The sequence below is a fragment of the Heterocephalus glaber genome, unplaced genomic scaffold (assembly GCF_053883595.1).
Source record: "Heterocephalus glaber isolate CG9 unplaced genomic scaffold, H.glaber_assembly_v1.0 deba00001737, whole genome shotgun sequence".
NCBI classification, from domain to species: Eukaryota; Metazoa; Chordata; class Mammalia; order Rodentia; family Bathyergidae; genus Heterocephalus; species Heterocephalus glaber.
Window position 1 is genome coordinate 2,167,599 of NW_028258445.1, and position 131,302 is coordinate 2,298,900.

Consider the following 131,302-nt stretch of genomic DNA (forward strand, 5'->3'; position numbering starts at 1 on the left):
GATCTCAATACTGAACTACTGTATATGTTTGAATATTAATGTGGTATACACCATACCTCTCTGACAACCTAAAATATTCATGTTTCATAATTTAAGGCATTTATGTGCTGGTTATTAAAAAGTTTTATAATGTAGGTTCATGTATTTATAACATTCCTTTTCTTCTTTTATACTTCTTAGGTTTCATAATTTTTCAATATAAGATGTGATTGTTTCTTAAAAGTTGTATAGGACTGTACATTAGCAAATCTAAAATATTATTTTCTTATTTTATTCTTTTTAGGAAATATTTGTAAGTAAATTATTCAAGAGGGATTTTCTTTAATTTACGTATTCAATTTAGAATATACTAAATTATGTTTTTATGATCACTTGAGCTTCTCTGCCCTAGGAGCCTGGGATGGAGGCAGGGAGTTTCCATCCGGGTTCTGGGATTGGCTAAACTTCTCTGCCTCAAACATTTATCTTGACTTTCCTATTAAAAATGTACCTTAAGATAATGGTTTATGATAGACTCCCTTTTGAGGTATACTGCATTCTAACTCAGGGATGGAACTCCAGACCTTGCGCTTGTGAAGCAGGCTTGGAGCCACTTGGATTTTGCTTCTTGACCCATTCTGCCAGTCTATTTCTTTTGATTGGTGAATTGAGACCATTAACATTGATGGTTATAACTGAAACATATTGACTTGTCATTGCCATGACTTTTTCTTTTTGTTGGGTCCTCCCCCTTTATATTTAATTTCTTGTCATGCCAGATGGGTTCATTCTGCTTTGCTTCCTAGGGTTGTTATTCTCAATATCTGTTCCTAGGATATTGTGTAAAATGTTTTGGATTGGTGCTTTGGTATTCACAAAGTTCCTAAGGTGCTCTTTGTCATGAAAGTATCTTATTTCTCCATCCATTTTGAAAGATAGTTTTGCAGGGTACATCAATCTGGGTTGGAGGCTGTTTTCTTTTAGGGCTTGGAATATGTCACTCCAAGCTCTTCTTGCCTTGATGGTTTGTGTTGAGAAGTCTGCTGTGATTCTGATGGGCTTTCCTTTGTACATGATTTGTTTCTTTTCTCTAACTGCTTGTAGAATTTTGTTCTTCTGTTGAGCTTCTGGAATCTTAACAGTTATATGCCTATGTGTAGATTTGTTTTGATCAAGACTATTTGGAATCCTGTATGCCTCACTTATCTGTATGTCAAGCTCTTTTCCCCTGCTTGGGAAGTTTTCTGCCATTACTTCTGCGAAGAGTTTTTTTAATGTCATCTGCACTCTCTCCTGTTTCTTCATTGACTCCAATCAGTCTTATGTCATTCTTCTTTGCATCATCTAGCACTGCTGGATTGATTTCTTGTGTTCCTTTATAATTTTGAAGCAGTTTTTCTTTTCTTGGGCATTAGTTGCAATCTTATCTTCTATATCTGAAATTCTGTCCTCACATTGGCTCATTCTGCTGTGTAGACTTTCAGTGGAGTTTTTCATCTCCTGGAAATCTATTTGCATCTGTTTTGTGGAATCCATTTTTTTCCTATGTTGGGATTCCATCATGTTCCTCAGCTCCTCTCTTGATTTATTAATCATGTCTTGCACTAGGAGCACAATTTCTCCTGTTATCTGAGAAATTATTTCTGATTTCATTTTTTCCAGATCCCCTTTTTGTTGCCAGTTCAGTGGGTCCAGGTGGTTGAGTATCAGAGTGTTCCATCTCATTTCCCTTTGGGGTTGCTGTAGGTGATCTGGAAGTCTGGTTTTGAGACTTATTTATATGTTTTCTCATTTCGACTGGGGCAGGGGGTTGTTAGTGTCTGCACAGATTACCTCCTCTGAGCTGGGAGAGGTGGGACAGGGGCCGTGAGTGGCAGTAGGGATTGTGTCCCTGAAGCCCCTTCCTCTGGGCTGGGAAGGGTGGAACAGATGGCGGCCCAAGAGCCCCTTCCTCTTGCCTGTGAGTGGTGGGAGGGATGGTGGCCGGGAAGCCCCTTCCTCTGGACTCAGAGCAGTGGGACGGCGGCTCGGAAGCCTTTAGTAAGCAATTTGATCCAGATTAAAAAACAATGTGATTTAGAGTTACCCAGAAAGATTCATTCTTAGCAGTTATTATGTGGATTAAAATTGATTTAAATCCAGCAAATTCTTTGAAAATAACTTCAAATACCAAGAGAAATCCAGATTTATTTTGAAGTGATTCATATAAAATGAACAGCAGCAGAAGACTGGCTCTTATAATTTTTTTCTGCTAAACATTATAGATCTGAATGATATGTAATTAATCATCTTTTAAAAGCTTTCAGAAGATTAAAGAGAAATAACTTAGAAGCCAAGTTTTCTCCCATTCCCAAAATGGAAACGTATGCGATATGCTTTAATGCAGAAAATGCACCAAGCGTGACAGATGGGGCATCAGAAAGGCTCTGTGTAACAGCCAGCTGAGAAGGAGTGTGGGCAGCCAGCATCTGGCAGTCTCCCTTAACATTTCTCAGCTTTGTAATAAGTTGTGAAATGCAGATTAAATAATATAGAGAATAAAACCTACTGTAAGAAAATGTAATTTAATTCAACTAAATCAGTTAAGCTATCAGTATTCTTATGATTTGTAAACACTTTTCACTTTTACTATGATAGTGTCTATTGTCAATGCTTTTTCACTCTAATTGTATTTTAAGAAGTTTGTAGGTCCTGATTCACCATATACCAAAGAAATAGTGAATTTCATAAACTCTAGGTCCTAAGGGCACCACCAAGAAAATGAAATGTGCTTTCCAGGAAGCTCCTTCTATGCAATTTGCAGATTCAAGTCAAAGAAAGTTTGTACTTAGGCTTCTGTCAAATGGCCTTCATCACTAAGCAATGACTTTGCTGAGAAATGGTATGAAAATTGTATGACGCTCAATATTTCCTGTCACTTAGCAATGCTCCTAAGGATATTTATCTGCTTCCACATGGGAGTGTTTTCTCATCAAGTAGCAAAAAGTATCACTAAATTTGACTTGTTGATCTTAATTTTTATGACCTTCCTCCTCTTCTTTTTCCTCCCTTCCCTTTCTCCCTTTTTCCTTCCTCTCCCTCCTCCCTCTCCCTCTCTTTCCCCCTCTTCTTCTTTTTTCAATCCATTCCTCTCTCTTGTCTCCATTTCTTTCTTTCTATGAAGAAGCCTAGAGCCAAAACTGAGGTGTATCCTCAGCAACTTGATGGGGTTCTCCATTGTGCACATCTACCTGTATTGTGCTCTCTGGCTTTGATGTTTGTATCATATTCTTCTTCTCATCATGTTAACTTACTATATATTTTGAGTTTGTATGCTAATTCAAATCACTTAAGAAACAAAGCTGGAAATAAATAAATAAATACATGAGTATTCTACAGTGTGGCAAGACTACAGGCACCAAGTTGTCCCCACTCATAGTAAGGACCAAATCTTGGGGACCAGTTGGTTATTGTGGTCTATGGAACCAGGCTCTTGCTACATAAAAACAGCCGAAATAACAGCTTTATTGTCCAAGCAGTTCAAAAATGCTCCCATTTTGTTAGGAGTATAGAATTGCCATTAACGAAACTAAATTCACAGGCTTGAACCTGTCATGTCTATACTACTTGACAAGAAAAACTGTAGAATCCTACTACCAAATGCTTCTCACAGGGGGCTTTAACTTGGCTTTCTGGAAGAAGGTAATTGACTAAAACCAACTTGGACCTTCACACCTTCACATCTATTGTTATTTGTTCCAATCATTCTTTAAATGTGTATGGAATTCCTCATATAACTTGCTTTGGAAACAATTTAAAAGGTGTCTCACTTAATTTGCTCAGAATACATGACAGAAGATGTATTAAAATTGGAAAGAATTAAGAATTATTGAATATATTATAGAATGATATTTTTATTATTGCCAAGTAATTATGGAAACAAGTTCACATGCACAGTGTCACATATAAGTTTAATCATATTCAAACAAGTATTTTAAGGTTTAACGATATAGAGCAGATGTATTTTTCATGCATTGAAATATCTTATTTTTAGATGAATCATGTTATCCCTGTTTCCATTGTATGTACTACTTTGTTCACAAATATTTCTATCCTTACTGATTCAGTTAAATTATATCACAGCCTCATCTGAATTGCCTTCAAAAGTCAGATTTAATGCAGATTGAAAATAATAATGATAATTTTTATTTTATCATGACGATTTCTGCCTTTGAAATCTGCTGAAAAACACTTATGTGACTATCTTAATTATCTTTCTAAAGACTTATCCTGGTATGAGACGTATTATGCTAAATGAGGTTACATGGGATTTTCTCTGGAGTATTCTACTGCTGTGTCCTAAAATAGAAAGCTTGGCAGTATTCCTAGAAATAAGACTGCAGGTGGGAGCAGGTGGATTCATAAAAGGAACTGGGTGTTTATGGGAAAGAGAGCGTCCAAGGATAACTGTCGTTAAAACACTTCTGCATGTTTTTCATGTCACTCTCCCTTCACTGTCTAGGAAGCCACACAAAGACTTTCTGTTTCATGGAATCAGACTCAAAATATTTATCAAGCGTTGCTAAAACCATGCACACCACTGGCTGAATGTCTAGACAGGAATAATTCATATTTAAAGTGAAGGATAGCTCAGGGTGAATTCTGAACACGGGTGACTGGTTGATTAAATGTGTGTAGGTGTTGGGATATTTAAATTACATGAAAAAATATCTCCTCGGCCTGCCTTACCCTGAAGATCCCGTTTCTATCACATCTTACAGAGTTCCACTCATTATTCCCAGTCGGAGATTTCACCTCTGTCAAGTTAATCTGCCTCCTGCCGTCCACACAGATTTGCCTTTCTCTTCAGGACCTCTCCCACGATCTGGTTTAAGTGAAATTCTCCTTCCACAGCACTTGGCTAAGCATTTCACCAGCTTCCTTCAGAATGCATTCTCTATAACTGACCCTAGATGAAGAGTTGCCATAATCATTTCCTTTTTATTCTGTTCATCTCCACCACGAAGTTATGCTCATCACTCCTAGGAATATGGAATGTGATCTGCCAGTAGGGAGAGTGTTGGCATTTTAAAAAGTATATTACAGCAATTTCCCTCAAATACTCCTCCTTGCTTCCAAACACACTTAGCCCACCATTCCTGCCACTTTCTGAAGCAGTTCCTGTTGTCTTCTTTTGTGAGTGTCTTCAGTTGCTCAGTCAGGACTGCTTTGGTGTCCTAAATCAATTCAAAATGTTTAACTTTTCTGGTCCTTTTGGCTTTAGGGAAGAGCCAGAAGTCACATGGTGCTAGATCTGAGGAATAAGGTAGCCAAGGGCACAACATAAGGTCTCCACAAGCTTGCCTTTCTGTTGCTGCATGGCCCCCGGGACAGCATTCACTGTACTTTTGCCCACACCTGATAGACACTGACTAAAGAGCAGTCCCAGAACTGCTTCAGAAAGTGGCAGGAATCATGGGATACATGTGTCTGTGTCAGGGGGAAGTATTTGGAGGGTAATAATGGCAATGTGCTTTTTAAACTGCAATAGATTTTTAAAATTTGAACACTCACCATACATGCTGATCACAACATAGGTTGTTCAGTGCATATTCTCTGTGTGTGTGCTTCTTGGCTCTTTTATATTAAATGTTTCAAAGTCTGAAAGTCAAATGGAGTTGCTGTGTGTAATGGCACAAACCATTATTTTAGCTTTACATAGGAAATGACCTTCAAATATTTAACATCCCTTTTCTTATTGGCCCTTTAAGTTGAAACAGAAATGGAAGACACTAGGATGGAAAAGTTTTCTGGATTGTGTAACTTCAGAAAGCCTGTGTTAATTGGTATGAGGCTGTTTGCTCCACAGCTCCTGGAAGCCTGCTATAAATGCCTTTTTCAAGGGTAGATACAGTACCTAGTATTTTCTAAACTTATATGACCATAAAATTATATTTAAAAAGGACTTTTCAAAGATCACCAGATCACTTCAGAAAATGTTATCTTAGGTAGCTAAATACGGTCTCTCAGTTTAAGCTAAAATCTATACTTGCACAATAGTGGAAATAAAATTTAACATATGCTATGGTCTTTCTGTATACTCAGTTCCTTTTTAAACATCTCATTTTGTACAGAAATCTAATGAAGTTAATGGTTAGCCCAAGAAAACTTGCCTCAGAATTTTTAAGAGATTTACTAACTCCTAACACCTAACGATGATAATGTTAGTTCTCAACCCACAGCCATTAAACTCAAACCAGTGTTCCTGTACATGAAATAAATCCCGTGTGAAAAGTAATGCAAAACTCATCATTCATAATGATTAAAAATTAAATCATTGCAATTAAGATAGCTCAAAGGGTTTATAGATCTTTAGTTGATTAGCTTCAGTGATTTTAAAAAAATTTTCATAAGCAAAGTTTTTTGTTTTTGTTTTTGTTTGGGGGGGTGTATTTTTGTACTAGAAATTGAACCCAGGGCCTTCATACTGAGCTACACTACAGCCATGTTCTGTTTTTTACTTTGAAATAGGTCCTTGCTAAATTGCTAAGTTGCCCAGGCTGGCTTTGACCTTGAAATCCTCATAACTCAGCATCTTGAAGTGCTGGAATTATAAGTGTGCACCACCACATCCAGCTGTCTCTCATTTTTATTGATGAGAAATTACTTGTTCACCTTAAGCTTTCTCAAAAGCTTACTATAAAATATGCAGTGTTCTGAGATTGCTAGTAATATCTTAATCAAACACATCAAACTTAATTTTGTATACTGCTAGCATATGTTCACTGTAGTGTATCACTCAAATAAAACATCTAATATGACTTACCAACTAAATATAATGACTATTTTAGTAAGAGAAATTCACTGATAAATATCTTTCACATGATCATATTTGGTTTCCTGAAAAGACATTTCTTATTAGCAAGATTTAAAAGTCAGGTAGATACGGTTGTGGGTCACCTTCTGAAATGTCAGTCCCGCCTTTTTAAAAATCCCATTTCTGACCAAGGATAGAGTCCCATTAGATCCCTTGGTTGTTTGAATTCCTCCTTCTCCTGAAACAGATGAGACAGTCCACAAGATACTAGGACAAACTGCTACCCGTCCACCCCGGGGTGTGAGATGTTCATCACTGAGGCTGTGAAGTTCTCCCTGAGAGGTGGTTGACACCATGGACAGCGCATCTGCGCGGCCTCCGCTCTTCCCCAAAGCAGTGGTTTCCCTGTTGGCTATGCAGCAGTGCTTCTGTGAAGCCCTGGAGGGTGTCCTGTCTTGTTGCTTGGAGTGTTGTATCTTCTTTAACAGGCTGGGAACTCCTGTCAAGTGAGAATCATTGTTTATTTTCTCTGTAAAACTTAAATGACCAATAGATACCTTTCTCAAATCTTCCTTCTAGTTTTCTTTGGTCATTTGGGCTCCAGAAAATTCCCAATGAATATCAATAAAGACATTATAAAGTGCAAGTAATATTTCATTTTAATTAATACCATTGTGATATGTAGTTGAAGCTATTTCTACATCTTGAATGTAGTGTATATTCTAATACTAATAGTGCAGTGTGATATGATGATAACTAGCCATTTAATAATCTATATGTTAAACTAAGGCAACATCAATCTATTCTAATGTAAAGTAAATGTAACATAGAATCAGTAACATGTGAATGGATGAAGAATGTGAGTTAATTCCTTTTCATCCAGTATCTTTAGTTTTGCACCAAATGTCTGCAGGTTAGAAGACCCTATTCTGCTTAGTGGTGTTGTGCCTGCCTCACAAGTGTAAGATTCTGAGTTCAATCCCTGGTACCTGAAAAAAACATAGGAAGATCCAATTCTGCCTACCCTCCCAGTGACAGGTTCCTGTGTTGTCACCACTGAGTGTTTTTATATTGCCACTGTCTTCCACCAGCAAGGACCCACCCACCCAGTGTAACCCTCAACATTTCAGGTCTCACTGGGGAAAGACTCCAAAGGGAACAGAACTGGAGCACAGAAGTTGCTAAGTGTTTTCAAGTCTGAGAAGTCGGTGTGTGACCACAGGCACTGGCAGCATGAAGTGGAACAGTGGACAAAAATAAGAGGCTTCAAACACAGGATTCATAGGGTTTGTTGAGTAATTAAATCTGTGATGTTTGAGAGTAGGAAGGGGTAAGTCTGGCTTTAGGTTGCATATTACAACTGGATGGGGAAAGTAGACTTTCATTAAACTAGAAATCATGAGAGCGACCATGGTGATGTTTTTCTCAGAGGACTTAGAACTCTGTAAAACAATGCTGTAAACTTGCCAGATAGATTGTTTACTACAATTACAAGTCCTGGGAGCTCCTCAAAAAGGGGCTGAAGACAAAGTGTGAGACTTATCAGGAGGTAGGTGACAGGTACTGTCATAGAAGGAGAACCTGGAACTGAGCAGTGTTTTGGCCCAGAACCTCTCTGACAACTGCAGACTTAAGAACAGGTGGATGAACAAGAGCCTGAGAAGAAGGTTGAGAAGGAGCAGCTGGAGAAATGGGAGACAGACCAGGAGCATCACAGTGCTCAAAGGATGGTTTGTCATCAAGGAGAATAGAGTTGTTGGCTGTCTTGCGCTTTTACTGTTACGGGATAGAAATCCCGCAAGAGTAGCGGCAGCTTCGAGTGGAGACATCTGGGAGCTCTGCAAGGCTGATCCCCTCTTCCCATTGCACAGGCCCAGAACCAACCACTTGACACAAACAGCCACGGGTCTCTTTCAAAACAAGTTTTTAAAGTCTTTGAAATAAAAAAGAAATTTCTAACAGGCAAATCTACCAAATCATGGCATTAGAAAATGTAGTTTGATCTCTTTCTTGATTTAATTTTATAACTGAATCATGAAAAAAACATGTTGCAGACATTCTGCACATTAATACATTTGGATTATTTTCTCTCAACCTTTGGAATCCTCAAACTAAACAAGACTGAGTTCACTGTTCACTTTGAAGTCACTGAATGATAAAATAAAGATGGGAAAAAATCAAGCATCCAAGAGAGAGGAGAACAGAGTAACATAAAGAAAATAAAGGCACTAAGGAAACAGAACTTTAAATTTAAATAAGCAAGGGGCCTAGTTCTAGTCTTTGGCTGGTTGAAATCCAGTTTTACCAACACCATTTATTGAACAGGCTATCTTTTCTCCAATGAGGGCGATTGGCTCCTTTGCCAAAGATGAGGTGGCTGAGTATGTCTGGAGTTGTTTCTGCATCTTCTAATCTATTCCACTGATTCTAGGGTCTGTTTCTTTGCCAGTACCATGCTGTTTTTATTACAGTAGCTTTGTAATATAGTTTCAAGTTGGGGATTGTGATACCCCCGGCCATGTCTCTGTTGCCCAGAATTGCTTTTGCTATTCTAGGTTTCTTCTGCTTCCAAATGAATTTTTTGATTGTTTTCTCTAGTTCTGTGAAGTATATTGTTGGAATTTCAATCAGTATTGCATTAAAGCTACATAGTAGTTTTGGAAGTATGGCCATTTTCACTATATTGATTCTTTCTACCCAGGAACAAGGGAGTGCAGACTGATGCAACCACTGTGGAAATTCATATGGAGATACGTCAAAGAACTAGGATTGGAGGTCCCATTTGACCCAGCTATTCCCCTACTGGGCATCTTCCCCAAAGAATTAAAAGAATCATACCACAGTGATATATGTGCACCTATGTTTATAGCAGCACAATTTGTCATAGCTAAGGATTAGAAACAGCCCAAGTGCCCATCAACTGGAAACTGGATAAAGAAGATGTGTTTTTTTTATAAAATGGAGCACTACTCAGCCATAAAGAATGAGAAACTAGAATCATTTATAGCTAAATGGATGCATATTGAGGCCATACTCTTAAGTGAAATAAATAGGACACACATGTGTAAATACCAAATAGTATCTCTAGTGTGAGAAACTGAAAGTGTAAATAAGGATGAAAATGATTAAAACAAATAATTGATAATTTGAAATAGGAAAAGTTCCAAAGGTGGAGGGGTGGTGGGAAGGGAAGAGAAGAGGGAAGAAAGGAAAGGAAAAATTATGAGAAAGAAAAAAAAATGGAAACAAAATCTATGTAAATAGGGAAGGGTTGGGGGTGAAGGGTGCATAGGTAATAGGGAAAAAAAATAAGAACTAAGATACATCATGTTCAGGTACAAACACCCAATGATAAATGTAAATGTATTGTATACCTAAAATGTACCAATTAATATATAAATTTAAAAAAATAAGCAAGGGGCCATCTGCCTTAGACTATCTCCATGTTTCAAGCTCCACTATAAATTGCATCCTAATTCAGAGGCTGTGTGTTCTGTAACAGAAAGCTAGATCTGAGCCAATCAGAGCAGCCATCCTTCTGCCAATCATGGACAACCACGTGATATAGACCAGGTGATTCAGACTCTGCCCCAATGAGGGAAACTTCCAGTTGAAGTGGTCCATTCGTTTCTGCATTTTACTTTCATTTTTTGAATGTAAACACTGTCTATAAACATTGCCAGGAGGAATTCTCAGAACCTCTTTAGGTTCATTATCATGAAGCATGAATCGTTTCTACTCAAATCAGCTTTATTACAACAAAATTTAGTTAGCCTAAAGATTATCTTCTGTAGGACACTCTGAAAAGCTAATAAGACAAATCACGAATTTTTATTTTTTTTAAAAAAAAACCCTCTTCTATGTGTAGTAAGCTAAGTGGAAGGGATTCATCTATGCAGTTTAGTTTGAATTAAATGAAATGAAAGCCACTAAGAAGAAAATATATCTCTATCAAATTTCTATCTAGTAAACAGTCAACTCTGATCTTAGGGGAATAAGCAACAATTATGAAGAAAATTGCTATGGAACAATTAATAATGCTATTAATTTCCAAAATGCTGAGTAAATGCTATAATCCCAAATTTACATCTGCTTGTGGTAGTGCAGTCAACAACCTAATAGTTTTTTAAAGACTTTAATCTGTAGCATTTAATAAAACTATTTTTAAAATATTTTCTCTATGTTTTGTTAACTATAAATATCAGGAGAGAAAAGTATGAATATTAATGTGCCCAGGAGTGTTAATATAAAACCTGCTATCCAACAAATTCAAATGGATCTAGTCTAAAATATTACAGTTTTTGGAACAAGTTTGGTATGTTATATTTTTAGAATCTATGTAAAACAGGTTCCATCATTTCTTAAAATATTTTGTATTCTAGGTTATTGGTCTATTAATAATTTTGGCACCAAATATTTTGTTTTATGCCTTTAATATTTTATCATTATCCTATTTTATAGGCAACATGAATTTTGGGATACTATTAGTTTAGCTGTTAGGTGATTCTCATAAAAACAAACAGTAAGAAAGTGTTTTCATACTTTCTTTCACTATATAGAAAATTTAAGTTTATCAAAAACTATCAATATCCGTACTTCATACACAGCAACCAACATGCATCGCTACAGTTCACACAGATAAAAAGTGTGTCCCTTGTCATGCAGCATATCGGGCTGGACTCTGTGAAAAAGGACTTAAGACATTATAGCTATCTACCAGGTGCCAGCCTATTTGGCAAGTTCAGAAATCACATGAACAAATCAGAATGGAAAACCTTAAATCAGGCTGGTGTAATTCCCAGAGATCTCTCAAACTGAGTCACATATTTTTGTTGTTCTGCTTTCAGTATTCTGACACTGATTAAACACACAGCCAGGGTCAGATACGACTTTTTTTAAATTGACAATGCACATACAGTGGTACCTTGGTCCACAAATGCTTTTGTTTGCAATTTGGTTCTCAAACCGGACAGTTGGGCAGAATTTTGCTTTTCTTTGCCAACTCTGCATGGGGTGATGAACAGGACCTCGGCCATCTTTTCCCACACAGGCACAAACACGGATCTTTTCTAGAATTGTAGAACAAATTAAGATTGTGAACCGAGGTACCCCTGTATTCCTCCTACACATATGTCCTTTGTGAAAGAAAATATATAATTTATAATTATACTTATATTCATATAAGTACAACTGTATGCACACCTTTAAATTTCAATGTATCACTTCCAACAATTCTTCTGTTTCTCTAGTGGGATTTTTCTCATTTTCTAATCAAGTTATGTCACGTCTTATTTTGGCTTCTTAAATCCAAAACCCCGCTGAGGTTTAGATCCCAACTCTCAGGTACTCGCAGTGTGTGGTACACACCGCCCCCTGCCAAGGGACAGTAGGTAAGGACTGTGTGAGTGAAAATGATCATAGTGTGTCGTGTGCATGTACAATTTGCCAATAATAACACTTGTTAATCTGTATAACAATTTTAAAAAGACCGGGGATGTTGCACATTCACTTTTTATTTCCACATAACATTTGTGTGAAATTAAAGTTACCTTTCTCAACAGTTGATACTCAATTAAGCCTTTTCTTTTTCCTCTCTCTCTCTCTGCTCTAGGAATTGAACCTAGGCCCTTCATACTGAGCTACATCCCCAGGCCTTTTTCCATATTTTTATTTTGAGAGAGAATCATACCAAGTCGCTAAGTTGCACAGGCTGGTCTCAAAGCTTGTGACTCTCCTGCCTCAGCCTCCCAAGTGCTGCTATTACAGCCACCATGGCTGGCTCTAACTTTTTCTTTCTAATCATAAGGCACAGAGGAACAGTGTGATAAATTTCATTACCTAAAATGAGAAACTCTTAGATTATATCATAGGGCCAGGGATTTAGCTCAGCAGCACTGCACCTGCCTCTCAAGCGCAAGGTCCCGAGTTCAATCCCTGGTACCAAAACAAAACAAAACAAAAAAAACTAAATAATATCATACACAAAGTACAAGGCAAGCAGTATATATAATACTTTGTAGATTTTTGCAGGTGAAATAAAATATTACAAGATCATAATGTTAAGTGAAACACACACACAACCTTAAATATCACACAATTTCTCTTATATGAGAAACCCAGAGTTAAAAATAATGAACAAAGTAAAAGATAGATAATAGGATGTGGGGAAGAAAGATCTTTCTCAAAGGAGAAGGGTACAGAGAGATGGAGCAAGGGAGAGGAGAAGGAGGGAGGGGCTGAGAAGAAGAACTTGGGCTGTGTTATGTACGCATCCCAGCTCTGCACAAGCAGTAGGAATACTACGTGCTATGAACGAACATGTAGAAAACCAAAGGAATGGCATCAAGAAATCGGGGGGGAGAGGAAGGGATGGAAAGGGAATTAAGCTGTGTTGTGTGCATGGACCACTTCCCCCAAGGAATTTTATACTAAACACATGCACATAAAATAAAATGTAAAAACAACTACTCTAAATTAGTAAGAGAAGCAATGATATTTCACTTGCTGTAAATACAGCTTGTTTGCATTTATCTTTATAAATATTAAATAATGATTTGTCACAAAACCAAATTATATCATAAACTTGAGTGGGATTCTTTTAAGTCGCTATAAGCCTTCATTTGCTCTTTATTTTGTTTGTTCTTTTTTTTTTTTCTTTTAGAATGGATCTCTTTATTTTCTGATTTATTTCTAAGAATTTCTGAAGTGTACCAAATAATTACTGAATGGCAACTAGTCCGATCACATTTCCAAAATGAATTGAACCTCTGATCCTTTAGTTTCATAAACTTTTTGTTATTTTTCTAAAAATTATGTTTTAAGAGTAGTGCTGGTAGTGGATGTGCTTGGTAAATCCAGTTGGAAATATTGGGTCATCTGGGACTAATATTGCAGAAGTGAATGATTTCTTTTTGAATTCATATCTTAAAAACAGGCGATTTCTTATATGAAAAAAATAGAGGACTTTCAATATTCAGCCTATTTTTCTTTATTCCTGCCTGTTTGTCTACTGTCGCTGCTCTTTTAGATGTTCCCTCAATATGTCCAGGAAATGGATTTACTTTGTAAGAGGCCTGTGGCAGAGAAAGTTCAAGTCCAGCAGCAAGGCTGTCTCAAAATAAAACATTTTAAAAAGGATTGGGAGATAAGGCTCAGTGTGAAGCCCCTTGGCCCAATCCCCAGTTCCCCAATACTGCAAAAATCAACAGAGAGAGAGAGACAGAGAAAGAGACTGACATGGAGTACACAAAGCCAAGGTTTCAACCCCTCTTACAAGGTCCACAGTGGGCCCGGCCACTGGGTCCACCTGATTATTTGTCTCCGTTGAGTGTGCAGAAGGGTATCTGACAGCTCAACCTGTTGACTCACTCTTTGATATTGACTTTCTCTGCTGGTCTTAGAGGGGCAGAGGTACTTTGGGCCTCCCTGACTGGACGTTGTCTGGTGAATGTGTTCACTTCTGCACTGGGGGAGGCAATGGTTGACACCAGCAGTAGATCAGAAAGGCTTCCCCCATGAGTCCTGTTCAGAGTGCCCCATTGCTCTGACCCAGCAAGACCGGAAGTCCTAGTGCAATATATGTCCTCTATTTTCTCTGCCTGGTAATAGGTAGATAGTGGAGGAGAAAGACATTTAAGAAGTATGGAGCCAGAAACAAGTATGTGGATTTGTTGTTTTAATTGGGAACTTAAAATTGTAAGTGGAGAATTTTTTTCTCATCATTGTCTACCATACAGTTTTTCTCTTGTCTAGAGTATGTTCAGTAATGTAACCCGTGCAACTGTCAATTCTCCGTACATGGAGATATTTTGAGAATCTCCTGAATGTACTGGGTCACTCCTGTGCCTGTTGGGGATGTACCCATAATAATTCTGCAGATAGAAGCTGTTGCCTCTAAATGACCCGGCAGGTTTTATTCACTTTGACCTGCATGAACTTGTGGCCCCTGTGATGTCTAACACATCTGTCCTCACAGTGCCACCTGAGCCCAAAGGAACTAGCAATGCAAACATGTGCTGGAAAGAACAACACAGCCATAAAAAGTGTCATTGATAAACTTCCTGTACATATTTACCCATGGGCCTACACATGCCATACGAGACTCACTTGGCTCAGTAACTCATTGTTCAATATGGCGGTGAGGCCACTAAAACATGTGTATTTCTTCACTGTATCACTTATATCCAGGTTAAGTTTACATGTGGTTCAGAATTATTGATCAAAACAAAGTTCAGAAAAACCATACATGTGCCTACTGAAATTTATATTGTTCACACGACTTTCTGAATTTTGCTGTGTGTAGTAGTTGTAAATTTTTAAGTCTATAATTTGTTGTGATTTCTCATTCGAAACATTCGCTTTTTTCTTAATTTGCAGTTTTTTTCTTGAAAAAATTACAAATCATAAAATGAACATTTACGTACAGGAATTTCTTCCAGATAACCAAAAAGTACTCTCCAGTGTTAATGAAAGCATTGTGAAAAGACACAGGGAAGGAGCTTACTTTTCAGAGCTTGAAAAAAACCTTTAAATCCCTTTGCTTTTTGCTCTTTTTTTCTATAGTGAATAAAGTGAATAAACCCTCACTACTTTTGATGATATATAATTTTCATAATAATTATAGTTAAGTCCCCTGGATACTTAAGTCATCTTTTTCCTCTCTTGTGGGTCTTCTGGAGGTGTGATCAGAAATTCAGCGAATGCTTCCTTTGGGTTCCATAATATTAGGATCTGCACTCCCCTCCTTGGCCAGGTCTGTCACTGCACAACTTCTGCATTCTTCCTCAAGGTCCAAATGACCTTGAAATCTAAACATCTTCAGTTGGTTCAGGACATTGAGGCACCTGGGCCAGCACAACTGAAGATATAAGAAGGCTCCCTGAACTCCTTCAGAAAGTGGCAAGAACTTTGGGATAAGTGTGCTCGAAGCTGGGGGAGTTTCTGAGGGGGACTAAAGGCAATGTATCTTTCACTGTCATAGTTTTCACACTAAAATTCACTGTGGTTTGGATCACAGTTCTTTGTGTGTGGGGTGTGTCTGTAGGGGGATGAGACAGGATTCTGCTTTGTAGCTCAGGTGGGCCTTGAACCCACTATGTAGGTTGGTCTCAAACTCCCAGCAATTCTCCTCCCTCAGCCTCCCAGCGCTGGGATTACAGGTGCATGCCACCACACCTCGCCATTTCACAACTTTTATATGTGTTTAGGTGAGTAATGTTTGTGAGGGAAAGCTGTTTAATAATATGCATTCAGAAGTAATTGATGCATTTTTGGAATAATCTGTGAGCTCCTGTCTTAGTGACTCCAATTTATAATCAATATCACCCAGACTGGTGATGAAAAGAGAAGAACATTTATTATACATTTGATATCTATTAAAAAGGAAGAGGCCAGTTGCCTCTAGGAGATGCTTAAACAAGGTCACGTTTCTGGTTTCATCTTGTATAAACTATTCACACCTGCTGGAAGAATTTTGATTACTTTTTTCTATTATTCTGAATAGAAACAATATTTTCCTTTCCCAATATCTAGAAAGAGCAATGCATGTGTTGTAAATCACAGTACCCAGTAAGATTCTTAACACAAGTCTTGTAAATGAGTCACAAGATCCAATTCCATTGTTCACTCTGGACAAATCTGAACTAGCAGCCGTCCATCAAATGTGACAATCTATACTGTGTACTGTGAAAAGGGGAAAACAGGCCCCTCTAAATATCCTTATCTGCCTCTACAGAGTTCATTGAAACCATCAAACTGGTTGCAACTCTGTTTTCACAGTAATGAAGAAAACCCCCTGAGCTCTAAGTTCTCATATCTGCTACTCATACAGCGTGTTAGGTGCACTGTGTCTCTGAGCATCCTGATAAAACCTTGCAGTGTAATTTAGCTATTGTCTGAAGTGTACAAACCATGGGAGCCACACTTGGAGACACATCTTGGCTTACCAGTTGTTACCCCAATGGTGTAATAAAAATGCCAATTCTGACATTCTATTTGTTAGCCGCACAAGTTTGAAAGAAGAAAGAAGAAAGCATTTGGATTTAACTTCTGTCCCCTCTGGGCTCACTTGCTGACCAGCGTTAGATTTACCTCTGCTGCACACTAAGCCCTACAGATGGTGTGGTGTGTCTGAGGAAAAGAAAAATTTCCCTTCAGATTAATTTTTAAAACCAGGTTATTCAGAAAAGGTTTGAAGGAAAGATTGACTGGCCAATTCTGCCATAACACAATGCTTATCTCCCCAGCAGCTCTGGTGGAAGCAGAGAACCAGCCACAAACCGCAAGCTCCATACAAGCCCAGCGAGCCCGGGCTGCTGCTCGGGACCACAGCAGTTTCAAGGGACAGACTGATACCACCTGGCTGGCGGGAGTCCTCCCAGGCCCAGGCTGGGGTTACACCAAGGAGAAAGACACGGGAGGCGCTTCAAAGAGGCATGGTAACGTCAGGGGCCAGACGCCATAGCGTCATGACTAACGTTGAGTCAGCTTTGTGTGTCACTGTTACAAACCACTGCAACACTGGATACAAAGCGGAAAAGACTCAGTGGTGTCCACTGTGTCGAGAGTTCCCTCTCAGGGTCAGTCAGGTGAGGGCAGAATCCTCCATGAGGAAGGAGGCCCCGCTCCTCTCTGAGGAACACCCAGGACACCAGCCCTCCCACCAAGCCCCGGGGTCACCCCTAGCCCACCCTGGGAACCAAGTGTTCAACACATAGCCCTTTGGGGGACATTTACTACCCCAACTCCAGCACAAAGCTCTTTGTTCCTCCAGAATTATTTGGCTATTTTTATTAAAGTACTGCTAACTTTCAGCTCCTTAGAGGGTAGATGGGGCGTTTATCCCCCATTCCAACCTACCATATTGAAAAAAAAGTCAGATCAAAAAGCTCAAATTTTGTCTATTTACTTGACATTAAATATTTATTATTAAATAGATAATAAAAGTTATTCAACCTATTATATAAGCTCAATGAAGTGCAATTCTTTGAAATTTCAGCTGATAAAACAGCATGTTACATGAAGATGCTACCAGGACGGGTGAAAAAACTTGGGCTAATGAAATAACTCAGCCAACATTTTTTCCCTCAGGAGTCTTAATTAGCTAAGGGAAGATGAAAGCATCCTAAGGCTGAGTGCCGTTTTGAGTGGTATTTGCTGGCTTCACGACACACTTTTCATTTGTTTGTTTACATATTTATTCGTGCACTTATTTGTGCAGTGCTGACAGGGAAGCCATGCTTCACTCAGGCAAGGCAAGCGTTCTACACTGAGCTGCACCCTGCCTCTCGCTGTGCTCTTGTACCCAACTTACCCAAAGCCGGGTGCCCTTGCTTCACATTTCCAGTCAGTTCTCTCACCTTGCACCCTTCCCTTCTCACCAGTGAAATGTAGCAGCTAGCATTTCCACTCTGTTAAGCAATCACTTAGTCTTTTGGAAAGATAACACAGTTATAGATTTAAATTTGGGCTTTTTATTTTTTGGTTACTGGGGTTTTTTAAAATTTGTTTTTAAATGCTAAATCAGCAAATAATTTTGAATCACCCAGAGTGTAGATTTCTTAGAATAACTAAAATAATCAACTAATTATTCCTATGGTGAAAAATGAAAGAAACATATACATGTGTCTCAGTCCTCCAGGCTGCTATAACAAATACCCAAACCCAGTAAGGCATAAACCTCGGGAATTGATTCCTCACAGTTGGATGCTGGGAAGTCTAAGATCAAGGTCCTTGATAACCCTGTGTCTGGTCAGAGCCTGCTTCCTACCTCACCTGGCTCCCATGAGTAGGAGTAGCTAGTTTCCTGGACTCTCCCTTACAAGGGCACTAATCTCACTCACAGAAACACCACCCTCATGACCTTACCACCTGAGAACACACATCCTCTACCATTGCTTTGGCGGTTAGGGTTTCAGTGTAAGAACTGAAGGGGACCAAACATTTAAATTGCAGCATTGTCATACTGTGTCTAGCTATTTTAAATTAAATCCAGGTTATAAAAAATACAGCAATTTAAAAACAAAAGCGTACATCTGCTTATTTATTTATAGCTTTGCTTTTTGAGACAAGGCCTTCCTTTGTAGTTCAGGCTGGGCTTGAACTCACTCTGTAGCCCAGTGGCCTTGAATGTGTAGCAATGCGCCTGCCTCAGCCTGGGGTTACGGGCATGTGCCACAACGTCTGGCAAATGTATACAACTTCAATGAGTAACATTAGGAATACATTGCTGATGAAGTATTCTTAGGTCATCAGCTTTCTGAGTACCCATTTATCTTTCAGGCTAACAGTAGGAAATGTCCAGTGAAAATCCACTAAGCAGGATTGATGGCAGAAAAGGGTTCTTTTGTGCTACTGTCTCAGGGAAGATGGGGGCAGGTTGGAGCCATGAAATATGGAGCCACCTTCCAGAGGCACACAGTGTCCCCATCCCACGCCTCTCCTGCACCCTTGTCACAGCGTCTCCTCCCTCGCACCATAAATGTCCCCAAGGCCCACATGCTAAAGGCTCTCAGCCTTGTGCTCCAGGGAGGCAGAGCCTTTAGAGAGACTTTAGGTTATTGGAAGCAGACCCTTAATGGGACTGAGAGCCTCCGGCCCCCCTCTCCTGACCAGGAACCAAACGGGCTTCTCTAACCCTGGTTCTCATTGTGATGTCTTTGCCCAACTCAGGCCAAAGCAATGGGCACATTAGTCATGAACCACAGCCTCCTATGATGTGAGCCAGAATAACCCTCTCCTCTTTTAGGCTTATTTATCTCAGATAAGTGTTATGGCTCACAGAACCCTGACAAACTCAACCTCTGTAAGGATAAAGGCTTTCGGTAACTTTCTCAGGAGTTACAATGTTCAATTACAGAAACCAAGGTGAGTATTGCCCGTCCCTTATGGCATGAGGCATTACTATCCACGAGCAGCAGAGCGAAGACAGAAGCACATTCTGGTTCTGTCTGCAGCAACAGAGCCAAGCACAACTACAGAGAACGTTGGGCACAGCTCAGGCCCCGACTCCTCTCTCTGTGGAAATGTTGGAAATGACTTGCCAACTCTCCTACACTTCCTAGCATTTGGAAAGTGCCAAGCTGTGATATTAGTAACATTTTACAAAGCTTGAAAGATCGAGGTGCTATGGTTTGGTTTTAGATACGTCCAAGGCCATGTGTTAAATCTTGGTTTGCAGCCTGTAGTGCCAGTGGGTGGTGGCATCTGGGGGAAGGAGGTCAGGTCACTGTGTGGGTGCCTGAAGGGGACACTGGGACTCAGGTCCTCCCCATCTCTGCCTTTGTTTCTGGGCCACCCTGAGGTGAGCAGCTTCGCCGTACAGCATGCTTCCCGCCGTGAGGTTCAGCCTCACCAGGGGCCGGAAAACAGCAGAGCCAAGGACACAGACATGAGCCGAAGGACCTTTCCTGCTCATGAGTTGTTCATCTTGGGTGTTTTGTGACAGCAGCAGAAAGGTGACTAACGCATGAAATAAATTTTGGAAATTTGATATCATCTTTATTAAGTGAGATGAAGTTAGAAACACAGAGAGAGAGAGAGAGAATACGAATGTGAAGAACCTAAGTGGCTTGTGTTCTTACCTCACTACTGAGAAATGACTTTTACCTTGGAAAAACAAGAATTCAATATTTATATATTTTTACTAGTCATTTCCAGGTCATAATATAAACCAGGAACTTGTGTTTTCAAATGTCTCCTAAATTAGATTTTACTGCAAAAAATCCATCTCTTCTCTTGGAGATCACAAAATTATCTGGAATTGGAGAAAGACTAAATAAATCACAGGATGCCCCAAGGAACCGTACGGAGTGTTTCCATGTAAGAAAACATCTCACACATTTCAGCAAGTGCTCTTTTCATGCCAAGATTAGTTTTGCCATCTTCTCGTCCTCCTCATTACCTGGGAGCAGGGCAGAGGAGGGTGTGACTGGGTTTGGCCCCCACAGATGCACCACCTGGGACTCCCTGGTTTCCACTTTTGGTAGCACTGTGAGCAGAGCCTCCCGGAGTGGAGCTGCCCAGCAGCTGAGCAGGTGTGGGCTCCGCAGACACACACCCTTCCCCTTCCTGTGGGGAGAGGACTGCTCAGCGCCCCCTGGCTGTGTTACACCAACTTCAGAATCCACTTCACCAGGTACTGTTCAAGTGGGGCTCTGAGGCAGCCAGGCTTGAGAACACAGACTACTGTGTTCTTTGTATCAATCTTTCCATATATAAAGGAAATTGCTGATTTAGGACTGTGAAAACTGCTCCACTCTGGGCTGACATGTCAAACCGAGAGATTCTGCTCTCACAGGCAGTATAAACATAAGCCTGTCACCCACCGCAGTCTCCGGTGAGGTCACAGAAACAACACTGGAGTCTGCCGGGCCCTGACTGGTGGGTCAGCTTAGCCTGGAGTTCAAGTCGGCTTGCCACTGAGTATTTTATTAAAAGCGCTTTTGTTTCCTTTTCCTGATGATTCATAGTGATGTGAAGTGCAGCTGAAAAGGTGCATGGAAAGTAGGCAGGCTTCCCCCACCCCATTTGCCTCCCAGGAAAAGTAACCACTTCCGGAGCCCAGTTCCTGCCTGTCTGTTTCTGCCACTGTTTGGGGTGGCAGTGGACAGGCAGCAGACCTGCACTGGGATCAGGAAACTGGAGTTCCTGCCTCAGCTTTGCCCTCATCCACAGCCAATCCCTCATCCTTTACTTTTCTCCCCAGCTGCAGAAAATGCCCCTGCTTCCAAGAAAAATTCTGGGAATTTATAAAAGATCTTTGATGTGCTCTTCAGAGAATTCAGGTTTGGAGTAGGAAGATAAAATATATTCCATTTGTAGGAAATCAGAAGAAAGTAATGGATTCCAACTTGGAAAACATTGAAACGCAAAGCGAGCAGCAGGACAGTGTGATATGACTGAGTGCAATGAAACACAGAATTGTTTGAGTGCTTTAATCCACTGCCATTCACATAGCTTCCTTCCCATATTTCACTTGCATCATAAATTGTAAAGCATTTATGTTAAAAGCAATGAGGGCCGGGGATTTAGCTGAGTGGTTCAGGCGCCTGCCTCCCAAGCGCAAGGTCCCGAGTTCAATCCCAGGTACCAAAAAACAAAACAACAACAACAAAAGCAATGAGGTTATTGGTGAGTTTTTCCCTTTTTCCCTCACACAAATAAAACATCACCATTCATTTACTGACACATATTTAACCAGACACTTCCAATACATATTGCATCATGTCTTTTCAAAAACTGCCATAAGCTCCCACTCTAAGATGATGCTCATATTTAGTAATCTAATTCTATTACAATGTGGAAAGCCACTTTTATCAAATAGGGCACATTATTTACTGTGTTAGTTTACTTATTTCCTGGAATATGATTTTATAATTCTTTCCCCTTCAGAACCTCAGAAAAATACATCTTCTCATCTTTCACCGTAGCTTTTTAGGATAGAGAGCCAGCATGCAGTGGATGGTTTAGAGGGCAGGGAATCTCAGCTGCTTCCAATACAGGATGGTCAGGCAAATCGGGGAATGCAGTTCACCTCTAGGATTCAAATATGGTGGGCTCCTGGGGTGTGTGTGTGTGTGCGTATGTGTGTGTGTGTGTGTGTGTGTGTGTATGTATGGGGGGTGTGGATGCCTTTACGGAGGTTTAAGCTAATATAATTCCATCCAGCTATTTGAAATGAACACTGTCTGTGTTTTTACCCAGAATATACTGTCTTTACATTATAATACTAAGCAAATTTCCCTTTTAATTCAACTCTAAGATGCACTGGAAACACAACAAACTTCAAAATGAACGACCCCAGTCTTCTTTCTCAACTTTGCCGACTCACTTTATAGGCAGCTGAGTACTTTGAACTTTTAATTTCCTTTGTAAAGCATAATTGAGGGCATCTAAAGTATTCCTGATATAACCCACCGCCTCTAAATCACAGCTGAATATTGTGATTAGGTCACAGAAATGATGAAGCACTGGTCTTTGAAGTTTGGCTTGTAATGCATCTCGGCCAGTAGCACTTCAAAGGAGTAAGTGGACCCTTCGGGCGCCCTTGCCTACCTGGCCAGTTCTCCCTGCAGGTTCATGGATGAGTAGACTAGGAAGTAGCTGTGTCTTGCTAATGAGAAATACCCATGTTTTGAACAACAACACTTCGAGTTTGCTATCTGCAAATCATTTGAGAGTGAACCACACATTTATTTTCTTCAAAATGAATGTATTCCTTCGCTACCCATTCATCTGTGTGCATCTAATTTGCTGGTAGATATTAGTTATCCTGCCTTTGAAATATGGATTTTGTTTTCTTGTTCAACATAAAGTTTCATGAATTGCAATTTTAAAAACCCCTTTTCCATTATTCTACATTAAAATACTACACTATTACTCCTTTTTCATGTGCCCATCCCTCACTCCTATGAAGTGTATGTGCACTCACAATGACAACACCAACACCAACAGGGACCTCTGCATTTACATTCTTCTTTAATAGTATGTGTTTGCAATGCATAATAATTACATCCCTTTTGGGGAATTGGTACAAGTACATATCACACATTTTCTTATTTATTTTTTCACTCTTTAAGTTTCTGCTAACATTTAAAACGTCTGGTTATACAAGGAGATCATTGATTTATTATTGTTAATAGTTAAAGGATGGAAAAGTATTAGAAATTATTCATAGCAAGAGTTTAAATATCCAGAGATTTTCTATTTAAATTCAGCCTGGGAATGCGAGGCTCATTGTTAAGAGATGCATTTAAGAGAGATTTAAATCTGAGAATAAACTCCTGTCCATATGCATGACCTAGGCACTTTATAAATTAGTCTGTCCAAGACAGTGTAGGTGAAATGCTGTCTGAAGGTGGCGGAATGAACTGAAAAATAATCTCCTGAAGTCCTACAGAGTCCTTTGATTCTACATGAAGCAGGGCCCAGACAACACACAGTTTTTGTGACGCTGCTTCGTTGCATATTTGTTTTCTTTATGGAGCAGATGGGACGACAGAAGAAAAAGCATGCTTCATCATAATTGTGTCTTCTAAATGAAAATGGCTTTATAATACAGATAAAATTACTACAATAAAAGATAAAATATCCATATTTATCAACTTGACACTAAATTCAGTGTCAAATTAAGAATAAAGCATAAGAAAGGCTGCAGGTTTCTGCCTCACTTTGTATTAGAAGATTTATCTACGCCTAAGTAACTCCATGAAGAGGCCCTTTTTGTTCTTCCAATTGTCAGTGGTTATCATGCTGCTCATGTTTAGTCTGAACCATTAGATTTTATGGTCTGGTTTCGAGTCAGAGGTGTGATTCCAAATAAGGAATCACAAGAACTTACAAGCTTGGTACTGTGGAACAACCATACATTATGTCTGAGCAGAGGGAATTTTCTTGAAATGATGAATTCACATCTGTGCTATCTTTGTGGCCCAAGAATAATTTGTAAATTGCTCAAGGAATGAACATAATGTTATTTTCTGTTTCTTTGAATCAAGAAGCTGGTGGTGTCCTACTGAAAACCTTATTCACAGATTTATGAAACTTTAAGAAGGATGTTTCTAAGCACACAGATATTCGTGAGAAATCAGCATGCATTGTCAGAACTCTAAGACAAAGATGGAGAGCACTTCCATTATGATAAGCCAAAGCAAATTTATTTTCAAACATTTGTATTAAATGCATTCATTACAGAGACTAAAACTGAGTGAAGTAAGATGGCACTAGGTAATGCTACATCTGTTTTAAGAAACCTTCACTTAAATATTTTTATCCCACTTTTTCTCATGCAGAACAACCTCACTGTTCCTGAACTGTTCAAGGTCACAATCAGTAACGTTGCCCTTCTGTCCTTATGATTCTGAGCTACACATTGGTCTCTACTCTCCCAATTCTGCAAGTCATCTGAGATTGATCCATTCAATAAAAGATGACTCACACTAACATGAAATAATGAGTACATTAAAACATTTTATTAACAAAAAAAGGGTGCCATTTACTGAGCTTCTATAATATGGCAGACATTTGGCTTGGTACTTTTAGGACATTATTTTACTCAATTCAAAAAAATAAGTCTATAAGGTAGATATTATTGCCTGCATTTATCTAAGAGAAAAGTGAAGCTCTGAGTGTTTCAGAAAATCCTATAATAGAAGGAATAATGTTAATACAGATAACCTCAGACAGAGGTAGACAGCAGGTCTCGAAGGTCATTAATCTAAGGTTGCTGTGGTTCCCTTTACAGCCCTGTCCTCTCACTGTTTGCTTTCATCCTATGACGGTACTAGATCCCCAAGAAAAACTTCTCCAAATCTTTTTCTGAACTAGTTTTTTTTTCTTTTTTCTTTCTCATAGCCAATGTTTGAAACATACTGTTTTAGCCAGGCCTTCTCTTTTTTTACCTGGCTTTCACCCCTTAGCTCAGTTTGATTTGGTTGTCACCACATGTAACCCATTGGCGCGTCTCCTGCTGTTGTTCCCAGTCATGTGCTCACTGGCCACTTGTCATACCAGCTGAGCACGTCTTCACTCTGGCACAACTGAGAACCTTCTGTTCCTGGAGGTTCTCTTTACCTGATTCCAAAGCATAACACTCTTCTGCTGTCTCCCCTACTTCCAAAGCTCAGTCTATAACTTCATCTTCAACTTGGGCTATCTTTCTCTGCATGTGTTTCAGACTTTCTCCATGATCTCATGAGCTGCTTCAAATTAGCAAACTAACATCTGCATCTATATTTCTAACCTAGTCAGTGTCAGACCTTATATGAAAATGTCTCCTCTATTTGTCTACTCATTTTCCCATAATCCCCTCAGACTCAACAAGTATCAAATTGAACTCATTGAACTCAATGCTGTCCTTATAATCCATTCATACTAAATACCCTACCCTAGTGAGTGAATGCATACTTATTCTGGATGCCCAATCCAAATATCTGTCCATTATCAAGGACCCTTTTTATGTCATATTTTCTATTGATCACCAGCTCTCAATAAGGCCTCAATGATTTTTTACCAACTTAAAATCTCTCGAATCCGTCACTTCCTTTTCATTCCCACTGCCTTTCTTGACTTCAAGTTGAAGCTTAAATCAAGCATGGCAAGTATGCACAACAGCTCTTTAAATGATACCCAGACTTCTACACTTGACATCCTCTTGTTGCATTCCGTGGAAGGCAGCCCAATTCCTGTATTTAAAGTTATTGGATTTTCTTCATGGCAAATTTAAAAAATTTAGAACAACATTTATGGCCCCAAGTGATTTAGCCCAGGGCTTCGTGCACATTTTCCATAAGGAGCCACATAGCTACATAGCAAATGTTTTACCCACCGAGACACACTGGATCTATGATAAGTTACTCAGCTGCAAAGGTGGTGTACCAAAGCCAATACAGACCATGTGCAAATCAACAGTGGTGGCTATGATTCCGTGGAATTTTATTTACCCAGTTAGACTCCAGGCCATGTTTGGCTGCCAGAATATGTATGATAGGTCAACCCAGCCTGCCTCCTTCTTCAGCTTAACTCTCATCATTGCTGTGTTAGTTACTGTCCTGTTCCTGGGACCAAGCACCCAATACCCATAATTTAAAGAAGAGAAGGCTTATTTTTGCTCATGTTTTCAAGGAATTCAGTCCATGGTCAGCTGGCTCTGGGGCAGGAACATGGATGTGGAAATTCATAGCAGAGCAAAGCTGCTTAGTTCCTGGAAACTGGGAAGCAGAGCAGGGGAACTGTGACAGAGAGGAAGGGCCAGGGACCAGATAAAGACCCCGGCTCCCGGACTCACCCCCCACACAGCCGGAAGTGCACTTTGCGGATCCCCAAATGGTCCCCAAGCCAACCAGGTGTTTAATCAAGCCTGTGACAATTGCATCTCATTTTATGCTCAGGCCAACGTAGAATTGTCATGCTTTTTCCTGCCTCTACATATTTAAACACTTGGTTCATTTTCTCCTTATGGGGCGACAATCTTCTGAACATTCTCTAAAGAAATGATTTCTAGTTCTCCTTCAAAAATATGTTGAGATGTGACATCTTCAAGTAAGGCCTTTCTCAGCTGCTCTTGCATCAATTTAACTCTCTCCCCATGCGATTTGATATCCACGAAGGAGGAGAATCTAGCTTTTATTTCATTATTGTCCAGGGTCTCTAGAGACTTTTCTATGTAGCAGGTGTAAATTCATGTTAATGAATGAATTGCAGCACACTATCACATATTTTCAAATTCATGCATGTGCCAATACCCTGACCTTATTAATAAAATTAGAACAGTTGACTGTCAAAAATTTATTTAGTACTCCCCCCAGCTGAAATGATAGAAGGAATAACAACAATAGCAAAAGTTTGTACACAGCTATGTATCAAACATCAAGCAGACATTTTAACACCTTCCAAGCATTCATCCTTTGAAAATTCACCTATGCATACAGTGACTATCATCCTCCCCAGAAGAAGAAATTGAATATAAAGAATTTGTGCAACATTCCCAGACTCATATACTGGCCAGGTCAGGATTCAAATCCAAGCAATCTGGCTTCCGGATGTTTATACTTAACTACCACACTCTTCTGACTGTCAAGTTTTAAGTGGAAAGTCTATTTTGGAGTGTGAAAGCTACTTTTCATTTTTATGGACCCTATCCACATTCAAATAATGAAGAGAATGAGAATGGATTGCAAGTTTATGATAGATGGTTGTTATTTTACTGTCAGTGAACCAAATTCCAACTCAAACATTAGAAGCCACTGGCCTGTTTCTAATACAAACAGAATACAAAATAAAGCATAAATCACCAAAAACTCTTATAAGACACTTCCTTAAATCAGCATCTAAAGGAATATAGCCTCTGTATTTGCAAGAGACCGTAAAAGAACTAAAGATTATACTAAGATTGCCCCGGCATAAAATTTTAAAACCTGATAAAATATCTATGGTGATAAGTGATCTTTGGAAAATTAAAAATTATTACCTTATCTGTTAGAAGGAAAGAAAAATGGAAGTGCTATTAACTGGCCAACAAAACAGATTAGTATGATCATTAGAATATTTTAAACTGAAGAGAAAAGTAACACAGGTTTTCTGCATTCATGTTCTAATGGTTCCTTGAGGAAGATTGGAAAGCTGTAGTTGGTGAACCTGGGATGAGTTTTGAGATGGTTTTTAGCACTGTTCCTCTAAGCTGTGGTAGGGATGAACTTCTTATTTCTGATTTAGGGGAAAACCAGGTAGCATTTGTCACTTTGGGCACCAGTTTAAGAGCTCCTGTTCGTTCAGGCACCTCGTGCTCCTCTGCTGCCCTGGGCACAGACGCGATGTCAGAAGTCTGTCTCTGTCACAGAGAGACATCCATACTTACCCCAGAGGCCACTAGGGCACCTGGCTGGGATCTCTGGGACTTAGGGGTGGCTGTGGTGGTGTCGCTTCCTCCTGCCTTAACTGTTCAAGCAAATACAAGTTCACCTTCACTCCTTCAGGCCTGCCAAAAATGGACAAACACTGAACAAACCAAAAACTCATATTCTTTCATTTTCCTTAACTGGTTCAGAATTTTACTCAAAGATTCATTCGTATTGGGCTGGCAGTAAACTTAGCTTTCTTGTATTTAGAAGTCCACTTCCCAACTCCCTAAATTTCACCAACATCCTAGTATCTCCTCGTGGCAGCATAATGCTAGGGATTCTTTTTGTCTTTTTCATCCCATTGATCATCCCTAAGGAAGACCATCCAGGCCTCTACATCGATTTGCTGTCAGCAAACCAAATTCCCACTCAAACACGAGTAGCCACTAGCCTGTTTGTAATAAAAATGGAATATAAAATAAAGTATGGATCACTAAACATGCTTGCAGAGCACTTTGCTGAAACTGACACTAAAGGACGATAGCCTCTGTATTTCCAAGAGGCAGTGAAGGAAGAAGCAGATACCATCTTGGGATTTGGACAGACAAGAGTTGACTATTTTCCTAAATCCTGGCTGTGTCCCACAACCTTGTTGCATGACAGCAAGTCTGCTCCCCTCTGTACTCCCTGAAGAGAGCACCTTCTCTGCTCCTAGCCTTCGCTTCAGGTTTTATCACTTTGCATTTGGAATGCTTTGATTGGGGGCAGTCCACATGCTTCCAGGACTAGAACCTGCGCAGTCTGGGAAAATCACACTAAGAAAAGAACATATGTGCCTATAAATGGTGCATCTTCATCTGAGGAGTGGCTCCTATGCCCCAAGTACTGATGAGAATTCATTAGGAACTGCGTATTTTATTATGAATGTTATATGACAATAAAAGGTTTAGGGAAAAGATCCATGATTTTGAAATAAAGCTCAGGAGTTGTAAGACCTTTCTGTTGTGTAGGGCCCTTCAGGATTAGTGTCATAAGCTTCTAGGGGACACAGGGCCTCTGAAGTGAAGCTCCTCCCCCAGTCTCTTCCAACCTGGGTAGATCCTCTCTCTCCAATCCCAGGATAACCCTTCTGCAGAAGCAGAGGAGACCAGTAAGTCAGAAAGAGACTCGTCTTTAATTTCCCCTGAAGTAGGAGAGAATGTAGTCAGTCTACTGGGAATGGACTGGAGCTGATTGTGCCTAGAACTGTCAGAAATAATGTCTCAATAAATTATGCTGCCATGCAGAAGTGTAAAGAGAAAACTGCATACACCTTGTGAAATCGCATTTGTGATCAATGGTGCACAATACTAACTTAAACCATTGTCCACATTTTTCTCCAAATGAAACATTCAGCCTTCACAAAGACGGAACTCTGTACTGTGATTATAGAGACGAACCTGGAGGTTGTTTTGCTAAGTAAAATGGGGCAGACACAGAAAGACACACACCACAGGTGCAAACTTAGAGGTGAAATTTTAAAAACTCAAGTCATGGAAGCAGAGAAAATAAAAGTGGTTGGTCTGAGTTGGGCAGGAGGATGGCGAAACAGAGAGATTTGGTCAAAGAGTATGACACTTGAATGGGATGCAAATAATTTCTGCAGATTTACCTTACAGCATGGTGTCTATAATGAATAACTTAAAATTTACTAGGAGAGAGGTACTTCGGAAGTGCTCCTACCATATACACAAAGGGATAATGAGCTAGCTCCATAGATGTGAAAATGGGCTCAATTGAAATCATTTCACAATGTTTGCATGTAATATCAAGACCTCACACCATACTCTACAAGTACATATAGAACTATTTGTCAAATATGCTTCAAGAAATATGGAAATTTAGGGCCGAGGATTTAGCTCAGTGGTTTCGCCCCCTGCTGTGCAAGTGCAAGGACCCGAGTCCGATTCCTGGCACCAAAAAAAAAAGAAAGAAAGAAATATGAAAATTTTAAATCAGTATATAAAGATAAGACTAAATTTTATCTGGCCTGCATGTCAACACTAGCAGATACCACCTGGAAAGGCCTGTTCCTAAGAGAGGTTGAATTCTCACTTCTCTTCTAGGTGCAGAGGTAACTACTAGATAAAGGCATCTTGTCTTAATTCAGTAACTTAATAAAGAAAACTTCTGGGCCAGGGATTTAGCTCTGTGGTGCTGCTGCCTGCCTCAAAAGCACAAGGTCCCGGATTCGATCCCCGGTACCAAAAGAAAAAAAGAAAAGATAACTTCTGTTAACAGAATTGAAAGTTAAACATCCAAGAGCTATTTATCCTATTAAGATATTTATCCCCTTAACTAGACAATGATAATCTCTAGGAATCTGAAATAATTACAAATTCTGCATTGCTTGATTTTGAAATGTCTGTAAACACTGCAACCTGCTTTCATTCTTTATCTAATTTTTCCACAACCAAATTGTGAATGACATTGTTATGTAAAATATAATTCTCCTAGAGGACAATGAAAAGACAAGCCTTCCCAAATCACCCTTTCTAAGTACTGAATATTAGTTCAATAAATTACAATTTTAGGGACAACTCTACCATAATAATCAGTGAATGAGTCAATCGTGTTGATTTTTTTACTTAGTGTTTGGTTTATTGAAAAGGTCTCTGGCAAACCTACCTACCTTGAAACAATTCTTTACTTCACCAATGAATCTGGTTTTACTGCAAACTCCACCACATGATGCACATCAAATGTTAAATAGCATCACACTTGCCATACATCTTTTACTTCCAACATGTGTGATACCTCCAATATCTTCATACTAAAAAAGTTTGAGTCACACTGAAGACATTCCCATGTGAATGTGTTTTGTGCATAAAAATAATTAGCCTAGTTAATAAATATTATAAGAAATTATTTATTGGACAAGGCTACAATTGAAAGAAATCTGTATTGCCTCAGCATGGATGTACTATTCAAAGAAAACCGCTGCAAAGAGTCTGCTATTTTTCTAGGTGTGATGATGTTTTTTGTTTTTGTTTTTGTTTTGGTACCGGGGATCGAACTCGGGTCCTTGCGCTTATGCAGCAGGCAGCAAAACCACTGAGCTAAATCCCCGGCTCTAGGTGTGATGATGGACACCTGGGCCAAGGCAGGAGGATCGGGCCAGTTTGCACTCTAAGAATCTGAAACCAGCCTGAACGGCATAGCAAGATCCTGGCTCAAAAAACAGTCACTGTGTAAAACTGACTTGAATGGTAATGAAGTACTTGGATCTACATTGTAATTTTACACATAGTTTGTATAACTGGTAGTTTTAGAAAGGGATGCAAATTTACAACAAAATTGTGAATTATATATAGGGAGGCATCCATGGTCCTCTGTGTCCCAGAAAGAAGCATTGTGCTGTTTCATGGTCCAGATAATTAGAGAAAGTGAAAGTTGCTTCACATGTTGACTAAAAGCAATGAATATCTTGCCTTATTCCCTAACAAACCAGTAAACAAAGAAACAAACATAAAAGCTAAACAAAACCACCTGGTCGGCTTACAATGACTCACTAGTTCACTATGAGAGTTCAAAACTCTTCATGAGTATTTTGCTGCTTTACTAGCAATTAAATTATTTAAACTACTTCCTGACTACATTGCTCACCTGGGAAAGTTAATTAACTATTTCAGTGTGCTGGGGCATCATGAGGGCACAATTTCTGTACTGCAGAACAATGTGACCTTACAAGTCATAGAAGCAGACCCAGGGTTTAAACCAAAATGAAGTTTTTTGTAACCAAATATTGTATTTCACCCCGAGTAAATCAACAGGAAGCAATCTTTAAGTCTGTCAAATATATTACCTCAGTACATAATATTCACACAGAAGTCATTAAAGTTTTAGCAAGGTGACAAAGTTTCAAAATTGTTTGTTTCAGAATATGGTATGGTTTTCTTCCCAAATATACCTTTTAACTAAAATTTTAATTTGCTTAAAGATGGAAAAAGAAAATGTAGATAGTTAAGGAAACATGCCCAAGCGGAAACATAAAAACTATACAAATATTAAAATTTCGGTGGAAGAATAATACCCCATTTTCATTATTTATGTAAGAGAGCAAAATAAAAACCAGACAACTTATCATTTAATGACCAATCTATTCTATATGGTTATTTTATATGGTTATTTAATAACCATTCTATTTTAAGATTATTTTCAATATAAAATGGCTATATGCATACTGTGGAGAAGGAAAAATTGTACCTAAATGCACAATCAAACATTAGTAGAGTTTGTGTTGGAAGATAGTATGCCACATGCAGCGTGCTGTATACAGAGAGGTGCCTGGCTCCTTCTCCTAAAACCAGTTCCTCAGTTGATCTAATTGGTCTATGTGTCCCATGAGCATCATCTCAGATATGCATTTAAGCATATTAAATAAAAGTATGCTTTTTTAAAGACATGTATTCATACAGTATATGGTATTTTGAAACTAGCATATTTTTAATGGAAAAGTATTTTCCATAATAATTTCTAATACTCCATTCTTCATAAGGACATCCCAGTGAATAATTGTATGAATATTATTCATTTAAATAATCTCCAATTATTAAGAGCTTAGTCAGTTCCGTGTTTTTTATTCTTTTCATAATACTGGAATATTTCATTATTTATTTAGCTATAACCTCCCCCAAATTTCTAGAAATAGAATTAATATATCAATTATCTTAACTTTTCTAAATTGATCATTATTATATAATTGCCTGGTCACAAACACTAAAAGGTTATTATTTTTTTCCAATATTCCTTAAATTAGCTGTTCTCCATTTGTTTAGGCTCTGTATATTTGATAAAATAATAATATTTCACTATTTTGTAAATTTATATTAATTTTTTGATTGATGCTATTATTAACCATGTATATTCTAATTCTGATTTCTCATGTTTTTTAAAAAACTATAAAGGTTGACCTTTCTTTCTGATTAATATGTGCTTTTTATGTAAAGGATACTAGTTTGCTTCTTTTTTAAGGGAGAAAATGTTAATTTTGGCTCATATAGTTGCTTTTTCCGTACAGGAATGGAAGAAAGTTTGTATGTGTTATAATTTATACTTTTTCCATTTTCCAAATTTTATATTTTTACTGACAGAATTTTTCTGTCATAGACACACCTGAGAGGAATTTTGTATTCATATTTTAATATTTTTTCGTTATTGTTTATTGTTTATTCTCCATAGCAAGACCACATAAAGCAAACAAGCACCTTTCTAGCAAACTTTCATGATTATTTTTTTCACTTGAAAAATATTTATACCTTTGGTGTTTTGCTGTAAGGATCGCTGTTAAGATGCAACTGTTTCTGTTTCTGACTACTGATCCACTGGAGCCGACACATCTGGGTGAACGATCGCTATTGACATCCTGTTGGTGGTGCTGCACTTTCCCGTTCATCTTGCTGATTCTCCATATGGGGACACAGTGAAGATGGCCATGGTTGAGACTAAAGTGAGTTACCAAGCCTGTTCAAACATTTGGCCACTTGGCGAGAGATATCGCTGTAGCGTTCATTTTCTCCCCCAGAATCTTATTGTGATTATCCTCGAATGTTTGTTTTTCCAAAAAATTTTCATAGCCACTTCGTGGAGTTCTGAAACATAGCTGTAATTTTGACAGGTTACACTGTATTGAAATATTCCTTTGGGATGTGCAGCATGTTTGAATATCGCTTACAATAATAAGAAGTCATGTATTAACTCAGTAAAGTGACTGTGCTCACCACAACACTGCCTTCTCGGGTATCATGTTTTCATGGCTCTTCCTAATAGACAGGTTAAAAATTAATATGTAATTACTTAAAAATTTCCCATTATGAAGCCTCTATAAATTCTTGAGTTCCTTCCTAGGCATTTTAATCTTCAAGTCATTGATGATCTTCTAAGAACCACATTTTATCATTCTTTTTGGGTAATCATCTTTTCATAAACATTTTAAAGTCTTGGTCAGCCTCAGTATTTGACCTGAGGCAGAGCTAGGCAGAGGGATCTTGTGGTGTGTTTTAGGAGGCAGAAAGTTTCTTGGCTGTGTCTTTTACTGAGCAATTCTGGGTCAGATACTTCACATCTTTCAACTGCTGAATCCACACTTCTAAAATGTGGATGCCAAAGATACTAATACGATCTAATAGTTTTGTTATTAGGATTGCTGCACATAAACTAGGTACTTAATAAGTGGTATTTTTATTGCTTCTGAGTAAATCTCATGTTAATGTAGTGTATTTAACATGACCATAATTGACTAAACTTATTAAAATTATTCCTGTAATGAAGGGCAGACATATTTGAGCCAATGGTTTCCATTTATCCTTTGTTTTGCCTCTTAGATCTTATGTTAATATGTGCAAAAGGTTGCTAGTACTTGACTGTTGTCCACATACTTCTGCTTACCATGCACTGTGGACCAATAATTCTTTACAGAAGCCTTCCTCATTCTTTGCTTCTATGCTTCAAAGTTAAAAGAGGATTTTGTAGACTGCAAAATGTTTAGCAAAAATAGGAATGGTGTCATTTTTAAGCCATAAATTACACTTTTATTATATTTAATGTTGATCTGTCTTTTCAGGATAGGTAATTACGTAGAGGTCCTCAGGCTTGCATGTGGCTAAAGGTACAAAGATAGACAGTAGCCAAAGATGTCAATTCAATTCTAAAGATCATACTCTTTTTTCAGAGCTCCATAGACTTTCCATTCTTTTCTTATTAAGTGATGAAGGTCTAAGAACAAATACAGAGGATTATATACATACATACCATTGTTTCATACCAGATTAATCCCCCAACATCACTTTTACTATGGCATTTCACAACTCTAGTAAATTATTTTCTGCATACCTACATGTAGGAAAGAGCCCGTGTTATAATCTGGCTGGACTCCACCAATCCAACCTTTCTGTCTAATCTGCCCTAACTAATTTTCCATTACTTATACCGGCATGATCACCCACTCCTTTTACTCCATGCAATCTACAATTCGACCTGCACATTTCTAAGACTGAACGAGGAAGCTGCTGACAATCATAACCGGACAATAGTTTTTATGACATTTGTATGTATCCAAACAAATGGGATACATGATAAAAACCACCTGTTCATTACAAACCCTTCCTGTACCTTACCAACACTTTCATTTGCTTCCTGTCCTACACATCACAGATGTCCTCTAAGACCTGGCTCAGATCTTGCTCGTCCAGACATCTCAGGGTATGGAGCCTGCCCTGGGCCATCTTCCTCTGACTCTCATCAGCAACGACTCTCATAAGTTTCCAAATCATGACTATGCCTTGCTTTGCTTGGTAGCTAGTTGCCCGAACTCATATACAGTCTTCCAGAAGGCTATCCAGGCAGAAAAAACAACAAGTGCTCACTGAACACTTGCCAAATTAAACAGATAAATCTTTCCTCTTCTCAGCTCCCATTATCTTCTGGGAAGGGAGCAAATGAATCATAAGTAATTTTAGTCAATTCCATTCTAACATTCCTTTAAACAAGTGCAAATAGAGCTCAGAATAATTAAACTTTAATAAACTCAAAGTGAGAGTCAGAACACAGAGTGCTCTCCGGAGGACCAAACCTGTGGGAAGAACTTCTTTCATGGCTCCAGGCAAGAAGTCTCGCTTTTGAAAGGGAGTTAACAAGGTGGTTCTTTATCTTCTGTTGATGGCACTAGGTATGTCTTTAATGCCGTTGTATATATCACAAACCCAAAGTGCAAGGTAAATGATCCTGTATTGGTTTATAAAGTTAAGGTTCACAGAAGATGTAAATCATACTCACAAGAATTATTGAAAGTAAAATAACAAGTGTCTGAAAATGTGCTTCCAGAGCTCGAAGCCACCTGTTTGCAGGTGCTACCTCTCATTCCTGAAGACACAGACATGAACCACTCTGTGCACCTCCTGATGAAATGCACAAATCTATTTGTTGTAAGGCCAGCTGTCTCCAGACTTGACGGGAAGCTCTCCACTGATGATTACAGGGCTAAGACTAGATTTCCCAGGCTCAGATAAACACAATTGCAGCCTCACAGTCTTCCTCAATTTATTCCTCTTTATAAGCATGCATTTAATTTGAAATGTGGGACATCATCTCCTCCTACTCATTTTCTGTGAGCAGTCTCTGAACTCTTTTACTTCAGTGAGGATGGGAAATGTAATGAAAACATTCTATCGACTATAATATTATTGGCCAGGACAGGCTGTGTAGAATAACAAGCCATCTCATTGAACAGATGTACAGACAAATCTTCTCATTTTAAAAAATACACATGCAGCCTCATGCCCTTTCTGATTATTGAATATATGGTTTTAACTTGTCACTGTTCATTAATTAAACATTCAAATTCTTAGATAAAACCTCAACACTACATTTTTATATAAATACAAAAACACTTTATCATTTGTATGTTTATGTTACTGATTAACAATTTAGAGAAAAAATTGAAAATTTCCTTCAAAGATGATATAAAATTCAACAATTTCTAGCCTATAATAGAGAATATTCAAACAAAAATTATGTGGCATCAGTTCTATTTTGCACCTACATTTCTATTAGTATTTTAATGACACTGTGTGAACAGTGAGATCAGAAATTCCACTTGTCTAGAAATGCCTGTCTTTTAAAATTTATTAGTAAGCGGAGCTTGGCTGGAACATTCTGTTGACACTAAAAATTGGGGAGCAGCAACACATTGCTCCTTCTTATCTCCACAGCCAGGCCTGACACTTCAGGAGGGAAATGTTATCAGTGCTTCTTTCCTGAGATGATATTCAGCAGGCTGCCCACGAGGCTTGTTTGCCTAAAAAGAAACGTGTGAACTACACGGCCTGATGCTCTGCTTTGGGCCATGCACCCTCAGTGTGATTCGTACCATGAATAATTCAGCTCTAATCCATTTATGTGGGGTCTGCTCAACAGTGTGTTTCAGTGAGCATGCAAAGGAGGCGAGTTACAAGCATCACACCAGGAAACAACCTTGACAAACTGGGAATTAACAGTATAAAGTAATGAAAGGCTCCTCCTTCCAAATGTGCTCTTGTGAATCCAGTTTCTTCTTCTTTTCTCTCTTCAAGTAGCATGCATTTATTAAGTTTTAAAGAGGAAAAAATAACTCATGCTGACTGCAAAAAAATTTAGAAAACGGAGTGTCTTGAATGTCCCCAAGTCAAAACTGTGAGAAATAGAATGGGTTGCTTATAAGCAACCTACAGTATTCGGTTACAGTAGCTGAGCTAAGATAGAAAGACTCTGGAACTGGGAAGTGGGCTGCTGCCATAGCAAATACCAAAAACTGTGCAGATGGCTTTGGAATTGTGTAGTGGGCAGCGGTTAAAAGTTTTAGGTGCATGCTGGAAAAGCCTGTGTTGCTGTGAATGGACTTTAAAAGCTGCCTCTAATGAGACATCAGAACAAGTGAAGCTTCAGAGGGTACTTCTCAGAGAATACTTAAATCATGAATTGGAAGTCGAAAGGAATAGAGAGAGAAGGTCATTTTGATGGGGTCTCAGAGATGAGGCTCAGGCTGTTGGTAAGCAGAGGGAAGGTGACTCCTGTTGCACAGGGGCAAGGAATGTGGCTAGGTTGTGTTTGTGTTTGCTGCTATGGAAGGCAGAGCTTGGGAGGTGGGAAAATGAAAATTTAGCTGAAAGTGCTTCTGGGAAAAATGCTAAAGGTGAAACTTGGCTCCTAATTAGTGCTTATGGTAAATCATGAAAACAGAGAAATTGCTTAAAGACAGAAGTGTTAGACAAAAGAAGCAGAACTTTAGAGTTGCAAAAATTGTAGCCTTATCCATATAGCAAACATTGAAAGTACTGAAGGTGTGGGCAAGTGAACATTTGGTAGGAAAATCAGTATGGATCAGTCATCCTGACAGAATCCAGGCATCATTCTTCAGACTATGGAAGAAAAGTCAACAGCCACGCCTCTCATGATAGGCAGGCAGTGCGTGGGGCTGGGGGCGCAGCTACCTGCAAGTGGGTTTCAGAGAAAGAGGCTTCCTGCAGTCACAGAGCCACACCTCGGAGGGCACGGGGGCACAGAGCCTGAGCCCAGGGGATCTGAGAAGCCCTTGCAGAGACTGGCTGCACCACCATGCCCACCAGGCTTCAAGAATGACAGTAACTACCTCTCTTACTGCCTGCAACACTGGACATCATGCTAACGAAAACATTCTTGATTCTCGAGGTTTAATGAATTTTTTATCACTTTCAGATTTCTTGAGACTTGCTCCTTAATGTTTCAATTTTCCGTTTTTTGAATTGGTGTGGTTATCCTATACCTGTCCCATCACTAAAGTTTGAAATCATACAAAATATTTGATATCACAGTTCTACAGCTGTGGAAAACTTACCTCAAGGTAAATTGTACCTCTAGTTCTACTCAGACAATAATTGTACCTCTATTCTAATTCAGATAATATTTCAGTGACACTAGGGCCTTTAGAGTTTATGTTGGAATGGTTGACTTTTGGGACTATTGATGTAGAATACATGCATTTTTCAGTGAAATGGCATAAATTTTGCAGGAACAGAACCTATAGACTGGGTATTTCTGTCTCAATAACACTGTTATGTTGAAATCTTAACTCCCAGTGTAATGGCATTAGGAAGTGGGGATTTGGGAGAGAGATTAGGTCACAAGGGAAGAGCGCTCACAGTGTCACTATAAAGAGACTTCAGAGACCTAGCTTGCCCTTATGGGCAGACACAAGAGAAGAGCTGTCTATGAGCAAGGCAGCAGAACCTCCCCACACACACCTCTGCGGGCTCCTTGAGCCTGGATCGCCCAAAGCAGTGAGAGATTAATTTTTTGAAGCCATCAGCTTACAATGTTTTATCCTAGCAGGTCACTTTAAGGAAGACAATCACAGAGAGGATGTTTCTCACAAAGCATTCACAAAGGCACGTATTTGTTAGAAAGAAAAGTACCAGACCCTTTTCTACATCTTTACATAGAAAAGTTATCATTTGAAAACCACTATTTACTTTTACATAGAATTTTTATTAAATCATTAATTCTACCCTTTATAATGCTATTTTTATTTTCTTTTGCATGGTGTTCATTCTAGAAAATTCAGAGGGCTGAGTTTGTTCATAGTACTCAGGGAATGACAGCAAAAATAGCCTTTATTTGGATAAATGCATGGTTCATTTCCATTTCTTGGAGATATTTATGAACGGTAAAATTGTTGAAGTAAATTAAGTCCTCCATATTTAACTAAAGGTTTGCCTGAAAGGAATGCTGTGGTCTGATGACTTTCCAGTTCACATTGCTAACATTGTGAGTCAGGCACAAAGAGTTCTTTATATATTCTAGATATCAGTCCTTTGTCTGACAAAAAAAATCTGGTAAAAATTTTTTCACACTGTGTTGTCTCTTCACTCTCTTGGTGATTTTTCTTGCTGTACAAAGGCTTTTTAATTTGATGGGATCCCAGTTGTTGATTTTTTTGTGATATTTCTTGTGAGATCGGGGTTTTGTTGATAAAGTCTTTGCCTACACCTATGTCTTCAGTAGTTCTACTGATTCTATCTTCCAGCAGATGTAGTGTTTCTCTTTTAATATTTAGTCCCTTGATCCATTTTGATTTCAGTTTAGTGCATGGTGAGAGATATGGGTCTAGGTTCAATTTTCTGCATGTGGAAAACCAGTTTTCCCAGCACCAATTGTTAAAGAAGCTCTTTTCTCCTAGTGAAGGTGTTTGACCCCTTTGTCCAAGACAAGTACAGGAACTTAATAATGTCAATGAATGTAAATGTTACATACCATAAGCCAAAGCTAAGAATAAGAAGAAGAACAAGAATAAAAATGGGGGAAGGGGAACTATAGGAGGAGAGAGGGAGAGGGGAAAGGGTTAAAAAAGAAATAATTTGTATTATGTATATGTACCCACACCCCAAAAAGACTGGAAATGGCATGTACTGAAGCATGTAGTATTAAAAAAAAACAACTGATATTAGTTCAGATGAAGTATGGATTAGCATTTACCCCGTGTTTTCTCATTCCAAAGGTGGAAATTTTGTAAATTCATCTGACACAATAATAATGTTCAATAATAGTGCTTTTCATCCCTAATAATTTCTCAACACCAGGTGACCCATGGACTTTACACTGGGTGAGAGCTAGAAGGTAGTTCTGCACCTGGATCTCCTCTCCAGAGTCAGCACACATTTCACATTTCTGCAGGAACCGCGGAGGAAACCGAGCAGCCTAAACCCCACCCCGCCACCAGAACTGAGTGGGTTAAGATCACAAAGGCATTCCTGCACGCTGTGAGAGGAATCTCTCAATGATGAATGTGATCATAAGGTATACCTAAATTTATCAATAAAAAAACAGAAAAGCCTGTCCTTTCTCACCTGATGGTCACAGCACCCTTGTCAAAACCAGTTCATTATAGACGTATGGATTTAGACTCTCTTTTTTTCTCTATTGATCTATATATCCTTCTGTGTACCACAAAAAAATGTCTTATCATTGCTTTGTGGTTTTGAAATTAGAAAATGTGAATTTTCTTACTTTGGTCTTCTTCAAGAATGCTTTGGCTATTCTAGGAGGCTTGTAATGCCATATAAAATTCAGAATATGTTTCTCAATGTCTATAAAGGTATTGCCTGGGATTTTGGCAGGAAATCTGAAAGCTGGTATTGAAATTGAACATTAAAGTGGAGATATGCCATTAAATATCGCTTAGTTTGCCAATTCTTGAGCATGAGGTTTTTTTCATTTAGATCTTTATTTAAACAATGTGTTGTAATTTCACATTGAAAGTTTTGGATTTTTGTTAAATATATCGATAAATATTTTATTCTTTTTGAGGTTACTATAAATTATTTCCTTAATTTCATTTTTAAACTATTCATTCCAATTGATTTTTGTATGCTGATCTTGTATTGTGCAACCTGGCTATCTTCATTTTAGTTGTTAGTTACCTGTGTGTTAATTTTTAGGAACCTATAAATAGAAAATCATATGAAGTCCAACATCCTTGCAATACCTGAGTCTGATTCCAATGCTTCCTCTGCATTTTTAAATGTCCTTTTAATTTTTTTTTTGTTAAATGTCCTTTTATTTTGTTAAAAATTTTTGTTAAATGCCCTTTTATTTTGTGTTAGAATTTTTTTCTAGATAATCAAGTATAATGTACCGAATAAAAAGAATTGTTGTAAGCAGGCTTTAATAATGTGGTACGGATTGGAGAAGGGGAAATATCGTCGGGTGGTATGATTAGGCCTCAGTGTTTTATGAATCTGCTTTGGGCTGTAAACTTTACAAATATGTCTGTCTCCCTCGATCTTTAGTGGGACAGCTGCCTGGAGTGGGCAATCCATCTTCCTTGGTCACTTACACTTGGTTAGTACCCTGGACTTACCCTGTGGGTAGTGAGTTTCTACAAGGGTAGGCCTTGACAAGGAGATTAAAATACTTTTGTACCTTTCAAAATGATTCCTTCTCCCTTCTCTTTATTCTTACTTTGAATACCTTGTTAAGCCCATGGGAATAAAATTTACAAGAGTGTGGCGCTTTCCATTCCTGGGAAGGCCTGGAGTTTTCACTCAGACCTGTCTACACTGAACCCCCAGCAGTGCAGGACGATCGTTCAGGCTTCCGGCCCAACACTGACTCCCACAGGCCCGGGCCCTCAGCTCCAAGAACGGTTCAGCTCTCAGTCTGTTCAGTTTTAAATTTGTTGTTGGAGAAAATTGGAGCCTTCCAAATTCTTCACATGTGGAAAATGGAACTGGAAGTCTGCTCCTTTTTTAAAGTATTATTCTCTTTTTACATTTCCTTTTGGACAGCCTGCATTTTTCCATCCCTAAGTTTAGTATTTTTTTCTTTAAAATGTAGTCTATTATGATTGTCACACACTGTATTCTTCAGGCTCAAAAGTTTGATTTGTGTCTTTTCAAAGATACATTGTATGACTATGCTTATCCCGATCAGTCTTCTATTGCTTTCTTTAAAATATGTTGTTGAGTTATAATTGTTCTGAAGATCCTGTCAAGTATTATTATTATGTATTTCCCTTCTGGTTTTATTTCTATTGATTATTCTCTTATCGCTGTAATATTTTCTTGCTTCTTTGTTTGCTGGGTAACCTTTTTTGGATGACTAACATTTTGAATTGTACTGTCATTTACTATATGTTTTCATATTTCCACAGACTTCCCTACACTTTATTCTGGAATGCACTAATAGTCTTTGGATGTAGCTCAGCTCTTTAAAGGATGCTTTAGTTTGCCTTCTCAGCTCAAGACCTTCAGTTTATCCCTAGAACCTCCTCCTGCATGAAAGGAGAGAGCTGGAAATCTCCCGGCAAGGTCAGCTGGCTAATCGTGGCGATGATGGGCTTTGTTTCCTATTTCTCATTGCTCACTTTGTGCAACTTGATGTTCAATTTCAGAAAACTTTGTTTTGCACAGTTTTATACTTTTACATGAGACTATAAATATGATTTATTTTATTCCATATTGGCTAGAAGAATAAATTTGATAATCCAAAATAAAACCTTTAGCCTCTCATGTATTACAGAAAGAAATATAATAAATACTGAACACAATGATACACAGGAAAAAATGCTGAAATTGTCATAAACTTATTGGTAGAAAATTGTTCTTTCAAGGGCTGGGGATTTAGCTCAGTGGTGCCACTGCCTGCCTTGCAAGCACAAGGTCCTGAGTTCCATCCCCGGTACCCAAACAGAAAATTGTTCTTCCATATGATAGTGGGTTATAATAAAAAATAAAGCCTCAGATGCATATCTTAGCCTGGAAAAAAGAACACCATGAAACAAATACTGTTTGTCCTACTTTGTAAAATAGGATAGGAGAGTGGAATACCTTATGCCTGAGATACCATAGTAGAAGTTCAGCAATAAGATTTGATAGTTAGATGTGATTTTATAGTTGGTTTTCATGTAACTTTTTCCAAATACTACCAGTCACTGATATATTAAATATTGAAATATCTCACATAAACTTATAAAAGTCTTTATAAGTTTTCTTGACAGTGGATTACTTGGGGGTCTCTTATCTCACATTTCTTGTGACAATACATTTTCTGGAGACAATATGAATACACACACACACTCACACTCACACACTCACCACCATCTGCTTCACTTCATAATATTACCTACCCGTAACTGATACTTCCCCTGTGTGAACATATGCAAAATTCACAAAATAAATTTCTGATATTATCTTATAAGCAGATGTGTACATACACGTGAAATGCTGCAGCTGGAAATATGTACATAAAACATATAAGTCATAAGAAGTAACTAGATGAGGTGACAGACATGAACGAATGTGATTATAGTGACCATTTCACAAAATATATGTACATGAAATCATTACACTGTATCCCTTAAACTGATACAATGCTGTATCTCAATGAGGTAGAAAACTTAAAAAATATATGTGTAAATAAACCAATAATGAGTGACGGCAAGTCACAAACTACTGTAAAATTAGTTGAAATTTACAAAAGTAAATAATACAATTTAAAAATTTACGTTTATCTGTTTACACTGAAGAATGTTTATAGAAAAATGACTAGGAATGATAGTCTCAATTCCAAAGTAATGTAATTTAATGTTAATAATGGTTATAGTTTTACTTACTTCCAATTTTTCTTCAAGGTAGATTGATTTTAACTTCAGGAGGGTCCTAGGCCACTGGTGATTTAAATTTTATGAAGTAGTAGAATATCTGAGAAATTTCACTATATTCTTAATTTCAATCTGGAGCATGGAAACAAACTCAAATTGAGTCATAAGGCCAGTGCAGACAATATCTGAGAAATTTTAGCATGAAAATCATCTTCAAACTTTAAAAAGAGAATATGTTCCCAACATTTAAAATGAGTCATAGGTAATTCCGCTAAGCATACAACAGTGACTTTGCTGTCAAAACCTATTAAAATGGACTCGCTCCTGCCTGGCAAGTGCAAGGTCCTGAGTTCGATCTCCAGTACTGGTTAAAAAAAAAAAATGGACTTTGAAAGAAATGCTCTTTCAGCAATTCATAGTAATCACTCTAATTTGTTCCAGTATTTGAACTTCAATAGTGAGTCATATGAAACTATACTGTCTCCATTTAACAAAAAAACAAGATTTGATTGGAAATTTGACGGACATATGACATAGTTTCTTGTAAAGATATTTAATGTAATTTATTCTTTATGTTTATATGGAAAGGAAGACATCAGTAGAATAATGGTAGATTTGGTAAATCTAAAACTCTTCTACTCCCTAAAGCTGACTCACTTAGTGGATCAATACTCAATTTGGGAAGAGAACTTGTCTTTGTTATTTATACTTCCCATTCAGCGGTGTGTAGGAACCCTGGCCTGGCTGGAAGCAAAGCTTTCAGCTGCAGATCACAGAATTCATGCCCTGTGGCTTGGCTCAGTCTTTTCCCTTCAGCTCCACTGTGTGCTTTTCCTCCATCAGGGCTGCTGCTCCCTAGGTCAGCACTGCCTTTAAGGGAATTAATGGCTTTATAACCCAATCCCATAACCTCACATTCTCTCTAATCTTCATAATTTGTATTTTACGGGCCTCTTTAGATGTCCATATAGGCAGTCTTCTCTAGCTCCTGAAGGTTCTCACTAAATCTGAACTATCTTTCGATGGGGCTAAAATTTGACTATTTGTGTACCCCCAAATTCACATGTCAAAATTCATATTCTGCTGAACCCTAACCTGAACCCTAACCTGAATCAGTATTCAGGTGTTGGGAGATGGGCTCTGCCAGCTGATGGGGTCATGAGGGTGGAGTTCTCTCCACTGGGGTCAGCGCACTCAGGACAGCAGCTTGGAGGCAGCATGCCCTTCCCACCCTGTGTGTACACAGCAGGAAGGGCCCCCTCTGAATGTGTAAGCAGGTTCTTGCCTGACCTTGAATTGCTGGCACCTTGACCTTGGGCTTCCCAGCCTCCTTCCTGCTTTCCAATGAGAAATAAGTACTTGTTATTTATAAGTCACCACATCTGTGATAACTTGTCATTAGCAGCCTTCACAGACTAGGACATTCAGCATTGTAGTATTTAGCACAAGGTCTATGGCTTTGTACCTGTAATTTCTGAGTTACAAGTTGGCAGGCCTTCTACAGACTTAAAATATCAATGCTCACAATTTTGATAACATGTGGATTCATTTTAGGCAAAAAGAAGATAAAATTAGGTTTATATTCATTTTTATTTAAAATATCACTCTGCATTCTTTCTGCTTCATTGGTTGCTAAGCCCCCTTGGTAATGCCCTGGAATGTGAAGCACCAGGTGAAAATTATTGTAAATAGACCTAGGACAGGTAAGTTACCAAACAGAATATTCTGTATTCTGCAGCGGGAAAAGCTCCTGATATGATACCACGCTCATAGCAGGCTACAGGGTTAGCATCCAGAGTCCCTGAGGGAGAAGTCTCGTTGCAGCTGCTTTGAGCTTACCAGCAATTAGAAAAATTCTCCCATGACAAAAAGATCATTACTGAAATTCATCACATGGAAAATGCCAAACACTTAGAGCAAGCGTTCAGAATGTCCAGGCATTGTCATGAGGTATAACTCAGGCCAAGGGACACAGATGATGCCAAGGAGAGGCATTAAGCACAGTGTAAACCCACAGTATTCATGGACTGCCTTTCTGATTCAGAAGCGTTAGCTACGTGGCCTCACATAATGACTTTGTTTAAATATGCCTGGAGACTGTGCTAGATCAACAGTTCTCAGACTTTACTATGTGTCACAATCATCGTGACAACCTGTAAGATGCAGATACCAGGCCCTGTTCCTGAAGCTCCTCGCCATGAATGACGGCTGGCAGGGGTTTGGATAACTGGCATTCTAATAAATTCCCAGGACATGCTCCTGTTGCAGCAGGAACTATTCTTTATAACCACTAATCTAGAGACAATGCATTGGGACTTTGCCTGAACCATAATACATTTGCCTGTTCAATTCATTGAGTTTATTTCTCAGCGATGGGGAATCTTGCATGTTATGGTTTCTTAATTTGGTTCTAAGATTTTTTTTTCTTTTTTGGTACAGGAGGTAGAACTCAGGACCTTGCACTCGCGAGGCAGGCACGGTACCACTGAGCTAAATCCCCGGCCTGTGGTTCTAAGATTTTTAATGGAGATTTGAAGTTTTATTTTTCCTTAGCAGATAATATTAGTGTGATGCCTTGTAAGACTTGTATTTACCTGGAAATTTGTAGCTGTACAGTTATCTATGGCTCACAAGAATTCTAAGAAGTGGGCATTACCATAGCATTTTATAGATGAAAAATAGCTTGTGGTAGATTAACTAATGTGTGAAAGATCACAAAGCTATTAAACAGCAAAAGAATTAGAATCTGCATCTTATTGTTTCCTATACAGCAAGTTTTTTCAGAAATTAATGTGCATATAAATCATCTGGGTATATTAATAAATGCAGATCTGTTAATCATAAAATGAATATGCACTGGCAAAAAATTATCAATACTGTATAATAATATTTTAAATGAATTTGTCACATTCATAATAATATTTATATAATTGAAAATAGTGAGCATAAGGTATGAGAGTATTGATTCTAGAAATATAAAATTTTTATAGCTCTTATAAAACTGAGTTTTTGGAAAAAACTATAATGTTTGAATTATATGAGGCTCATAGGTCTGGTAGACACAAAACATAGTGTATTAGTTATAAGTTACCTGTTGTGCCTAGTAGAAAATTATACTCCATTTCTCCTTAGGGTTAAGAAATTCACCCCCCACTGTCAGGATAAAGAAAATAGGACTTACATAAATTTCTTCTTAAGAGCTAGAAACTGCAAGCAATTCATATTGTTCTTGATACATTAGGCTTAAGTTTAGTTACCTTAGATCAATATATCATCCCCAATGAATTTACTAGAGAGCCGTATTATATATCAAACTTTAACATCTCTGTACAAAATATTTTATGTAACTATTATATTTGTTAGCTGAATATTAACTACATTTATATTCAAGCCCATGTTTTTTTAACCATAATCTCTCTCTCTAAATATCTCAAAACATAAAAGTTTTTAAAAATACCATTAAAAAATTCCAAAACATGAAAATTATGAGTGTCATGCTGGAGAATTGCTAAAAATGATGACCCAAAGTTGGTGTTTCTATTTGGATTTCTCTTTGAGTTTCCTGTTTATTATTTTATTATAGACTACATACTATAATATTATAGGTAGTCTTCTTTCCAGTGGAAAAAATAACTCCAAATTTATACTATTATTGTCTTGTAGGATAGTAACCTATATTTTTATATCAAGCTAGACTCTTTATTCTAACATTTCTCTCTTTTTTTTTTTTTTTCGGTACTGGGGATCGAATTCAGGACCTTGAACTAGCGAGGTAGGCGCGGTGCCACTGAGCTAAATCCCTGGCCCAACATTTCTCTTTTTGTTGCTTTTTTTTTTTTTTTTTAAGTACCAGGGATCAAACTCAGGTCCTTGCGCTTGCGCAGCAGGCGGCGAAACCACTGAGCTAAATCCCCAGCCCAACACTTCTCTTTTTACAAGCCTAGAAACACTCAGTTCCTCAAAATGATTTAAAATTTCTAACATTATATTTGTTACATATAACTAGTACAATTCTAATTAATGATTTAAGTAATATATTTGATCTAAGCTTATTTAATATTTATGCTTATTTAATATTTAATATGTAGCTAATGTTTTTAACTTCCTGAAAAATATACATGGAAAATACTCAACGGTTCCTAAATGGAGTCATCTTTCAAAGATAACTGAACTGAATTTTATAAATATACAATTAATTCTTTGGGGTGAAGTCTATGTTTTCTTGGCTTTCAGAGACTCTCTTGGTAAGGTTGATTATCCCTCATCAGAAATGCTTGAATCCAATAGTATTTCATATTTCAGACTTTTTGTTTGGTTTTGGAATATTTGCATGTAAATAACAAGGTAACATGGGGCTAGGACCCAAGTCTCAACATAAAACTTATTTATGTTTCCTATACAACTTATATACATAGCCTGGAGATGAGTCTTCGTCAGATTTTTTTCTTGCTAGGATCAATTACCTAGTATACACAGCTTAAATCAGGAAGGGTTTATTTTGCCTCACAGTTTCAGATGGATCAGTCCGTGGTCCAGTGCTTCTGGGTCTGTGCGGTAGTGGTAACATTACGGAGGGAGGACATGGTGGGGAAAGCTTCCTTCTTCATGGCCTCAAGGGAGCCTAAAGAGCCAGAAGGGGCCCCAAGAGGAAGGAGGCAGGGACAGGAGATGCCTTTCAAAGGGACACCCCCGGGACTTGCTCCTTCCAACTGCCCCGCCCCGGCCCCCACCTACAGCCATCCATGAAATCTTCAGTGGATTAGTGGACCGATGAGCTTCGAGTCTCCTGATCCAATCACCTTCCAAAAGCTTTAGCGCTGCACACAAGACCTATTTTAAATCTAAACCATAACGATAATTTCCTACAGTACTTTGAGTGCCTCCTGCGCTTTGACAATCACCAGTCACAGAAGGTGAGATGTGGAATTTGTCTCTTGTGGAATAAATATTGGTACTCAAAAAGTTTAAAAATTTGAGGGCCAGGGATTTAGCTTGGTGGTTCCGGCGCCTGCCTCGAAAGCACAAGGTCCGGAGTTCAATCCCCGCTACCAAAAAAAAAAAAAAGAAGTCTAAAAATTTGGAGCATTTGAGATCTTGCGATTTTGGATTGCAGATGTTCAAATAATACTGGGACTTTACCTTTGCTGAACATGTGCATAAGTGTTTCCTTTCTCTCCCTCTCTTCCTCCCTCCCAGCATCCCTCTCCTTTTCTCTTTATTTCTATTACTTTTCTGTCCTAATTGTTTATTTATTTCTACATTTATTAGTACATGTTTACAGTACATGATGATTATATTCACTCTAGGAAACTGGTACATGTACATAGCATACTTTAATTCTATTTTCCCCTTTCCCTCCAACCCCCTTTTATTTTTCCAGCATCAGATTCAGTTATTTATCTTTTAAAATCTTATAAAGTTAATTATCATATCTACAGATTGAAAACCAGACTAATAGGCCATATAAGAAAATTGTACTAAGTCAAGTTATACTTTTAGATACATTATGCTGATTATAATAACTTTCTTTCTTCTGTCTCTTTTCCTATTATCTGGGGCCCTGGTTCATGAAATATTGTTTTCTATCATTTAATTTTTAATCTATGCATATCATTTTGGATTAGATGAGTTTCATGGATATAACAGACTGTACAATTCTGGTTTTTGATCCAATCCATGAATATGTGTCTTTTAATTGGAGCATTGAGGCCTTTAATATTGACAGACATTACTGAAATGAGTTGATTATTTTCTATCATTGCATTTTTTTCTTGGTCAGTGGCTCCTTTGTTATTTATCCATTGACTTTACTTGGGTGTTTTTGTTCACCTGAATTTTTAGCTGTGTTAGGTTCACTGTTTCATAATAAAAAATAGATAAGCCCTTAGTCATATTTAGTAAGAGGAAGAAATGATTCACATCAATGCAATCAGAAATGAAAAAGGTGAGATCACAGCAGACACTGTCAAAATCTAAAAGGTAGTAACTACTTTGAAAAATTGTATTCCGACAAATTGGCAAATTTTGAAGAAATGGACAGATTTCTAGACTCACAAATTACCAAAGCTAACCCAAGAAGACACAAAGATGTTGAACTACCTATTATCAAACAATGAAATAGAGACAGTAAAGAATCTACAAATGACAAAAAGGCCCAGGACCTGGATTCACTGCTGAATTCTACAAATCCTTTAAGGATGTTATATCACCAATACTCCACAAGCTCTTCAAAAAATTGAAAAAGATGGTGCTCCCAAATTCATTTATGGAAGTCACCATCACCCTGATTCCAAAACTGGATAACAACCCAACTAAAAAAGAAAATTATAAACCAAACTCCCTAATGAACAGAGCAGCAAAAAATCTTCAACAAGATTTTATCAAATGAACACATCACATCACCAAATAGATCATATATCACAAGCAAGTAGGTTTCATCCCAGAGATGCAAAAATGGTTTGATATAGGTAAATCAATAAATGTAACAGATCACATAAACAGAAGAAGATCAAAACTACATGATCATATCAATAGATGCAAAAAAAGGCTTTCGACAAAATCCAACACCCTTTCATGATAAAAACTCTGACAAAAATAGGTAAACAAGGAACATACCTGAATTTGATAAAATTATTTATGACAAACCAGCAGCCAATATCGTATTAAATGGGGAAAAAGGAAAAGCATTCCATCAAAAATCAAGAATAAGACAAGGATGCCCACTGTCACCACTTCTATTTAACATGGTACTGAAAACATTAGCCAGGGCAATTAGGCATGAGAAAAAAGAAAGAAAGAAAAAGAAAGAAAAAAGAAGAATTCAAATTATCATTATTTGCAGATGACATGCTACTCTACATAGAAGATCCAGAGAACTCCACCAAAAAAATTGTTAGAAGTAATAACCAATGTCTATAATGTCATAGATACAAGATCAACACACAAAAATCATTAGGTTTTGTGTGCACTAATAATGAACTTGATGAGAAGGAAATAATGAAAACAACACCATCAACAGTAGCTTTAAGAAAAATAAAATACCTAGGAATTACTCTAACCAAGGAAGTGAAAAACCTCTACAAAGAAAACTACAGGAAGACATCAGAAAATGGAGGGATGTTCCCTGCTCCAGGATAGGCCAAAGCAATATTGTCAAAATGGTCACACTCCCAAAACTGTTATACAGATTCAATGCAGTCACCATGAAAATAACAACTGCATGCTTTACAGATGTAGAGAAAACAATCCTAAAATTCATCTGGAACCAGAAGAGACCCAGAAGAGCAAAAGCAATCTGGGGGAACAAGAGCAAAGCATCATGACTCCTGACTTCATGCTATACTACAAAGCAATACTGACGAAAATGGCATGGTAATGGAACAACAACAGACATGTGGATAAGAGGGACTGAACAGAGGAAAAAGAAAGATCCCCAGACACACTGATGAAGAGCCCAAAAGCAGGCGTTGGAGGAAAGAGAGCCTATTCAACAAGTGGTGCTGGGAAAACTGGTTATCTCTGTGCAAAGACTGGCATTGGACCCTTGTCTCTAGCCAGGTACTAAATTAAAATCAAAGTGGATCAAATATCTAAACATCAGAACAGAAATATTGAACCAATGGGAGATCAAATAGGGAAAACATTTGAAAACATAGGCATAGGAAAGGATTTCCTCAACACAACAGTGATTCCACAAGAAATAAAAACAATAACTAACAAATAAGATTATATCACAGTTAAAAAGCTTCTGTATAGCAAAAGAATCAGTAACGTGAAGCAACAGCCTACAGGATGAGAAATATTTTCGCTAACCATTCCTGGGACACAGGACTATCTAGAATATATAAAGAACTCAAAAAAATTAGACCACCTAAAATAAAAGACCCAAAAGAGTGGAAATAACATCATTCTAGATTTCACCTCTGCCCGCTTGGATGCCCAAAGAAAATTTATAAGTATTCCTTTTTAAGTAATGGGTCAAATGGCATGCCCTTGCTAGGCATTAGAAAACCAGAGGCAGAAGCCATGGAACTTTGTTAAAACTGACATATGAGTCGGAAAAAAATCTAAGAACTTATTTTTGTCTCAGAATGACTTTACTTCTCTTAATCCTTTTTTTCATTTTAGAGCTTTATGGCTTCTTTGACCTACTGACTTTTTGAAGAATTTATGAGGACTTTAAACAGGATTTTAAAAATAAGAACTTAAGGGCTGAGGATTTAGCTCAGTGGTTCCACCACTTGCCTCACAAGCACAAGGACCCGAGTTCAATCCCCAGTACCAAACAAAAAGAACTTAGGCATTCACATAGCACTGTGTGTATTCATGTATTCTACATTTGTGAAGGATGTGAGTGTCTCTTTGCTATCATTGCCTCTGGGTATGGATAGAAAATTTTTGCCATCTCACTCTTTGTATTTTTACCCAAGACTTTTTAATGTGAAAGTTTCAAATTAAATTATTAGACTTTTTAGAAATATTTAAATTCAAACAAAGGAAAATCATTGTGGGACTCTCAGTGGGTCTTTCCTTTCGCGCCTGATGATGTGTGGACAGCAGTGAGGAGATGAGGTGCTGTCTCCTTTGCAGTAAGTGAAGTTTCCTCCCCTCAGTACCAACGCAGAAGCAGAGCTTCCCAATTAATTGCTGAACTTGTGCAGAGTAAAGGGGCAACCCCCGGGAGGAAGGGCCCCCTCTTCATTGGGCTGTTGGTGCTGGAGGCTTTATTTGAGGGGTGCCTGGAACCTGCAGATAGCGTGCGATGAGGGGCAGACTCTGGAGATGCCCAGGCGGTGGACACCAGCTGCAGGTCGGGTTTCTCATTACTGTAGATCATCTGTCCCAGAATAGCTTCTGGCATGCTGTCCTCACTCAGAAACCCACAAATTCCCAGCGAGGAGTATTAGCTTTGTTCACCTTCTCTAGAGGAGCGGAGCTTGCAGAAAGACAGGGTGGCCTGGGGTAGAGACATGTGGCCAGGCTGTGAGGTGAAGATGTTTAAAGATGAGGACAGCTGTCCATTGCTCATCCTCCCATCAAACCAGGGCTCACCCTGCTTAGCACCCAGTGCCAGACAGTGCTGGTTCAGGGCAGGTGTTGTTTAGCTGAAAAACAGGCCAAAATATGGAAATTAAAACATCTGGACATTTATCCTCTTTGGATCTTCATTCAGTGATCTATAAGGAAATAGAGACAGGAGTGATTTGTCCAGGGAAATGCAGGTAAAGCTTTTTAAACAACACCTAGCACAACACACAGGTGTAAGACGGGCTAATTATTTCTGTGACACCTTTTGTAAGACCCCTTCTTGGTCTAAAATTTACTATTCTGTAAATTCTGAGAAAGTAGAACTTGCTGTCAACCTAGTTAAGGGCCCACAATGATATGCATCTTATGTGTTAACAAGTGGGACAAGGCTGTGTATTCCTATGCTAACCTGAGAGACACAATTAAAAAAGAGTAAGAGCAATGAGGCTGAGATTATTTCCCTATTTCAGTTTTCTTCTGCTATTTCCTCCTGGAAAGAGAAGGCAGCCTCCCCAGTAGAATAATCACTGCACTTCCAGGCACCGCTTTCTTCTGCCTTGCGCCCAATATTATCTCCAAAGACATCTTTTCTTCTTCCCATGTTAGCAATTATTTTTTCCTGTTCTTTAACTCTGAATTAAAAACAGGTTTGGACGTCAGTCCCACCATTCCCAGCCCAGAGGAAAGGGCTTTTGGGGCACCATCAGTTCCGCCACTCCCAGCCCAGAGGAAGGGGCTTCCGGGCCACCATCCTTACTGCCACTCCCAGCCCCTGTCCCACCTCTCCCACCTCAGAGGTGGTGAGCCGAGTGGGAACCAACAGCACCACCTGCCCCCAGGTCAAAATGAGAAAACACATAAATAAGTCTCAAAACCAGACTTCCAGATCACCTACAGCAACCCCAAAGGGAAATGAGATGGAACAATCTGATACTCAACCACTTGGACCCACTGAACTGGCAACAGAAGGGGATATGGAAAAAATGAAATCAGAACTAATTTCTCAGATAACAGCAGAGATTGTGCCCATAGTGTAAGACATGATTAATAAATCTAGAGAGGAGCTGACAAACATGATGGAATCCCAAACTAGGAAACAAATGGAATCCATAAAACAGATGCAAATAGATTTCCAGGAGATGAAAAACTCCACTGAAAGTCTACACAGCACAATGATCCAATGTGAGGACAGAATTTCAGATATAGAAGACAAGATTGCAATTAATGACCAGGAAAAGAAATTGCTTCAAAATTATAAGGGAACATGAGAAATCAATCCAGCAGCTGCTAGATGATGTAAAGAATAACATAAGACTGATTGGAGTCAATGAAGAAACAGGAGAGCGTGCAGATGACATAAAAAAACTGTTCACAGAAGTAATGGCAGAAAACTTCCCAAGCAGAGGAAAAGAACTTGACATACAGATAAGTGAGGCATACAGGATTCCAAATAACCTTGATCAAAAAAAACTACATATAGGCATATAATTATTAAGATTCCAAACACTCAACAGAAGAACAAAGTGCTACAAGCAGTTAGAGAAAAGAAACAAATCACATACAAAGGAAAGTCCATCAGAATCACAGCAGACTTCTCAACACAAACCATCAAGGCAAAAGATTGGAGTGACATATTCCAAGCCCTAAAAGAAAACAGCCTCCAACCCAGATTGATGGACCCTGCAAAACTATCTTTCAAAACTGATGGAGAAATAAGATACTTTCATGACAAAGAGCACCTTAGGAACTTCATGAATACCAAACCAGCACTCCAAAAAATTTTACACAATATCCTAGGAACAGACATTGAGGATCACAACCCCAGGAAGCAAAGCACAATGAACCCATTTGGCATGACAAGAAATTAAATGTAAAGGGGGAGAACCCAATAAAAAGAAAAAGTCATGGCAATGACAAGTCAATATGTTTCAGTTATAATCATCAATGTTAATGGTCTCAATTCACCAATCAAAAGAAATAGGCTGGCAGAATGGGTCAAGAAGCAAAATCCAACAATATGCTGCATACAATAAACACACTTAATTCAAAATGATACTCATAGACTGAAAGTTAAAGAGTGGAAAACAATACTCCATGCAACGGGAACCTGAAAAAAGCAGTAGTAGCTATCCTCTTTACAGATGAAGTAGATTTCAAACCAACACTGATTAAGAGAGATGAAGAAGGACACTACATCCTTGGAAAGGGAAGAATCCAAGAGGAAGAGATGACAATCATAAATATCTATGCACCAAACACTAGTGTGCCCAACTATATAAAACAAATACTAATGAACATGAAAAGTCATATATGCACCAATACAATTGAAGTGAGGGACCTCAACACCCCACTGTCACAAATAGATAGATCAATTAGACAAAAAATAAGTAATGCAATACTAGAACTCAATCAAACTCTTGAACAAATGAACTTAACAGATGTTTACAGAGTGTTCCACCCCACAAAATCAGAATACACATTCTTCTCAGCTGCACATGGGTCATTCTCCAAAATAGACCACATACTCACACATAGAACATGTTTAAGTAAGTGCAAAGGAATTGAAGTTATCCCCTGTATATTATCAGACCATAGTGAGATGAAATTGGAGATCCATAGCAAAAGAAACTCAAAAAAATTCATAAACACATGGAAATTGTACAACACACTTCTGAATAACCAATGAATCACAGAGGAAATTAAAGGAGAAATCAGATAGTTCCTTCAATTAAATGACAATGACAATACAACATATCAGAATCTATGGGACACAATGAAAGCAGTCTTATGAGGGAAATTCCTAGCAGTGAATATGCATATTAGGAAAACAGAATGAGCCCAATTCAACAACCTGATGCTGAACCTCAAGCTTCTAGTAAAAGAAGAGCAGGACAACCCCAGAGCTCATACAAGGGAGGGAATTATAAAGTTCAGAGGAGAAATCAATGCAATGGAGACTAAGAGAATGATACAAAAAAATCAATGAAGCCAAGAGTTGGTTCTTTGAAAGAATCAACAAAATTGACAAACCCTTAGCCAACGGTATCAGAAAAAGGAAAGAAAAGGCCCAAATCCATGCAATTAGGAAGGAAAAGGGTGAAATTGCAACAGACGCAGCAGAAATCCAGAGGATCATCAATACCTACTTCCAGAACCTACGCGCCAATAAGATGGATAACACAGCAGAAATGGACAGATTCCTAGATACATATGAATTACCAAAGTTGAACGAAGAAGACCTAAAAATTCTGAACAACCCAATATCAACCAAGGAAATTGAAAATGGAATTAAAAACTTATCAACTAAGAAAAGCCCGGAACCTGATGGCTTCACTGCTGAATTCTACAAGACATTTAGAGAGGAACTACTGCCACTACTGTATAAATTCTCCAATGAAATTGAAAGGGAAGCAATACTCCCAAATTCATCCCTGGAAGCAAGCATCACCTTGATCCCCAAAGCAGAGAAAGACCCAACCAAAAAGGAGAACTATAGGCCAATCTCACTAATGAACATAGATGCAAAAATCCTTAATAAGATACTGGCAAACAGAATGCAGAAAATCATGAAGAAGATCATACACCCTGATCAAGTGGGATTCATCCCAGGGATGCAGGGATGGTTCAATATACAAAAATCAATCAATGTAATGCACTATATCAATAGAGCCAAGGACAAAAACCATATTGATTATCTCCATAGATGCAGAAAAAGCATTTGACAAAATCCAGCATGCATTTATGATAAAAACCCCACAAAAAACTGGAATAGATGGTCTCTACCTCAAACTGATAGAAACCATCTATGAAAAACCAACAGCCAATTTCATACTAAATGATCAAAAACTGAAATCTTTCACATTAAAATCAGGAACAAGACAAGGATGTCCACTATCACCACTCTTGTTCAATATAGTTATGGAAACATTAGCCAGAGTAATGAGACAAGAGAAAGAAATAAAAGGAATAAAGATAGGAAATGAAGAAGTCCAATTGTCATTATTTGCAGATGACATGATACTCTATATAGAAGACCCCAAGAACTCCACCAAAAGTCTTCTAGACTTAATAACCAAATTCAGTCAAGTAGCTGGTTACAAGGTCAACACACAAAAATCAATAGCTTTCCTCTACACCACTTGAGAGAGAAATAGGGCAAATAATTCCTTTCACAATAGCATCCAAAAAACTGAAATACCAGGAATCAACCTAATGAAAGAAATCAAAGACCTCTTCTCTGAAAACTATAGCACCCTGAAAAGAGAAATTGAAGATAATATCAGAAAATGGACAGACATCCCCTGCTCCTGGGTAGGAAGGATTAATATAGTGAAAATGGCCATACTTCCAAAACTGCTATATAGATTCAATGCAGTTCCAATTGAGATCCCAGCAGCATATTTCAATGACCTTGAGAAAAAAATCCAAAAATTCATTTGGAACAAGGAGAGAACCAGAATAGCAAAAGCAATTCTAGGTAACAGAGACATGGCAGGGGGTATCACAATCCCCAACCTGCAACTCTACTACAAAGCTACTGTGATTAAAAACAGCATGGTACTGGCAAGGAAACAGACCTGAGGACCAGTGGAACAGATTAGAAGATGCAGAAACAATGCCAGACACACTCTGCCATCTCATCTTCGATAAAGGAGCCAAACACCCTCACTGCCTCTTTAATAAATGGTCCTAGAAAAATTGGGTTCCAACTTGCCAAAGATTAAAACTAGACCTATATCTCTCACCAAGCACTAAACTAAAATTGAAAGGGATTAAAGATCTAAATATTAGAATGGAAATGCTGAACCAATTGGAACAGAGGTTAGGTAGAACTCTTGAAGACATTGGTGTAGGAAAAGATTTTATGAACAAAACCTCAGTTGCCCGTGAACTAGAACAAACAGTCACAAGTGGGATCTCTTCTTATTAAAAAGCTTCTGCACAGCAAGAGAAATCACCAGCAGTGTGAAGAGACAACCCACAGTGTGGGAAAAAATCTTCACCTGCTTTTCCTCAGACAAAGGTCTACTATCTCGAATCTATATAGAACTTAAAAAGATCAGACCTCCAAAATTTAAAGACCCAATCCAAAAATGGGCATCTGAAGTGAACAGACATTTCTCCAACAAAGAAGTAGAAACAGCATATAAACACATGAAAAAATGTTCCACATCACTGTTCATTGGAGAGATGCAAATGAAAACAATGCTGAGATTTCACCTCACTCCAGAAAGAATGGCTGCTATCATGAGATCAACCAATAACAAATGCTGGCAGGGCTGTAGGGAAAGAGGAACCCTGCTCCACTGCTGGTGGGAGTGTAGACTGGTGCAACCACTGTGGAAATCAGTACGGAGATACCTCAAAGAACTAGGACTGGAAGTCCCATTTGATCCCGCTATTCCACTGCTGGGGATCTTCCCCAAAGAATTAAAAGAATCATACCACAGTGATACATGTGCACCCATGTTCATAGCAGCACAGTTTGTGATAGCTAAAACTTGGAACAGCCCAAATGCCCATCAACTGGAGACTGGATAAAGAAAGTTTGGCTTTTTAATAAAATGGAGTACTACTCAGCCATAAAAAATGAGAAATTAGAGACATTTATAGCTAAGTGAATGCATATTGAGACGATAATCTTAAGTGAAACAAATAGGACACACATGTGTAAATACCGAATAGTTTCTCTAGTGTGAGAAACTGAAAGTGTAAATAAGGACTAAAATGTATAATAGGTAATGTGAAATAGGAAAAAAAGGGACAAAGGGGAAGGGGAAGTGAGAGTGGGGGGGATAGGAAAGAAGGGAATGGAATTAATATGAGAAAATGGAAAAATAGGAACAAAGTCTTTGTAAATAAGGAGGGATGGAGGGGGTGAAGGGAGGGCTGGGCAAGGGTGAAAAGTAAGAACCAAGATAGATTATGTAAAGGTGTAAATTTCCAATGATGAATGTCATTATATTGTACACCTAAAATGTACCAATGATTAGAATGAATGATCTATAATGGAAAATAGGAAGAAAAGGTCCAAAGGGTAGGCATAGTGGGAGGGGCAGGGGAAAGGAAAGAAGGGAAAGGAAAAATGATGAGAAATGGAAAAAATGGAAATAAAGTCTTTGTAAATAAGGAAGGGTGGAGGGGTGAAGGGAGGACTAGGAATGGGGAAAAAATAAGAACCAAGATGCATCATGTAAAGGTACAAGATCTCAATGAGAAATGTAAATGTGTTGTATACCTACAATGTACCAATAAAAGAATTTAAGAAAAAAAAAAAAAGAATAGGTTTAACTCTACTTCTGGCTTTCTTGATTGTATTGTGCTACCACTAAATCCACTGCTCTTTTCTACAAAAGTACTTTCTTGTTTGTTTTATTTTGTTTATAAAGTACTCATAGTTCCAGGACTGAATTTCAGGCATAGAATTATCATCAATCCATAAAATTCCTTCTGCTGTGGCGGGGATTTAGCTCAGTAGTTCCTCCTCTTGCCTCGCAGCTGCAAGGTCCCAAGTTCAATCCCTGGTACCAAAAAAAAAAAAAAAAAAAAGATTTCTAGGTTCAATTTTCTGAAAAAACAAATTAAAAAAACATTCCTTCTGCTTTTTGTTTGGTATATTTTCTTGTGGAGATTATGTCCTTTCAATCTCACTTTCATATTTCCATGAGTATGTGGATCCTTGAAAATATACTATATTGAATATGCTTGTACTTAACATTCACAGAAATAGTTTATTTTTCCCTCAATATTGTTTTTTACATCTATCATATCTATCAATTACCTACCAATTAATTACCTATTAAGTATCTACCTATCTATCATCTGTCTTCTATCCATCTATCACAACCTGGAAAAATATGTAAATCAGCTCAATTACTCTGTTGCGTAGAATTCCTTCTTATGCATGTATTATATTTGATATATATAAAGAAGTATACTCTGATCATTTTCAAAGTTTTGCTACCATACACAGACTACAATGACAATTAGGAAATCTTAGCTGGGTTCCTCGGCAAATGTAGTCCAAGGGGTAGAATTGCTGAATCTTTTTTCATTTTTTATTTTTTTTGGGTACCAGGGATCAAACTCGGGACCTTGAGCTTGCAAGGCAGGTGGCAGAACCACTGAGCTAAATCCCCAGCCCCCTAGAATTGCTTAATCTTAAGAAAAATGGGAGCTGAATTTTACTGCCTTCTAGAGTGGTTCTATCACCAGCTGCTCCAGCATGGTCAAAGGCCTTGTTCTCTGCTCAGCTATAACATTTGCTAAAATCCTGCTTTCCAGTTGGTGATGGTGGTGGTAAGTAAACTGGTATCTCCTTATGCAGAATTCTTTTTCTTCTTTTAAAAAATTTTCTGGCTCTTAGGATAAACATTTACATACGCAGCATATGAATTAGTTTTTTAGATTTTTAATTCTTTGAATTGTCTATTCATACCTTGCTCATTTTTCTATGTGTTTTTCCATCAAATTTTATATATATATAGATATAGATATAGATATATCACCTCGCTAGCTTTAGGTATTTAAATATATTTATCAAATCTAACAATAGTCTTTTAAATTTGTCTGTAGCATTTTTTTTTTTGGTACCGGCATTGAACTTGGGTCCTTGCACTTGTGCAGCAGGCAGTGAAACCGCTGAGCCAAATCCCCGGCCCCTGTCTATAGCATTTTAAATTTTGCTTTCCATAGATTTCTTATTCTTGTTGGGTCACTGTGATGCAGGGAAAAACTGAAAACTGTACATATTCTGTGCTCTCACAACAGATTATATTTTCAGTATACCACTATAGCTGTTCATATTTCTCCAGAAGCTAACATAACTTGATTTTTAACTTGAAATGTATATTCAGAGGGTTTAATATTCCCATACAGTTCAAAGGATCAAAATTAAGTTATTCTAATATGTAATTATCTGTTTCTCCTAATGATGATTTACAAAACTGTAGGATAATGTCAGAATATGGATACTGATATTAAACCAAATCTCATATTGTTCAGATTTCTCATTTTACTTTTGTTTATATTTAGTTCTACAAAATTTTCAGATGTAATTTATTTTCATCTTAAATAAAACCTTTATTTTTAGATGCTTTAAGTGCATAGCACAGTGCTGCTCCAAAAGAATAGTGAACTTTTCATGCACACCCTGCCCCCTACGGCTCTCCCACTGCGAAACCCTTGCTGTGAAGCACATGCCCTACATGCATTAAACCCTAAAAACTCATGTCCCATTCCAGTTTACATTACTGTTCACTCACAGTATCATGTCCTCTATGTTTCTGACAGATGCACAATGACAAATGTCCACCACAGGTGAAGTGCATTTTGTCCACTTTTAAATCAAGTCATCCATTAGTTTATTTTTAATAGTCACTGATTTACTTCATATTACTTTACACATTCAAATATAATTTCGGTGGTTTTTAGATTCTGGAAAAATGGGAAAATGTCAACATCATACTTATTAAAAACTGATGAATTCATAGTTAAGAAAATTCCTTCCAATCCTTTCATTTTATAGCATTGATGTCCTATATACAATTAAATATTTCCAAGGAGTTGTTGTGTAGCAAGAGAACATAAATATGTGCCCCTGAGCTATATGATGCATACAGCATCTGAGGCTGCTGGGTTGGTGGCTGAACACTTGCCTAGCACATGAAGGCACCGTGTTAGATCTCTACCACCACAGAAATATAAATCCAAGAACAAAGGAAGGAGAAAGAGAGGAGGGAGGGAGGAATGAACGATTACAATGTTTGGAAAAGAAGAGACTTAGTCAAAATTTACAAGAGGAACAGGGTATGATAGTGCAGATCTGCATTCCCAGCACCTAAGGAGGCTGAGGCAGGCTTGCCATGAGTTCTTGATCAGCCTGGACTACACCATGAGGTTAAGCCCAGCATGAACTGCATAACAAGACCCTGCCTCAAAAAAATAAAACTCCAAAAGGCATTATTAAATTTTACATTATTCACTTGATTCATTAAATTTCTGTTTATAGATAGTGCTGCAATATGTAAATTCAATTATTATAGTGATGATAGCTATCATTTATTTATTATTAATTTAACTTTAGCCTCTGGATTGACATATAGTATCAGTACATATTTCTGAGTTACAATGTGATTTTTTATTTGTGCATATGTTAGGTAATGATCAACCCAGGGTAATTAACATATCAGTACCTTAGTATTTTATCACTTGTTTATGGTGTATATATTCAAAATCCTCCCCTCTTACTATTTTGAAATATATAATGCATTACTGTTAATACATTCACCCTGTTGCATGCATCACAGAAGCCAGACCCCATTTGTTCATCAAACGTAACATGTGTCGATGGACAGCCTCTCCACTTACCCTCCCCTCTCTCTCCCTAGTCCCTAGTAATCGCTATTCGACTCTCCAATGCTGTGAGAATTTCAGTAGAACCCCCTTGCATATCAATTTTTATTTTCATCATTACATGTCTGCAGTACGTAATGATTACCTTCTTGATGGGGAGTTGGTCCATGTGCACGCACATTTTAATTCTTTTTCTGCCCCCTTCCCCTCCTCTCTACCCTCCTTCCTTCTCCTGGTTCCCATCTCATTTGCAAAAGATCTATATCCCTATGTGCTATTGTCTATCTTTTATTTTGCCCTTTACTTATATTTGAGGTCTCTCACAGAAGAGAAACTACATGACAATTAAGCTTCTGTGTCTGACTTACTTCACTTAACATTATGGTCTCAAGGTCCAGCCTTTTTCCTGCAAAGGACTCAAATTTATCCTTTAGGGCAGAGTAGTACTCCACTGTGTATAAATACCACACTTTTTATCCATTCACCTATTGATGGACATATAGGCCACTTTCAATATTCAGTTATTAATTATGCTGCTATAAACAAGGGTATGCATGTATCACTGTAATATGATGCCTTTAACTCTTTGGGGAGTATACTTAGAAGGGGAACAGATGAGTGGAATAGAATTTCTAGTTTCAGGTTTTTGAGGAAATGATTTCCATAGTGGTGGTACTAAGTTTACATTCCAACCAACAATGGAGAAGGGTTCCTTTTTCCTTGTAGCCTCTAGCATTTGTTATTATTTAAGTTTTTGATGATAGCCATTCTCTCAAGAGCAAGATGGAATCTCAGTATTGTTTCATTTGCATTTCTCTAACGGCCAGAGACTATGAAATTTTTCATGTGTGTATTGGCCATCAGCATTTCTTCATCTGAGAAGTGTCTGTTCATTTCAGTTGCTCACTTCGTGATTGGAGATCTCAAAGTGTTTGTCATTCTGTATCTGTTTCACTTATCTCAATGTCTTCCAGTCCATCCATATTGTTAAAAATGACAGGCTTATGACAGAAATCCCATTGGTTTTTTACAGGTGAATAGCATCCTGCTGCATATTTAGACCGCATTTCCTTTTTCCATTCATCTATTTATTTAGGTTGATTCTATATCCTTGCTAGTGTTAATACTGATGAAATAGCATGGGTATGCATGTCTCTTACAGGCAAGTTGATTTCTTTTCCTTTCGAGACTAGATAGATAGATAGATATCCAGTTGGGGGATTGTTTGACCATATAAGAATTCTACTTTTAGTTTTTTGGGGAACTGCTATATATATATTGTTCTCCTTAATGACTATTTACATTCCCAGCAACAATGTATGAGAATTTCTATTTCTCTACATCCTTGTCAACAGGTGGTATTTTTGACAATGACCATTCAAAGCCTGAAGTGGTATCTGGTAGTTTTGACTTTCGATTTCCTTATGATATTGATTGCATAGCACACCTGACTTGGTGTGTCTGACTGAGGAGGACACAGGTCTAGTTCATTCTTTGCATACACACTGTTTATTGAAAAGCTTGTTCTGTCCCCTTTGAGTGCCCTTGGCTTCTCTGCCTGCCATAGCTGTGTAGGGTTACCCCTGTGTCCCCCATGCTGCACCCCTAGTTTATGTATTTGTTCTTACTCGAATACCATACTGTTTGATTAGCATAGCATGATGCCAGGAGACTTCAAAATATAACACAAAGGTAATTCATTTTCTTATTGTTGAGTTTTAACAGCTTTTAAGAATATGTTTGGATAAGTTCTTTGTCACATGTGTCTTGTGCAAATATTTTCTCCTATTTAATAGCTCATCTTGTTCTACTGACATTGACTTTCACAGAGTGGAAGATTTTAATTTTATTAAAGTTCAGTGTAACAATTACTTTGTATTTTATGAATTTTACTTTTGTGTAACATTAAAAAAGATCATTTCCACACCTGAAGTCCCATACCTGTGCTATCTTTTAGAAGTTTTGTGACTTTGTGTTTTACATTTAAATCCATAATCTATTGTGAGCTAAGTTTTGTGATTCACTTCTAAGGGCTGTGTCTAGTTTTTCTGGGCATAGAGGTGTGCAGTGGTTCCAGCATCGTTTATTGAAAAGACTGCTGTGCTACATGGTATTGTCCTTTACCCTTTGTCAAAGATCTGTGGGCTTAATTGATGAGGCTTTTTATTTAAGTCCCTTTTTAGAAAACAAAGCACTAGTAGGTTATAAAGGACACATGAAACTTCAAAAGTTCAATGTATATGGTTACATGAGTTCAGACACATGCAAGTTTGTACTGTGTGTGTGTGAGGAGCTTGGATATGCACCAGCGACACGACCCCCACACGGTTCATCCTCTCCAGAAGCTTTCTCCTGTCCTCCTGCCCTCCCCTTTAAATTGTAAATTGTTATTGTTATTCCTTCAACTTTGTTTTGCCTCTTCCATATGTTAGCCTTTTAAGGTCTTTTCCCCTCTGTACAAACTTTTTGTTTGACACACACAAAAGATTGTATTTACTTAGGAGCATTCAGAATGTCAACAAAACAGCTGCAACTTTTTTTTTTTTTTGCAATTACAGAGTGGTATTCAGTTGACAGAACAACACTTTGTATAAGCTGCATCAGAGACAACTGAAGATGAAAATCTACCATCCCCATAGATAACTAATTTGTGCTGTGGACCAACAAGAACCTGCTTTAAATTTCCACGCCAATTTACAACCCCCATACTGTACCAGGCAAGGTTAGTGGTTGTTGAAAACACCACCAGGAGAGGGCTATCTAAAGATACATTCCATAGTGTGTTAACTCTACAAAAAAAGACACTGTACAGTTTAAAAACTAATCTTACAAGGCCTTACATTTCAATGTTTTTCTTTAAAAGGAGTGAGTCGTGTACCGGGGGTTAAATGCTTTATAGCTGGAACCAACTTACTCATCATCATCTTCTTCATCCTCTTCGTCTTCCTCCTCCTCCTCCTCTTCCTTCTTTTTCTTGCTTTTCTCAGCCTTGACAACAACTTTTGCTGCATCAGGTTTTCCTTTAGCTCAGAGGGCAGTGACGACCTTGTCGTCCTTTTCCTTCAGCTCAGCAGCCCTGCTCTCATAAGGCTGCTTGTCGTCTACTGCAGTGTAGTCCACATTTCTCCCAGTTTCTCTGTGGCATCACCAGTGGAGAGGCTGGATGTTCTCCTTCCATTCTGGGCTATACTCTGAACAGAACAAGAAGGCAGAAAGAGGCCTCCTGGGCGTGCTGAGACCCTTGAACTTCCTTTTTGTTTCTCCTCTGGGAGGGATATAGGTTTTCATTACCCCTTCATAACGGGCCTGGTCCGCCTTTGCCATGTCTTCAGATTTTCCTTTCTCTTTAGCAGACATGGTCTCCACCTCTCTGAGGAGGTGAGTTTTCTTAGAAAGCTCTGAGAAGTTACCCAAAGCATCTGGGTGCTTCTTCTCAGGCTCCTCTCTGCAAGTTTGCACAAAGACTGTCCCGATGACGTCCTGCCTCTCGGCTTCCTCAGATCTCCTTTGCCCATGTTCGCTTGTCTTCCTTAGCAGGCTGAGCCGCCCGGTGCCCCTCTGGCTGGCCCCTGCCCGTGCGCGGTCTCTCTGGACTCAAAGCGGTGCAGTGGGTGTGAGAGCAGGCGCAGCTCCTCGCTCTCTCCGCCCTGTGACGTTCCTCCACATAAACTTTTAAAACCAGTTCCTAGATATCCACAAATCACTTCCTTGGATGTTCTTTTGAACTTATTAAATCCACAGACCAATTGGACAAACTGACGTCTTTTTTTAGGCTCCAAATAACTTCTTTACAGTATGCTCTTTATATGTGTTCTGTTTTTAGTAGTAGTAGTCATGGTGATATTTTACTGAGCCTAATTTATAAAGTTTTAAATTGTATGTTTATTAGTCCACGTTTGCAGCACTCAACGACTGCATTTCTCCTGCAGTCAGCGCACGTTCGCAATTCATCTTCATTCACTTTATCCGCTCCTCTTCCCAGCCCTCCCACCTCCTTGGCCCTTCACAAACGCTCTGCTGACATCCTGACACCCGAAGCTTTTTGTCTCTGAACACAGAATATCTCTCCACCTCTCTAACTTTACCTTGATATCTTTAATCAGATCTTTTTCAAACATATTTTCTACTTCATTTGGGAGGTGATAGTGTACTCAAATAGTAATTGGTTTCTATTTACAAATTCCACTTGTTCATTGCTGTATATGGAAAAATCAAATGATTTTTTATGTTAACATTGTATTCTGCAACTTTCTGATAATCACTTACTCATCCTAGGATTCTTTTCTTTTAACATCTGGCTTTGGAGACCCTGGCCTTACCCAATGAGTTTGTCAGTATTCCATCTACTTTTATTTGTAAAAAGTAATTGGTATAATTTGTTACTTTTTTTTCATATTTTTTATCATTTTCCTGTTTCCAACTTCATTAATTTTCTTTTTTTTTAAAGTAGGAAGATATTGATAGGAAAGCTCCTGAGGGCAGGAGGGGTCCCGAGCCAGTAGCCCAGAGACCCCACTTTACAAAGGAGTTTTATAGGGTGAGACCCATGGGCTACAACGTGGGCCACAGTGATGAACATCCAATAAGCTTACAAGTACAGTCAGTCAGGTAATGGTGGTCCCGTTGGAAAGCAAGTCAAGTAGCAAGCATACAAGGATTTTCAGTAAGGGTGGGGGTCAGGGATCTTTCCTGGAGAGGCTGGGTTAAAACCTTGATGCTCCTCCACCCCCCACCTATTTAGAATATCAATCACTGCTATTTATCCCCAGGGGAAGCACAAGGGTGTGTAGCTTCTCTCCTTTTACAATTCTGGCCTTGGTGAATGTGTCTTGGGCCACAATTGTCCTCATGTTGAAGGCCCAGCCCTGTATAACTGGCTGTAATACCTATAACTAACTTAGCTGTCTACAGTAGCAAGAGGCCCCAATAACCTTCCAGCCAATCCCCTTGGCTTGGGTTGGTCCGTCCCTCTCTGTGTGTACAGCCAGGAAGTCTAATTGATGTGGTGCTGTGGTGTGTTTCACCTTTGTCCTGCCCTTCTCGAGGACTTATCCCTATCTGACTGCCTGTAATATTTCTACCTAGCTCATCTATCTATAATATTCCCCCCTCTGAAGAAGTATCATGAACTGCCATGAGGGGGCAAGGGGAGATGACTGCTCGTGCTACTTCAGGCTGAAGGGGGTTGTGGTTGTGGTTGGCAGTCAGGGAGACCCTTCAGAAGGTCTATCTAAAGGTCCTCGATAGCCATCACATGGTTCCATCATGGATAGGCGTATAGCTTTGAGTCTGAGGAGACAAGGCCAGAAAGACAGTTAAGTATACATGGGCCAAACAGTAAGATCAACAGAAATATTATGAGTGTAGCCCACAGACATTTCCACCAGGAAGAGCCAGTAATAGCCTTCCACAGGGAAGAGAAGGAGAAGTCCCAGGGAACTTCAGAATCCATCACAGAAGTACTTTAGCAGTTATGATCAACTTCATTAATTTCATTGTTGGGAAACGATTCCTTAAATGTTTAGAATAAATCGTCTGTGAATACATCCGAATTCAGTGCTTTCTGCTTGGAAGGTTACTGATTATCAGTGGAGTTCTGTACTAGTTATAGACCTAGTTAGATTGTCTATTTCTTCTTATGTGAGCTTTAGAAGTTTGCTTCTCTCAAGGAATTGGTCCATTTCATCAAGGATATCAAGTTTCTGAGCATAGAATTGTACAAATATTCCTTTATTACCTTTTGAAGGCCCATGGGAACTGTAATGAGAGGCCCCACTGTGTTTCTCATATTACTAATTTGTGTTGTCTCTTTTATGTTTAGTTAGCCCGGCAGTGTATGAAATATGTACTGTATGTAATATGTAATATTTGTCACTGAAATATCAATAGCATGGCACTTGGTTTAGATCAATTAGCAAATTTTTACTAATTAGCAGTGGGGACTAGGAAGAGTGGTGTAGTAGATATGCCTCTACATCGGTCTTTAATTACTTGTTTATATTTTTAAAAGAAATTACCAACCAGCACAGAAATTAGGGCTGATTTTTCTTGAAGTCTTATAGAAACCTCAGTGTTAGCTTTTCCAAAAGTTTATGTTTGAGTTAAAATAGGTGAAAAATAACTTATTTTACTTGACAAGAGAATGTTTTCGACACGTCTACTTTGATCACTGTAATGACTATGATCTGGAATGTGTCACATCTCCTATCACCTTGGCTTACTGTGCAATGGTTCTTACCTGAGTTAGCACTACTGAGGTATAAGGCACAGAAAAAAAAATTAAAAATAAACTGCTCTACTATTACTACTGGAATTTAAAGGAACATTAATTCTATTTTCTAGCAAACTGAATAACAGGATAATTTTTTTTTAAATATAAGTTCATTGACTCATTGTGAGATTGCAATTTCTCTGGCCTTTGACAGTAGACTTCTTATTTTTCTTGAAACTAAAGACTTCTTCATTCTGACTTTGCTAGGGATTTGGGGGAGCTCTGGTTTTGTAGTGAACTTCATCATATTAATATTTCAGACATCATTATAAGTCACTCACCAATCTTGAGGTGAGTAGCAGTGTAATAGTTTAGACATTAATTTCTGTAGTTTTATTTTGGTATTTTGCTTTTGTGCTGGTAATTTAAGACTCCTAAAATAGAAACATCTTTTAGTGAAATAGGTTTTTAAATCTAACTAGATTTTTAAAACCACTCATTTAATAATCAAATTAGAATACAACTATAATAGGTCTAAAGTTAAGGAATAAATCAGGCTACATTTGGATTCAATTTTCAAGTCAATACATTCTCTTTGGATCTTCTGGGAAGTAACCACAATAAGGCAAGGAGAAAAACAGGAATCATGGCTCTTCTCCATCTACCTCCCATGCCCACCCAAGGCATGCTGGGAAGCTCTGGTATCCTGGCATTGTGAAACTATGTAGATATTTTTGGTGTTTTTTTCTTCCCCAAATCTGGGGATCAAATCCAGAGACTCATTTGCACTAGGAAATCACACCACTGCTGAGCCACATCTCAGCCCTCCAGGCTTTCAATGAGCTTTATCATGCTTTGATTTTATTCTACTGACATATTTTACCTTAGCAGCTATTAATATTCACTGCTAAGCCTGACTCCGCTTGGTCCAAATAAATTAATAAAATCTATGATCTTAGAGTTTCATACATGCAGCATCACAATATAATGGAAATCTTCTGCTTTTGCCTAAGGTATCCCTCATGAGTCCAGCAGAACACAGGCACACAAAGCTCTTTGTAATATCAGCTGTTTAGAAGATCTGGTGAAGGTAAGTAGTAGTTCTGATGACTTTAGGGACATGCTTTTGTGTTGTTTGTGTAGCCTGATGCTCCAACAGACAGGGTTTGCCAAACATACTAATTTTAAAAAATATTGGGGCTGGGGATTTAGCTCAGTGGTTCCTCTGCCTGCTTTGCAAGCGTAAGGTTCTGAGTTTGATCCCTGGTACCAAAAAAAAAAAAAAAAAAAAAAAGAATTTCATATATATATAGATATATATCTATATATATCTATATATATAGATATATATCTGAGCCTTTGATGTTTGAGTGGATGTGGAGTCACACACAGCCACTTCCGTGGGCCACTGTTCTATGTTCTATGTTCTATGGTAATTTAGCATTCATCATTGTCTTCTAGAATAAGAGAGGAAAAGGAAGAAGGGGCAGCTATTTCCTATCATTGCTCATTAAAAATAGCAGAAACCTTTCCTCAGGATTCTCCCCGCGGCCCCAGGATTCTTAACAAAATTCTAGGCTAAGGCAAAACTCCTGCAAGTCACTTTTTCTTGTGAAAATATAACAGCTCCACCTTGAGGCAAAATTATTACATTCTACTTCATGATTTTCAATTGAAAATAGAAAGTTGTATCTGTGATGACTAGCAACCAATAATCAATCATCATGGGAAAAATAACAAATGAAAGAATCCAAAAATACAAAACACATTTGGAAAGTCACTTTATGTTCCCCCCTTCAGCCACAAACAACAAATTACAAGCACCATTAGGTAACCAAAGAAGACAAACCATTGTAATCTTGATGGCTGTTTTCAGACTGGGAATCATGTGGCTGTATTGGTTGATAAAATTATTTGAAGTTGTCAAAAGCAACAACTGTAAATATATATTTACCCCTCTCTAGTCTCCGCAGGGATATAAATTTCTTTTCTAATCAGCCAAGAGAATACACAAGTGGAACTTTCTCTAGAACTTACCATTTATATCATATTATTGGGAAAATATTGCTGCTCAGGTATGAGAAAACAGTGAAGACTAACAGAGCTCACTCACTTTCTGCAGCTTAGCCTTGAGGCTACTCCGGTAGGGTTGTTACTCATTTTGACTTACTGATCCAGGATCAAGCTGGAAGCTGCCCCAGAAAATATGTGGAAAAAAAGAAATGTGCCTGAAGCAAAGAGTAGAGTACTTGTCCTTGTCCCGCCTTGTTACAAGTATGCTAGGAACCACTGCCTGCCGAACTTAATAGAGTACGCCTGTATGTGTTCTTTAATTCTAACTCTTTTATGTAACTTATTTACTTACCTATTCTATTTGGAATTTTTCTGTGGGTTTGCATAAATGACAGTGTAGGCTAATTTACTCCATCAATAGCAGTGGTCCCTACGTTGCTTATTTTTGTCATTACAAGTCCATGGGAAGGTCATTTATTATGCCTTTTGATCCTGTATTACTGATTCCTCATACTAAATGAAACAAGTCTTCAGGAGATTCTTCTAGACCCTAGAATCCAGGGTTTTAAATAGACACCTATAGCATCTACCAGGAGGCTTTCCTCTCTTGGGTTGATATTGGTAATTGCTTTTTACCTTGAAAGTTACACATGCTTAGTCTCATCATCTCTTTACGGTTTTTGCATCTCTCTTCTATACCAATGCTCAGAGCTTCCTACTGCTGGGCCTTGGCTATCTACATAGGGAGACACACGTGCCACAGACCCACTTCATGAAACGATGGGCCACTGGCTCTCTTGGGTGAAACTGAGAGGGACGAAAGGCTGGGAGGTGGAGGGAAAAAGCCCAGTGGGATCTGAGCAGCAGCTCTCATTTTACACCAACTGCAGTCTAAGAAAAGCAGCTGTGCGCCAAGGAAGCAAACCTCCACGGAAAAGCACTCCCTACCAGTGAGCCTGCCTCTCAGCTGTTCAAAGCCCTCAGTCTCCTTGTCTGTCCTCAACTCTTTCTCCTGACAGCTGCAGATGCTCTGTTGGAGCCTGGCTGAGCAGAGGATATGTTATATGCAGGAAAGCATGGAAGAGTTGTTTTGTATATTCTCAATACAGGTGAAGAGGAACTATTTAAACAAACATGGCTGAGGTGCTATAATAATTACTGGGGCACATCTCTATGGCATTGGGATCCCTATGTTTGCACTAAAGTACAATCTAAGCATTCTTCTGGGATATAAAATGTACTTGAAGATACAGTGTATTCAGTGTGACTACTTTTGTACCGTTTTAAAAATGTAGAAGTCCTGTCCATAATGATTTCGAAAGGTCATGTCATGATGAGAAAACCCTGTAAATGGAATAAAAACCACCATTTTGAGTGTTAAGTGATGGGCAAGCCTACAATTATTGACTTCTTCAGGCACAAAAAATGTAAATTAACCACTACAAAGCAGCTATTTTCAGAGTTGAAAAGTTAAAGTAGCTCTGGAGAAGAAAGCTTTGGGTCCCTGGGACAGCTGGCTCCTGTGCCTCCCTGGCTGGTCTCAGCGTGTGGCTGTCATTCTTTACCGCGGTGGCCTCTCCGTCCTGGGTCCCCTTCAAAGTCAGAGACGCCTCTTATTCCAGCCCTCGCTTTAGACCTGGTCACTCGGGCTGGGTACTAAACCCTTCTCCACGCCGCGCATCCCTGAGCCTTCTACATCTCGAGGCTTTGCAGAGATGAAGGACGCCGGTCCCCAGGGGCCTCCTTGTGTGAGCCAGAGGCACGAACTCTCCTCCCTCCCCTGCTTCCTTCGTCCAGTTCTCACTCCCCAGTCAGCCCCACTCCGGAGTCACCCAAGGGCCAGACTCCAGCAGCTAGGGAGAGGCCGTGTGCTCCAGGGCTTCCGGAAATGACTCCAACTCACCAATCCTGAAGTTGCTCACTGCTTACACACACCCCACATTAAAAGCCCTTTCCTGCGTTGTGCTTCCTTCCTGATCCTAACTTTGCCGAGAGTCTCCCAGCAGTGTGGTCAACCCGTCATCCTCTTGGAAATGGTGGGTGACAAACCGCCCTTCCACTGACACGCATCTCATCTGTCCACCTCACCATTCCTACTTAACAGTAAGACCTACGTTTTGGAATATCTGTCTCCGTCTGCCGCAGAAACATCACCTGCTTCAGCACTGCCCTGGACTCTGCAGGAGCAGTGCAGATTCCTTTCTCGGCAGCCCCAGCAGCGACGGCAAAGTCTGCGTGACAACCGTGGCACGTTACGTCACAATCACCATCCTCCTTCTGCTCGAGAACACCTTTGGTGCTCCTCCTGTCCACATTTTTCCAGACATTGGTGGTGCTTGGCAAATATTTACTGTAGGAATTAATTCTGTAAACAAATAAAACCCTTCTTGATCATCTTTCCTAAAAATAGCATCTTTCTTTTTCAGACTCATTAAACCGTTTGTTCCTCTTCTACTTGCTCACTGCAGTAGATAATGTCCAGTTGGTGGATTCTAGTTCCTAGACTAGATTACAAATTGGTAAGGTTAAGACACTGATTCTCTTTGTCTGCTTTGCATTAAACTAGGTTCCTGCGCCAGTGAGTGGCTGATTAACCGTCAGCATATGCAGATATAACTAGCATTCTGATTTTGTGCAAAATGTTTTTAGAAGTCAAATGGGGTCCATCCACCTATGACTCCAGGCAGGAGAATCACAAATCTTCGCTCAGCCTGGGAAATTTGGCAATTTAACAAGACCCAGTCTCAAAAAGAGTTCAATCCCTACTACTACAAAAGAAAAATGAAAAAAGAATATTTTTATAATGGAACAGTATACATGAAAGAAACACTGTGTAAGTCTCAAAGCGTAAAATGCTTGACTATATATGTCAGGATTATTATAATAACACGATTCTCGATGTCTGAAGGCATGTTTCATAGTTTCAGTTCTTTAAGTTTAAGCTGTACTACCTAAATATTAACTAAGCCAAAATGAAAATATCCAGAAGAATATGGAATTATACATGGCAGAAAATGTGAGAATCCCTGTTAGCCTAAGTAAAGCACATTGTCCTGCTTAAGAATATCTTGATTTACATTATACTGCATGCTTGGCCAACTGCATGGGCTTCTCTACTTTGAAACCATCAAAGTTCCCTCCTCATTAAAGACATTGTGTTGCCACTTCATTTAAAATTCACTTAATCAAGAATGTAACATTTTTTGAAGACATTGTGTTGGTGATTTTTCTCCAGGAATGAGACCTATTGAGTCTAGAAAGCCCCAATTTGATACTGTTACTGTAAAGAAGAAAGGGATTTGAGAAGCCACAAATGGCAGCTACACAATAATATTTTTTAACGTAGCTGGTGAATTTATTGTAATTCAATAAATCTGACATTATGGAAAGACATGACTATAATATAAACTTGAAATACGAATAATTACCATTTGAAAACAGTATGCCAACAGTACTAAAAGTAAAGAAAGCATCATAACGTTTATTAGTGCCTACATTTGTATGCTATATAAATAAAAGTCTAACTTATACTGTATCTTTAACCTGATCAGAAACAGAGAAACACTGGAGAAGGACCATTTTTTAAAAAAATCAGAAGCCCTTTATTTTAGGAACTTAGTGCCAGAGACAACTGTAAGTTTATTTACTGTCAGTCACTTCAGTAATTTTTAAAATTTAACCTAAAAGATGGAGCCTTTTTCACTGTGTTTTTTTTTTTTCCTTGTAAAACATGAACTAAAAGTTACTTGCCAGTCGCTGGTGAATACTTTACTGTTAGATTTTGTTATGAACAATGTCAAAAAAGAACAGCATCAACCTTTCAGAATTCCATTACTGTAAGACAGAATAACAAAACAATCTGGATTTTCAGTCAGTGATTAAAGTGCTCCTTTCCTTTGTGTCAAAGGCAAATTAGTCAGAAAAGGACAGATTTTCAATGGATCTTTAGTTTTAAGTTTTTCAGGACTTTAGTTTCATTATAAAGCTGAGATATCCCTGAGTCAATATATCTGACCAAAAGACGGCAAGATCAGCTTAACCCTTACATTTTGTGTCACCAGGAACACCAAGTGGCACAGAGCATCGGGTTGCAGTGTATCCAACTTTCCTTAATGCGTCCCAGCAGAGAGTAAAGAGAACTGCATCACTGTCAGTCACTAGCCTCACTTCATCCAATATTCCCAAGCTACCCTATCTCGGCATGTATAAACGTGTTAATAAAACTAGAGCCACGGTCCGTCTAAAAGTAAAACCAGCAAGATTGTTTCTAAGCTGTGCTCTAATTGCTGAAAGACAAAAATGACACGTTCAAAATCCAAAGCAAGTTTTTATGCCTATTTCAGTAAACGGTCCCTGGAACCAGCAGCCTCGAGTTTTATGCAATTTATTAGGAGGTATTAGGCAGAATTCACTTTAATTCCACACAGCCACATCGGCTCACAGGAATGTATGCACTTAACAGATGTTTCTGTGGGTGCATTTAGGGGGCTTTGTGCACATTCCTGTCTGCTGATGAGCTGCCATCCTGGGACAAAGAGAGCCTGAAACATATGGTAATTGCAGGACAGCTGTCCTCACAAATGGCTTTGATGTGCCACAGTATTGTAAGTGGCTCCTCAAGCCTCAATCAAGACGCTTTTAAGTGATTAGGTCTGCAGTTTTGTAGATGGTGATTTGTGTCTTTGAGATAATATTCCGTGGTCACCATGGTATACCCTTCGAAGATGTAAACTTATGCATCATCGTGTAATCTTCCTCACTTCAGAAAACAGGAAATATGAGAAATCTTGAATTCAAATGAGTACAGAGGTACATTTCTCAGAATGCAAAGAGCATTGTAACTAATTAATGATGTCGAAATGCTTCAACCATAGACCGACCGGGATATCTTATTTTGTCAGCCCTGGAACATGTGCTGCCATGTCCAGGAGCCAGAGCTGCCACGGCTCCTGCACTGGGTCAGCACAGAGAGGCCTGCTGAGCACTCTGTGCCTTGCTCATGTCTTTCCCAGTGGACAGAAGCCCACCAGCGTGAGCACACGGGCTGTCTTTCCAGGAGAATCATTTCGGCTTTCCCTTACTTCTTTTCTGAGTCAGTTTTTAAAGAAACAACATAAATTTCAGAAATCCATCCAGATCCTTTGACTGCACATGCAGAGCACAGCTAGTATTATGAATACTACTCGCCTGCTCTTGGTACAGTGGACGCTTGACTTATGAACTCAATTCATTCCCGAGAGCTGGTTGTAACTCAAGTTGGTCAGTGAAAACTCAGGCTCTTCTATAGCCTTCAAAGCTTCTCTCCAGTACACAGCCAGATCTCAGTGTCCACAGAGAGATACTGGCCCTGGATGTCTCAGTGAACCCCACACAGGAAATGATGCTGTAATGCTCCTTCCAGAACTCTTTAAGGGTTAAATCTGTATCTGAGAGCATCTGGAAGTACAAGCAGCAGGTCGTAACTTGGGCCGTAACTCAAGACTTTGTTCATAAGTTAAAACAAAAATTCTGGTCATAACCCAAGTTGTTCGTATGTCAGGCTGGTCGTAACTCGAGGGTCCACTGTACATTCTTATTAGTGGGTTTCCAAAAATGGCAAGGTACTTTCACAGTCCCTTATCTCAGCAGTCAGCTTCACCAACTTCCTCTGTCTTTACATCTCTCCAGTCCTTGATATGGAAAGGTCCAGTTTTCTCTTAGAATCTGTGGTCCTCTCTCTCCAGAACAATCACAAGCAGGGAGAAAAGCAGGTGACATATACACTGCTGTTTTCAGTGACTGTTTTCAGACTACAGTCTTTTTTAAAACTTTGAAGCCAACAAAGAATTATGCCTGATTCTTCAGTTCAGCTTTCAGTAGTATGAGACTTTCTTTAAAAAAGTGAGATTATTCCCACAATAAGCCTAGTTACCAAAATAAACCTAAGTGGAATCAGAAGTTGTTAATAATTTTTAAGAATTAGAACTTTGAGACTTCCTTCTCTTACTTGATCTTCTGAACATTAAAAAAAAAGGTCTATTGTGAATGAAGAGGAAAGGGGGCCATGGTTGGAATACGTGGTGATTAACCTTAAAGAAATTGAAACAACATAAAATCCAATCCCAGTGACGCCTACTTAAGGTTTCTCCACCATCTTAAATTTCAAGTTTCCACCCTTAGCCCCTGTATAAAGTATGGAAACCTGCTGAGAACCATCCGGTGTGTTGAAAACCTCATAGAATGGGGGGCACAATCCAGGACGAGACTGCTCTCTGTGTTCTTGTGTGTGACCTTAGAGCTGAGGACCAAATGCTCAGGGTCCAGATGTTCTCATGCACAGATGCAGTCCTGAGGTGAGGCAGAGGACTTGGGTAAATCTGAATGAACACGTACACAGCACTTTGCTCAGGGACCACATATATGACAAATGTTGATTCCTTTTCCTAGTTTTTGTTTGTTTCCGAAAGCTTACTTTAAAAGATTTCTTTGAAGTTTATTCACATGGAAAAAATACAGATTGTTAACTCAGAGACCTGAATGTGTCAACTTGAAAATGACAAGGGTCTGCACACTGCTAATGACTACATTTGGGAGTTTTTCTTTTCTTTTTTTCTTTTTGTATAAAGGTTTTATAAGGCTCTCTTTATTCACAATGACTTTTTCTTCTTTTGGGAGGATTAAGCCCCAAAATGAAGAATGAAGCCTCAAAGTTCCAATTCTTAAGTCCATGAAAGTTCTTTCTTTCATTTCAGAGTCTCTTCATTCTTGTAAATAATTTGAAATTTGCCTTTCCAAGCATGGAAATTAGATCCTGGACATTGGTCCTTCATTTGAAATCAAGCTCTTCAACTCACATTCCTGGACCAGCAGGACTCAGATTGCCATGGAGACTCTGTTGACAGCTGATATGATCAGATCAGTATTTTGTGGCCCAGGGCAAGTAATTCCATATTCTCATAACTGCTCTCCTTGGTGTGATCCATTTCCATCAACACATACTTATAAACAGTAGGAGATCAGCACATACTTGTAAATAAAAGGAGAAGGCACAGCGAAGCTTTGTTCCTAACAAGTAACTTTCTGCTTCCCCAAGTAGAATCCTGTACTAGGGGAAAAAATTTTTACTCCAAGTATTAATACAAATTTCCCCATGAAAAATAGGAAGATGATTTAAAATAAATTAAAACAAAATGTTAAAGGAATCCTAAGTGTAAGGTCTATGTGTAATGTCAATATAAGTTGATTTTAGCTGCAATATGTCTCACTATTTCTCTTCTCCAAGAATTTATTTAAAAAAGAAATTTTCTTACAGTCACTAACCAAGGCATTTACCAAAATTACCAAGGCAATTTTCCTTCTCAATATTTTGCAGGAAGATCTGTGGAAGGAGATAAGAGCAGAGCAGAAGTGAAAAGAGGTAAAGGAAAAGAATTATGGACAGGAGCTCACGTCATCAGATAGGGAAAAACATGCAGGTGTTAGATGCAAAGGTTGCACCCTGCAGTCAGCTCTCTTCACAGCTACAACCACCAGACCCAGTGAAAGGCATCTGTGAGACACATCCATGCCTCAAAGTGGCAAAGGCTGTGGGCCAACATGAACAGGGCCAAGAGGGCCATGTCTAGAGGAAGCCACGCTGCAGAGCAGGGGGCTTAAAACTGTGAGGTCTGGCTGGCCATCCTGGCTGCTCACAGGACACAGGGATCCCATGCTGGTTCTGGGAAATCCAACGCATACAATGGTGGATTTCAAAAATATCACTTTACACAACATGCAAAAAACATATGGGGGGGGGTGGGATTGTAAAAAAGGAAAAAAACGATTTATAAACACTCAAAAAAAAAATAAATTTCCACAAAGCAGTGAAAGTACCATGGCCAAGTGTTTTATCATATATAAAAGTATTATGTATTTGAAGTATTTACCACTACAGAATATCATTAAGCAGAAACACAAGAATTTAACACAAGAACACTTGGAAAGACTTTCAAGATCACTGGGGGAGATGAAATGTAAATTCATGGCCTCAGGAAGGGAAAATAATACCTAACAAAAATAAATTTGATTTTTCAAGAGCACAAGGAAAATATATTTTAAGAAAAATACAATAAAGATAACTGAGTCTACAAAACGATATTAATAATATTAAATGGGAAAAAAATCTTTAGAAATAAAATCATGAGTGCAAAAGTTAGTAAAAAATCAGAATAAGTATGACTGAGTCATAAAATTAAATACAGCCATGAGTAGAACAAATATTAAAAGAATAAGCAAAAGATTATTATATATTCAAATTGAGCAGTAACATGGAAAGGGAGAAAGAATGAAAAGAAAAATTTATTTTAATTCTGTTTGTACTAGGAAGTGAGATGATCTTAAAATCTTGCCATGAAAGGAAAAGATATAAGTATTAAAAAAAGAAAAATAAGAATCATAAAACAGAAAACATACACACAAAACATAGAGTGAAGAGACTAACAAGCAAAACAGCTCTAATGGCTAAAAACAAATAAATATACCACAAAAGATTTAAAAATCCGTATTAATAAAAAAGAATGTTCCTAATCTCCTATATTTTTTTAATTCACTCTGGTAACAAAACAGAATCTGTGTCCCTTGTGTAGAGGAGAATCCACTGACTTTTGGATCACAAATTAAACCTACATAAATTCCAGAAGCCAAAAATAACATGGAAAATATTTCCTAATTTAACTGTAATTAAATAAATAAAAATAAGACTACTTCTTCCAGCATAAATTTAAAAGCTTCATTAAACAAAACTTGTTCAAAGAGAAAATATAAAGCAAAATTTTACAATAAAATATGAAAATATTAAAACTACTCTTGCTTAGAGGTGCAGGAGCCACTCCCAGCTCAGAGGAGGTGAACCTTCCAGGCCAACATACCACTGCCTCCAGCGCGGAGGTGAGCCACGTGGGCGCCAGCAGGACACCCTCCCCACTGAAATGAGAAGACATGTAAACAAGTCTCAAAACTAGATTCCCAGATCACCTAAAGCAACCCCAAATGCAAACAATATGGAACAATCTGATAACCACCTGGATTCCCTGAACTGGCAACAAAAGAAGATCTGAAAAAAATGAAATCAGAAATAATTTCTCAGAAAATCGCAGAGATTGTGCTCATAGTGCAAGACATGATTAATAAATCTAGAGAGGACACATTAAAAAAAATAGAGTAGCTGAGGAACATGATGAAATCCCAACATAGGAAACAAATGGAATCCATAAAACAGATACAAACAGATTTCCAGGAGATTAAAAACTCCATCGAAAGTTTACACAGCAGAATAAGCCAACGTGAGGACAGAATTTCAGATATAGAAGATAAGATTGCAATCACTGACCAAGAAAAAAAAAATTGCTTTAAAATAGTAAGGGACCATGAGAAAACAATGCAGCAGCTGCCACATGATGCAAAGAAGAATAAAATAAGACTGATTTCAATGAAGAAACAGGAGAGAGTGCAGATGACATAAAAAAAATTGTTCACAGAAGTGATGGCACAAAACTTCCCAAAGAGGGGAAAAGAACTTGACATACAGATAAGTGAGGCATATAGGACTCCAATTAGCCTTGATCAAAAAAAATCCACACATAGGCATATAATAGTTAAGATTCCAGAAAACAAACAGAAGAACAAAATTCTACAAGCAGTTAGAGAAAAGAAACAAATCACATACAAAGGAAAGCCCATCAGAATCACAGCAGACTTCTCAACGCAAACCCTCAAGGCAAGAAAAGCTTGGAGTGACATATTTCAAGCCCTAAAGGAAAACAACCCTGCAAAACTATCTTTCAAAATTGATGGAGAAATAAGACACTTTCATGACAAAGAGCACCTTAGGAATTTTATGAATACCAAACCAGCACTCCAAAAATATTTAGACAATATCCTAGGAAAAGACAATGAGGATCACATTCCTAGGAAGCCCAGCAGAATGAATCCATCAGAAGTGACAAGAAATTAAACACAAAGGGGGAGAATCCAACAAAAAGAAAAAGTCATGACAAGGATAAGTCAATATGTATGAGTTATAACCATCAATGTTAATGTTCTCGATTCACCAATCAAAAGACAAAGACTGGCAAAATGGGTCAAGAAGCAAGACCCAGCAATATGTTCCATATAAGAAACACACTGAATTGAAAAAGAAACTCATAGACTGAAAGTTAAAGAGTGGAAAATAATACAGCATGCAACAGGAACCCCTCAAAAAGCAGGAGTAGCTATCCTTTTTGCAGATCAAGTGGATTTCAAACCAACACTGATTAAGAGAGACAAAGGACACTACATCCTTGTAAAGGGAAGAATCCAAGAGGAAGAGATGACAATCATAAACACATATGCGGCAAACAGTAGTGTGCCCAACTATATAAAACAAATACTAACAGACTTGAAAAATCAAATAAGCACTAATGCAATAGTAGTGGGGGACCTCAATACCCCACTGTCACAAATAGATAGATCAATTAGACAAAAAATAAGTAATGAAATACTAGAACTCAATCAAACTCTTGAACAAATGAACTTAACAGATGTTTACAGAGTTTTCCACCCCTCAAAATCAGAATAGACATTCTTTTCAGCTCCACATGGGTAATTCTCCAAAATAGACCACATATTCACTCATAGAACATATTTAAGTAAGTACAAAGGAATTGAAGTTATCCGGTATATATTATCAGACCACAGTTGTGATGAAATTGGAGATCAATAGCAAAAGAAACTGCAAGAATTTCATAAACACATGGAAATTGAAAAACACACTTCTGAATAACAAATGTGTCACAGAGGAAATTTAAAAAGAAATCAGACAGTCCCTACAATTAAATGAAAATGACAATACAACATATCGAAATCTATGGGACACAATGAAAGCAGTCTTATGAGGGAAATTCATAGCAGTGAATACATAGATTAGGAAAACAGCGAGCCCAATTAAACAACCTGATGCTGAAACTCAAGCTTCTAGTAAAACAAGAGCAGGACAAATTCAAAGCTCATACAAAGGAGGAAATTATAAAGATCAGAGGAGAAATCAATGTAATGGAGACTAAAAGAATGATACAAAAAAAAAATCAATGAAGCCAAGAGTTGGTTCTTTGAAAGAATAAAAAAAATTGACAAACCCTTAGCCAACCTCATCAGAAAAAAGAAAGAAAAGATATCAAAGAGGATATAAGAAAATGGAAAGACATCCCTTGTTCCTGAGTAGGAAGAACCAACATAGTAAAAATGGCCATACTTCCAAAACTGCTATATAGATTTAATGCAATGCCCATTGAAATTCCAACAGAACTAGATAAAAAAATCCAAGATAATGCTTCACAGAACTAGAGAAAACAATCAAAAAATTCATTTGGAACCAGAAGAGACCTAGAATAGCAAAAGCAATTCTAAGCAATAGAGACATGGCTGGGGGTATCACAATCCCCAACTTGAAGCTATACTACAAAGCTACTGTGATAAAAACAGCATGGTACTGGCAAAGAAACAGACCTGAGGACCAGGGGAACAGATGAGAAGATGATTAGAAGATGAATAGATTAGAACTCCAAACACACTCAGCCATCTCATCTTCAATAAAGGAGCCAACCACCCTCACGAGGAAAGATAGCCTCTTTAATAAATGATGTGGGAAAAATTGGGTTTCAACTTGCCAAAGAATAAAACTAGACTTATATCTCTTACCATGCACTAAACTAAAATCAAAATGGATTAAAGATCTAAATATTAAAAGAGAAACACTGAACTGGCTGGAACAGAGGTTAGGTAGAACTCTTGAAGACATTGGTATAGGAAAAGATTTTATGAACAAAAACTCAGTTGCCCATGAACTAGCACAAACAATCAACAAGTGGGATCTCTTCTTACTAAAAAGCTTTTTCACAGCAAGAGAAACCATCAACAATGTGAAAAGACAACCCACAATATGGGAAAAATTTTCCACTTGCTGTTCCTCAGACAAAGGTCCACTATCTAGAATCTATAAAGAATTTAAAAAAATCAGACCTCCCAAATTTAAAGACCCAATCCAAATATGGGCATCTGAAATGAACTGACATTTCTCACACAAAGAATTAGAAATAGCAAATAAACATATGAAAAAATGCTCAACATCACTTGTCATTCGAGAGATGCAGATGAAAACAATGCTGAGATTCCACCTCATCCCAGAAAGAATGGCTGGTATCATGAAATCAACCAATAACAAATGCTGGCGGGGCTGTGGGAAAAGAACACTGCTCCACTGCCAGTGGGAATGTAGACTGGTGCAACCACTGTGGAAATCAGTATGGAGAAACCTCAAAGAACTAGGATTAGAAGTCCCATTTGACCCAGCTATTCCCCTGCTGGGTATCTTCCTCAAAGAATTAAAAGTATCATGCCACACTGATATATGTGCACCCATGTTCACAGCAACCCAATTTGTAATAGCTAAAACTTGGAAGCAGCCCAATTGCCCATCAACTGGAGACTGGATAAAGAAAACATGGTTCTTTTATAAAATACTCAGCCATAAAAAATGAGCAATTAGACATTTATAGCTAAGCGGATGCACATTGAGGCGAACACTCTTAAGTGAAATAAATAGGACAAAGACATATAAATACAGAATAGTTTCTCTAATGTGAGAAACTGAAAGTGTAAATAAGGACTAAAAGGTATAATAGATAATGTGAAATAGGAAGAAAAGGGGCAAAGGGGAAGGGGAAGTGGGAGGGCTAGGGGAAAAGAAAGAAGGGAATGGAATGAATATGAGAAAATGAAAAAATGGAAACAAAGACTTTGTAAATATGGAGGGATGGTGGGGTTGAAGGGAGGGCAGGGGAATGGGGAAAATAACAGAACCAAGAGAGATTATCTAAAGGTGCAAATTTCCAGTGATGAATGTCATTATAATGTATACCTAAAATGTAGCAATAAAATTAATTTTTAAAAAACTACTCTTACTTAAAAATTCATAGGTTTACATATTTATGTCAATAAGGGAGGACAAATTATTTAATTAACTGGCTCAAAAAATGAATAAAAATCTAATGAAGTTAACTAAAAGACAACAATGTAGGATAAATAAAATTTTAAAATAACTATAAATAATTAACATGATCACAATATTAGAAAACATTATAACATGCAAATTGAAAAAATGTACAATAAAAAATCAACTCTAATGTAGGTAAACTACTAGATAAACTACAGTCATGTAATAATGGAATATATATATATGATAAATGAATAGACTATCATAACATGGCCGAAAAATGAAGCAAATATGGTAAAGGAGTTTATTTAAAAATAAACGATGCAGTGCAGACTGGCACCCAGCTCAGTGGTGAATCCAGTACCTCACATGAGTGACATCTTGGGTTGCAAGCCCCACAGAAACAGAAAGCAAAATTATACATATTCAACATTTTACGCTTATAATCATTGTTTTAAAAGATAAGAAAAATAAATTGTTCATTTCAGTGAATACTCACAAGTCACCTAAAATACCTCACAAATATTCATAATTGGTAAAATTAACCAGTAGGTAAGAAGAAAATAGTTACTTCTGTAACATGACATGTAAATACATACCCAACTCTATAGTATTTAAAATTACTTTATGTACCTATTATGAAACTTAGTCATCTATATCTATATTATTTTCTATTCTCTTACTTCAAAAGGCTGAATTGTGTTTAGGGAGAAACTAAATTTATTTCTACAAGAGGGAAGAAGAGTTTGGCTAGAATGCCCCCTTCACCATTATTATGACATTATTGGATTTAGCAGCAATTAATAAAAAGCAATCAAAATTCTACATACATCCATGCTTTGATCAAGTGATTCTCATTCTAGAAATGTATACTTAGGTAAACTTTCATCCTTACATAAAAAGAATCTGTAGTTAAAAATTTGAAAAGAAGTAAGTACAGTGCATTCTTTTAAATACTCAGAAATCTTGGAGTAACTATTAAAAAAACCCAACTTTAAAAATAAGAATATCTAGAAAAGTAGGAGTGTATGGTTTTCTGATAGTCACATAAACTTTCACCTCTAAAAGATGTAATAGACAAAAAGACCTCTGTATAATAACAATAATACACACACATACACACACACACACACACACACACACACAGAAAGAACCTGAGAATAAGCTTAATCTGGATATGCATAAACGGCATAGAGAAAATTAAAATCAAGCCCAAAGCCAACAAACAAAAACAAAAATCTGAAAGGAAATAAAAAGTTTCTTTGGCATTCAAGAATGTTCATCCTCATGTTGATGTCAGAAAGTTAAAATTTTAATGTAATTCCAAGAAAAAGTTTTTAAAATCTTAGCAATACAAAAAGTGATTTTAAAGTTCACATGGAAAGGCAGATAACCAAGAATGATAAAAATGAAACTGAAAAAGAAAAGGAATGCCATCCCTAGCAGATATCAATGAATGAGTATATTTTAAATCATCCAAAATTTGAACTTCAGTGCACAGGACTTCCAAGGGACTTGTGGAAAAGCAGACCAGTAGAACAAACTAAAAAATGGGAATTGACCTCAAAACATAGTAGAAACTGGAATATGAAAATGACTTCAGCTCAGATAATTAAGTTGGTTTTTCAGTAGACACTATTTGAGACAATTAGATGGATACCGGGAAAGCAATGAAAACATACCTCAGTGAATCAGAATAAACTCCAAAGAAATTAAAGACTTTAATGTTGGGCTGGGTGTATCTCAGTGGTAGACTGCTTACCTAGCATGTGCAAGGCCCTGGATGATGCACAACACTGGGGAAATTAAAACCAAGATTTAAGTGTAAAACAACAAAAGCCATTAAACTATTATGATAAAGTATGACAGCACTGATTTATAACTTTGTGTAAGGAGGTCATTTATAAATGTGACTCACGATCTGTATTGGTTTAGTGTTCCCATTGCTGGGCAACAGACCTGACACTTGGAACTTAAATGAGGAGAGGGTTATTTTAGCTCATGGTTTCAGAGGATTCAGTCCATGATCCTGCAAGGGTCCACAGCAGAGACATCATGGCAGAAGGGCATTTTGGACCAAATCTACTCACTTCATAGCATCCAGAAAGCAGAGCACAAGGAAGGAGCACTCACAAGTGATACACCCTGCAAAGTGACCCATCTCCAACTGGGCCCTTCTCCTAACAGCTGTGAATATCAGTGGGCTGATCACTGAGGACCACAGTGCCCGGTGATCCAATCCACTCTCCAGGCAGCTCTTACTCAAATCAAGTAGAAAATTAAGCTTAACAGTCATAATATTAAACAAAAGAAAAAGTAATAAGAAACAAAATATGTTCAAGTTTTTTGATAAGCAAAACTGAAAGTTTTTTTAAACTATAAGCAAAGGCAATCGACAATTTTCACAATTTAAAATCTGCAACTTTGCAAAGGTTTTTTTTGACACATAAAGCACTTCAAGAACTCAGAAACAACAACAAAAATGTAGAAAAAGCAAATACTAAGAACTGTCATTTCACATACCCTAAAGTAAAATAGCTTTCAAACACATGCCATATGTTCAACCTTACCCATAAAAAAGGATTGCAAATCAAAAGTAAACTGAAATGTCATTTTCTCCTACTAGCAATATTCAAAAATTCATAACCTGTTTTATTGATTGGTTGTTGAAATGCAAAGATTCTCATATATTTTCTGGAATAAATTACTGGAATCTTTAAATGAGTTAAATGTGATAAAACCTATCTATCTATCATCTATCTGCGATTCATCTATGCGCAGAATTCCTGTTTCTGGAAATTTAATTTGCAATGTAATTGTATGTTTGTGAAAAGACCTTTTATTAAGTTATGTAGTGAACTAAAAGTGTATAATCCAGCAAAACACTGGAAAAATATAAATGCCCAGTAGTAGGACACTAAGTCATAAATTGTTTCCCAGTTGTTGAAAAAAATTTTTTTACCTACTGATATGGAAATTTTGCCAATTTAAACTTTAAATGAAATATAAAACAGATTGCAAACTGTGAAAAGAGAACTCATAAACTCTGAAATCATGAAAGCCTAAATGTTTACCATGCAGTTAAAGTAATAGCCAGTTTGGAAGTTAATTATATGGTAACAGTAAAGGTACAAGATATTTCACTGTATATTTGTATATATTTATATTTTTGAATCAGAAATAATATTATTAGTGCTGGGGATTTAGCTCAGTAGGGCCATGCCTGCCTCACAAGCACAAGGTCCTGAGTTCGATCCCTACTACCAAAAAAATTTATAAAAGAAATCATATTATTGTATATTATTGTCATCTGTTTACATCCTACTATGTTTACAGTGGGTCATGTGACCATATCAAATAATACTTTAAGAATGACCTTTATGGCTGCTTTTTCTTTCAACAACAATACACTGGGAATTATTTTTAAATTACACTTAGATAACACTTTATTTTTTTGGTACCAGGGATTGAACTCAGGACCTTGCACTTGTGAGGCAGGCATGGTGCCACTGAGCTACATCCCCGGCCCCTACTTTTCTTTAATCCAGAATCATGTCCAGTTTCTTTGCTTCTCATGATATTGATATTGTGAAAGACTATAAAGTAGCTGTTTATCAGAATTTCTCAGAATTTGGATACTAGAAGGGCCAAGTCAAACACACTGTCCGAATCCCTATAGGTGATGTGAGACACTTTCAAGTCACCACAGTTGACAAGAGGTTGACTGAGCGTCTACTACGTGATCATCGTGCGATGACAATTCAGTTCAGTTTGAGCAGTCTTCGCCTGTCTGCAGTGAACTCCCGGCCTCTTAGCAGCCTCACAGAGGAAAGGCAAGTAGCAACAAAAGATCAAAGCAGCAGCAGTGACAATGTGCCAACATCTGGCTAAAAAGAAATCATCCCCCAAAATAAGGCCACCCCAAGAAACAAGTGCCTTAAACTCATGGAATTCCATCTGCGGTTGCTATCACATTTTAAAATCGTTCTTTTCCAGGGTCCCAAGCTGTCCAATGGGTAACTCTGCCCAAGATCTGGAGAGAGAACATACTGCACAGCACTGCCCACCTGCTGTCCGCTTAACTCACTCTGCTCACTTGTCTTCCCCGCCGTGCTTTTGTGCCATGGACTCAGGACTTGTTTCTGTCTTCATGTTCCTTTCAAGGCTCTGCTTTATTCGTTCCTAGTCAAGTGAAAGGCAGAGATTCCATAACATTAAGAATAAAGAGATTTCCAAGTATAGTATATTTTTTCACTTGACAATGTTTACTGACCACATGGTATAAGCCAGATCTTCAAGCAAAGAGAACTCAAACTTAAAGGTTTCTACCCTCATAGAGCTTGTATTATGAAACATGAAAAGGAGTCAGTCAATAAATAAACTAGAAAGTATTAAATGATAGTAAAAGTTTTCAAAGAGTAACTACACACAGCAAAGTAAGGTTGAACTCTTGCAGAAATCCATTCAGGGAAAACTGACTGAAGTAGACATTTGAAAGATAACAACAACTAGCAATAAAAAGGCTATGGATAAAAGAAACTCAAATGGTGAGAAAAGCACTCTTTCAGACTCTAATGAGAAGGTCTTAGGATCTTCGAGAAGGAGAAACAAAGTATTTTTACTGGACCAAGTGGGCAGAGAGGAAGAATGATGGAAGAAAATGAAATCTTGAATGTACATTTGCGGCGTATACCACAAATGCCTACTAATCTTTCAAACTGTACAAATGTCAGTAAGTATAAGGGTCTAATAATTGAATGAGAGTATAGACTGAATTATTATTTTGAAAAATAGAAATTTCTCTATAAGATGACATTTATGAAAGTGATCTCTTTCTTTAGCTTTCAATCACTTAGCAGAAAAGTAAGTAAAACAGACCCTAGGTCTTTTCCTATTTAATGATGTCTCAAGCCCTGCATGTACCACATAGACTGCCCATGAGAACTGGTCACTCTAACTTCCTCCAGAGTTACAGACAAAAGGAAAAAGACACAAAGATGAACATATCGATTCCAAACAAGCTTTGTTTAAAACACTTCCCTAAAGCAGAAAGTAAATGAAGAGAAGAAACTGTATCAAATAATTGTAAAAATACAATCATTATTATTATTATCATTATTCAAATGGCATTTGTTTGTTAAAAGATAGTGGTTGTAACCAAGGCACACCAGGGCTTTATTTCGTTCATTCATTCGTTCTACTTACATTAATGGGATTCTTAGTATTCGGTAAACACAGCTATCTCTCGAGATAGAATGACTAGTCACAGGTCATGTTTTCAATGCATGCACAGTAACAGTGATAGAAAATGATCTTTAGTTGTACTATGAAGTAAGAAGTGGCAAGTAGAAGGAGACATAGAATGCTTTGGAAATTAATTAGAAGAAACCCAGAGTTGAGGTATTATCTCCGCTTATGATGATCAAGAAAGACTTGGTGTGTTAGAACAGAACTGTTCTCCAGAGACCAATAGGCATGGAAAGAGAGGCCTTAAATAATGGGAACTCTGCACATGTAAAAATATAGAGGGGGAAAAAGAATCTATCTGTGTATCTATGTATCTATGTGTCTGTTTGTCTGTCTGGTCTTCTCTCTCTCTCTCCCCCTCCGTCTCCCCTGATCTGTGCTCAGCACTTAGACCTGTAATGCACCACGAGGCCCCAAGTATCAGAGGCTTGGTCCTCAGCCTTGGTACTGCTGGGCCATGGTGGGGTCTGTGGGAGCCGGGGCTTAGGGAGAGGAAGTTGGCTTGCAATGGGTGCCCTTGAAAGGGACTTGGGGACACCCGCTCTCTCTCTTTGCCTGCTGGCTGCTGTGTACCCTCATAGGATGTACTGTGCCACCAAAGGCCCAAGGACAGCAAGGCCAGACAGCCATGAACTGAAACCATGAGCCTAGATATGTCCTCCTCCTCTCCAGCTGTGTATCCTGGGCATTTCGTCACAGCAACAGAAGCTGACTGATGCTGTGTGTTTGCATGTTTATGTATAGAGCATATATCTCACGTATCAGGCTGAATCTCTACTGGATGAAAATACATGAAGTGTGTGGCTTATCGAAGCTAAGGATTTAAAAAATATCTTGAGAATGACAAGCATTGATACAATGGTTAAGTTTGAAACAATAATGTAACCTGGCTTGATTTGTACTTTAAAATAACAGAGTGGGAGAAGGATGAGAAGATACAGGGAAAAGGCTCTTCACAGAGCCTGGTGCCTTTCACGGTGCTGGAGAGACCAGGGTAAAGGGCAGGAAGACCCACTCACGGGCCTGGCTGGGGGCGCAGAGGAGGTTGGAGTCTTGAGGAGGAGGCGTAGAAGCAGCTCTGGGAGGAAAGAGATGGCGATTACCCCTCTGCTTTCTATTTCTGTTTCTGTTCTAAGAATTAAAATACAAGAAGGAAATAAATCGTTTTGTTGACATGGACGTACTAGCTTGCATTTTATCTCTTATTTCCAAGGAAGAGCTTGAAAAAGAAGCAAAGAATGTTGAGAACATGTCAGGGGAGGCTGGACTTGGTTCCAGAGAATTATGCTCATTTTTTGCTCTACTCGCAAGCTGGTCATTGCAAGAGTTTGAGTAGAGGAGTCCTACTTCACCCCTGATTTGTCTCCTAGAGAGGCTTACAGAGAATCAGTCGCACTGTAGCTGAATAAAGGCTGCAATGAAGTCCTCAGAACAGACTGAAAATTACAGATGGCTCATGATGAAAAGAAGAAATACGACAGTGAACAGAGCTACACATTTCAAAGATACAGAGCACATCTGCACCCTGCAGGCGCCACCTGCCTGCCTCCCGCTCCTTGTATTGGGCCGGAAGACAGCGGATGCAGCTCGACTGAGGGCTGAGTGAAGCAGCAATGCGCACAAGAAAGCCTGAGACTGAAGACCCACAAGACAGAGGAGGAACTGAAGGAAGGGGGCTGCAGGCATCGCTCTCGGGCGGGAGAGAAGGACCTGGATGCCATGCTGGCCTGACTCGGATGCAGAGCCAGATGCCAGCTTCCTGGTGAAAGGAGGCTCCCAGCTCATTCTGCTTTTACCTTGGTTTTGTTTTTCACTCCAGGGGGCTTTCAAGGGGCAGAAATGAAGCACGGTCATCTGCAGAGCAGGGTACATTAAGATTTAATCCAATGTTTCCAAGATGATGCAACTGACCTTTTTCCCTACTGGTTTACAAACAATCATCCAGACTCTTGCTGCTAGGCTGATGCAACAAAAATGATGCTGAGCTTGATTTTTACAACTTTATATAGTTTAGAATTATGTGACTTCTTTTGGTGACCCTCACTAATAGTATAAAACAATAATATTTAAATTTGATATAAATTTTAAATATATGAGGAAGTCTATATTATGAGGCTAATTCTTATTTTACACAGCTCATATCATCCCAGAGAAGTGGAACAGACTTTAGGTATCAATTTTGCACATTGAATTCAATATGTGATAATGAAAATGGATTATTCAGTGGCATCAATGTCAGGGCAAAGGTTGAATCAAGAGTCCCCTCAATCAGAGCAGAGAAGGGTCTTATTCCTATTTGGGTTGCACTAAAAATGGAACGCTTCAGTCTCCCAGTAAGCTCGTTCTGTCTGCAAAAGATGCTGCAAGTTGTCAGAAGACACACACCCCAAAAGGAGATGCGCTCTTAACCCTCACAGGTGTTAGCAGTGACCCGACTCTTTCAGCAGAAAAATCAGCAGGCTGTGGCTCACTGACAAACCCGGAGAATAGTGTGCACCTGGTGAAGCTCATCCTGTCTGTGAAGACAGGAACCACCTTCTTCAAAACGAAAATGGCCAGAGATGAAAGTGCACTTCAGCATTTGTCCTACAATCGTTAAGTTTACCACACAACCTGCTGAATTAAAGAAAAAAATCCGCACCCTTTCTGCAACTAAAGCTTTCATTTTGAAAATCTCCAAGAAAGTTCAAAATGGAAAGAAAAAAGAGCCTAATATAGTTTGTTAGTAGCTCCAGCAAAATTTATTTGTAAAGCCAAGATTAATAATCTTGTGATCCTGTAGAAAAAGGAAGCCACTTATTCATATTCTCTTTTTTTTATTCTTATTCAGATCACAAGGCCGACTATATTTAGATTTTTACATGGAATGTTTTAACCCAATGTCTCTGAAAGGGTAAAAAGCTACTTTCACATCAAATACTGATATTCAAATTTCAGTCTGCATATATTAAAGAGAAGATTCCTTTTCAGTTAAGATAATTTTTTCTGTGAAGCCATGTTACATGGGTTTGCTTGATCTCTCCTAGGGAAGGATGTACATCAAAAGACTGTCATTATGCTGCAATAATTTCTATCATTCAATGCAGTCTATGAGGCCACAGTTGCTATGGCAACTGTTTTTTAGAAGATCTCTTGCACATAGCAACTTTTTAGCTTCCTCCATTCTAGTCAATGTCACACCATGTGTCCCTTTGGAATGACAGGGTTAGAGCTTTGGTATTCTACAAAAAAGAAAAATCTACTATTTGCAACTAATTCTGCAGGCCCTGGAGTATCCAGTATTTCGTGCTCACCAGGAGACAAATTAGCAGGAGGCAATCACTGAGAAGTGGGTATCTCAGAGCGATCCAATGCAGCTCAATTATTCCCTCCAACTGCCCAATTACAGGCACCACCAGTGTTGCTTGGGATTCTCGAAATTTTGCCTCATTTTAAGTGCAGTCGTGGCATAACGTAGACACAGAAATAAATGAAGTGGAGTTAAACATCCAGAAAGCAGCCCTGACAGTTATGGTGAATTGATTTTCAATAAGGTTGCCAAGGCAACCCAGTACTGGAAACACAGGTTTCTCAGAAAACAGTGCTAGAAAGCTAGCTACCATCGTGCCAGGTAGTGAAGTGGAGGCCCTACTGAACATCACACTTATTCTAACCCAGAATGGATTAAAAAGATAAGTGCAAGAACTAAAACACTGAAACTCATAGAAGAAATCATGTGAGTAAATCCCTGTGAAAAAAGAAAATTTTGATAGATTAACTTTCAGAAAACTGGACATTTGTGCAACAGAGGAGGACATCGCCATCCAGAAACTGCAAAGGAAGCCCACGGAATGTGAGACTGCATTTGCAACCTTATGTCTGAAACCAGACTTGGTGGCTGTCACGATATAGACAGAAGTCTTGCAACTCAGCAACTAAAAACAAGCAACTGGAAAGAAAAAAATTCTGAATACACATTTCTCAAGAGCAGTTATAAAAACTGGCAATTCGTATTCATAATGAAGTTCAGCATTGTGACGTTAGAGAAATACAAATCAAAAACACAATGAAATGTTCATACCCATAAACATGGCTGAAATAAAAAAGGTAGAGACCATAACAAATGTTGGTTAGAATGTGAAGGGAACCCTCATTTCTTACAAATAAGTAATGCAGCCACTTTGGAAAAAGACAGCTTTCATAATGTTAAAAGTATGTTCTCATACTAGGAACTCCAATCCTAAGTATTTTTTCAAAAGAAATAAAATATATTCCCAGCAATCTGGTACACAAATGTTCATAGAAGCATTATTCATAATATCCACAAAGCCGGGCCACTCCAAACACTCATCAATGTATGAAGGAACAAACAAATATATTTGGAAGTGAAAAGGATAAATTATATTTTTGCATGAGTTTTTTTTATCACCTTTGAGGTGCATATTATAACAAGAATCTTGAAAATATTTTCTAATTGAAAGAAGATAGTCACAAAATATGACATGTTGCATGATTCTGTTTTTATGAAGATTGAAAACAAGCGAATGTCTCCCAAGGACTGAGGGGAGACAGGAATGATTGTAACTGAAAGGAGCATGAAAGAAATGTTAGAGAATTAAGACAGTGGTTATGGTTACACAACGCCGTGCAGTTACTAAAAATCACTGCATCGGGCACTTTGAGCTTCTACAATATATGAATTGTATCTCAGTAAAGCTGTTATCCAAAAAAAAAAATTCGATTTAAAGCAGAATCTCTGACCAGAATGAAACTTGACAATCATGTGGCCTTCATCTATTTATTCCACAATGAGGAAACTGAGGCCCAAATGGGATAAATTAATTGTCGAAAGGCTTTCAGACTGATTCTGATTCTGAACTTGGTTTTGTTCTCCTGCTTGATAATACTAACCACATACATAAGCAATTCTCAGTACCGTCACACCCTCATGCTTCCTGTCACATCTGAGTGATGTTCGCTTTCTTCTTTTAGAAATGTAGGGAAGATTACCCCATTAGATCAACGTTCCATGCCATGAGTCATGAAATTGTCAAATTTCCAAGCAGTGTAGAATGACAGTGTAGCACAGAGATTGTGAATTCAGACACACATACCTATAAATTCTGTCTTGATTGTGTGATCATGGGTGAGCATCTTAACCAACCTAAGTCTTGATTTCTCCAATGGCAAATTGGCTGAGACAAAAATAAATAAATAAATAAATAAATAAATAAATAAATAAATACACATAAAAACATACATACGTACTGAGATCATGGTATTTTGAGGATCAAGTGAGAAAATATTGCTAAGCTTATGGCCAAATACATATAAAGTTGGAAAATTTTTACAAAACTGATAATGAGGATGACAACAATAATGATGCAGTTTCAATACCAGCAAAATAAAGTCAAAATACCTGGAGTGAGTAGAAATGTTCTACAAGTGCTTTCTGTTCTCCTTTCTGAGGTTTCTGTCACTGTAGAGATTATTTATTTATTTGTTTATTTATTTATATATATATATATTTTTTGGTACCGAGGATAGAACTCAGGTCCTTACACTTGCATAGCAGGTGGCGAAACCAATGAGCTAAATCCCCGGCCCAATAATTTAAAAAATACATCACTGAAGCCCTAGATTTCCACATAGAAAAACCTGAGAATACTGAAAAAGACAAGAAACCCAAATAATAGGCAAAAAATATAATAAAGGAACCTCTTTAAGTACATTTATTTGCAAATAAAATTATTTGGAAGTTCAAGGATGGGGCGGTGTATATTCAAATACTAAATGAATATTTTGAAAAATTTTCTATAACAAAAAGTAAAATATATTACACATTTGGAGAAAGAAGTCTTGGAGGAAAACTCAAAATCTCTTGGGTATGATTCTCATATATTGACATAATTTTCATCCACTACTTGTCACTTTTTATTTAGCGAATATGAATAAACAGACCATACGTACTGAAAACCGTATTTGTTCATTTTTTGTGGCATGTGCTTATAGAAGTAATGAAGACTGGAGGCTGGGGTGGAGCTCATTGTTAGAGTGCTTATCTGGTACAATCAAGGTCCTCGGTTCAATCCCCAGGACTGACAAAGCAAAGAGGAGAAGAAACTATCACTTACCAAGGGCAAAGAGGTTATCTCATTCAATCCTCTAAAACCATATGTGGTGGACATTAATATTCTAATCATATTGATGTGAAATCTATGACTCAGAGGGAAATACAAAGATATAAGGGCACACAGCTAATAGGAGAATAAGGGAGTCTGAAGCTATTTCTTCAGCCTGGATTTTTAAAATCGCAAAAACAGATTTGTCTCTGTTGCAAAGCCGACACTCATTATACAATATGATGAGCTTTTACTTAAGATGACAGTAACAACAACAAAAATACATGAATATCGTGTCCTTCTTCGTCTGTCTTAATCAGTGTGGGTTTGAAATCCACTTGGTCTGCAAAGAGGATACCTACTCCTGCTTTTTCTCAGGTTCCTGTTGTGTGGAGTATTGTTTTCCACCCTTTAACTTTCAGTCTATGAGTTTCTTTTTGAATAAGTGTGTTTCTTATATGCAGCAAATTGTTGGATCTTGCTTCTTGACCCATTCTGACCCATTCTTTTGATTGGTGAGTTGAGACCATTAACATTAATGGTTATAACTGATATGTATTGACTTACCCTTGTCATGACTTTTTCTTTTTGTTGGATTCTCCCCCTTTGCTTTTACTTTCTTTTCGTGCCCAATGGATTCATTCTGCTGGGCTTCTTGGGGTTGTGATCCTCGTTGTCTTTTTCTAGGATTTTGTCTAAAATTTTTTGGAGTGCTGGTTTGGCATTCATGAAGTTCCTCAGGTGCTCTTTGTCATGAAAACATCTTATTTCACTGTCAATGTTGAAAGATAGTTTTTCAGGGTACATCAGTCTAGGTTAGAGGTTGTTTTCCTTTAGGGCTTTAAACACATCACTCCAAGCTCTTCTTGCCTTGAGGGTTTGCCCTTAGAAGTCTGCTGTGATTGTGATGGGCTTTCCTTTGTATGTGACTTGTTTCTCAATAGCAACAACATAAGACGTTGATTTGAAAATAATAAAGTTCATACACGGTAGGTTTTTCGCGTATGCATAGAACAAGAGAACTGGCTCCAGAAGGGTATTTGAAAAGTTTTAAATTAAAATCAGACAACCATCATAATAACATAAAGATAAAAGAAAAAGTCCTACACTGTTGACGTTTGTTATAGTAACGGAAAGCTAACACACTGCATTGTAACATATTCAGAATTTCATTCTTTTTGTGTCTGAATGCTACTCCACTGTATGCATAGTAGACTTCTTTAAGGCTGGGGATAGAACCCAGGCCTCACATATGCTAGGCAAGTGTTCTGCCACTGAGTGACATCCTGTCATTTCACTGTATGCACATAGCACATTTTGCATACCCACTCATTTGTTGATGGAACATTTGGATTATTTTGCCATATTACTCCACTTTAAGCAAGAAAAGTTTATGAGGATGGTGCAGGAGGGACTTAGCTCTCCCCTTCCTTTTCCCACCATGGGAAAGAAAGCTCTGGAGGTAATCAAGTCACCCTGCACTAATACAAGCCAGGTGAGAGTTCTCTTCACTGTTGGGTCACTTGTATAACTTTATGAGTGGACGCAGGATTCACTCCATGCTCATTACTTCTTCCCTTGTCATGGGAGGGACCTGTGTCCAGCTTCTAAGGTGCTCCCGATATCCACTCTATGACTACACACCCACTGAGCTATTAGAAGTCACACTGGTTATCAGGTCAACTGCTATGGTACTGCAGAGTTTATGATATTCAAGTAACCTTGGTTCCACTTAGAAATGGCACAACCAAAGTTGCTCACCAGATTCAATTAAGTCTTGGGGCTTTCTTTGAAACTATAAAGCAATAAGGACCATTGTTTAATTCCCTTTCAATTGTATAAAGTGTCTCAGATAACATTTAGCCTTTAATATAATTGACAAATGGAGTCTGATATGCTCCAGTTAATTACATTTGCATTATCTCTAACTGCTGATCAAAAGAAAATGAAATTCTTTACATACTTCATTACAAATTAAGAAAATATAGTTGTAACATACTTAATGGAAGTTATCATTTCTTACTTCAAAGTATAAATGAAGGTTGAGAAACTTTCTTTTTAGCCTGCCTTCTACAAAAAGGGGAGAAAACCCTCAAAATAGATTTATCTACTTCTTCTTGCCCAAGTCTTGATACTCCCTCCTCATCCTCTCCTTCCCCAACACTCCTAGAGCAGAAGAAGTTATTCCAGCCTATATAGAAGAACAGAAAGGGAAAGAAAGCCAATTGCCAATTACAGCATGTCCAAGTTGGCTGTATCTCGAGTGTGTAAGGCCAACATTCTACTTTACTAAATACTGCAGACACACATACAAGGATACATATAGATGCGCACACACACAGAAACAAGTATTTTAAATCAACTCACATTCTTCCCCTTTCGAACATGTAAAGACACCCATAAAAAGGAAAGTTTTTTAAATCAGTCATTTGAAAATTGTCCTGACCCAATCACTTCAGAAGAAATGTTTTAGCAATTACTTCAGTCAATATGCATGACAATGACCAATGACCTCATTTTATACAAAAGAAACTACTGTGAAGAGAGCACTGCAAATGATGGCATTCAAAAATGTTTCTGAATTATTCAAAAGCAACTGCATAGCTTCTGTTGGATAAATGCTACTTATCTCCAAAGAGCCCTTTGAAAATGCATGCAAAAAATATGGAATACAGTAATTTAATTGATCACAGTTATCAGCAGACACCTTCTCTGAAGAAGTGATTAGATGTTCAGACTCCAGACTGAGACGGTATTGCAATCTACCCTCTCAGCCTCAACCTGCTCATGGTAGACATGGATACTAATAATAGCATGATTCTCGAGGATAGGTGAAGGTGTGAAATGAGTATACATTCACACACACAGATATGTGCAGTGAGCTCTCTGCATCTGCTTGGCTCAGCATTTGTTGACCTAAACACTCATGAATGAAAATATCCAGAAGATGTGCATAGATTACATGTAAATACTATGCCACTTTTTTTTGTTGTTTTTTGGTACCAGGGATCGAACTCGGGACCTTGCGCTTGCGAGGCAGGCGCCGGAACCACTGAGCTAAATCCCCGGCCCAATGCCATTTTTATATAAGGGATTTGAGCATCCATAGAGTTAGCATCATTGGGGTTCTAACCCCTACAGATACCAAGGGACAACTGAATTCACTGTACATGATACCCATACTTTGCGCATCATGGTGTCAATTACCTGTACTCAACAGCACTATAAAAATATTATGTGGAAAATTTCAGAAATAAGCAATTCATAAGCTTTAAATTCTGGGCCATTCTGGTTAGCATGATAAAATCTCGTATTATCTTGCTCTAGCCTGCTAGGGAAACAAATTATTCTTTCTTCTAGGATTTCACTCTGTAGGGAACTACACACACCATGTTGGTTTTCAGGTTGACTACTGTGGTATCATATCGTTTATGATATTCAAATTACTGTGATTCTACTTTAAAATGGTTCTGAAGCACAAATGTTGTGATTCTGGCAATTTTATTACAGTATATATTATAATTTGATTTTATTATGATTTTCTTTATGCCAGATTGTCTACTATGTCAAATTTATAAGTTTAACTTTATTGTAGGCATGTATAAATAAAAACATAGTATATATCTACAATTATATATATACTATATATAATACAATATATATATAGTATATATACTATGTATCTACAAACATAGTAGATATATCTACAATTTCAGGCATCCATCTGGGGATAGAGGAACATATCTTCCATGGAATATGGGACTGTGGTATACAATGAATGTATTTACTAATATATATGATGAGTGTGTATGTATATATGTATGTGTGTATGTCTATACATGTATGCAGTGTGTAAGCATAGATTACTACTTTTATAATGTGTAAGTATATAGTACATATCTAAATATGTAGTAATAAATTAATATGTAACATGTTCACAAATTTAATGTTTTATCTAGGTTTATAATTGGGTATCATGATATATATACACTACATGTTACAAATTATACATATGTCTACATATTTCTACACACAAACACATACATATATTCCTGGCATGTAGTTATTATATATTTAGATCTATATTTAATTTCTTCCATTTGCCTGCTTTAAATTACATAATTATTGAAAAACACCGAAAGGTTCATGGAATTTGATATCAATTAGAAGCATTTTAGGTCTGCTTTCTAAGGGCACATTCCATTTCCTGTGGATTTTCTGATGGTGTTTGCCTTATCTGAACATTAAAATCGTCTGAGAGGAGCTCATCTCTTTCAAATCCAACAGGACCTTTTAGGCAGTACCAGGCATCTGCAGAATTCCTTTGGAATGCCCCCATAATAACATCCTTCCTTCGCCTCCGTGTAGTCCACCTGCACCCATCACATCGGCCGCGATAACTATCTGCCAGACGAATCGATCTCTTAAAAAATGGCTGCATTTTATCCACTATTCTCACGGGTCCTGGCAGAGAGCAGGAAGTAGAGAGAGTCTTCTCAAAGGGGAAGGGGATCTAGGAGATGTAGGCAGGGGGAGGGAAGGGAAGGGAAGGAAGGGCGACGAGAAAGGAATTAAGCTGCGTCATGCACTCGTGCCAACTCCACAGAAGGCATGCAACCCCTGTGTACTGCCAACAGGCACTAGCAGCAAGTAGAAAGCACGCGAAGCCCGGCGGGCCAGCCCCGAGAGCCAGCGTGCTCTGCTCACCGTGCAAGGTGGCGCGGCCAGCCTGCTCGCTCCAACCCGCTTCCTCAAGGTCTGACTTCCGGCCCCTTGGCGACTTCTCCTGGTCGCTTCCTCCTCCTCCTCCAGTGCTCTCCCGACAAAGTGGGCCTGTGCTGCTGTCCGTCCTGTCGTCCCCCAGGGCCTGGCCCGCAGACCCCAACCTCGAGGGCACCGCACACCACGCTGAGCCGAGGCGCGCCGCGTGGCACGCATGCGCAAGATGGCTTTGGGCGAGTTTGCAGCTGCGTGGAGGAGCACGGAGTTCCTGGCGGAAGCACCATCTTCCGGCCGCCTGGACCTGCTACTCCGTCTGGGTGACGTTCATCTTGTCAGCACAGTTCTTTTGACATTTATTTTGCCTCAAAGAACAAAAGTGCTGTTTGAAAATTCCATTTGCGATCACCAGCCGAGCCTGGAGAAGCCAGTCGACCGTGCCAGGACTCCTCCCGGCAGGGAAACCCAGGATAAGAGAACGAAGCCAGTGATTTTTCTGGGATTCGTACAAAGGAATGCATTGCATGTACAGTAACAGCTTTCACATGCCAATTCTTACAAAAGGTAAGGATTTCCAGAAAACAAATAAAAATAGAATCTCATTAAGTTTTAAATTATATAAGCAATGTAAACAGATTGAGAAGTTAGAGATGAATAAAAGGAAGTGAAATCGCTAGCAACCCTCGATATAAACAGATAATCATTAATTTCTGAGTGACTATTCCTTGAATTGTTTATATGCATATATAAATCTTATACAAGTCTACTGGAGACTCCTACAGTTAGATTACAGTTTCCTGCCCAGTGTATGACACAGGCCAGAGGGGAAAATGCACTAAAAGACAGAACTAGGAAAAAAAGCAGGGTGCAGAACAACCAGTGTCAGGGCAACCGACAAAGGTGCTGGTCCTTCCAACCAATTGGGGTGAAGGTGAGCAACGTGCAAGGGCAGGAATACATGTGAGGATCCACAGTTGTGCGGTTTCTAGGGAAATTAATGTAAGCAAGACTCATAAAGACAAGGCAAAGAATTCTCAAATTAGGAAAAGGAAAGACAAAATATATGGTTGTAATTAGTACACTGTCCTTCTAGCAAGAAGGTTTTAGTTATGGGAATGGAACTTGGGTGCGACTTACTCTGATCTTGCCACACAGGCTTCGGCCAGGCTCATTTCTATAAACAAGCCAACTGTGGGGTTAACTCTTCACAGACTGCCTTGGGCATAATCAAGATTATGGTCCCCTGCACAAGTCCAGCGAGTGTAGTACAATTTCACATCATTATCACAGTATCATAAATGATACAATCTATAAAAAGACATCCTGACATTTGGTGGAATAAGCCCTTCAGTTCAACCACCATCATCAAAAGTCAGTTGTTAGTTTGGATTCTTTATTCATCCAGAGAATTTCTACTTGTCTGTGATACATTTGAATCCTACAACAGTTTATAAAATTGTATGAAAAATCATATGGGTATTTAATTGAAGTTTTATTGAATGTATAGATTAACTTTGAAAGAACTTAAAAAAAATCTTCCTATGTGTATGATACACATGCTCAATAAGTTACATTTTATTTTCAGCCCTTTAATACTTTTCATAACTTTCTGCTTTTTATACATCTTTATGTGTTAATTTTATTTGCATTTGTATTTACTTCTTCCTACTCTTTTCAAATTATAAAGTGCGGCTACGAAAATTTTTATTGCTAAATCTTTTATATATCCTTAACAATTTCCTTAGACTAGAATATAATTTTTTTGGATCCGAGGAAAGTACATTTAATAATCTATTTACTGTCAAAACTATTCTAACAGTTGAAAACATGAATTATATTTTAAGTAGTTTACCATTTTATCATTATCAGCTTATATTAATGTCGGAATTGTGCAAAATTAGGAGTACTAAATAGTTGAAGGAGTCAGCATGGTGTTTTGTGTGTTCATTTTTGTGTTCACTTACTTATTTGTGCCATGTACTTCTGGAAGACACAGCCCTGGCATTTTGTGGTGTTCAGCTGCCTCCAAGCAGTGTACGCTCGCTGCCTGCCTGTGTGCTGTTACCACAACTGGGGCTGTATAGATTTACAGCTTATGTGTGACTGCAGAACCTAAAAATGCATCCAGTTAGTGCAATACAGAGACTTCTGACATCTGAAGAATGTGATTAAAATTGGTACAGAAACACAGGTTGGTGTTATTCAGGAGACAGGCCTGGCTCAACACTTTTTGTCAAATGGATCTTATGATCAACAAAAAAGAAGCTAATCCCTCAGTGCAGAAGTAGGAGAAAATTTGAAAGACCAGGCATTCCAAATGGGGAAATTTCAAATAAGTAGAGAGAAATATGAGCAACAGAAAAAGAAAAGATTCCTCCACAGTTAGCTAAGAATAAACTTTATTAAATTTCACAATACTGGTTTATTTCCTGTTATCCCTAGTTACATGCAAACTAAACATTTAATGAAATCATAAAATTATTTTTTTCTTTTTTATTTTTCATAAAAGAATGACTGTAGAATATAGGTTAAAAGAAACCATTTAACCCGCAAAAATAGTTATCACAGCCAATGTCTCAACATTAATACACTCTAGATTAATATGAAAATAAAGAAAAATAGCAGCAAATGGTCTGTATTTGAAAGAACAATATTTTACCTAAAATTGGAATTAAATCTGTGAGACAGTCACCTTGGAAATTAAAACATCTTGTCACTTTCTTGATTAAAAAATGCTACTGAAAAGGTTGCGGATTTTCACCATCAGTTTACTGTGTCTCGGTCAGAGTCCTGGTGGAAGAACACAGTGACGCTCATCTCTTCAGAAGCATGGCCAGTGAGGCTGTCTTCCACACTGCTCCCTGCAGAGGCCATGAGCCATGTGTGGATCGGCACTTTAAAATGCGGCTAGTGTTATAGAGAAACAGCATTGTCAAGTTTTTTTCATTTTAGTTCAATTTAAAATTTAGCCACAAGTTTCTGCCGTGCTAACTAGAGCAATTCAAGTTATTTAAAAAGAAATAATGTGAGCTAGGCATGGTGGTGTACTTCTATAATCCCAGAACTCCAGGAAGTTGAGGCAGGTGAATCACAAGTCTAAAAATATTAAGGCTTGGCTGTGCAAAAGTCCTGGGTTCAACCCCTAGTATCACCCCCAAATAATAATGCAAGCAAATGTGTTCAGTGAACTAGATGAATTGCCTAGAGACGGAGTTCACTGCTCTCTAGAAAATTTCATACGGAATGTCCAGTTTCTGATTTAAAACTAAGATCTGGAACTTTCACTTTTTTGCTGACATTTATTAAATTGAAAATTCTCTCAATTGCCATGAGAAAACATGGGACTAGTACAACTAGACTCTTGTTTTTAATTTTAAATTAAATTTACATTGACTGTTACATAAACACATAAAAATTATATATATTAATGGGGAACATGTGATACATATGTACACAAATGTCAAATTAAACATACCTGTCTCAAGCATTTGTCATTTCTTTGAGTACTTTCAAAATTGTCTCTTCTATCTAGTTTGCAGTGTGTAGTGCATGTCTCTCTTTTATTGGTATGCATTCGCAGTGTATACTGTTCACATTCCTCCACATGGTTGGTACATGGACCTGCCACATCTGCATTCCTTTTGCATACCCTTTCCTTTCACTCCTTCCCTCCCTCTTCCTCCATCTCTTCATCCACTTCCTATTCGAGAAACCTCCCTGTCCCTACTTCCTATTGTCTAGGTTTTATGTTGCTCCTTATTTATACTTTGGGTTACTCGCCATTGTATTTGCCCTGTTGCTCCATAGAACAGCACGAGGTATACCTCCCATCAAACGATATAGCACTGTACCAGCTGACAGGCTTTTTTCTCCCCAGCCCCTATCCCCACTCTCTGGTGAGTACTGTTCTCCTAACTCATTGAGATCAACCTCTATTCAGCTGTTCTCATAAGAGAGACTACGTGGTTTTATCTTCTGTGCCTCACACATTGCGTTTACCTTAATGTGCTCCAGATCCATCCATGTTGCAGATGACAGGATTGCATGTATTTTATGGCTGAATGAAAGTATACTTTTTTTTAGTATATTCAGTACTCTGTGCTGTATATGTGCCACATCTGTATCAGTCCGTGAATGGGTGGACATTTAGGCTGTTTCCATCTCTTGGTTATTGAAAACAGCAGTGCTGCAATCAACATGGCACTGCAGCTGTCTCTTTGACATACTGATTTCATTTCCTGTAGATATGTACCTAGTAATGGGATTGCTGAATAACATGATAGTTCTATTTTTCATGTTTTGAGGAATTCCATGCTGATTTATGCAGTGGCTATAATACTTCACATTCCTGCCAACAGTACGCAAGCCCTCTTTTTTCTCCACCTTCTCACCAGCACTTGCCTTTAGTCTTGTTGGTAGAAGCCATTGTCTTTGGAGTAAAGAGATACTTTTTGTTTGTTTGTTTTTGGTACCGGGGATCGAACTCAGGTCCTTGTGCTTGTGAGGCAAGCAGCGGAACCACTGAGCCCAAGATCCCCAGCCCAAGAGATACTTTCTTACAGTTATGAAAATCTCTGTGGTTTCCATTTGCATAAATTATTTTTAAAAATCCAAAACATGAAGTAATGTTCTCAAGATGTTTATTAACTATTAATTTTATTTCTCTATTTATTATATTTGGGTTTTTAGAGACAAAGTCTCATATGTATCCCAGGCCGCCCTTGAACTCAGGACCTTTCTGCCCTGCCTCAGTCTCTGGAGTGCTGGGATTGCAGGGGTGTGTCACCAGCTTCAGAAAATTCTTTATCCAGAATATCTTTGAAGGGTTTTTAAAAATCAAATATATAGACAGTTCATCTCAACAGATGCAGAAAAAGTATTTGATAAAATTCATTTGATAAAATTCAGCATCCAGTCATGATTTTAAACAACTCAAGAAAATAGGAATAGAGGATCCTTAATTTGATAAGGCATCTATGCCAAACCAAATGCTAACATAATACATAAGGGCAAAAAGCTGAAAGTTTTCCCCCTTAAAACAGGAAAAAGACGAGGATGTGCACTACCACAGAGTTTGTTCAACATAGTCTTTGAAATGCTAGCTAGAACAATTACAAAAGAGAAAGAAAGAAAAGGGATACAGATAATGAAAGAAGTTAAATTATCTTTATTCACAGATGACATGATCCTCTATATAGAAGACATTAAAAACTCCATTAAAATACTCCTAGAACTAACAGCCAAATTCAGTAGTGTGCCATGATATAACGTGAACACCCCCAAACCAATAGTATTTCTTTACACAAATAAAAATTCAATGAGAGAGAAATTAAGTAAACAATAATTTTCACAGTAGAATGAGGAAAAATGAAATACTCGGGAATTAACCTAACCAAAGACATGGAAGACCTTTACATGAAAACTGTAATTCTCTGAAAAAAGAGTTAGAAGAAGACACCAGAAAATGGAAAGATATCCCCTGTTCCTGGATAGGCAGAACCAATATAGTTAAAATGGCCATACTCCTAAAACCATTGTACAGATTTAATACAATGCCAATCGAAATACCAATAACATTTCTTATAGAACTGGAAAAATCATTACTAAAATTCATGTGGAGCCAGAAGAGACCTAAAATAGCAAAAGCAATTCTGGACAAGTGCAAGGCCAGGGATTGGGGTGGGTGGGGGAGGATCACAATCTCAGACTTCAAGTTATACTACAAAGCTACAGTTATAAAAACAGCATGGTATTGGAAAGATAAACAGGTTTGTGGATCAGTGGAACATAATAGAAAAATATAGAAACAACTTCAAATACACTCAGTTACATGACTTTTGATGAAGGGGCCAAATTCCTTCACTGGAGGAAAGACCATTTGTAACAAATGGTGCTGGGAAAACTGACTATCCATGTACAGAAGGTTGAACTTAGCCTTACACCTCTCACCATGCACTAAACTAAAATAAAAATGGATTAAATATTTCAGCATTAGAACAGAAGTACTTAAATCTGCTGGAAGACAAAATGGGCAAAACTCTTAAAGACATAGGTGTAAGCAAAAGCTTTTTGAATAAAATCCAAGTTTTGTAAGAAAAAACACCAATAATCAACAAATGGGATCTCATTAAATTGAAAAGCTTTTGCACATCAAAGGAAACCACCAACAAAGAGAAGAGACGACCTACAGAATTGGAAGACATTTTTGTTAGCTACTCCTCAGACAAAGAATAAACATCTAAAATATAGAAAGAACTCAAAAATATTAGATCCCTCAAGTTTAAAGATCCAATGAAAAAATGGGCATCTTGGGCCAGGGATCTAGCTCAGTGGTTCCGCCACCTATCTCAAAAGCACAAAGTCCTGAGTTTGATCCCCAGTACCAAAAAAAAAAAAAAAAATGAGCATCTGAAATTTATACTTCTCAGATGAAGAAACACAATTGGCCAATAATTACATGAAAAAAATATTCAACATCAGTGGCCATTCAAGAAATGCATATTAAAACAGCATTAAGATCCTGTCTCGCCCCAGAAAGAAGGCCATCATCTAGAAATCACCCAATTATTATTCTGTGGGGAGAAAAGAATCCTTTTTATTGTTGGTGAGACTGTAAAATGATACAACCACTATGGAAACAAGAATGGAGATTCCTCAAAAAAGTAGAAATAGAAATTCCATTTAACCAGGCTATTTCTTTCCTGTGTATCTTCCCAAAAGTTGTTAAAAGCATTCTACCAGAGTAATATATGTGTACCTATGAGTATAGCAGCATAATTCATAATAGCTAAATCTTAGAATCAGCCTACATGTCCATCAAAAGACAAATGGATAAAGAAAGCGTGGTATCTATACACAATGCAGTACTACTCTGCTGTGAAGGAAAATAAACTTGAGACATTTGTAGGAAAACAGATGCACCTTGAGACCATAACATGAAGTGAAATAAATCAGACACACAATTTTGTACATCGTATGGTTTCCCTTATATGAAAAATTTAATAGGAAAGGAGAAAGAGAAATGAAAAAGAAAAATGGATAATTATATTCTAAGAATGTTTCTGTTGTTGCTCTCTGGTTCACTGTAACACAGTGTACACAACTTTGTACATGATGGGGTCGTGTTGTTGTTATGATTATGGTCTATTGAAGAAAAGAAAATGAAATAAATTCCTATAATGGGGAAATTTAGGGTATGGAGGACCCAGTGGATGGTCCTAGGGGTAGAGTGTTTTGATTTGGGGTAACAAAAATGACCTAAGTTTGATTATAGTTACAGTTTTACACCTCTGTTATTGCACTGGAATTTATTGAATCTCTTATTTTAAGTTTAGGGGCTATATGGCATGCAAGTATTTAGTTCAGTAAAGCTTTATTTAAAAAATCAAATATATAGACAATTCAGAAACTTACATGATTAGAGATTATTCATTACTGGAGATGTATTTTATTCTACATATATAATACTTTCTCCATTCTGATAATTAAAAGAAATATACCATTATAGGATGGAATTATATATAATAAATCCAGTAAAAGCTAACTAGGGAAACAAAATTAGCTATGTGAAAGGTTGATATAATACCATAATGAAAGAGCATTTATGTAGTATTATCATAGTATAGAATTTTTCTTCTGAATTTTACTTGAGGAAAATTAAAGAAATAAAATTTTATTTTTTTTCTTTTCTTTTTTTTAGCTTAAATTCTTTTATTGGTACATTTTAGGTATACAGTACATTTACATTTATCATTGGGTCCTTGTACCTGTACATGATGTATCTTGATTCTTATTTTTTCCCCATTCCCTGTGCGCCCTTCACCCCATCTACCCTTCCCTATTTACAAAGATTTTGTTTCCATTTTTTCCTTTTCTCATAATTTTTCCTTTCCCTTCTTTCCTTTCCCCTTCCCCTCCCATTTCCCCTACCCCTTTGGACCTTTTCTTCCTATTTCAAATTATCAATTATTCATTTTAATGATTTTAATCCTTATTTACACTTTCAATTTCTCACACTAGAGAAACTATTCAGTATTTACACATGTGTGTCCTATTTATTTCACTTAAGAGTATGTCCTCAACATGCATCCATTTAGCTATAAATGTCTCTAGTTTCTCATTCTTTATGGCTGACTAGTACTCCATTTTATGAAAAAAAAACCCCACATCTTCTTTATCCAGTTTCCAGTTGATGGGCACTTGGGCAGTTTCCAAGCTTTAGCTATTACAAACTTGGCTGCTATGAACATGGGTACACATATATCGCTGTGGTATGATTCTTTTAATTCTTTTGGGAAGATACCCAGCAAGGGAATAGCTGGGTCAAATGGGACCCCTAACCCTAGTTCTTTGAGGTATCTCCATACTGATTTCCACAGTGGTTACACCAGTCTGCACTCCCACCAGCAATGGAGAAGGGTTACTTTCTCTCCACACCCCTGCCAGCATTTGTTATTGGTTGATTTTTTGATAGCAGCCATGCTTTGTGGGGTGAGGTAGAATCTCAGTGCGGTTTTCATCTGCATCTCTTCAATGAACAGTGATGTTGAACATTTTTTTCATGTATTTATTTGCTGCTTTCACTTTGTCTGAGAATTGTCTGTTCATTTCAGATGCCCATTTTTGAATCGGGTCTTTAAATTTGGGGGGTCTGATTTTTTTGAGTTCTTTATATATTCTGGATAGTAGTACTTTGTCTGAGGTACAGCTGCTAAAATTTTTTTCCCACATTGTAGGTTGTCTCTTAGCTCTGCTGGTGGTTTCTCTTGCAGTGCAGAAGCTTTTTAATAAGATGAGATCCCAGTTGTTGATTCTTTGTGCTAGTTCCTGTGCTACTGAGATTTTGTTCATAAAGTCTTTTCCTATGCCAATGTCTTCAAGAGTTCTACCTAACTTATCTTCCAGCAAGTTTAGTGTTTCTGTCTTAATATTTAGATCTTTAATCCACTTTGATCTTAGTTTAGTGCATGGTGATAGGTATGGGTCTAGTTTTAACCTTTGGGAGGTTGAAATCCAGTTTTTCCAACACCATTTATTAAATAGGCTATCTTTCCTCCATTGAGGGTGATTGACTCCTTTGTCAAAGATGAGGTGGCTGAGTATTTCTGAAGTTGTTTCCACATCTTCTAATCTATTCCACTGATCCTCAGGTCTATTTCTTTGCTAGTACCATGCTGTTTTTATCACAGTGGCTTTGTAGTATAGTTTCAGGTTGGGGACTGTGATACCCCCAGCCACGACTCTGTTGCTTAGAATTGCTTTTGCTATTGTAGGTCTTTTCTGGTTCCACCTGAATTTTTGGATGGTTTTCTCTAGTTCTGTGAAATATATTGTTGGAATTTCAGTCGGCATTGCATTAAATCTATATAGCAGTTTTGGAAGTATGGCCATTTTCACTATATTGGTTCTTCTTACCCAGGAACAAGACATGTCTTTCCATTTTCTTATATCCTCTTCGATCTCTTTTTGCAGCATGCTGTAATATTCAGTGTAGAGGTCTTTTGCTTCCTTTGTTAAATTGATTCCTAGATATTTCCTTTTTTGGGGTGCTATTGTAAAAGGAATTGTTTCCCTAATTTCTCTCTCAGTGAGTCTGTTATTTGTGTATAAGAAGGCTATTGTGTTTTGAGTGTTGACCTTGTGTCCAGCTACTCCACTGAATCTGTTAATTAAGTCTAGAAGTCTTTTGGTGGAGTTTTTTGGGTCTTCTATGTAAAGTATTACCAGCAAATAATGACAGTTTCACTTCTTCCTTTCCTATCTTTATTCCTTTTATTTCTTTCTCTTTTCTAATTGCTGTGGCTAATGTTTCCAGAACTATATTGAACAGGAGTGGTGATGGTGGACAACCTTGTCTTGTTCCTGATTTTAGCATGGAAGTGGAAATAAAATTTTAGACAATTGTTTTACTATAGGGAAATGCAAGGCTATTTCTTATATTTCATAATAGAGCTTTTTCTTTCTTTTTTTTTGGTATCAGGAATCGAACTCGGGACCTTGCACTTCTGCGGCAGGTGCCGGAACCACTGAGCTAAATCCCTGGCCTGAGCTTTTTCCTCTAATACAGAAAGTGTAAATGTACAGCCAATAATCTCAGAAATATTTACATACGGTCTACAAGTAAGGGTCCTTACTTTACCCATGGTCAATTTTGACCCATTGAAGATCTGCTTATGCTACAATACTTTTATTATGGGGTAAAGTAATAGAAAATAAATGTGTCTACTAGTAGAAAACATGTTATCTAAATATAAAGTGTATGGAGGTTCTCAAAAGTTTTTATTTTAACTTTTGCACACAGAGCTATGTACGAAGGGAGGAATGAAAGGAGAATTGGCTGGATTATGACATGATGTACTGGCTTACCTACATGCAGAACAAAATTAATATGATCCTTAACTTACATTAAGCAGAAAGTTAAATTTTAGACTGATTAAATAATAACATGTGAAAAATAAAACTTAAAACTTGGAATAGATTGGACCAAAATGGCAGAGTAATGATCAGCAGCAAAACTGAGCCTCTCTGAGACCTGGAATCTACAAACTTCAAAAATAACAACTCAGTGAAAAACAAAAAGAGAAATAGGTATCAGGAAATTAGAAAGAAAAATTAGAAGTTACAGCGATGTTGGAGAAGTGGACCATGATGCAGAGAAAAGGAAGCAATGTGGAAGGTCACCCTGGCTCCCAGGGAGAGGGATATGTCTCCACAGACACAAGGCAAGGCCCCAGGGTTGGAAGCTCCATGAAGAAATGGCAGACCAGGCTGCCAACACTGGCTCATGGCTGTTGTGAACTACAACAGCGTAGGGTTTTCCTCTGAGGTGACTCCTTCCACAGGGCAGGCAACAGCTAGAGAAGGAATCCAGTGCTGCAGCAGCCATATTAGCAGAGAATGTTTAATCAGGTGCCGTTTTGGAAAGGGATGGTTGTTATTTAAGACTGAGACTCAGAACAACTAAAGCAGCTTCACTTCAGTGTTCCTGGATAACCCTGCCACAGTCCCTGGTAAGAGTTGGCCATGGAGGACAGTCATGGAATGAGAGCAGTCTAGACTTAGAGAAGTTCATGCTCAGTCGAGAAAGGACACAGGGGCCCTGGCCTGATGGTGAGGAGCCAGGCCCAGTTTGCGTCATGCTCAGTGTTGCACCCAGTGAGAGAGAACCAACCAGAGACCGATATTAAATCCACACAGGAGTTTATCACCGGCCGGGACCCGAGCTGAGCATCGGACTCCAGCCCCGACTGGGGGGAGACTAACATGTTTTATACACCTCTGAGGCCAACAGTTTCTAGGCCCCCCTATGGGATAGAACTAGCAAAGCAAGCAAAAGGTACAGAAGCAGAACGTCCTGCTGTTAGAACATTTGTACAACAATAGTTGATTAATTGTTATTTCTAAAGGGACTTTCTAAGAGGAGGAGGTTTTTAAGCTTCTTCCTTCTGAGTTCATCTAAAGGGCAGGCAGGTGGGTCAAGCAGCAATATGGAGTCTGTCTTGCTAACTAGGGTCCTTCACTCAGAAAAGGCTGAGTCTGAAATTCAGTGTTGGCACTAAGTACAGCGAACTGCTTGAACACTGGCCCTGCTGCCTACATCCAGCTCAGATTGAAGGTCTGATTGCTTCCCCCATCTACCAACAGGAGCAAGGACAGTTTCATCTTGGATGATTGCCACAGCCTGGAATAAATGGACAGAGACACCTCGGGATCAGGGAAGCACCTCACAACCCCACTGGCTGTAAATCTGGGTGGAGAAAACTGAAGTGCTGGATTCCAAAACTGCAGACCCTGGAAAGAAACCATTCATTCAAAAATGCAAAGACATTTTTTTTTTCTTGGATTCAATTTCTCTCTCTCTCTCTCTCTCTCTCTCTCTCTCTCTCTCTCTCTCTCTCTGTCTCTCTCTCTCTCTCTCTCTCCTTCCCTCCCTCCCTCCCTCTCTTCCTCCCTTTTCTTCACTGGTTTTTCAGATTTGGGATAATTTTTCTTTTTCCATTTTTCTTTTTTTCTCCTATTTTTCCATTTTCCTTTTATTATACTTCTATCTTTATTTCTCCATTTTTTTCTTCTTTGTTCTTCTGTGTTACTTTTATCTAATCCCATTGATATCCTTCTACTCTTTAATAGGATTCTTTATCTCATCTTTCTCCCCTCCTCCCCATCTTCCATATATTCCAAATGTTTCTTCTTTCATTCTCCCATTTCCCACCCCCTCTATTAGAATAGTCATTAAGGCTTATTAATATTTTGATAGTTAACTATATTTACCACTATTGAATTCTTTCTATTGTTAGTGGAAGTATACTTATTCGATTTAGTAGGGATTTACTGTGTCAATATTTGACTTGCCTTAGTGTTTATACAATACTTACAGATCTCCCTTCTGTGGGTAAGAGTGGTACATTATTAGTTCTTATGGTAGGTCAATATCCAGTTTGTATCGGACCACAATTATTGTTGATTTGCTTGCTGTTGCCCAGGTGACATCGTTGTTGCTATTAATTGGTTTCCTATGTATGCCAATATCCAGGTTACCTTTGTGTTATCAACAATACTGTGGTCCATTCCTGAGAACTGGGTATGGAGGTGATTACACTGCATCCTCCCCTCCCACATTAATGGAGGTGGTTAGATCCCAGGAAAGAGGCAAAGGGCTGTAGCTAGTTATGCCCAAAATGTATCATTGAAAAATAAACACTATCTAAAGAGCTCTCCATACTAGCAACAAAGTATTTCAGCTATAACCCCCTTTAGACCTCAGGACAAACAAAACAAACAAACAACAGAAATATGAGAAGACAAGGCAAAAAAATGCCACCCAAAACTCTCAACTTCCCCAAAGTAGAACCACGGGGCATCAAGGGTGAAGCAATCAGAAGCTGCACAGTGGAATTACTTGAAAGGATAATAAAGGAGATAAAAAACAGATCAACAAGATGCTTGGTAAGCTCAAAGTAGATGCAATTAACAGATTAACATATTAACAGATAAAACAGATAATGCAAATACCAGATAAAGCAAATGATCATGGAGTTTACAGATGACACTACTAAAAAGTTAGCTGAGCTAAACAAAACTGTACAAAACATGAATGACCACTTTAGCAAAGAATTAATATCTATGTAAATGTTCTAAACAGAAATCCAGGAGATGAAAAATTCTATTGTTCATCCAATAACAAATGTTGGCGGGGGTGTGGGGAGAAAGGAACCCTTCTCCATTGTTGGTGGGAATGCAGACTGGTCCAACCACTGTGGAAATCAGTATGGAGATACCTCAAAGAACTAGGGCTAGAGGTTCCATTTGACCCAGCTATTCCCTTGCTGGGTATCTTCCCAAAAGAATTAAAAGAATCATACCACAGGGATATATGTGCACCCATGTTTATAGTGGCACAGTTTGTAATAGCTAAAGCTTGGAAACTGCCCAAGTGCCTATCAACTGGAAACTGGATAAAGAAAATGTGTTTTTTAAATAAAATGGAGTACTACTCAGCCATAAAGAATGAAAAACTAGAGCCATTTATAGCTAAATGGATGCATATTGAGGCCATGCTCTTAAGTGAAATAAATAGGACACACGTGTAAATACTGAATAGTTTCTCTGGTGTGAGAAACTGAAAATGTAAATAAGGATACACACAGATGAAATGGCCTAATAACATATTTCTTGGATTGTGTTTCCATAGCATGTCATATGACTGTATCATAATTTAAATTAATGTGGGAAATTGTAGAATTTAGTTGTCTAGTTGTAAGAATTAATCACAAGAAGTTTGTTAACTGAGAAAATCAAGAAGTCATTTCTGGGAAATTCCTCAAGTCTGTTTGTTAAAAGAATTCCAGGAGACTTTAAGAGACATTGTAAAAGTTTCACAGGAAAAAAACATGTTTTCCTAGTTTTCTTAGTAACCATTGCCCAGGATCAGAGGAAGGTGACCCAGTGACTCTAGGGTGGTGAGAGAGATAAGACTCACTGTGCACATCTGTGATGTTTGTGGTGGGCTGGTGGGTTTGACTCTGCTGAAGTCGCCCTGCTCTCTTGCTACCATCTGATAAGAAGAGGGCTGCGGTGTGCTCTTTGATGTACAGGATTGGTGAATGGAAACGGGTGACTTGTGAATTGGCCTTTAGCTTTTATGAGTCACTTAAAGTCATTTCTCACCAGAGGTTAAAATCAGAAAGAGGATAGCCAGAATAACTAAGCCACTTTCCTACATGTGTAAAAGCCTTACTTCTTTCCTTTGTGATTGTCGAACAGTGCCAGAGGAATTAAACTGCTGCTTGTCCCCCAGCCTGTCTCCTGTTCTTTCTTTAAAGGTCGGTGCTCCCCGGGGTCTCAGGTCTCCCTTTAGAGAGACCACCAACAAATTAGGGAGAAGTTTGGCTTATGTGGAGTCTGCTAGCTAACTGGAGTTTTTTTTCCAGATCACTATTTGTTCAATGTTGGTTTTGGGGATCTTTCTGAAACAAATCACATCCTCTGGTGTTTTGTTGGTGCTTGAGATGCTTTTGTAAGTTATATGGAAAAATGTTTAAGTGCTTTTCAGTTTTGTTTTGATTGAGTTCTACGGTATTTGAATATTATTGTAGTTTTTTTCCCCTTGCATTGTTCTTCTTTGAATGGTTTTAATTTTTGTATGTGTGTGTGTTTGATAATACAGTTATTTTAAAAATTTCTATTGAATGTATGGACAGGGATGTGACCAGTGTGAGAACATAGTATCAAACTAGAGGACAGGAGTGTTGTTGATGACCATTTAATGAGAGAAACTTTATGAACAATCAGAGAAAATAAAAAATGGATCCAACATCTGCTAGATCATGCAAAGAAGACTAATGTAACATGAACTGGAATTATTGAAAAACCAGAAGACAGAACAAACGGCATAATAAACTGTTTACAGAAGTAATAGCAGAAAACTTTCCACATACAGGGAAAGAATTTAAAATTAAACAGATAAGTGAAGCTTATAGAATTACAAGTAGCTATGATTAAAAAAGAACATCTCCATGCATGACACATTGTAGGCAACATCCCAGATGTCCAACAGTGACAGAATCCTAAAAGCTGTTAGAAAAAGATAGCAAATCACTTATAAAGATAAACCAATTAGAATTAACACAAATGTGAAAGACCAGGAGAGCTTGGAGTGAAGTGTTTCAAGCCCTGAAAAAAATAATTCGTAACACAGACTTCTGTGTCCTGTAAAATTATCTTTCAAAGCTGAGCAAGAAATGAGGTATTTCCATGATAAAGAGCATATTGAGGAATGAATGGCTACCAAACCAGTACCACAAAAAAAAATCTGAAGGATATCCTAGAAAGAGACAATGACGCCGAAACGCCAAAAAATCTAATAGGATGAATACATCAGGCAGGATGAGCAGTTAAGTAAAAAGTGTGTGGGGGGTAATGAGGAACAGGAAAATAATGCAAAAACAGGAATAAGTCAGTACCTTTCAGTAATAACTTCTAATATGCGTGGTCTCAATTCCCCAATCAAATGACAGAAATTGCCAAAATGGATCAAGAAACACAACCTAATGATATACTGTATACAAAAGCACATTTAAGATAAAAAGTTAACTGATTCAAAATCAAAGGATGGAAAACAATATTTTATCCAGTAGGAATCCAGAAAAAAGCAGTATAAACATGTATGCACTGAACACTGACACACTCAACTTCATAAAACAAACAGTGCTGGACATAAAATGTCAAAAAAACATAAACACAATTATAGTGGGGGAACTCAAAGCCCCACTGTCACAAATAAACTGATCAACAAAGTGAAAAATAAATGTAAATGTTGAATGGAAATTTTGAACAAATGCACTTAATAGATATCTATAAAGTGTGCCCAACAACAAAATATCCTTTATTCTCAATAGCACATGGAATGTTCTCCAAAATAGACCATATACTAGTAAACATAGCACACCTAAGTATATGCAAAAGAATCACAATTATTTCGTGCATATTATTAGATCGTAGTCCAATGAAACTGGAGATCAGTGGCAAAAAAACCCCACAGAAATTAAACAAATACATGAAAATTATAGAACAATATGCTCTGAATAATCAGTGAATCAGAAGAAATTTGTTCTTAGAATTAAATGATAACACTAGTACAACATATGAAAACTTATGTGACACAATGAAAGCAGCAAAAAGAGAGAAGTTAATAGCTGTGAATGCTTACATCAGAAAAACAGTGAGCCCAAATAAATAAACTAATGATGCATATCAGGCCCCCCCAAAAGAACTATTCAATTCCTAAACTAGTACAGTGAGGAATATTATAAAGAGCAGCACTTAAGGAAATTAATTCCAAAAACCCCGCAAAGAATTAATGAATTGAAGAGATGGTTCTTTGAGAGAATAAATAAACTCTTAGCCAATATTACCAATAAGGGGGAAAAAAGACACAAATCAATACAATTAGAAATGAAAAAGGTGAAATCACAGCAGATACAACAGAAATCCAAAAGATTATTAGTAACTAAAGTGAGAACTGGTATCCTGAGGAATTGGAGAATTCAGAAGAAGTAGATAGATATATATGAATTTCCAAAACTGAACCAAGAACCAAGAAGATATAAAAACCCTGAATAATCTAATAACAGGCAATGAAATTGAAAAAGTGATTTAAAAAAAAATCTACCAACTAAGAAAACCCCAAGTCCCAATATTCACTACTAAATTCTACAAGAACTTTTAGGAAGGCCTAACATCAAAACACCTCAAATTCTTCAATGAAATTGAAAGAAAAGGAATACTTCCAAATTTATTTCTGGAAGCTAGCATTACCTTGATTATAAAATCAGAAAACGATCCAACCAAAACCAAAGAACTATAGGTCAATCCCTTTATTAAACATAAGATGCAAAAATCCTCAGCAAGATACTGGAAACAATTCAACAAATCATCAAAATGAGTGCATTTAACAGCGAAGGGCATACAACCAAGCAAGAAGGGGCAAAGGAGTCAAGGCTGATAGAAATGAATTGGCTAAGCCTCAAGCCTTCAAAAAGCTTCTGAAAACAACGGAGCTCAATAAAAAATACAGATTGTAAGTGTCTGGCTTTTACATCTTCATGTGAAATACACTCCATATAGCTATGATTTTTAAACTTTATGTTTTCTTTGCATAACTCTTTATCAAGAAACAAAGAGCAGTATGCCTTATGGCTGTATAAGAACAGAAGTATATCATAGAAAACAAAATTGCTAAGATAACAAAATCTTGAAGGAGAAGCAAGGAAAAAAAAATCAGTGAGAGACGTAATGTATTAAATATACCCCTAAACAGATTCTTGAGCTAATTAAAATGAAATATGAGATTGATACTTAATGCTTATTTAAAATTGAAAGATATTTTCAAGTAATGGTATCATAGAAGATTACGCTGCCCTTGTAACTACTATTATCAACTTTGTGTAATTAACACCTACTGAAAATTCACAGAAGAATTCACATTTTAAATGTTGTCATTTTCAGGGAAAAATGTCAGTTGAAATAATAATTTTAAAAAACAGATAACACCCAGAAAGGAATTGCGTCCCATCCAGCTTCCAGCAGGTCAGCACCACCCTCCAAATGTGTTAACACTGTGTGTTCATGCAGACAAGCATGGAATTTTACAGACTATGGTGAAGCCATGACTAAGCTGCAGGCAGGCTGTACAGCAGGCTGTAATGATAACAAAACTAATTTTCCCAGGATTTGAATATTTGTACAGCATTTAATGACAGTTTGTAAATTTGATACTTATTTCCACAACATTTGATAATAATGATTAGAAGGACTCCATAACAAAACATATTCACTTCATATTTGTACATATTCTCACGATATTCCATTTCCACCATGCCAATTTCATGATCTGTCCCCAGCCAAGCAAATCATATACAGACCACGTACATATGAGCTGCTGTAGCAGTATCTGTTTTATATTTTTGTTACCGCTAAAGTCTTAGCACAGTTCCTTTTATGAAGAGGCCAGCAGTTTGTACCTAACCATCTCTAGCCCAAGTATATAATACATTAATAAAATTACTTAGAAATTAGTATTTCGATGTCGGAAATATTATCAATTCAGTCTTTCTCGTTATAGATCTCATTAGAATTTTGAGTTCTTCATGGGTCAGTTTTAGTAACTCGAGTCTCTCTACTATCCAGTGATATTTCTCTATGTTCTTCTGCCCCACACTCAGATGACAGCATGCACCGCCTTGAGACACACGAAAGTCCTGTTTCGGAGCAATTTCCATCCAAATTTCTGGTTCACTTGCAGACTCAGGGAACTGAGGCAGTGCACCTGCTGCAGATGAATTATGATATTCTCACCAAGGAGAAGAAACCCATAGAGTTTATTTGTTCACATTCATTTTTCCCCAAGTAAAGTAAATACAGACACATTGTGGCACTTTTCCATAAGACACTTCAGAATAGAACATATGAGCTATTCTTTGGAAATGCACAAGAAGAAAAATAAAGGCAAAAGGAGAGACTTTTCTAAATGTTGCTACAGACTGCCTATTGCTAGAGAAACCATTTTTAAAATATGTATGAAGTTTGTATTCTCTCAGGTATAATTTGTCTTGGAGGAAGAAAAAGAAAAATTGCAGAAGTGAAAAGTAACAAAATAAAAATACTGGGAAAGCCCCAGGAGAAATATTAAGAGCTTTAGGTTTCAACAAAATCTAATTTATTTTAATTTATTTTTAAAGATTATAAAATATGTACAAGACCAAAATTGCATATAGGTAAACGCAAGTTACAGTATTTAAAAGCATTAAGAGAAATAAAAAGAAAGATGTGTCACCACCTATAATAGAAATTCAAGAGCCACAGTTCCACAAAGAAAATGACACAGGTCTTTCATGCCAAAGAGGCAAGCTCAGGTAGCATCCTGTGAGATTAATTCTGAAGGTTAAGTATGCATATGATCAAGGATTATGCCAGGTGCAGACAATACCTGTCATACCTAAGCAAGAGACATATGAATGTATAACAAAAAATAATTTTGTTGGAAATTGTCCTAGAAACTTATACTGTAATCATTTGAAAGGTAATTTTCTGGTTCCTGTCATTTTATTTTATGTGTTTCTGTCCTTACTTATAATTGTTAATGGCACCAATGATTGATAAACAAAATTTATAATAATGACTAATTAATAAACTAAATCAATTACTTCTATATATTATTTGGAGAAAGGCAACTTATTTTTCAGGTATTCATTGTTGTTCAAAATGTACCAAACATTTTTTTGAAATAAGAAATATTAAAGGTCCCAGATCCATTTCAGGGAAATGTAATATCTTTCTCTTTTGAGCTCCATAACAATTTATCAGTACGTTCTTCATGGCCCTGCTACAGTTTGAATATAGTCTGTCTCCTTCCAAACTCCAGCTGAAATTTAATCTCCACTGACATTGTAAGAGATGGGGCCTTTTGACCTTTAAAAGATGATTAGGGTTGTGCCTTCATAAATGGATTAATCTATTCATTGCATCACCAGATTAGTGGGTTACTGGTTAGCTTGGGAGTGACCCGCTGTAAACGGCAGTCGGATCAGATCTCAGCCACACTCTGTCTCGCCTGTGATGCCCTGAGCTGCCTCAGGACTCCGTCAGCCAAACATCAATGTCACATGTGGCCCCTGAACCAATGAACCTCTTGGTTTTTGCTTTTTAATTTTCCTTGTCTGTAGTATTACATGACTAGCAAAAGAAAAAAGAATAAGACCAGCCCTTCCCATCATCTATGCTACATTATGTAAAGTGTCTTATCTCTTCAACCACATCATACAAACTAATTTAGGGCAGAGAACATGTACTTTGTATTTTCCCCGTATTAGCAGATAGTGCAAACAAAGGCGAAGAGTTGTTTAAAATATACTTTTAACGTAAGTGGATGTACTTTATTTATCTAATGACCTGAATTTTCACATAATGGATTTTCTTGTGGGCACATCTTAAAAAGATATTATTCAAATCTTCCAGTTTCTAGAAAAATCATTCATCACTTGTTGCTACTTCTAGGCAAGGTAATCTACCTATGTATCGAACTAGGTACCTGTATCTCAGATGTTAGGTATACATGTCTCCCTGTTGTCCTGGTTGGGTGAGCCGTGTATGTATATGAATTTGTGTACGGAGATACACTTTTGGAGGAATCTAGAAAATTTATCTCAGCAGATTGAAGAGTAGTAATATAATTAAAATGAAAGTAATATGCCATAAATGTTAACTTGGTAAACATATCTTCTCTTTCTTTTATGGCTTTTTATCTTTACTGAAATAATATTCTAGATGTTTCATATTCTAGTATTAAATCATTTAAATATAGTAGCCTCAAAATATGACATTTTGACACAATTATATATAATAATTATTCTCTTTCAGGTTTTTAATACAAACCTGAAAGGCAAATCCTCATGTGATCCATGTCGTTTTCTAAAATAACGAACTAAACCATTCCGCGGCCTGATTGTATTACCTATGATTTCTGAATTAGAAACAGAGCTTGAGGTTTGTTTTAAACACTGATATTTATGCAGGAGACACAAAGCTGAAAAGAAAACAAGGTAAACTTAAGAGTGGAAGAAGACGAGGCACTGGCTGCAGTTTAATTGCCATGTGGAGATAGAGTCCCTAAGATACTGAATTTACTGGACAGCTGAGACAATGGGAAACATTTCAAGAAGGAAGCACAGTTGAGTCCAAAAAGAGTGATGGGAATGACCTGCTGAGCTCCTTTGCATCCTGTTTCCCATTACCCAATCTTTCCCCATGCAGCAAGCTGCACACTGCACTTCCTGAGTGTATCATTTTTCGTCTTCAAGGGCAGCCCAAGAATCTGGGTACAAGAAGCAAGGTAAGGAGAAACATCCTGCTAATCCTTCCATCTTGAATGTTAGGCCTCCAAGACTTCTAGAAATAATGTGTTGTTTAAGTCACCCATCCTGTGGTCGTTTTCATGGAAACTGTAGCAAAATAATACACTATATAACACTATCTGTGGTTTTGCTTTTGCTGCACTTTGAATCAATACTCAGGGATTTTTGCAAAAAGAAAAGTCATCCAGACTGTCTGAGAGGCTCTGTACTTTATTGTCTCTAAATATTTGCGATGGCATTCAGGAGCCAAAAAGATTAAGAAATATATCTTAAAATAACTAGCCAGTGTATCAGTGTACTTCTGTTTTGCTTCTTGATAGACTGGTGTTTTGTCAAGTGTTGAGGTTTTTAACATGAATTGTAAGCTGCCCTAGTCTACTTGCAGGCCATAGCAGAGTACCCTATACCGGTGGCTTAGAAATAATGGAAATTTCTTTATCATCGTTCAGGAGGCTTGGAAGTCCACAGTCACAGTGCCGGGAAGTTCTGTGCCTTCAGAGCCACTGACCTGGCTCACAGACACTGCCTTCTGGCTGTGTGTGTGACAGGGCAGCAAATAAGGCCCCTCAAGCCCCACTTATGAGAGAGCTGATTCTAGCAGGAGAATTCCACTCTCATGCTTGAGCTGCCCCAAAAGTCTCACCTTTAAAGTTATTACATGGCTGTTTAGATTTCAGCACATGAATCCGGTGAAGTCACAAATACTTTCCTCTTTGTTTCTGTTTACTTTTGATATAGTTATAAGGCAACTTGATTTTTAAAAATTGCTTTCAATTCCAAATGCAAAGGTTGATTAGTAAGGATAATTAAGTAAATTATGATATATCCATATGAAACATTCAGTACAACCACCAAAATAAATGACATAGATCTAATTATGCTGTTATAAAAATTCCCTTTTTTTTTTTTTTTGTTCCCGGGGATCAAACTCGGGACCTTGTGCTTGCAAAGCAGGGAGCAGCACTACTAAGCTAAATCCCCAGCCCCTAAAAATTGCCTATATTAAAAAGTAGAGCAAAACTCTGGAGAGAATGAGAAGACAAATCCAAAACTGGAAGGAAATATTTGCAAATGACACACTTGGTAAGAGACTGTTATCCAAAAATACACAAAGCACTCATGAAACTCTAGAAAGAAGCTAATTTTAAATGTCCCAGAGACCTTACCAAGTGCCTCCCCAAAGGAGGATGTGCAGATGACAAATGACACGTGAAAGAGGCTCCCCATCATGTCTTCGTCAGAGAAATGCAAACCGGAGCAATGATCTATCCCTGAACTCCCACTGGAAGGGCCAAAATCCAGAGCACCTGCAGCACCACATGCTCTCAAGGATCCGGGACACCAGGGACTCACAATTAGTGCTGGTGGGAATGCAAAATTATACAGGTGTTTTGGAGGACAGTTTGGCATTTGCTTTCAAAACTGAACGTCTTCTTACCCTTACCATATGACCCAGCAATCATGCTCCTTGGCATCTAATCAGGGAGTTGAAAACTTATCTTCCCACAAAATCCTGCACAGGCATGCTTCTCATATCTATTAACTATATCCATTATCACCTGTTCTTGAAAGCAACCAACCTGTCCTTTAATAGATGAATGGCAGCCAAACTGTGCTACATCCCTGCATAGAACATTTTTCAGTGCTAAAAGGAAAGAAGCTGTCAAGCTGTGGAAGAAATGGAGGAAACTTAAATGCATTGTGGTATGTCAAGAAAGTCAAGCTGAGGTATGCACTGTATGACATTCTGGACAAAAACAAACCTTGGAGACATAAGAATCAGGATGGATAGTTACCAGGATTTGGCAATGATGATGTCATGAACAGGCAGAGTAGAAATTTTTAACAGTTAAACTACTCACCATGACATTGTAGCAATGGACGTATGTTATACACATTGGTCCCAACCCATAAAATCTACACCATCAAGTGTACATGTTAAATGCAAACCGTGAACATGGAGGGACGGTGACGTGTCAGTGAGGGCTCATCAAAGGTAAAAAATATACCACCCTGGTGGAGTATATTGATAGTGGGTAGACATACGTGTGTGTGTGTGTGTGTGTGTGTGTGTGTGGGTGTGGGTGTGGTCGGCAGGGGAGGGGGGTGCTCTGTACTTTCCTCTCAATTTCTGAACTTAAAACTGCCCTGACGATATAAAATCTATTATAGGAAAAAAGAATGAGAAACAGGTTTTTTATATGAAGAAAAAGGTTATTTATAGTGGCAGTCCTAAATGAAATTTTAAAAATACGTTTAAAAAGCAAAATAGGGCCGGGGATTTAGCTCAGTGGTTCTGGCGCCTGCTTTGCAAGCGCGAGGTCCCGAGTTCAATCCCCGGTACCAAAAAAATTAAAAATAAAAATAAAAAAAATTTTAAAAAAGCAAAATTTAAAAATATTATTTTAATCAATGTTAAATAAAAATCAAAGAGAACTAAGTTGTGCTTACCCTCTGATTATGAGCCTGAAATCCTTCTCTGTGCATATAGTAAAATGCTGGAAATAGAGAAAAAGATAAATAGGTAAAAAGATAGGAAATAGATAAAAAGAATGTATTAAGAATTTCAATTTGAATGCTTAGAAAAACCAAGATATATTGGTGTAAGAGTTATTGAGACTATTTAGGTCTGCAGTAAACAAGTCTGCTAAATTAAAAATAAATGTCTATTACTCATCTCAGGACATGTGAAAGTTATATTTGAAATATGCACTTCTTACTAATAATATTTCTTAGAGAAGATGTAAATGAAGAGAAATATACAACAAACCTAGAGACACCTAGCTAAAAGTTTCTATAGCAGTTTCACAGAGTTTGGGTATGAACTTCCAAATTAATATTAATTACTATTAATATTCAGAGGCCTAAATTTCATCCATTTCCTTGTTTCAGAATTTGGGGCGTTGGGATTTATGGGTTTGCATTGATAGTGATACATATTAAAGTATGAGACAGAAAGGGCAAGACATTCTGGCTCAGCATGGTGCTTGGTGGGTAGAGCTGCAGAAAGAGAACACAGATTAGTGGGAGCACCCAAGGGTGAAAAGCAAGTGTTTAAAAAATAGGATCATTTGTGGCAATGAAAATATTTTGCACCTAGATAGAAATAGCGATTGCATAACATTTTGAATGTTTTTAATGCCACTAAATTGTTTATTATAATATGGCTCAATATATTATGTAAATTTTGTGTCAATAAAAAAGGTTATAGGTGAAACAATTTATTAGACTCACAGGTCATCAAAATGTGCCAGTGAAATGCAAACACTCATGCTCAAAGATTTCATCTTATAATAATAGTAAACTATTATTTTGCCCCTAAGCTGATCCTAAAAAGAGCTCTTTTCCTTACGAGAACTATTCCCCTATGTTAGTAGAACTTTAATACAGGTTAATGTGTACATTCTGTTGGAGACTAGCAATAATCTTGGCAAACAAAAAATTTCACAAGTTTGAGTTTAAGGAATTATTCTTTTGCCTGATTTTGTTCTGTTCCTGCATTAGATAAAAATGAATTAGCTGTAAAAGAAAAAAATGAATAAAAACATGAAAACAAAATGTTGGATATCTGTGGTAACTGTGTCAGGTCATTCTTCATGTTATCATTACCTCCTGTATCAGTAAATCTTTGCCTCAGAAGGGGTAGAAATGCTGTAATATCATTGCCTTTCTTAGACTTTTAAACAAACATCTTTTATTAATGATTTTAAAATGACAACTAAGACAATACTTAGTTTGTTTCTTTTGCCAATTTGGTAAAGTAAAAATGCCTAAAATACACCCTAGTCTGTCAGAACATGTCGCTTTAACAACTGCAATTACTTTTTGACAGATGCAGGAATCCCTCACAGAATGAGGATAAAGAATAGGTGGATCCTGGCAGTTTTATTACACTTTACACTGAGAATCTTAAATCCACTTGACCCACATTAATTCAGCTTCATGAAACCAATTATGATGTCCTGTCAAGGTTAAAGTCTTTCTTTCAGGGAAAGAATTCTTGACACATTTATGAATGTTCCTCCTGTTTAATTGTAAAGCATAGAAGTTAGTTTAGCTAAGCGGTTATTCTTTTAACAGACCAGTTTTGGGTAGATTAATATGAGGTAGGCCAGAGAACTAAACATCCTAAAACTGCTTTCTCTTCAACTTCCGCTGGAGCCTCTTAGAAAACACTTTTCTATCTATTAATGTTCCACTGTGATGTTCAAAATATGAGCTATAGCAAATCTTTTATTCAGACCTCCAAATCCTGATTTCTGCTCCCCATTCTAATACTCTAGCTGCATTTACTAATCCCTGTTCTGAAGGTACATTTAATGGGGTGGGCTGTGATCTTTTGACCTCTGTACCCCCTTCATATGATTAGGATTTTAACATCTCAATATTTCCTCAATGTCTCTTAAAATTTTCTTCTTTGGGACTTTCCTTACCACTACATGATTGTGGGCCTCATCCTATCTATCTGACTCATTCTTATCGAACAATATTTTTATTGCAAAGTTCAACAAATTTCTAGGGAAAAATAGTAAACTCCAGCTGAAGAAATGAAAATATAAAAGTACTTGTGAGTCCATTAGTTAGAGATTGCCCTGGAGAATGCAAACAGGTAACTGAGACCAATTTCTCGTCCCAAACACTAAATCTTTTCTCAATTACATTCTGTTTGAACAGATCCCTGTCAGAAAATGATCATAAAGAACAAAGAAAGGTTAGGAAAAATTAGCCCCTCAACTTTAAGCTACCCTAAATCCAACCACAGCTTGAAGAGAGCCAGGCTAGATGATAGCAGTTGTCACAGTCAAAGGCAGGTTAGGGCTGGGTCAATAAGGTCTAAACAGTTGCTTTTGTAATTGTGTCATGAGTCATAAATGCTTTTTGTTACTGTTTTAAAAATCCCATAGGCAATTTTACTCTTTGGTGATATCCTTGTTTAATAAATCTGATTGTAATGAATTATAAACTTACTCTGTGGTGAACATGACCCTACCCTTCCTGTTAGTTTTAGATTCTGAGATAAAATCTTCAATTTCTTTGATGCTAATTGGATCTTGAATTTGCCCCAAAAGGCACTTTGTTAAATATTTGATCTCAGCACTATGAGGAGGTGGTCAAAATCTTCATGTGACAGGGCAGAGTGGAGGAAATCAGGTCTCCGGGGACATGCTGGCTGCTGGGATGTGTGAACAGGGCTCCTTCTGCCTCCTTTCTTTCACTGCCCAGCTGCTGTGAGATGAGTGGGTTCTGCCCCTAAGTGCTCCAAAGCATAATGTGGGGCCTCACTATAGCCCAAACAGCAGAGGGGCACAGACCACAGATAGAAACCCCCAAAACTGTGAGCCAAAACCGACTTTTCATCTTTTAAAGTTGATTAACTCAGGTACTTATTACAGTAAAAGAAACCTGGCTGATACACTGTGTTAAGGGCAATTACATGTTGCTTCAGCCCCTTTCTGTTGCCAATAAAAAACAAAAACAAACATATCAGAGAATCCATCAGCTCATGTAACTCGATACTGTAGAGCCAGAATTGATTTTAGATGTGTCTTCTTTTTGAGTTAGAGCAAAGTCAATTAGAATCTCTCTGCTTTGCCTCTTCTAAATTGTGGGCTTCATTCTCAGGGCCCTTGGGAGGAACCCACTTCAACTGAGGCAGGAGATTAGGGCCTGGCAAACCAGCAGGGCAATGGGGGCATGCCTGTCAATAATGGGAACCTGTCCATCACCCTGGGACGCACGCACAGAGCAGCTTTGGAAACGTGCGTGGACCACAGAGGTCTGAAGCCAGGAGTCAGCCTTCCGCCTTGTGGCCACTGCCTTTTTGCTGTTACTGTACCCTTTCCATATTTGGGGTGTATTTTCACCTCACTCTCCTTTTCTTCAGAGCACTTCTTTTTTTCATTTTCTGTTCTTCTTTTACCTTTAATGAATGTTAAACTTTTTCCATCTTTGGTTGTCCCATCCAATGCTCTGAACAAGACAAGCGTGTGGAAAGGACCCTGCCTGGGCTCCTCCTGGCAGCACAGCCACCACCCGTGGCTCTGTATTCGCATTATTGCAGCACCGCCTCTCACAGCCTTGTCCGTGTCCATGCGATTACAAGCAGAATTCCGGGACTGGAATCTCAGCCGGTTTAATATAGGGTATTCCTACCTCTGAGCAAACCATGTGGGCTCCAGGGCTTCTGTTTCTCTGTAACGTTACAGACTGAGAGTGATGGTGATTTACCCCCAAAGTCGGGTCAGAGCACAGTCTTTGGAATAAAATCTGTATGTCTAACAATATGCTAGATACAAACTTATGCTCATATAAACTTAATTATTGTCAATATGGTCATTTACTATAGCAAGTAGTAACTTTCATTTGCACTGTATTTCAGCCATGGTCCCTCCTTAGGAGGTGTGAATTTGTTACTACATTTAAAAAATGTATTTATTGCCTATTTCTGTTCTTTGCTCAACTGTGGTTAAGGTTTTGGGGTGTGTATTCCTCAGCTTTTCTGTCACAGGACACAATACCAGAGAACCACAGACTAAAGGAGCAGTGGCTTAATTTGGCTCATAGTTTGAGGGCATGCGGTCCATGGTTGGCTGACTCCAAGGCAGAAACAACATGACAGAAATCATGGCATAAGAAAGCTGCTCAACTCATGGCAGTCAGAAAGCAGAGGGAGAAGGACAACCCAGCAGGAGAGGAAGGGGCCAGGGCCAAAATATTCTCTCCCAGGTTGTGACCCTGTGACTTGCTTCCTCTATCTAGGCCCTAAGAAAGTACATTCAGGATTAAACTTTCATGGGTTTAGCACTGCATTGTATAATCACTTTCCGAAATCTTGACCTCTGGACATTGCTGGGTTGAGGATCAAGCCCTTGATACATGAATCTCTAAGGGAAACTAAAAGCAGGTCCTGCCTAAAATGTCCGCCTCCTCTCTGTACCTCTCGTCTTTTTACCATGAAGCCTTATTATCACTCTTTCGACCTTAAATTTTTGAATTTATTTTAACTTCTGTGGTTCTAGGAATCAAAACTAGAGGACCTGATGAATGCTAATCATGCTATCACTGACTTACATCTTCAATCCTGTTTTTTTTTAAACTGTATTTTATGTAGAACTTTTGAAGACATTGGCATAGGAAAAGACTTCATGAACAAAACCTCAGTTGCCCGTGAACTAGCACAAAGAATCAACAACTGGGACCTCATCTTATTAAAAAGCTTCTGCACAGCAAGAGAAACCAATGACAGAGTGAAAAGTCAAGCCACGATGTAGGAAAACATTTTTACCAGCTGTCCCTCAGACAAAGGTCTACTATCTAGAATCTATAAAGAACTTACAAAAATCAGACCTCCCAAATTTAAAGACCCAATCCAAAAATGGGCATCTGAAATGAACAGACATTTCTCAGACAAAGAAGTAGAAAAAGCAAATAAACATATGAAAAAATATTCAACATCACTGGTCATTTGAGAGAAGCAAATGAAAACAATGCTGAGAGTCCATCTCACTCCAGAAAGAATGGAGTCAAAAAATTGTATTTTTTTAGCCACAAATTCTCCAAACTAAAACTTCCCTCAGAGTCAGGATGAGTGGATTTTTATCAGACATTCTTGCCCTCTACTTAGACAAATTTAGGGAACTTGTTTAGGAATGTAAATCAGAGAAACTGTTATGATATTTTTAAAGTAAGCTGAGAGGTCAGAGGATGGAGCCAGAACAATGGTAGGAAAATGGATTGGAAAACCAGACTCCCTCAGTTTTGCTTCTATTTGAGACAGAGCAAATTTTGAAGAATTGGTGCAAGTATTTTATCCCATCTTTAAAGGACTTATCAAGGGGCATATGGCATATGACAGACACTGATCTCAGCACCTGACTGATCCCCAGCGGAGGTAAGTTAAAAATTTCTGTGTCAAACACAGCTTCGTGAACACATTTCCATATCACTACAGCTTTTTTAAATTGTTGCTTGTCCCTGACTTTTATCCTGAAGCTGAATACACATACACAACTTATATACGTATTAGTATTAATAAAAGGGTGCTCAAAAGTCACCCTTGCAGTTCTTATGGACTCTTACACTAACCTTTACCCCCAAATATATATGTCATGGAATTTTCTTTACATAAGTGCTTCAAACTGTTAGAAGGCATAAAAAATCAGAGTGTATAGAAGAAAACTGATATATTACTGATACTCTATTTCATTTTAAAATGGAATTTGTTTTGGTCCATCAATTCTCCTTTGTAGAATACATTCATTATATTATCTATGTACACTTGGTACACAGTTTACTCCTAATGCTTTTTGAATTTGTACTATGTCCACCAACTCATCTTAACCCCTTTTGAACCATTACTTCTGAGTCATTGATTTACTCTATGAAATTCATGTAAGTTTAACAAAATTCATTAATTAACAAGACCAAACAAGTTACAAGTTTTCCCAGCTACCTTAGCAGCTACTAAAAGTCACAAGGTAAAAGAAAAGAAGACTAGTATTTAGTGGTAAGCATTTTAAGAGTTATAAAAAATGGAATAAAACTATAGATTTATAAACATGCTAGAATACATAAATTTACAAACACTGAAAATACAGTACTTGCTTATTTGTGTGGAATCCAGTGACCCTCAGTGAATTCCTGAAGCTGTGAATAGTACTGAATCTTTACTCTATTTTTTATGTGTGCATACCAATAAAGTGTAATATGTGATAAATTGAGCACACAAAGAGAATAATGACCATAACTTACAATAAAATAGAACAATTGTAACAATGTACTTTAATTAAAGTCATTTTAAAGTTATAAGTTTTTTCTCTCTGGAATTTTCCATTGAGTATTTTTGAGACTGTGACTGATCAAAGGCCATTGAAATCACAGAAAATGAAATTGTGAATAAGGAGGGACCTGCTATTCCAACATAAAATTAACGTAGTCCCCATAGCAAAACTAACAACGCTTTTGTGAAAAGCTTGAGTCATCTTCCCTCCCTGGACCAGTGTGGTGAACCAAGAGCAAGATCGCTTGCTGCTCACTCGGGGGAAGCCTGTGGGGGCCCACCTGCCTCACTTCGGTAGATGGCATCTCTGACACTCGGTCACCTGGCAAGGGTTGCATGATGCCTGTCTTTTGAGAAAATTGAGGAAGCTTTGTCTGACTCAGACTGGTAGAAAGCAGAATCTTTCACCTAGATTTACAAAGAATGTTCATCAGCAGACTTTGACAAATGGTCAAACACCTCACCCCAGTTCTCGTGGGCACCCCATTTTCTGGCCACCCTGGGCAATCCACCACTTACTTCAGCTTTCCCTGCTCTCAGTCGCCTTCCCTCACACTGAATGGTTTTCCCATCACATAAACACCACCAACCCTTATCCCAGAGACTCTAGTCTCCTCGTGCGGGCTCTCTTCTGAATTAAACTCTCCCTCTTCTGCAAGCTTAGCTTTCTGGAAGGTGGACATGAGCCTGCTTTGCCAACACTATGTCTGAAAGATAAATGCAAGACTTGCCAGAATTGGAGATCATTCACAGACAGAAAAGACTGTGAGCATTTGCTATTAAGATACAATTTCATTTTGTATTATTTTATCAGTTACTTTATTCTTTTTATTATTTTTCTCTTATTTGTTTTTCTAAACTTACCCAAAGAAGAATACCTAGAAATTCACATTAGCTATTCAAACCAGACAACACTTCATACAATCTTCTGTTGTCAGTTATCCACATGCCTGGCACTGTGACATCACATTACATATCTTTCCTCTTTGCAAATTCTATAACAGTCTTCTGTTATAACTCAACTCAACTCTTATTTTTCCCATGCAGTTTTCCCAATGAGTAACTTCCCTCCATGAAATGTTTAATTTTAAAACTTACCCTACTTAGGATCCATAACCTAAACCTTATCATGATATGACATTGAAAAACATTGAATTTTTTCCCCTATCCTTCATAGTTTCTAGCTGGAATCCCTGTAATAAAAGACAGCTAAACCAGGGAAAAGCAAACAAATTACTTAGCATTTTTGCCTCCTGTATACAAGAGTGATTCCCAGGTTACAGTGAGAAGCTCTCATAAGCAACTTAGAATTCAGACTTAAATACCATCTTCAGCCAAAAGAGAAGAGAACAGTACAATGTGAAAAAGACCGGTTGTGGGGAGATGTCAGGGAAAAGGATGCTAAATACTAGTAAGTTTTGCCATGCAGATATTTGTTGCTGCTTTCCTTTTGATAATGTGTGCAGTGACTTAGACCTGCTTGTCTTGCTGAAAGACAGCCTCACTGTTGGAAGATTTCTTCTGTGAATGCAAATGTCCTGTCCAAAAAAGGTAAGTTCTGTGTTTTCAGGGATCTGCCTGCTTTTCTTGTTTCTCAAAATAATCCTTATGTCAAAGGAGCGTACTTTGAGATGACATACTCTGATCTCTTAGAACATCTTACATCGGTAACTTCTCTTCCTTACTTTGAAACGAGGCAGTGATTTCATCCAGACAGAGTGTAGTTAAAGTCGTGTCAGTTACTCCAACCGCTGTCCACCAAATCCTGAGGAAAATGCAAAGGTCTACACGGTAGGCAGGAGAGTTGCTTTGGCTTTGTAAGTAGTTTTATATTTACAAAGTTTGCTTTGTGTGCTGGCATTTTTTCAAAAATGAAGGGGTGATCAGTCTTTACATTTTTTGTCTTTTGATCTCTTTAAATTTATTTTTTCCCCATTAAATTTATTGGTACATTTTAGGTATAAAATACAGTTACATTCATCATTGGGATCTTGTACCTTTACATGAGTATCTTGGTTCTTATTTTTTTTCCCCTTCCCTTGCCCTCCCTTCACCCCCTCCACCACCCTTCTCTATTTACAAAGACCTTGTTTCCATTTTTTTCTCTTCTCATATTTTTTCCTTTCCCTTTTTTCCCTTCCCCTACCCCTCCCAATTCCCCTGGTCTTTTAGACCTTTTCTTCCTGTTACACAAT

General features: G+C 37.9%; 1 long non-coding RNA gene across 4 annotated transcripts; it reads right to left on the reverse strand.

The window, feature by feature from the left end:
- Nucleotides 1–52,189: 52,189 nt before the first annotated feature.
- Nucleotides 52,190–99,823, reverse strand: LOC147821426 (uncharacterized). Of its 4 annotated transcripts, XR_015447019.1 has the most exons (3): nt 99,408–99,823; nt 93,693–93,773; nt 84,605–87,534 (listed from the first exon to the last, which is right to left on the reverse strand). It is a non-coding gene; the product is annotated as an uncharacterized LOC147821426 (long non-coding RNA). The 4 variants fall into 4 exon arrangements; XR_015447016.1 differs by lacking the exons at nt 84,605–87,534; nt 93,693–93,773 and adding an exon at nt 52,190–52,863; XR_015447017.1 differs by lacking the exons at nt 84,605–87,534; nt 93,693–93,773; nt 99,408–99,823 and adding exons at nt 52,190–52,863; nt 72,479–72,691.
- Nucleotides 99,824–131,302: the final 31,479 nt, after the last annotated feature.